This window comes from Dromiciops gliroides, chromosome 4 (genome assembly GCF_019393635.1).
Source record: "Dromiciops gliroides isolate mDroGli1 chromosome 4, mDroGli1.pri, whole genome shotgun sequence".
Taxonomy (NCBI): Eukaryota; Metazoa; Chordata; class Mammalia; order Microbiotheria; family Microbiotheriidae; genus Dromiciops; species Dromiciops gliroides.
In genome coordinates this window covers 437,368,156-437,499,321 of record NC_057864.1, presented here as the reverse complement: position 1 = coordinate 437,499,321, position 131,166 = coordinate 437,368,156, and the positions used below count along the sequence as shown (strand labels likewise).

Sequence of the window (131,166 nt, the reverse complement as noted above, 5' to 3'; positions counted from 1 at the left end):
TTTCCTACTTTATGCCATTGTCAAAGGTCACTTCACTCTCTGAGCCTCAGTTTCTTCATCTGTAAAATGAGGGGGTTGGGCTAGATGACTTCTAAGGCCCCTTCTAATTCCAAATCCCATGATATAATAATAATGATAATTATAATTATTATAATTATAATAATAATAATTATTATTATTATTTTGGTGAGGCAATCGGGGTTAAGCGACTTGCCCAGGGTCACACTCCCATGATATTGTTGTATGTATGTAAGATTGTACCTATTGTCCTGTCAAAGATGAGAGACAGGAAGCCAAAGCAGAGTAGACATCTGGATAGAGATAACAGTGGGTAAAGCCCACTGGGAAGGATGGGGAAATCAGGGAGACAACAATAGGATGTGAAAATTCATTTCAGTATTTAATAAGTGCCCGCTTTAGTGGGCATACACGCAAGGAACTGTGCTAGGTTATGTCAGAAAACAAAGCCAGAAATCACATAGGATTTCCTCTCTGATGGGTTTCGGAAAGTCATACTAACTTGCATTTATATAGTACTTTGAGGTCTGTGAAACACTTTACATGTCTTATCCCTTTGATTATCAAAGCAATCCTGGGAAGTGGGTGCTATTATCACCCCCATTCTACAGATGGGGAAATGGAAGCAGACGAGTTGAGTGACTTACCCAGGGTCACTCAGATAGTAGGAGTCCGAAGCTAGATTTGAACTCAGCAGCTATCTTATCCACTGTGCCACCTAGCTGCTGGGGGAAGAGGAGGATCTGTGGAGGTGCCACTACCAAAGTCTGTTCTTGAAAGAAGGGAGACACTTCAACATATAGAGATGGAGGAAATGGGCTCTCTATCCTAACATGCACATAGGGAATAAGACAGGAGAGGGCAGCATAAGAACAGAGGGTAGTGTCATTGCACTGGTGTGTAGAATGTGCAAAGAGGAGCCATGTGAAAGAAGGTTAGACACAGGGGTTGGAGCCAGATTAAGGAGGGCCTTGAATGCCAGAGAAAGGATTTACCCCTTTATATTCCCAGAGCAGCAATGCTACCCTTGCTGATGGGCTGCTGCCAAATGGCAATAGTCAGTCAACAAGCATTTATTAAGTGCCTACTGTATGTGCAACACTTTGCTAAGCACTGGGGGTACAAAAAAGCACAAAAACAAGTAATAACAAGTAAGAGTGGTAGAAGAGCAAGACGTGGATGGCCCCAGGCCTAGTGGCAACATTTATTGTTGATTTTGCAAGTGTTTATTATGAAGCTTCTATGTGGCAAGTCCTGTTCTAGGTGCTAGGTAATACGGAGATTAAAATGTAATAGGCCTTTCACTCAATGAGCTCATGTCCCACTGGGGAAATGATAGATAGACAGATAGATAGATAGATAGATAGATAGATAGATAGATAGATAGATAGATAGATAGATAGATAGATACATACATACATACATACATACATACATACATACATACATAGTAGATAGATAAGAGAGAGACAAGGGACAGAAAGAGAGAGGGAGGGGGAGACACACACACACACACATACACACACACACACACAGACCCCTGGGTAGCAGAGTGGCAGACCTTGAGTCAGGAAGACTCATTTCCTGAGTTTGAATCTGGCCTCGGACACTTACTAGCTGTGTGACCCTGGGAAGTCACTTGATCCTGTTTGTCTTGGTTCCTCATCTGTAAAATGAGTTGGAGCAGGCAATGGCAAAACCACTTCATTATCCTTGGAAAGAAACCCCCAAATGGGGTCATGAAGAGTCTGACACAACTAAAATGACTCAACAACAAATCACCCAGCACCTAGCACAGTTCTTGGTTAGTAGTAACTGATCAATAAATACTTATTAACTAAATAATACATTTGGTTGTTTGGTAAGGAAAAAAAATATTTTGGTTTTCACTATATCCAATTTGCTGATTAAAGGCAGCTATGTGGAATAGTAGAAAGAGTGCTGGACCTGTAGTCAGTAAAATCTGAGTTCAAATTTGACCTCAGACCCTTACTAGCTGTGGCACCCTAGGCAAGTCACTTGACTAATATTTGTCTCAGTTTCCTCATCTGTAAAATGGGGATAATAATGGCACCTACTTCCCAAAGTTGTTGTGAGGATCAAATGAGACAATATCTGGAAAGCACTTAACACAGTGCCTGATGCATAGTAGGTGCTTGTTCCCTTTCCCCTTCCTTCTGTCACCTCTTTCTTTATGTTTAGCTCAGAAGAATGTTAAAATTAGTTTCTCCTTCTCCCTCTGCTCTCTCCTGGCCTAGAGAGCTCTGTGTCTGGGTGTTTTTGTGCCTCATTCCAATTCAAGCTATTCTTTATCTTTATTTACTTCCATACCCTGCTGCATCCCTAGTCCCAATTTGCTTAGGCTAGAATGCCATGCTCTATAGGATTTAGGGCAGGAAAGTGTTTTGGAAATCATCTAGTCCCACCTCCTCCTTTTACAGATGAGGAAACTTCTTGGCAGCCAAGAAAGCTAATTTAATCTTAGGGTGCATTAAGAAAGGCATCACATCCTAGATTAGGGAGGTGATCATCTCAGTGTACTTTGCAGTGGTCAGCTCCCATGTCGGGCACTATGTTCAGTTCTGGGTATTTTAGGAAAGACATTGATAAGCCAAAGGGCAACCAGTGGGGGCTGAACTGGAAAGGGGAGGGCCCAGAGATCCTGCCGGGGTTACTTAGCCTGAAGGAAGGAAGACAGAAGGGGAAAAGGAGGATGCTTCTCCTCAAGTATCTGATGGACTGTCAGGTGGAAGAGGGGTCTGGTTTGGCAGAAGCAGGACAAGGAGCGATGGGTGGGTGGAAATTGTAGGCTTGAAATAAGGGGCAATTGTCAAACCATCATATCTATTAAAAAATAGAACAGTCTGTCTTGGAAGGGAGTGGGGTGCCTTCATCCTCACTCCAAGTCTTAGGGAAAAAGCTAGATGACCACTTGTTATGTATAATGTAGAGCAGAGGCATCACATTCAAATAGAAACTAAAGTTTTGTGTCTATATCTATCTGTCTGTCCATCAGTCTGTCCATGTATGTATGTATGTATGTATGTATGTATGCATCTGTCTATCTATTTATCATCTATCTATCATCTATCTATGTGTCTATGCAGATAAATATTTACACAGGAAACAACATACTAACATCTGGAATATATTGGGGACACATTGGGGAATTTGGGGATACATTTTAATCTGGTTTCAGTCTCACTCATGGGCCGAAAGCCATCAGATCACTATTGGACTCCTCTGGTGTAGAGGAAATTTCTGCTTGGGTCCAGTGTAAACTAAATGACCCCTGTGCATAGCACTTGAAGATGTATAAATATGCTATCATAATCTTCATTTTGGAGAGGACGGGGCAATGAGGGTTAAATGACTTGCCCAGGGTCACACAGCTAGTAAGTGTCAAGTGTCTGAGGTCAGATTTGAACTCAGGTCCTCCTGAATCCAGGGCCGGTGCTTTATCCACTGCGCCACCTAGCTGCCCCATAATTTTCATTTTAAAGATGAAGAAACTGAGATGGACAGTATTTAAGTGACTTGCCTAATGTCAGACATCTAGTTAGTTGGATTTGAACTCAACTCTTCCTGATTCCAGGTCTAACACAATTCACTGCACTACCCAGGTATCTCTGTGAAGCCCACAGAAGGAGACATGGTTTACTCAAGGTGCTATAGATAGGAAATAGCAGAGCTGGACTCTGGAAAACCAGGCTTAGGTAAAGCAAGTGCATCTAAAAAGGAATCCTTCCCTGCTTCCTTGTTTTATCTCTGACACTGAAATATCTGAAAGAAATGTCCATAATCAAGAACTAAGTCTTCAGGTAGTACAGGCAGTGTTCCGCTGCCTTAAAGACAACCTGTGCCATGAGCTCTGCCTGCTGTCCTATGGGATACAGTACCCCTTCAAGCTCTGTCTTCCTAATTAAGCTCTAGGTCCCTCCCCAACACAGACCTTAGAGACTGGAATATCTTTAGGATCAAGGGATCAATTAAAGGGTGACAATGTTCTGACAGCTTATAATATAACATGGAATAATTAATCAAATGATGGATTTGGAAGTCAGGAAGATATACCATCTCCTACATTTGTGAGCTCTATCATGGGATACTCTTTGAGCCTCAGTTTATCATCTGTAAAATGGAAACTCATGAAGTAATGGATAGAGAATTTGTCTCAGAGCCAGGAAAAGCTGGCTTCAAGTCTTAGCTCTGGCACTACTTGCTATGTGACCCTGGGCAAATCATTCTACTTCTCAGTATTTTAGACAACTCTCTTAAGTCTCCAGGTGGCAGAGAAGATATCTATCTGCATTGGGAGAGGGGTTTTTCCTCATCTTAGAGTCCCCAGTACAATGAAATCATCAATCCAGTCCCTTACCCCTCTCCCTAAAATGGGGAATAATAACCCCTAATAGCCCCTACACACAGGATCAAATGAGACATCATTTGTAATGTACTTTGCAAAGCCTCAAAGCTCTGTGTTATGTAATATAAAGGCACATAAGCCTGTAATTTGTGGGAGTCTGGGCTGTTCCCCTTGCATGTGGCTGGACCTGTATGGAGCGGTTGGGAGGGCAGAGCTCACCATAGGCAGCAGTTTCCCAGCAATAATATTCGACAGGCTTTGCTATCTCCACTATCTCCAGACTCTTCCTGTCCTGACTGCTACAAAACAACTGACAGAGTTACGGGACTCTACGCCCCATGAGTGTGGCTCGGACTTGCATGACAGACACTGAAGCCCATGAAATAGAAAGGGGAGGAAAGGATGAGGGTCCATTGCCATCCCCTCCTTCAGGAATAACAACTCAGAGCGCCCTTAACAGATGAGCTATTTTAGGGACCAGGAAAGCAACATAATAAGGAGAAACATGGTGGGTTATTTCACAAATGGTTTCTAATTTTCTTTTTTTCTTTCTTAAAAAGAACAGCCCACAGCTAATTTACTTGTACTCAGTTGCCCACGGCATAGGAAGGGGCACTGGGAGGGTGTAACATTACAGGTTCTATTATCTCCCTGATGCCAGGCAGAACCTGCCCTGGCCAAACTGCTTCACATTTCAAGCTAAAAGTCAGCAATTTCAAAGACATTCTACTGGCCCTTGGGAACATTTTTTAATGATGTGTGTTCTTTGTTGCCTTCACTTATAATATCACCCCTATCAAGTAAGCCTGAGTTGCTTTGAAATTTAGAACACAGGCAGAAAAAGGGCTAAATTTAGAATTGGGGGGGAAAGAAAGCCCCCAGTCAGAAGGGGAAGCAGAGATGATGTTGTATATTGTACAGGCCTTGGCAATTTAGAAAAACCTGGGGTTTCATCTCAAAGTTGTGCAATGTATATGTGTGTGTGTGTGTGTGTGTGTGTGTGTGTATTTATGTTGGTTGCTGTCCTTGGTGCTTAAAGAGGAACAAATGACATCACTATGTTGGAGTCAATATACAGTGTGTCCAGCTGTGGCTGATCAGACTAATATGAGCTTGGAAGGTTCTACCACAGGTTGGGCACAAATAGTCCATATGACCATTTAGGATGGTGGTGTCACAAATTTATTATGCATCTCATGTTTCTTTTGAGCCACTGCAATTCTGCTTTGCTCATAGAGCAATTCCATCATTCTTCTTGATCCCCCAAAAGCTCAAAATCCACTTTCCATTTTAAAAAATGAAATCCTAGAGTACTTTAAGGTTTACAAAATACTTGCCTCATAGCAGCTCTGTGAGATATACAATGCAAGCGTTATCATCATGATTTTATCATAGAGAACATAGGTGAGGAATGAAGTGGCCCACAGTCCCAATAGCTATCCTGGTAATGAAGGGACTCAGCCTCAGGACTTCTGAGTCCACAACTAACAGGCATTTCCCACTACAGTATCCTGCCAGGCAAGGACAGCTGTTGGGATGTCTGGATGTTTATCACATCCAGAACATTTTCTCCTCTTAACCTTACTAACCCATTGTCAGTATTTTTTAGAATTGGGGATAGATTTGTTGAAACAGAACCAAGCTGGGATCAAACCCATGGCTCTGGCCTGAAGAGCAAAGGGTTTTAACCAGCCAGCTGAGTTGACTAGCCTTTCATGCCCTGTGACCAAACAAAGCATACACTTCATGAAAATTGTTCAGGATAATGCAGTATCTTTGAAATGGTTACCTTTCTAAGGAACAGGCTGTGATGAAAAGACCCTTCTCTTCTTCTGGGTATCATAGAATCTAAGAGCCATAAGGTGTTTCATTGACCATCTGAGACAAACTGTGGATAGATATCCTATGTCCTCTCACTGGCTGTTTAAGTATTATGTATATGTAGGGTCTCTATCTGTGCAGATATAGTATAGATATAGAATAGAAGCTTCTTGAAGGTGGGGTTTGTTTTTTGTTTTGTCTTTTTATCTCCAACACCTAGCATAGTGCTATACTGTAGTGATGCTTAATAGATATCTTTTAGACTGGATTGGATTGGAGAAGAAATGGAGGGCAAGGGGCTTACTGAAGAGAGCAGGACACCTTTGGGTGGTTGTGTCTTCAGCTGCCAGTGTTGTTGCCTGCCTGTCTGGGGCTATTTTATTTTTAAACCAACCTGAACTGCAACTACAAAACTGAAAATTCCTGGCCCAAACTTCAATCTTAATGGACTCACTCTTTTCTCCCAAGAGGTTTCCCTGCATGGGTCAGGGGCAAATGATATCATTCATTCATTCATTCATGCATTCATTCATTAAGCCTTGATTACTCTGTGGGCTCAGATCACACAGGATGAGAATATGTGTGTGGGTTCCAATCAGCACTATTGAAAGGAGGAGGGGACGTGACTGGACTCAGAAGCACTGGTCACTGGCAATCCTTCCTTATTTCCTTCTCACATTTGAGGAAGTGCCTGGACTGGCCATTATGCTCCCTTCAAACCCAGATCAGCCCATGACTCACCAGACCACCTTGTTTTTGAGCTTCCCTATTATATGAGGTCTCTCCCACTGGCATGTAAGCTACTTGAGGCTAGGGATCACTTTCCTTTGCGCTTGTATTTATATTTTTAGAGCTTAGCATAGTACCTGGCCCATGCTTATTCATTTGTCCAGTCTCCCTCTGCCCTCAGTTTCTCTCACATTACATGTTTGCTGGATCTTCAGCTTTCTTTTTTTTTCTTTTACTGGCTTTCCTCTTCCCAACCCCTAAATGTTGTTGTCTCCCAAGAGTCTCTCCCTGTCCTTCTTCTTTCTCCCATGGCTTCAACTGTTTCCTTTATGCTTAGAACTCCCATATCTCCATCCCCAGCCCTGCCTTTCCTCACTCCCCCATGAGAGCATAGAATCTGGGGCTGGAACTTTAAAATCCAATTCTCTCACATATAATCTATGGCTAGTTTCAGGGTTGTTGTGAGAATTAAATTAGATCATAAAAGGCATCTTCAGGTAGTGGATAGGAGGTAGTCTAGGAGTCAGGAAGATCTGGGTTCATGAGAATCTCCCTACTGGCTGTGTGACATTGGATAAGTCATTTACCTTTTCAGTGCCCCTGACAATTCTGTACAGCTAGAAGTTGCAAGAGTTTCCAAACTGCACTTGTGTAGGGAGTTACCTCACTAGGAAGTCTCTGAACCAGTGAAATCACATTTCCGAAATAAGTGAAGTGTTTATAAAGGTATGCTATGTAATCTTTAAAGCTCTAAATAAATGTCCATTGGACAACAGGGTCGGGGAGTGGATAGAGAACCAACCTTGGAGTCAGTGAGACCTTAGTCCCAGGTCTGCCTCTGACACATACTAAGGAGGTAACCCTGAGTAAGTCATTTAATCTCTCACTGCTCTAGGTAGCTCTCTAAGAATATAAACTACAGGGGCAGCTAGGTAGCGCAGTGGATAGAGCACTGGCCCTGGATTCAGGAGGACCTGAGTTCAAATCCGGCCTCAGACACTTGACACTTACTAGCTGTGTGACCTTGGGCAAGTCATTTAACCCTCATCGCCCTGCAAAAAAACAAACAACAAAAGAAAAAAAGAATATAAGCTACAGAGAAAGTGAGGAGCTGTATCGGTAAGGGGAATTTCCTCATCCAGTAGTTCCCTATATCATTGCTATCACAGGTCCAGTACCCATCCTTAGATGTTAATCACCCCTAATAGTGACAAGGAGAGAATGTCCCCTTTTTTAAAAAGCACCATCTTGCAGAGGCAAAGGATCCAGTAATAGGGAGACTCCAGGAGCCTAGGGTAAGCCTAAATTTCTGCCTGCTGGCAGGTCTGTGCTTGAATTCTTCCAAAAAGAACACTCTTCAGGGAAAGTTTTAGAGTTACAGAGGCCACTTCTTCCTTCTATAATTCATTCTTGTGCCTAATTCCTGTAAGCAAAGGTTTACACAGCTCCAGATGTTTTGACATGATATAAACCCTCATCATCACCAACACCATCACCATCACCATCATCATCTCTGACATTTAGATGGACTCTTGGGTTTACAAAGAGCTTTACAAACATCTCATTTGGTCCTTGTTACAGCATTAACCCAGGCAGCGAGGCTGATACCAAACTCATTCCCTTTCTTCCCTCCCTCACCTTCTTCTCTTTTTTTTTGGGGGGGGGGTGTGAGGCAGTTGGGGTTAAGTGACTTGCCCAGGGTCACACAGCTAACAAGTGTCAAGTGTCTGGGGTCAAATTTGAACTCAGGTCCTCCTGAATCCAGGGCTGGTGCTCTATGCACTGTGCCACCTAGCTGCCCCCCTCACCTTCTTTCCACTCAGGATCAAAGTTTCAGAGCTGGAAAGGGCCTTAGAGATCATCTCATCCAACTCCCATTTTACAGATGAGAAAACAAGCCCAGAAAGGTTAAGTAACTTATTCAAGGTCACACAAGTGGTACCTTCAGAGAGCTGGGATTGGAACCCAGACTGCAAATCTACCAGCCTTCCTTCTTGCTTATTAAGCTACCAAACTGCCCAGCCTCTGGGAAGACCATGATTAAGCCATGTGTTTTTGTCCACCTTGTGCTCATATCAACCTCTAAGATTTATTACATGTACCTCTTTCAGTGGGAAAAAGTCCTTCCTGATTCCCAAATCTGCCAGTTTACTCTTCCTTCTCCAGTTTTCTTCTAATGAATTCTCTGTTTAGATGTCGTAACCAAGGAGCTGTTTTCCAGTATTTATTTTTCTTTGCATCCCTAGCAGGCTGTGATAAAAACTGGAATATTTGAGTTCAGATCATGCCTCTGACGAATGCTAAGACTGTAAGTTACAGAAGAATGGTAGTTCTATGTGGAAGGAGTTTCCAGACCCCCTCCCCTAGCTCCCAGTACTCTATACTGGGGAAATCACAGGACAAAAAAATCCCCAGTGCCAAGAACAGTATTCTGAATGTACTAGGTGTTATATAAATATGTATCCAATTGCTAGACTGTAAGCTTCATGAGGACCCTTATTTATCTTCTGCAGCCTTAGAACAGTGGTCTGCACAGGTAGTCGGTCAAAAAGCATTTATGAAGTGCTTAATAATCACTGGGGACATGAAATAAAGGCCTTGTTCCCTCCCCCCCAACCTAGTCCCTGCCCTCAAGAGGCATACATTCTTTCACTTCTTTTTCGGGGGCAATGAGGGTTAAGTGACTTGCCCAGGGTCACACAGCCAGTAAGTGTCAAGTGTCTGAATCCAGATTTGAACTCAGGTCCTCCTGAATCCAGGGCCAGTGCTCTATCCACTGCACCACCTAGCTGCCCCCAAGAGGCATGCATTCTAATGGAGAAGATAGTTAGGTGGCACAGTGGATACAGTGCACATCCAGGAGTCAGGAACACTTATCTTTATGAGTTCAATCAAATCTGGTCTCAGACCCTTATCTGCCCTGGGCAAGTCACTTCACCCTGTTTGCCTCGGTTTTCTCATCTGTAAAATGAGCTGGAGAAGGAGACAGCAAACCACTCTACTATCATTGCCAAGAAAACCCCAAATGGGGCTAAGATGAGTTGGACACAACTGAAACGATGGAACAACAACACCATGTGTAGGGTACATACAAAGTAGATGAAGGAAATCTGAAAGGGGCAGGCATCAGCAGCTAGAGGAAGGGAGCTTCTTGTAGAAGGTTGGGTTTGAGCTGAATCTTTTTTTTTTGGGGGGGGGCGATGGGGGTTAAGTGACTTGCCCAGGGTCACACAGCTAGTAAGTGTCAAGTGTCTGAGGCCAGATTTGAACTCAGGTCCTACTGAATCCAGGACCGGTGCTTTATCCACTGCACCACCTAGCCGCCCCCTTGAGCTGAATCTTAAAGGAAGCCTGGTAAACTGAAGCTAAGGAGTCAGAGCATCCCAAGCATGGCAGAGAGCTGATATAAAAACATGGGTTCAGAAAGATGGAGAAGAAGAATGGTATGACCTCATCCTAAAGAGCCTGGAAGGGAGCAAGGGACAAGAAACCTGGGGAGGTGGGGAGGGGCCAGGTTGGGAAGAGCTTTAAACACTAGACAGGGGGCTTTGTATTTGATGCCACCAGAGCTTATTGAGCAAGACAAAGATGAGTGGGGAGGAAGGGTAATATGGACAGAGCTACCTTTAAAAAATCATTTTGGGGGGCAGCTAGGTGGCATAGTGGATAAAGCGCCGGCCCTGGATTCAGGAGTACCTGAGTTCAAATCCGGCCTCAGAAACTTAACACTTACTAGCTGTGTGACCCTGGGCAAGTCGCTTAACCCCAATTGCCTCACTAAAAAAAAAAAATAAATAAATAAAAATTCATTTTGGGGGCAGCTAGGTGGCGCAGTGGATAAAGCTGTGGATTCAGGAGGACCTGAGTTCAAATCCGACCTCAGACACTTGACACTTACTAGCTGTGTGACCCTGGGCAAGTCACTTAACCCCAATTGTCTCACCAAAAAAAAGAAGAAGAAGAAAGAAAATCACTTTGGCAGTGAGTGAAGGATGGATTGGAACAGGGAGAGAATTGAGGTTGGGAGTCCCACCAGATGTCCATGGTAGTCATTCATTGGAGAGGTGATGAGGGCCTGAATGAGGGTTGAGGCTGGCTGAGTGGACAAGAGAGGGTGCAGAAGAGAGATGTGGCAAAGGCAGGGATGCTAAGTGTTTATTAAACGTTTGGTAAATTAGTTGTCATTGAACTTCCTCCAACCTTTGGAGGATTTCCACTTCTTCTGAATGATACCTAAGTCCCCCAGAGATTAGAAGATTGGTTAGGGCTGGGAATAATATCATGAACTGGACCCCAAAAGTTCTTACGTTTTTCTTTTAATCTCTAAGCAAAAGAGAAAAAATCCTCTCCCTTTATTCAGAACGTGTTGCAGGGAAGTCTCTGCTTCATATCATAGCTCAGGCCTTTGCCTTTGCACAAAGCTGAACTTATTGGCACTTTAATTCAACTGCCTTTTAAAAAACCTTCCCATCACAGCTTCAGCCCCCTAGGTTGCCTCTCAGTAAGACTGCTTCTGAATGGGCCTTTTACCCTGGCCTTCAAAGAACCTCTTACCCAGCTGCTCACCAGATCTGCTCAGCAGTGGGCCCTTCCCATCCATAGACACCTTCATTGTCCCCAGAATGCTCCAAATCAAAGGTTGGAAGACCTTTAGACCAGTCAAAGGCTGCAATGAAAAGCCCTTTTGTGATGAGCTTTCTAAGTCAGTGGTTCTCAAACATCTTTGTTTTGGAATCCCTTTATATTCTTAAAAATTATTAAGGACTCTTGTTAGAAAGATTTTGTTTATGTGGGATATATCTATTTATATATATGTTATTAGAAATTAAAGTGGACAGATTATTAAAATATTTATTAATTCATTTAAAGTAACAATAATAAACCCATTTCACATTAACATATTTTTTGAAAAATGACTATATTTTCCAAAACAAAAAGAAATTTAGGAGGAGTGGCATTTTTTTTACATATTTTTGCAAATCTCTTTAATGTCTAGCTTAACAGATGACAGCTGGATTCTCATATTTGCTTCGATTTTAATGTTTTGATTTGGTTGAAGTATTTGAGGAAGATCCAGCCTCACCCAGATATATATTTATATCTGTTTTAATAGGCAAGTAATGTCTTAGTATAATTATGAAAATAATTTTCACCCTTTGGACCCCTTATGAGGGTCTTAGATCCACAGACCACACTTTCAGAATAGCTGTTCATATTGTCCTGCCCTCCAGAGCACCTAGGCTTAGCAGCTCTGTCTCAAGGCTTCCTAACACTCAGTGGCTGAACTAAAGGCACTGTCAGTCCCTCACCTGACACACCCAAAGGCAGTAATGGGCCTCAGGAACTCCTGTTAGGGCTCAGTCTAGATCTCTGCCTGTCCCTCTTCTCTCCTTGGCTCTTGGCTCTTTTGTGTCAGGGTTTGCAAACCTTTGATTTTTCCCCTTCTTTCTGGCTTGCAATCCTTCCTACCTCTCCTAAGAAGTATGCCCATCACACTGCTGGCCTCTCAAGGGATTCCCACTGAATGGACTGAAACAAGATCACCAGCCTATTAGGCGGCCTAGAACCAGCCTCTGCAAGGTTATCTGGACCTTTTAATTCATCTCAGTGGTTTTGATTTGCAGCAGCTTTCCAGGCTGAGGAGCCTTTAATAGCCTGCCCCACCCCCTCTCTCTCCTTTGCTTTTCTGTGTCTCTATCTCTCTCTTTCTCTGTGTTTGTTTCTCTCCCTCTCCTCCCTCTCTTTCCTTTCTGTGTTTCTCTGTCTCTATGTGTTTCTGTCTCTCTCTTCCTATCCTCCCTCCCTTTCTCCCTCTTCCTCTCCCTCTTTCTGTGTCTGTTTCTGTGTTTCTCTGTGTGTGTGTGTCTCTGTGTTTCTCTCTGTCTCTGTCTCTCTCCACTGTCACTCCCTCTCTCCCTCTCCCTCTTTCTGTGTTTGTGTCTATGCCTCTCTTTGTCTCTCTCTGTGTCTCTGGCTCTCTCATTCTCTTCCCCTCTTCCCTCCCCCCAATTACTTTCAAATCTTTCTCACATTCCATAGATCCATTGTTGGGAAACAGGATAAATGAAGTCATCTGGTCACATTGTGCCACAAATTAGGAAATGGAAGCGACTTCAGGGTCCAGCTGCCTCATTTCAGATGAAGATACTGAGACCCTCGGGAAAGTTAGATACATTACCCAAAGTCACCCAGGCAGTAGTAGGCATAGGAGTAGAACCCAAGATCTAAGTCCAAATACTTTCTTTCCACTATGATGCGCCCAACAAGCAGACATCCAGCTTCCATTTAAGATTTCCAGTGGGGGCGGGGCAAGGAGGGGACCCATAACCTTCCAAGACAGCCAAGACATTGCTCTTGGGTCAGATCTAAGATGAAGAAAGTTTGTCCTGACATTGAACCTAAATTAACCTCTTTAACATTTGCATCTGGCTTTGCTCTCTGGTATCAGATGGAACAATGAGAATTCCACATGATAGTTCTTCAGATGCTTAGAAACGGCCATCACATCTCCCTTCCATCCAACATCCTTCATTCTTTCAGCCAGTCCTTATATGACATGAACTTCAAGCCTTTCTCTATCCTCATTTCCCTCTTCTGAATGCTCCCTACTTTATCCATGTCCTTTAAGGGCTGTGCCCAGAACTGAGCACAATCCATTAGATGGGTTCTCACCAGGCCAGAATAAAGAGGGACTCTCAGTTCCTCATTCCTGGAAGCCTAACCTCTCAAAGCAGCCGGTGAGGGTTTTTTCTTTTCTGTTTTGTTTTTTTTTTTAATCCTTTTTTGGCTGCCACACCACACAGGTGACTCATCTTGAAACTGTAGTCTACCAAAACCCCAGATCTTTTCCAGAAAAAATTGTTTTCTAACCATGTACCCCCTCATCTTGTAATTAAGAACCAAAATGTCAGCCTTTATACTCATCCCTGTTGAATTTCATCTTAGATTACAGGACAGTTGCCAGAGAGAGTTAGAAGCAGGGTTCCATTCAATTTAACAGATGAATATTAAGTACCCATTATGGTTAGGCACTCTGGATTGGAAAAAATAAATATGATGCAAACCCTACTCTCAAGAAGCTTATAATCTAATAGGGTGAGGGAAAGGACAGAAGAGAAGGAAGGGAAAGAGGCAGCATGGCAACTGCAGAGAGCCCTGATTTGGAGTGAGAGGACCTACGTGGTCTGAATTCAGATTCTGCTACTTACTCCACATGGGCCTGACCCAGAGCAAGTGATTCAAGCTCTCTGGGTCTCAGCTTGCTTATCAATAAAACAGAGGGGGTTGCATTAGATGGCCTCTGAGGTCCCTCCCGGCTCTAAATATCATGTGCCTGTGATTTAAAGGTACAGAAGAGAGTTGGCACTGTTTGAGTCCCCTCCCCTTATCGGTTGGCACAATGACTGGCACTCAGTAAGTACTTTATAAATGCTTATTGGTTAATTGGGGGCAGCTAGGCGGTGAAGTGGATAGAGTGCCCAGCCGAAAATCAGTTCCTGACTTCAAATCTTGCCAGGCATATATTAGCTATGTGACCCTGGGCACGTCACTTCACCCCGTTTGCCTCAGTTTCCTCATCTGTAAAATGAGCTGAAGAAGGAAATGGCAAATCACTTTAGTCTCCCTGGGGTGGAAGACTGGCCTGAAATGACTGAACAACAAACAATAACAAAATTGATTAATTAAAGTGAGAGTGTTGTCAAGGCCGAGTTGTATGAGGAACTGGAGGGGGAAGATATTTCCTTCTCATGGGAATGAGGGAGGGCTTCATGGAAGAAGTATCGTTTCAGGTGAGACTGGAAAGGAAGGACTCAGGAAAGGAGGTGAGGGGAGGAGAGGTGTCCATTACAAGATTGATGAAATGAAACAGGTATTATTATTCTCTCATTTTTATAGGTGGGGAGACTGAGGTTTATAGGATGACAGATCCAGAACTGGATAGGACCACTAAAGCTATCTAGCCCACCCATACCACCATTTAACAGATGAGAAAACTGAGGCCCACGGAAGACAAAGTGACATATGTGACCCAGGGACAAATATATAACTAGTAAGAGCTGGAGGATTTGAATACTGGTCTTCTGACTTTTAAGTTCAGCAAGCACTTCCTCCCCTTCCACATCCCGCCTCCCATCCTTGCTCGTTTGACACCCCCTCTGGTATACTATACTACCTTTTCTCCTCTCCCCTTTGCGGAGGGGGTGTAAGCCGCACCTCTGCAGCTGCCTACAGCAAAAACAAATTGTAGCCGCTGGCGGGCACGAGTATTTAGCAAATAGCGGGCTGGGAGGTCTCTAAGGGAAGTTCCCCTTGGGGAAAGAAAAGGCTGCTGTGTGTGTCTGCTGCTGATTGCTGCTGTGGAGGAGCGGGGAGGCTGTGACTGGGGTTGAAGGTAGGGCCCCCTCCCCTTTCCACCTCCCCCCTCCTCCCCCACCGCCCTGGGAGTGAGGTGGCTGTGTCTAAAGCCGAAGCTCGGACCCGGGGCTGGGGGTACTCTGAAGCCTGGGAGCCTTCCGAGAGAACGCGAGGCTCACTATGTCATTGCATTTGAGCTCTTTCCTCCCGGGCCTCGGTAGGATGCTGTTTGCTATTTATGCTCCAGTTGCTATCAAGAGGCTTTCTGAAGACTCTGCTGCCAGGTTTCTAAGTAAATTCTTGGCTCTGTTTCTCTCTCAGTTTCTCTCTCACATCAGCTGCTCACAGCCCAGCCTAGCCCGGCCGGGCCCGGCCCAACCCAGCCCGGCCCCTCCTGCTTTCGAATCTCAGACCTAGCTCCCCACTCCTTCCCTGGTTTTCCAGACTTCGGCAGAAAAAAACAAAAACAAAAACGAATCTTCCTTGCCTATTCCAACAAAAAGACTTCCTACCGGGCAGCATCTCTGTCCAGATGGGGCCGGTGGCCCCTACCATGGGCCACTGGGCTCTGAGGTGGGGGTTGGGGAGAGAGCCTCAGCTCCTCTTTCTTATTAGAGCTACTCACTTTCAGAACTCCTGTCGGATCAGCAGTCTCTTCTCTTGAAGCATAACTTAATTGCCACTTTCACTGATTCCTGGAGTCTCTTAGAATGACCCAAAAGTCATAGTTCAGGTTTTTTTTTTTTTTTTTTAGTGAGGCAATTGGGGTTAAGTGACTTGCCCAGGGTCACACAGCTAGTAAATGTCAAGTGTCCGAGGCCGGACTTGAACTCAGGTACTCCTGACTCCAGGGCCGGTGCTCTATCCACTGCGCCACCTAGCTGTCCCTCGTAGTTCAGTTTTAAGGTTGTTAGTTTTTATTAAGTTTCGAAAGGTACTGAGACTTTTTTAATTGTTTATTTATTTATTGTTTACTTACATTTTTCTTCAGCAGTTCTTGGCTGCAAGACTGATTTTTATGTTAATTTTAAACAATCTATTATACATACACTATTATACTATGTGTATACCATATTATATCATTTACAGGTATATGTTTTATATCTATATTGTACATGTATTTGTTGTCTCCCCCACTAGAATATAAGCCAACAAGAATTGTTTAATCCTTTGAATTTGTATCTGCAACGCCCAGCACAATGCCTGGCAGGAAGTGGAGACTTAATAAGAACTGGTTGATTGATTGATGTTAATTGTCAAAGTGAGAGTGTAGACTAGTGAGAAAGGCCCAAGTCCAGAAGCTGAAACACCCTGTTTAAGGTCTAAGGTTCAGCAAGAGTCGGCAGAAGAGAATAAGAAGGAACAATCAGAAAGGTTGGAGGAAAGAGACATTTAGGATTGTGGAGAAGAGGTGTGATGGGCACACCGGGGGTTATTTTCACAAGATTACACTTCTGTCTGTATTATGGATTGGAGATGGAAGAGAATGGAAGAAGGGGAATCAATTAGGAAGATATTATAATTGTCCAACAACAAGTGCTTCAAGGGTGAGGTCCCTGGAACAGGCTTTGAACTTTGTTACCTCTGTCCTTTTCCACAGGCTTTAGCCCCTCCCTGGAATGCCCTCCTTACCCCTTTTGACTTGTTTGAATTCTTCCTTCAAACCCCAGTTCAAATCAGCCTTCCTGGAAGAAGCCTTCCATGACCACCTCAATATAACATGATTTCTTCCTCTGAATTCTTGAAACTGGAGTGAAATATTCTATCCAAGTCTGTTTCCTGGGTTTACCTATATACCACTTGGCCCTTTCACCAAGCTAGAATTCTTAAAGAATACTCTTGTTCTCCCCACTGCTTTTCCTTTTCCCCCTTTTCCAGACTTAAAGTGTCTTCCTTTTTAGCCTCTGGAAATCTTCCTTCCCAATCCTCCTCTAATGTATGAATCTGCCACATCCTATCACAGAATCTGCTACATATCCGATTTCAGCAGGATATGGAATGATATCTGTGCATTTATAGATGTCTGTCTGTCTCCCTCTCTAGCCTTGACATGCTCATTCCCATCCTTCAGTAATCCTTTCTGGATGGAGTGTGCCAAGGTAAATGTCAGTCATTCCACCCAGTGCACCCAGCAACAGTCTCATACATCCCAAGGAAATGTCAACCCTAGGAAATAAACAGCCTTAATATTAACCCAGACATGTGGCTGTGTTCCCCCAGCAGGTGTGGAAGAAAACTTAAATTCTCATTTATTTTTAAAGCATGCCTCATGCCCCCAAAACCTCCCAGGATGTCACTAAATGTATCTTGGTCCAGGACTGCAGTTATTACTGTAACTCACACCCAGGGGATGAGATGGTGTCCAATGCTCAGGCTCCTGGTTGGCTGGGACCTCCCAGACAGTCCTTCCAAGCCTTCCCCAAGTCAGGGAAGGTAAAGCTCTAGACTTGGAAATAACCAGGCAGAATTTCCAAAGCCTAATGTCATAATACCATCCCCTAGCTCTTCTTCCTCTTCAACTTCTTGTCTTGCATCCATCCTTTTGTCCCCACTCAAAAGGCCACTGTCCAGTTCGGGAGTTTACTGCCACATGCCTGGACTATTGCAGTAGCCTGATAATTGGTCTCCCAGCTTCCAATTTCTCTTTTCTATAATGTACCCTAATTGGTCTCTCTGTCTCAAGCTGCTCCTCACATGAGCTCATTCTCTCCATGGCTGGCTGCCTACATGGTTTTCATAAATCATGGTTCTGACCATGGAGCCCCCTTACTCAGTAGACTCCAGTGACTTTCTATGTCCTCTGGGATCAAATATAAACTCCTTGATTTGGCATTGGAAGCTTATCACCATCTAGTCCCAACTTTCTTACTTCTCCAGCCTTATTCCTCCCCTCCATGCATTCTTTGGACCTGACATTTTGTCCTTCATACTGCTTCTCCCATTCCATGAAATTTTCTCCTTTCTCACCTCCATGTCTTGGAAACCCTGGTTTCCTTCAAGATTCTTCTCCAGTACAACCTTCTGTAAAGCCTTACCTGATCCTGTAAGGGGCAACTAGGTGGAGCAGTGGATAGAGCACTGACCCTGAAGTTGGGAGGACTTGAGTTCAAATCTCATCTTAGACACTTTACTAGCTGTGTGACCCCTTAAACATCCAGGGCCATCTCCAGTCGTCCTGATATATATCTTGTCACTGGACCCAGATGGCTCTGGAGAAGAGTAAGGTTGATGACCTTGCACAGCACTCCCTCACTTAAATCCAATTCAATCTGAATCATGACATCACCCTGATGTCATGGTGTTCTTCGAGAATGAAGGACAAGGGCAGCTAGGTGGCACAGTGGATAGAGCACTGGCCCTGGAGTCAGGAGTACCTGAGTTCAAATCCAGCCTCAGACACTTAACACTTACTAGCTGTATGACCCTGGGCAAGTCACTTAACCCCAATTGCCTCACAAAAAAAAAAAAAAAAAAGAATGAAGGACAAACAACAACCTCATCCTGTCAGCTGCTAGTGCCTATCCCTCCAAAATTACCTTGTATCTGTTTGGTATGTGTTTTGTAAATATGCATATATAATATATTCAATACATATACATACACATGTAGATATATATACATATACATATACACATATACATGTATATATATATATATACATACACAAACACATCTATCCCATTAAAATATAAGCTCCTTGAAGGCATAAAATATTTCCCTGGGGGGGTGTCTTTGTATCCCTGATGATTAGTAAAGTGCCTGGCACATAGAAGGCATTTAGTAACCACTCATTGATTGACTGACATCATTTTTACTCATCACCAAAGCAAAAGGAACAAAACTAAATAATTAAAACAATTGTCTCAGGGGCTGTGTACCTTTGTTCTTCATAAGCCAAGGCTGCTTTAAATCAGACCATAGCCAGGCCTCAGACTCAGGAATTCCAGGAATACAGTTCAGATTCTCAGACTCAGATGTCTCTCCAGGAGTTAGCAAGGGCCCTCTCCATTTGCTCTTCCACCCACAGCCTCCTGAAGGACCAATGTCTTCCTTACACTGATTCTTTTTTTTTTTTTTTTTGGACAGGGCAATGAGGGTGAAGTGACTTGCCCAGGGTCACACAGCTAGTAAGTGTCAAGTGTCTGAGGTAGGATTTGAATTCAGGTCCTCCTGACTCCAGGGCTGGTGCTTTATCCACTGTACCACCTAACTGCCCCCCTTATACTGATTCTTACTCCAGCCCCTTTTCATTTACCCTTTTTTTGGTTGGTTGGGACATCCTAGTCAGTCCTTCCCCTAAATCCTGGCATGATTATCTCAAAGTAGCCCTGTTGCTAATAGGCCTTTGCTGCTTGATCCTCATAAATGGAGATGGTGGAGTGGGGTCAAGGTCAGAACAGGCATGGAGCAATGGCCTCCATTCTTCTCTTTCATCCCTAAGCCAACACTTCTCTAAAGTTCTGGGTATTTTCCCAACCTGTTTATAACATTCACCCTCATGTTTCTCACCCAAGGGGCTAGCTCCCTGACAAGGAGGGGGAGGGCTCAATAGTGAGGGGTGTTATACCAACACAGGATTCTCCTCTGATGCTCTCTGCTCTACCTCCCATTTCCTTCTTTCCCGAGTCTTTTTCTTTTTTTAAATAGATTTTTGTTGGTATTTTTTGTTGTTGTTGTTGGGGTTTTTTGGTGAGGCAATTGGGGTTAAGTGACTTGCCCAGGGTCACACAGCTAGTAAGTTTTAAGTGTCCGAGGCGGATTTGAACTCAGGTCCTTCTGAATCCAGGATCGGTGCTCTATCCACTGTGCCATCTAGCTGCCTGGTATGTTTTTATATAACAATAAAAATGATAATTGATATAACACTTTAAGGTTTGTAAAGCACTATATATATAAAAACTCGCATGATCCTCACAAAAACCTTATGAGGTAGATGCTACTATTATTCCCATTTTCCAGGCAAGGAAGCCAAGTCACAGAGAATATATAGAATTACACAGCTATTAATATCTGAAGTAGGATTCCAATTCAGGTTTTCCTAACTGAATCTCATGTTTTATCTATTACACCATCAAATTGGCTGCCTAATAAATAATAATAGCTAGTATTTATATAGCCCAAGGTCACACAAGTACTAAGGGTCAGAAGTAAGATGTAAACACAGGTTTTCTGCCAGTTTTCTTTCCACTGTACCATCTGTCTAAGAAGCAGGATAGGACAAGCTCATAAATCTAAGGTTCAAGATAAAAGATGATAATAACCAAAGGAAAGTTCAAAGTGCTATGAAAATTTGAGGAGGGAGAGATCATTTTCAGAAAGATCAGAGGAAGCTCTCTGGAAGAGGGGGCTTTACTGAGCCTTGAAGAAATGAATTTCAATAGGCATAGATGCAAAGATAGTGGGGAATGGGGGAATTGCTTGCCAAGGGCAGAAAGATTAGGAAGAGAGTGGAGAATAGCTAATAGTACCAATTTGTCTGCAATATAGAATGCATAAAAGAGGGCAATGTGAAATAAGGATAGAAAGGCAGATTTGTGTGAATCCAGACGACCAGTGATGAATGCTTACCCACCTTTTGACAGAGAGATGTTGTACTCAGGATGCAGAATGAGATATATTTTTAGATAAAGACAATGTAGGAATTTGTTTTGCCTGACTATGCATATTTGTTATAAAGGTTTTGTTTTCTTCTTTTTCTTTAGTGGTATAAAAAGGAGAGGAAAAGAAATGGTTTATTAATTGAAAATAAAATAAAAGCTAAAAAAGAACTAAAAATGAAAGATAGATTGGAGCTACCATATAGAGCAGTCTTAAATAAAATGCTAAAGAATGTGTAGCCTCTGATAGAGAGCCACAGATGGTTTTAGAGCAAGGGACTGATGTGGTTGGACCAGTCCCACTGGAAGGTGATTCAGACAGAATGGTACAATGGAAAAAAGAATTGGCTTTGCCTCTGATCCTTCCTCCTCATCTGGGCCTTTTTAAATCTCTCTCTCCATTTGTAAAATAAGGGGATGGATCTCAACTGAGCTTCACAATACTACAAAGCAAGAACCATAGGTATTGTGAACCCCATTTTCCAAAGAAAGAAACTTGACATTCATGAAAGGGCTATAAAGGTAGTTAGGGGGCTAAGTTAGGGTGTTCCGGGCCTGAAATCAAGAAGACCTTAGTTAAAATTCAGCCTCAGATACTTATTAGCAGTGCTACCCCGGGAAAGTCACTTAACCTCTCTCTGCCTCAGTTTTTTTCAGCTGTGAAGAGGAGATAATGATTGCACTCCCTTCCAGGCTTGTGAAGATCAAATGAACTACTATTTGTAAAGTGCTTAGCATAGTGCCTGACATATAGTAGACAATAAACCCTCCCCTCCCCTCCCCTCCCCTCCCCTCCCCTCTGCTCCCTTCCCCCATCCCTCCTACAGAGATGCAAACAAGGGTAAGAGATCTTAGGGAAAAGCTTCAGCCTCTACTCTTCCTGATGCTTCCCTGGGGTTTGAGGTCCCAAATCCTCTGTGGGTGACCTCACAAGTGGTTGCTGTGGAGACCATGACGGCATTGAAGGCATTACTGAGATGAGAAAAGGAGCCAGGGCCAGGGCCAGGGAAGGAGGGGGGACAGAGCAGCAGGGATGTACCAGCCCAGGGAAATGAAGCTCCTGTTTTTGCGCATATGTGCCAAGGGAAAAAATGTGAGGAAATGGAAATCTCTTTGGGACACTTTAATAAACAAAATAATAGAATTTTAGAGCTTAGAAAGGAACTTTAAGGATCACTTAATCCAATTCCTTCCCTTTTTTTCCAGAGAAGGAAATGAAGTCCTGGAAAGGTTAAGCCAATTACTTCAGATCACACAGAAAGTTAGCGGCCACTGAATTCAGAGTCAATACTCATTATCATCATTCATCAGTAAGCATTGCCTGAGCCCCTACTGTGTGTAACAGTCTTGTGCCTAAACCCTAGGAATAGAAATACAAAAGGGAAGATCTCCAGGAGCCCTATTTTACTAGTAATAACAATAACTTTCACTTAGGTAGACTTTAAGAGTGTTCAAAGTGCTTTATGTCATTTGACCAGAGTTTAGATAATGTTTATGAATGAATGAATGAATGAATGAATGAATGAATGAATGAATGAATGAATGAATGAATGAATGAATGAAAAAAACATTAAGAAATTGTTATGGACTGAGCACTGTGCTAAGCACTGAATATGCTAATAGAAAAGCTTAACTAGTTCCTTCCCTCAAGAAGATTACATTCTTCTAGGGCGTCAACATGTCTGAAAGAGTAATGGCTAACGAAGAATATTTTGGTTTGGAAAGTGATAGAGATGGCAAATAGAGTCATAGGGGAATTGATTCATTGGTTCTTTCCAGGAGCAGTGATGGAGTTGATCTGATTATGATTCCAAAACCAGAAACCAGGACAAAAGAAAAGGAACCAGGATTCTGATCAAGAGAACCTTGTGGTTTGTGAGCACTCCCAGATCCCCAAGGCTGGAAGTCAGTAAGAAAGAGGGAGTGAGTGCTAATAAGGGTGGGAGAATCAGGAAATGCATTTAAGTTGTTCCTCCAATCCATCCATCTTTCCATGACACCTTGTCAGTAGGCCTACTTCCAGTTCTGTTCATTTGTAGCTTGAATGAATGCCTATAACTGAGTATGGGAGACTGTTGGTGATGACCAACCACAGACATTGCTCCACTGTCTGGCGTACTGGTTCCCTAGCCAACTCCCCTCATCTGACCTTGTACAAATTTCTCCCCACTCCTTCACCTGGAAAATTTGTAGCTGGCCTGAGGCCTCACATTTTTCCTATTACATCCACAAGGCAGTAGCTTATCTCTCATGGTGTAGGAGGGAGCCAATGCCTGCAAAATAGGCTTTGAAGTGTATACAAAGCTCTGGACCCAGAGTTAGGAGCCTTGGGTTCAAATCTTGGCTTTGGCATACAGCAGCTTTGTGACCCTGAGCAAGTCATTGTCCCTCTCAGCCTTAGTTTCCTCATCTATAAAATAAATATGTAATACTTGTACTACCTTCATCCTATAAATGTATTGCGAGGAAAGAATTTTGCAGACCTTAGAGAGGTATATAAATATGCTACATGCAGCAAACAGGAAAGACTTGTCATTTTCTTGGGTAAATCAAAGAACTTTCTCTTTGAGAAACTAAACCACAGGACAGACACACTTAAAGAGATAAGTGGCACCAGATCCTGACTGAGCTAGCTCCAGGACCACCACCCTTCATTCCAGTTTCCTCCACCCCTCTGGAAGATAAGCTTAGGTGTGGCTGCTGCCTTCGTGGCAAGAGGAGGACAGAGATGGCTTGAGAGATCTGGAGCTGCCCCTCACCCAACTTCTCCCAGCCTTTACTAGTGGGGGATGGTCCTCCCCCAATAAGGGAACTTTCCACAGTCAGATGATCACCCCCATCAGTCCTCTATAAAAGGATTTCCTTGTCTCCTGCTTGAGGAGAAATATATCTCAGAGAGCCATGCCTCTGTGCCATACCTTTTCCCCATGAGAAGTCCAAGGATTTCTCTCTTGGTTTCCTTTCCCTAGCACCTAAATAAACTATTATTTTACTCTAATTGGATTTGTGTGCAATAGGGTGTCATTCTTTAAAGAGGAATTCCCAAGGATCCCTACCCCAAGCCCCCATCTATTTCCCCCATAACAGTGAGGATCCCCCAAAGGTCAATGAAGAGGCATTTGACATCAAGAATAGGATTGAAACTCATCACAAACAGGGAATTATAAAGAAAGTCACCGAAGAAATGTATGATTCAAAAAAGGTGGGACATTCAACCCAGTGGGAGAGAGCAAGGGATAACAGATGAACAACCTTGGTGCTCTACTGGTGTCCCCAAGCTTTCCTTATGTCTGGAAGAGACCAGTTGGAGCCCCTGCTTCATGCTGCAAAGGGGGGTGTGGAAGAAAGCAGGATATGCAGGCACGGAAGGGTTTTATCTGCAATGTTAGCAGGAATACTCAAATCAGTGAGATCACAGATCCATACTGAAATATGCTACATAGATGTTTGTTATTATTATTATTGTTACTATTAGACCTCTCACGCACCATTCTGCTTCCCATCCCTGAATGCCATATCACACCACTGCCTTAGAAGGAAGGGGAGAAAGTGATGGTTTCTAAGATTGGGAGCATCAGTGCTGTTGGAATCTGGGTGTTCCCCAGCCAAGACACACATTGCTGCTTGTTACGTTCCCTGTGGGAAATAAGAACAGAATCAGGAGTAAAGCTTTGAATGACAGAATGGTAGAGTTGGAAGGTACCATAGTGATAGCCGATTCCAGTCCCCCCCCCCCCCCCCCCCCGTTTTATAGAGAATCATCTGAGGCTGTAGAATTGAGTCCCTTGTCTAAGGTCACACAGTGAGTAGCATAGGCAGGACTAGAACCCAGGGCTTTAGTTTCCATTTCAGGGATTTCCCCGTAACAACCTCCTTCCCCAATAGTCAATTTCTAACATCTCCCCAGGACAGCAAGGTATTTGCACAGGGGAATAATTGAGGGCTAGCTGGTTTATGAAATATATTCCTGATTTTGCTAGAAGGCTTGAGGTCTTAGTTTTAGTCATTTTAGTAAGTGTGGATGTGTGTCCCTGTTCTCCCAGGGCCAGATATCGTCCTGAGGAGGTCTTCAGAGTGTCTTTCTTCTCTGTCCTTGGTTCGAGCCCCCACTGGTTGTGTTCCTCCCATTGTTAGGACTAGTGACTAGGGCTCCATGTCACCAGTTCCCTTCAATCACTTAATATTGGATAGCTTTTGCAAAGGAATGTTTACTTCAGAGATACTGCCAAAACAAAATGCAAGCATTTCCCACAACACCTCGAGGGCATCATTCCCTTTATGCCCTCTCAGTCTCTGGGGGGATTAGGCTCAAAATTTAGCTCTATTCCTACTGAAGCTGCTGGCTTCTGCTAGGCTGGAGGTCTGGATTCCTGCTCCTCAGGGTAGAGATGCTGGGTTGGCTGCAACACCTGGCATGGATTCTTGAATTCCTAGATCCACATGGCTTGAGCTCTCAGCCTAGATTGGAGACTCCATATACCATATATCTATGACAGAAAACAAAGAATGAAAAAGCCAAGGACTCTTGGTTGTTATATGACATGAAGGGGTTAAGGCTCTGTGGGACTTCCCTTAAAGCTTGATTCTCTCTCACATAGGCCTTTAGTGATGGAGTCACAGAGCTTCCTTAATCACTAATGCAGCAAAAGCCATGGCCAATGCTGACTCAGGCCCTTTTCCAAGACTTCAACAGTTTGTATAGATAATAGCAAGAGATCTTCCCAATTACATAGTAGACAAGCCAAGACAAACAAGTTAAAGAATGTCCACAAATGCTCCAGTCCTCACAATTAATCCCCTGAAGCAGTTCCCTAGTGTCCTCCATGTGTTAAATGCCAACTTGGTACGGTATATGCCATGTGAAGAACCCTTAGCGGATAGGATCTGCATGTGGTCCAGGCTCTTATTAAAGAAACAAGAGTTCTAACTACTCAACATAGGAATGCAAAAAGAGAAGCAGCCCCTGTCTCAAGGAGCTTGTTGATCGATCTGCTTGAAGCCTTTTTCCACCCTCCCTCCCTTCCCATCTCTGGCTTCAGAGCCTCCCTTCTAAAAGAAGGCTGTGGAGGGAGTAGTGGTTACAGAAGGGTGAGTCACAGGGATGGTGAGTTGACCCACAGGAAAATCAATTTCCTGCCCTTTCTAGAAGCAATATGGACTATTGATTTGATTACTGTATCCAAAGCCAGAGATGAGAAGGGAGGGGCAGATCTATCAATCAGCAAGCATGAATCAAGAGTTTAGCCTATGGGGTGGCCTGCTGAATGAGAAATGAAGGTGAAGAACAGCCCCAGGGTTCAGGACCAGCAAGATTGAATGGATTACATGGGCTCAGGAAGCAAAATGAGTTGGCAGCTAGAAGAGTTAGGACCTCAGTCCCAGTACGCTAGTACTGGGCTACATGAATTTAAAAAAAAAAAAGACTTTTCTGGTACGAAGGTCCTATGAGCTCTATCTTTAACTTCCCATAGGTCTTCTCGGGACCACTGAAAAGTGTGTAGACTCCTTGCTGTCCTTGATTCACCAAACAAGGACACCAAGAAGAGTCTTCTGATTCATAACAGGAGCCGGCTGTGAATTACTTGGGGATTAGGGCCAAATGCTCAGACTCTTTCTTGGAGCCCTATCGTCCACCTCCTGTTATAACTAGCTGGGCTTCGAGTTATTTCAGGCCTGGGCCCAGCCAGTCCCAAAGGGGATCTTTCAGCAAATGAGCCGACTATGTGGGGGAGGTTATGTGACTCTGAGATGCTTTCAGACAGGAGGAGGTGGCTATATGTGTTTGTTGGCCAAGTTGGGGGCTTTGGGGGGAAAGAGGGCTTTATACAAATGAACACTTCTCAATGTTCTCGGAGTTCAGAACCCTACCCTTATTCAAATGCTCATACTAATGTCTGGTTACGTCAACAACCATTTGTTAAGTGCCTGCTACATGCCAGTCACTGTGCTAAGTGCTAGAGGTACAAAAAAACCAAAAAAGACAAAAAACAGTTCCTGTTTTTGAGGATGTCCTAGAATAATGGAGAAGAGAACATGTAAGCTATTATGTAGAAACAATATATGTGTATATACTTATACATATATATAGAAAATATATATGTATATGCATGTATAAATATGTGCATATATGAAGATATATTAAATATGCATGTAGGGGGAGTTAGGTGGCACAGTGGATAAAACACTGGCCCTAGATTCAGGAGGACCCAAGTTCAAATCCAGCCTCAGACATTTGACACTTACTAGCCCTGTGACCCTGGGCAAGTCACTTAACCCTCATTGCCCCCCCCAAATAAAAAATGTAAATTAAATAATTTTAGTTTAAGAATTTTTTGAGAACTCCATGCTACCCTGGAGAAGACTGATGACTTCCTAGGGATAGTCTTCCTTATTCTCAGCACAGTAGTTGGTGCCCTAGTTCAGCCATTTTTTTAGTTGTATCCAACTCTTCATGACACCATTTGGGGTTTTCTTTACTGGTGTAGTTTGCCATTTCCTTCTCCATCTCATTTTACAGATGAAGAAAATGAGGCAAACAGGGTGAAGTGACTTGCCCAGGATCACAGCTAGGAAATATCTGAACTCATATTTTCCTGATTCCAGGCTCGATCCATTATGGTGCCACCTACCTGCCCCCAGCCCTTTATTCCATGAGGGAATTTAAATTCCTTGAGGATAGGCCCCTCTACCGCCTAGCATACAGTGGACCTTTAATAAATATTTGAGGCGGCATTGTATTTAGAATCAGCTTGGTGAACTGGGGAAAGCACTGAACCATGAAGAATTGATTCTTAATCCCAGTTTCAACATTCAGTGCATCACCACTCAGTAATTTAAGAGCTCTGAGCCTCAGCTTCTTCATCCCCTAAAATGAAAATATTAGTGTCTTCCCTAGTGAGGACCAAATGAAATAATGTATGTGGGAGTGGCCCACTAATGTGAGATGGTATTTATTGAATGAAGGTCCTGGGGTGATGCACCCAGCTTCTGCCACAGCCATTAAAGGTAACTAGTCTCTAGTTGTTGAAATCTTTCTTCAAAGTACACTTGGGTAGCATTTCTTTTAGGAAGCCTTATTTCTCCCTCTGCAAAATGAGTTTACAAAGAGTGTCACCCATCTCCAGGGGTATGCTGGTAAATGTTTAACAGCTGGCTCTCCAAAGGGAAAAAAAAGCACCCAACACTTATTTAAGTTTCATCTGCACTATTAACATTTTCAAAATCATTTTCTTAAGTCTAAACCATCAACAAGAGCAATATATCAAACCCTGGTTTGTAGTGCTGATACCCAAAGTGTAAACGCTCCTGCTGTTGTTTGAAGCAATCAGCCCTCTGAAGTGTCCTCTCTCTACTGAATGGAGGAAGGGTATGCATTTTATTCTATCTTTAGAGCCTTTCCCCCCTTAACTTTTCCTTTGTATCAATTCCTCTTCCCAATTAAATTATAAATGCCTTAAGGACAGGCCTTCTATTTATTATTTTGCATCCTGTTATCACTAGCTGACATAATATTTTTAATAATTGTTTAATAAATAATAAATATTGTTTAATAAATCAATATTTGTTGAATTCTTTCCTTTGCATTAAAGCATTGGTTTTTTTCCCCGGGGGAGCCTCTTTAAGAAAGCAAATATCCCTCGGAAAGGTGTGTGTATGTGTGTGTATACATTAAGTTATTATTAACATCCAGATTCATTTTTTGGTTCACTTTTCTTTAAGAAGAGGTAGGGGGGCACAGCTAGGTGGCACAGTGGATAAAGCACTGGCTCTGAATTTAGGAGGACCTGAGTTCAAATCTGGCCTCAGACACTTGACACTACCTGTGTGACCCTGGGCAAGTCACTTAACCCTCATTGCCTTGCAAAAAGAAGAAGAAGAAGGAGGAGGAGGAGGAGGAGGAGGAGGAGGAGGAGGAGGCTGGGAGCAGCTAGGTGGTACGGTGGATAAAGGAGGACCTGAGTTCAAATCCAGACTCAGATACTTAACACTTACTAGCCGTGTGACCCTGGGCAAGTCACTTAATCCTAATTGCCCCAAAAACAAGAAGGAGGAGGAGGAGGAGGAAGAGGAGGAGTGAAGAGGATAGGAGAGGGGCATTAAGACCTCAGGTGGGAAATTATAAAGTAGAGATGAAAAAACAGGGAGATCTTTAAGACTTCCAGAAGCCCTTTCCTGTGAGTTTTCCTAGACCTCAAAAGAACAAGTCAAAAGATTCTCCAATTTGTACCACCCCCCCCCCCCCAACAAGCCCCTGTTGCTTGATGGTTCTGTCAACTGCCTCCTTCCAACCTGCTTTCTTGGCCAGGTGTGGGCCTCCATGGCAAGAAGACAGAAAAGGTTAATGGTCTTTGGGGGTGATGCAGCCCAAAGAAACTAGATTTGGAATAGAATAACCTGGTTTCAAATCACTGCTCTGCCTCAAGTATCTCCCTAATCCAAGCCTTGTTCCATTCTAAGGTCAAAATGATTTTCCTAAATCTGAGGTCTGGCTGTCTTTCCCCCTACCTAATAAATTCCTGCAGCTCCCTGGGAACTCCAGAATCAAATATGAAATCCTCTTGTTTCTCAAGCCTTTCACAACCTGGCCCCTTCTTCCTTTTCTAGTCCTCTGATCGTTTTTACTCTTTCTTTCCTCTCTTCTACGATCCACACACACTGGTCTATTTGCTATTCTTCACACATGGTACTTCTATCTCCTGATTCCTTGCCTCCTCTCCATTTCCTGACTTCGTTCAAAAACTCAGCTCAAGGGGGCAGCTAGGTGGCACAGTGGATAAAGCACTGGCCCTGGATTCAGGAGGACCTGAGTTCAAATCCTGCCTCAGATGCTTGACACTAGCTGTGTGACCCTGGGCAAGTCACTTACATTGCCCTGCTCCCCCCTCCCCCCAAAAGCTCAAATTCCACCTTCCTTCAGCAGGAGGCCTTTCCTGGTCTCCCCTGGCTGCTAATGCCTTTTCTCTTAAGATTACCCTCATCTATTCTGTCCATGGTTATTTACCCTCGGTTATTGTCTCCCCCATTCAAATGTGAACTCTTCAAGGGCAGGGATCCTATTTTATCTTTGTATCTTCAGTATTCAGCAAAGTAAGCAGTTAAGAAGAGCTTGTGGGGGGCAGCTAGGTGGAGCAGAGGATAAAGCACTGGCCTTGGATTCAGGAGGACCTGAGTTCAAATCCAGCCTCTGACACTTGACACTTACTAGATGTGTGACCCTGGGCAAGTCACTTAACCCTCACTGCCCTGAAAAATAAATAAATTTAAAAAAAATAAAAATAAGAAGGGCTTGTGGATTGATTGCTACTTACTACTTATGTGACCTTATACAAGTCATTTAACTTCTGTGGGCCTCAGTTTCCTCATCTGTAAAAAGAAAGGAGTAGGTCCCCTTAAGGCCCCTTCCAGATAAAAACCTATGATCCAATAAGTCTATAAAGGTCTCTTTCCAAGCTACTACTGCCCCTGCCATTGTGTAACCAACCCCCAAACAGTTGTGAGGCAACAAATGGCACTGGTTCCTTCTGGAACCAATAAATGAAAACCAAACGTCCCTGGTTCCCACCTCTACTTCCACCCCTTGGCCTGACTTGGGAATGAGGGCATTCCTTAGGTCCTTGTCCTAATTTTTGCCCTCCTTTCCCCCCACCCCCCAACCCATGCTGGGCATCCAGGGCTTTCAGATTGTCATTCGCCTTGTGAAGAGGAAGGCACCAACATCCCTGGGGCTCCTGGGCTTCCCATTGGCCCATCTCTCTACCTGTGCAGTTGCTTCCTGACAGGAAGTTCTGTTGCCCTGGTGCTGGGTCTCCATGGCAACTCTTGCTTTTGAGACACTGAATGGAAACTGCTGGCACGGGGAGGCCAGTAGCAGAATACTGATTTGCCCAAGTGTCTGTAACACTGGCTGCATCTTAATACCTTTTCGGATACCCAATGGGCTAAAAATATACCAGACTTGGACTCTGGCTGGAGACCCAGAGTAACACTGTGGCTGACTAGCCCCATGACAAGGAAGATGCAGCTAAAATTAGTCATCTGCCAAAACTTGGGTGGGTGTGGAAAATTCTAGGTACCTTCACAGGGGTTTCTGTTGGATTGGGGATAAGAGAGGTGAGGAGAGGAAAAGATTGGATGGATGGATGGATGGATGGTGATGATGATAGATGTTTATGGCACAAACCCTGTGAGGTGAGTAGTGAAGGCATATTTATTACCATTTTGAAATCACAGGATCATAGATATAAACTAAAGGAGACCCTAGAAGTCACTTGGTCCAATCCCCTCATTTTATAGATGAAGAAACTGAGTCCTATAGAGGTGGTAACTTACTCAAGGTCACACAAGTAGGTTAGGAAATTGAAGGTCAGAAAGATTAAACAGGTCATGCTGTAAATGCTATAAAAAGGATTAATAGGTATCAAGTGTTTTCTAAGTAACAGGAACTTGGGACACAAAGGCAAATGCAAGATGGTTTCTGCCCTCAAGGAGGTTCTGTTCCACTAGATTTAAACCCAAGTCTTCTGACTTAAGGTTGAGGGACTCAGGAATTTCAGCTCCAGGGTGGGTTTCCCTGGACCAAGAAAGATGAAAGGGAGGGAACAAGCATTAAGAGAGGAGGGCTAGAGGGGCAGCTAGATGGCGCAGTGGATAGAGCACTGGCCCTGGATTCAGGTGTACCTGAGTTCAAATCCAGCCTCAGACACTTAATACTTACTAGCTGTGTGACCCTGGGCAAGTCGCTTAACCCCAATTGCCTCACTAAAAAAAAAAAAGAGAGAGAGAGAGGAGGGCTAGGGGGCAGCTAGGTGGCGCAGTGGATAAAGCACCAGCCCTGGATTCAGGAGTACCTGAGTTCAAATCCAACCTCAGACATTTGACACTTACTAGCTGTGTGACCCTGGGCAAGTCACTTAACCCCCATTGCCCCTCGCAAAAAGAGAGAGAGAGAGAGAGAGAGAGAGAGAGAGAGAGAGAGAGAGAGAGAGAGAGAGAGAGAGAGAGAAAGGTTGGACTATTGGTGCTGGGGAATAAAGGGCAGGAATCCGGGCTAGCCACAATTTGTGATTCTCTTGGTTTTCCAAAGATGGCAGGCAGCCCTCTTCTCCTATAGCTCCCAAGAGCTCTGATTGGTGCTGAAAAATGCTCTCTGGAACTGAGAGGGATTCTATTAGGATGAGAGAAATGACAGCTCCACTCACATCTTCTAAGGGAACTTGGTATAAAGTGACAGGCTGAATGAATTCCTATTCTCCTTGGCAGGATCCACTGATTTTTTTCCCCTTCTCTTTCCCGTAATCGGGCCCATGTCATTCAATTAATTCTGCATTTCCCAGGGCAGGAAGTAATAGTGGGGCTCTGAGGCAATGCCAGGACTCCTGCCATATCTACAGCTCCTCACCTGTCTCCACCAGCTGCAGCCTCCTCGGCAGGATGGATAACCCACACAACAGATGAAGGGGAGTAGACGATGAATCTAAGGTCCTCCTCAGAGTACACACAGTGAGGTCTATGTGGGTTCATCTAAATTAATTCAGTTCTGGGCATTTTAAGATGAGTTGACAATGTAACCTAGCAAGGAGAGAAGCCAGTTCTCTCTCCCAGTCTGCTTCAATAGAGGCATGGGTCCAATTCTAAGGAGGTGATAATTCTACTTTACTCTGTTCTAGGCAAATGACATTTGTGATGCCCTGTTCAGTCCTGGACGCCATATTTTAGGAAGATCATTGGCCAACTGGAGTACACGTAGAGGACTACGGTGAGGAGGACAAGAAGACAAGAGGACGGGCCGTTCAACTCTCTAGGCCACCTTTTCCTTAATTACAAAGTAAGGGTGTTGGATCAATACCTCTTCCAGCTCTGAATCTATGACCCTAAGTTACAGAATGGTAGATTGAGCCTCCAAGTAAGGAGGAACTTGAACAATGAACACACAAGAGTGTAGTGGGATGCCTGGTGAGGTAAAGCTAAGGAAGGCTTCAAGCAGAGGTTGTTACATGAGTTTCCCCATAGAAGACAGACCAGAAGATAGACCTGACAACTTAAAGGGATTGGGAATGGTTAACCTGGAGAAGAGAAGACTTAGGGGAACAAATGATGACTGTCTTCAATCATCTTGTGTGGAAGTGGGGTTAGGCTTTTGTTGTTATTTTTCAGTCATTTTTCAACCTTGTCTGACCCATTTGGGGTTTTCTTGGTAAAGATACTGAATTGATGAATTGCTATTCCGTCTCCAGCTCATTTTACAGATGAGGAAACTGAGGCAAATAGAGGTTAAGTGACTTGCCCTGGGTCACACAGCTAGTAAGTGTCTGAGGTAGATTTGAACTCAGGAAGAAGAGTCTTCCTGATTCCAGGCCCAGTGCTCTATCCACTCTGGCACTGCCTACCTGCCCTGCTGGGGTTAGACTGAGGTAGGATAATATATCTGGAATCTGAAGGGACCTTAGACAACATCGGGTCCAACTGTTTCATTTTTCAGAACTTGTTCTGTTTCCTTTTTTTTTTTTTTGCGGGGCAATGGGGATTAAGTGACTTGCCCAGGGTCACACAGCTAGTAAGTGTCAAGTGTCTGAGGCCAGATTTGAACTCAGGTCCTCCTGAATCCAGGGCCTGTGCTCTATCCACTTCGCCACCTAGCTGCCCCCATTCTGTTTCCTTCTAGAAGCCAGAATTAAAAATAGTAATAGAAAGGACACTGGATTTGGAGTACAAGGACCTCAGTTTGAATTTGAATTCTGTTACCTACAACCTGTAATGAACATCCCTTTAGTTCTCGTTTTCCTTAACTATTATAAAATAAGATTAGATTAAGATCATCTTTAATGGGGGCAGCTAGGTGGTGCAGTGGATAGAGTACGGGCCCTGAATTCAGGAGGACCTGAGTTCAAATCCGACCTTAGATCCTGTGACCCTGGTCAAGTCACTTAACCCCAATTGCCTCACCAAAAAAAAAAAAAAAAGAAAGTATCATCTCTAGTGTCCTGAGAAATTCTAAATCTGTGACCCCAAGTTCCAGAAAAGTAGATTTCTCTTCTGAAGAAGGAGAAACTTGCTAATCAGGGACGTGCAAAAGTAGAAAGAGGTTGCCTCTAGAGTTAATGGTGATCTCACAGGGGAGTTTCCAGCAGAGGTTATACTATATATGACTTTACCACTCTAACCCTCCCCCCCCCCCCCTTATCCCTGGCAGCTGGAAAACAGATCAATACCCCCTGCTGTCACTTAGGGAAAGGAAAGGATCCTTTTCCTTCCCCAATCAACCCTTATTGCCTTATTGCCCAGTTTCCACCAGGTATAGGATGTCTGCTGTCACCGCCCCCCCTCACTTCCTTACCTCTGATGGGAGTATCCCAGAGCCACACTGGATAATGCTTGAACCCATAATCCTCGTGGGTACCACCTTCTGCCCGGCCATTATTCCCCAAGTTTCTTGATGACTTCCCATCTGTCTGCTGCTTTCTCTGCCCACTGCTTGGCCTTTCCATCTGCCATGAATTGAACATAAACACAAACCCTCCCCGATTAGAATGGGAACTCCTGGAGGGCAGAGATTGTCCTGATGTTCCATTTGCATGCCCAGTGCTTCGCACTGAGTGGAAGATTAATAAACGCTTCTCCATTTTGTGTTGTAGAGAGGTTTCCTGCCTAGGTACCCGTTGAACTAGATGGCCTCTGGGGTCTATTCCAACTCTGCCACGTGAATTCAATTCGACAAGATTAATTAAGTGCCAACTACGCCCACAGCATCATGGGAGATGTGCTGTGGGTACAAATGACAGAGACGATAGGACTTAAACTCTGTGCAAGCACATTTGTGGCCCATCCGAATGAGAACAGGACCCTGACTGAATAGCCTGATGGGGAATCTTAGGAGGAGGGAAGGAGGGAGGAGGCTTTGGGATCTTCCCGGGAGAATGCAGAGAAGGCAAACTGAGAAGATGGGAGGAGGGGTACAAAGACTGCAGGTTCAATCCCTGGATGAGCCTGGGGCTCTGAGTAAGAGAAAGCCTTATGCCAGAGGCAGACAGTCTGGCCTTGCAGTCACGGGGTGGGGGAGGGAAGGAGGAGACAAACTGCAACCTGACTCCCACTGCTGGCAAAGCAAGACAGCCTCTATTGGTGGTGGTGCTGGTGGTGGTGGTGGAAACGTGACAGCATAGTTGATGTATATAGGGATCCTGAAGGGAAGCCTGCGGTCACCTTCCAGGATCATTTGTTCCTTCTCCCTAGAAGTGGGGAGCCCGGCTGCCTGTTTTCGTTTATCTTTGTGCTCTGGGCAGTGATCGGCTGGCTGTCTACCTGGGAGATCCTGGCAATGGTCATCTGCTCCCCCTGCTGGCTGCTTCCTGCACGGTTGGCATGGAATGTGGAATCTCCTAGGGGAGAATGGCACAGGATCTGCACCCTCTCAAGGGCACTGGACCAGTTGCTTCCACCAGATTTAGAATTACTGAACTACCCGAGTGTTACTGATCCCATAGCAGGGTCGGCCCATGAGCCTCCTGGCAATGGGACCCATTGCTTACAGTGGTTAACAGCTGTCACCTTCAGGTCTAGGGGATACTGGAAAATGATGAAAAACTTGTCATGAAGCCCTGGGAGTTCTCACCTTTAGCAGGGTTAAAACTCACCTGGAGTCCTCACTAAATATGGCACCATCATGGTGAGCCCTGAGATAGAGCACAGTAACACAGGGCTGGCTCCCTAAGGAAAGGTAAACAGGTCCAGGTCAGATATGGAGAAGGCCAAAGCTTCCATGAATATGAGTATTGAGATCTGGCCCATGAGTGGGATATAAGAAGAATAAGTCTCCAAAAAAAAAAAAAGAAAAGAAAGAAAAGAAAAAATGAGAAGAGAAGGAGAGAAGAGGGGAAAGGAAGAGGGGAAATAGAGGAGAAGGGGAAAAGGAGAGGAGGAGGGTAGAAAGGGAAGGGAAAAGGGGTGGAGAAGATAAGGAGGAAGGGAAGAGGGGAGAAGAAGGATAGGGAGGAAGAGTGGAAGGGAGGAGGGGAAAGAGGAGAAGAAAGGGAGGGAAGGGAGAAGGGGAGGAGAGATAAATGTCCATTGCAAATAATTATAATTCAAATGCATGAATTTGCTGTACAAATACTCTGGATACTCAGAGTCAGAGGACTTGGGTTGTATGACCAAGCAAGTGATTTGCTAAGAGTGAGATAAAACCTGCATTTCTTATCATTAGTGATCTGGAGCAGTTTTTCATATGTTTACTAGTTTGTGATTCTTTTGTGAATTGTTTATTCCTATAATTTGATCATTTATCTTTTTAGGGAATAGCTCTTTGTGATATATAGGTGTTAACTCTCTACATTCCAGAGCTATAGACTACTTATCTCTTTCTTTCTTTCTTTCTCTTTCTTTTTCTTTTTTTTTTTTTTTGGTCAGGTCAATGAGGGTTAAGTGACTTGCCCAGGGTCACACAGCTAGTAAGTGTCAAGTGTCTGAGGCCAGATTTGAACTCAGGTCCTCCTGAATCCAGGGCCAGTGCTTTATCCACTGTGCCACTGTGATGTTTATAATCTAAATGTGTGGTTGCCTTAAATTAGAAGCTTTAGCACCAGTCTTTGGGCATTAAGCATTTATTAAAGCATAACAGATATTCACATGGGGTTCAGAAATTTAAGTAAAGGCCTATCTAGCCTAAAGTTCCAGCCTGGTCTGATTCTTTCTCAGGTTCTCCTCCACAAGCCTGCTTCAGCCACAAATTCCTCAGCAAACTGAATGTGGAAGCATTTTATAGGTCTGGAGCAGAGGCGGTCCTTGCACACTGCTTCAAGCTGATTGGTAGGCATCATCCAAATTCATTGGTTCACTGGACTTGAAGGTGGTCTCAAGTTGAGTTCAAAGTCCTTAGCTTCTGAGAACAATACCTTCTTTTTAAATTTTTTTTTTTTTTGCGGGGCAATGGGGGTTAAGTGACTTGCCCAGGGTCACACAGCTAGTAAGTGTCAAGTTTCTGAGGCCGCATTTGAACTCAGGTACTCCTGAATCCAGGGCCGGTGCTTTATCCACTATGACACCTAGCTGCCCCCACAATACCTTCTTAAGGGCTGCCAGGTGTGGTTACAATCTAATTAACTTGAAGTAGGCCATTCAGCAAAGTCAATCACTCTCACTTAATTCATCGAGTTTAGATTAATCTCCAGGTGAGCCTTTGAGTATCTGCCAAATCCCATTATTTTCTCACACCACTTAGCTGCCCCCCACTGCTTATCTCAATATCCATTCACTTGAGATTTTTACAGCTGGGACTTTAGAGAAGAGACTTTAGAAACTGTCTAGCTAGCTCATAAGATTATAGGATATAATAGAGCTAGAATATAGAATATATAGAGCCAGCACCAGAAGGAACCTTATAAGTAATCTAATCCTATCCCTTCATTTGTCTTCATTTGTTCATTCAACAGGCTTGTTGTGAAGAAAGTTGCATTACTCAATTGGTTCACAGTACATCTAGTAAATATTCATTGACTCCAGGGCAACTAGGTGGCGCAGTGGATAGAGCACTGGCCCTGGAGTCAGGAGGACCTGAGTTCAAATCCGGCCTCAGACACTTAACACTTACTAGCTGTGTGACCCTGGGCAAGTCACTTAACCCCAATTGCCTCACTAAAAAAAAAAAAATTCATTGACTCCTATTGCTCTGCATGGTGTAAGGCACCTTTGGGGGTGGAGGGTGGGGCCATATATATCAGAACTCTGAAATCGGACTGTGCAAGATCTTATTACATAGAAGTCCCCTATTCTCAAGGTGTTTATAAACTAGTCAGAAAAAAAAAATACATGCACAAGAACAATTAGAGGCTGATGGAAAACCAACTATATTAAGGTTTTTTCAGGTCACAGACTGTCTTTCTGCTTGTGTTTGTGTAAGCAGTGCTTAGCACACTGCCTGATATGTAGTAATCACTTCATAAATACTTGTTGCCTTATTGCCTAAGCGCTGTTGGAGAACAGGAAGGGGAGAAAGCTGTATGAGTCAGTTGTCTGTGTGTGTGTGTGTGTGTGTGTGTGTGTGTGTGTGTGTGAGAGGTGTGCTTATGAACTCTAATGTCCCATCCAGCTCTAAATTGCTCTGGCTTATAGAAGAAGGTCAGACTTGAACTGAGTCTTGAAAAATGAGTAGTAAAATAATAAAAAATATATATATATATTTTGAGTGCTTAAGGGTATACTAGTGTTTTATGTAAATTATCTCACTTGACCACATAACAACCCAGTGAGGCAGGTAGCACAGGTGTGATCATTTCCATTTTGCAGGTGAGGAAACTGGTCAAGGGATGTGGTTCACCTGGTAAGGACCTCTCTCTTGATTCTTAAGTCCAGTCCTTTCTACCTCGCCAAGTTGTTGCTCATGATATTAATCACACTCTCATATCCTCTTATTATGCTATTTAGATATGAATCACTTATCACAACAATTGGAGAAGAATTACAATTGAGGATGGCCCCAATGCTTAATGAAGAGACATCTGATGGATGCTTACAGGCTGTAGCATTTTTCCAGTGATGATTTGAAGAGAAAAAATAATTTGGGTACAGTTTAGGAAGGATATTGGTGGACTGGGTAGTGTCCAGAGGAGAGAAGTCAAGAGATCAGGCCATCTGAGGATCAGCTAAAGGAGTGGGAGATTTTTAGCCTGAAAAAAAGACTTGGGGGAAACTTGATCACTGTCTTCAGATATTTTAAGAGATGTCATGAGGAAGAGGGATTAAATTATTCTATATGAACCTAGGGATCAAAACTAGGAGCAATAAATAGATGATCTCCAAGGACCCTTGTAACTAAGAGTTTAAGAAATGTTATAATCCATCACTAGACGGTGTTTGGGCATCTCTCTTCAGAGAAGCTAACTTGGTTCAACACTGCCCTCAGTGAGTTTATAATTTACTTGATGGAAGCAGGGCTCAGCATACCACATAAACATATTCATATTCAAAGGACAGCTTACAAATCAAGTGGCAAAAAAAATCCTATTGCTAAAGCTGAAAAGGACTTCAGAGGACATTTAATACAATCTCTTAATTTACTGACAAGGTAATTGAGGCATAGGAAGATGAATATGTACATGCATGTGTGTGTGTGTGTGTGTGTGTGTATGGGTGGGAATTCATAGTTTTTCTTCTTACTGTTGCTTCATGTCCTTCTACCACTTAAAACATCTTCCAAATGTGCACAATTCTAGATCCTTAAATGCCCTAAGATTCTGTGTCCTAGAAAAAAGGATGAAAGGCAATCTAGTCCCTGTAATTCCTTCCATTCACAAGTCTAGGAGATCTGAGATCTCCAGGGATTCATCTCCTTCCCACCTATTTTTTTCATGAGGCTGAATATTGCTTCCTAAAGCACCACTCTCACTGGATCATCCTCTTGCTCAGTGATTTACCATAGTTCCCTATTACCCATCCCATCCACTTGCAATAAAGCTTCGTATTCAAGGCACTCAATACTTTGGCTCTACCCTTATTTCTAGCTTCTTGCCTATTTACCCTCCCTTTTAGTCAAAATGGTCTCTTCTCATTTACTGGACGTATCATGTTTATTTCTGCTTCTATGTGTCTCAAGCTGTTTCCTCAGCTTGGAATGCCATACTTCCCCCTCATCAATTCATAAAATTATCATGCTAGGCTTGGAGTTAGGAAGGCCTGGGTGTGTGACCATGGGTAAGTCACAGCATCTATTCTCATGGGTTAATTATACCTGTAGACTGTACCCCACAGGGCTATTGGAAAGCTCAATTGAGATCAAGGTCAAATTTGGAGCTGGAAGAGACCGTTAGAGGTCACCAAACACAGTCTTGTCATTTTATAGGTGAGGAAAACAGAGTCCTAGAGATATTAAGTGATTTTTCCAGGCTCACACAGTTAGTATCTGAAGTGAGGTCTGAATCCCACTCCAGCCTCAGTGTTTTATCTTTTACATCCACTGCTTCAATGACAATGTATTCAGACATCAAAGTGGCCCTGTGGCTAGCATCAGACTTGGACCTGAGTTTCAGATCCTGCCACAGACACCTCCTAGCTGTGTGACCTGGGGCAGGTCACTTGATCTTTCTCAGCCTCAGTTTCCTCATCTGTAAGATGGAACTAATTCTAGTGTCTACCTCCCAGGGTTGTTGTGAAGGGGAGATAAGATGATACATAAAGTGTTTTGCAAACCTTAGAGGTGCTACATAAATGTCAGCTATTAATAACGATACTAATATTTGAGTTGCTTTTCCATCAGCTGGGATGTACTAGGGATGATCTAGCCGATAGCATCCCTTTCTCCTACAGGTCAGCATGAATGGCTGAGGGCAGGGGTCTCCTCTGTGCCTCCAGCAGAGCAGAACAAAGTTAAATGGCTTTCTGTGGGAATGGTGTGGGGCCTCACTCTCATTAGCACTTTGCGCTAGCGAGCCAGGACCACAGAAATCCCAGGAGAGAGGAGCTGCCTGCAGACTCGACACCACCCCTCCCCCAAATTCGGCAGGCAGAGATTAAGGCTGCAAACGGCCAACTCCACGACTGCAGCCAAGACGGAAGGAAAACTGACAGGGCTCTCAGCAGCCAGAAACGGGTTCTGAATTTCATTTCTTTGCAGGAATTTAGGTTTGATTTATTTCTCTGTGTGTGTGTGTGTGTGTGTGTGTGTGTGTGTGACACTGAGTCACCAGTAACTAACTGGACCTCGCCCACCTGCTCTGTGTCTTCCTCTGGTCATTCAGCCCATGGCTACCCAATGCCTAGTAAGGTACAAGTCTCCACTGTTCAAAGCAAATAGACATTTCCCAAGAATGCCTGGCTCTGGAGAGTTCTGAGGGTTGTTGAATGTAACTCACTGACAGACTCAGCATCTCCAGGTTAACCACTTTGTCTTTCTTTCTTTTTTTATTGAGGCAGTTGGGGTTAAGTGACTTGCCCAGGGTCACACAGCTAGTAAGTGTTAAGTGTCTGAGGCCGGGTTTGAACTCAGGTACTCCTGACTCCAGGGCCGGTACTCTATCTACTGCACCACCTAGCTGCCCCCACTTTATCTTTCTAAAGGAGGGAAGGCCTGATTTCAACCCTGCTAGGTCTCTTTCCTTATAAGAAACATGACAACGGTACTCCCTTTCCTTCCCATTTCCACCCTCCTCTCCTTAGGGTCTGACACCTATTCACTATTCAGTGAATCCAACAGCCATGTCATAGGGCTGGTTCTACAAGTAGTCTTCCACTACAGTTCTGACCCTCTCTTGCTTATTTGGGTGGGGAGCTGGGGTGGAAATGTCAGTCAACAGGGATTTATTAAGTGCTCTGTGCCAGGCATCGTGCTAAGTGCTGGGGGTACAAAGAAGGGCAAAAAACAGTGGCTGCCCTCACATTCTAAAGTAGAAGACAATATTATAAATAGCAATGCGTACAATATGGATGCAGAGAAGGCAGGAGAGAATCTCAGAGAGAAGACTGGAAGTGGGGGACTGGTACTGACCTCCTGCAGAAGGTGGGGTTTGAGCTGAGTCTTGGAGAAAGCCAAGGAAATTAGGAGGTAGGGATGAGGAGAGAGAGCTTTCCAGGCATGGATGACAGACAGCCGTCGTAAATGGGATGGAGATGAGCAATAGAGTGTGGTTTGGGAGGAAAAGGAAGGAAGCCAGAAAGTTGGATCAGTGTGTGGAGGGGAAGTCAAGTATAAGATTGGATAGGTAGAAAGGGGCTAGGCTGTGAAGGGCTTTACATGACAGTTTAAATTTTTTTTAATTTTTAAATTTTAAATTTAAATTTTTTTTGCTGGGCAGTGAGGGTTAAGTGACTTGCCCAGAGTCACACAGCTAGTTAGTGTCAAGTGTCTGAGGCTGGATTTGAACTCAGGTCCTCCTGAATCCAGGGCTGGTGCTTATCCACTGCACCACCTAGCTGACCCCTACATGACAGTTTATATTTGATTCTGGTGGTTGTAGGGAATCATGGGTTAAATCAGATAGTGAGGTACACCTACATTACAAAAGGAAATGACTTTGGCAGGAGAGTGGTAGATGCTTTGGAGTGGGAAGAGATAAATTAGACTTTTACGGCAGTCTAGAATTGAAGTGATGAAGGCCTCAATAAGGTAGGTGGCTGTGTGAGGGATGAGAAGGTGACACATATGAGAGACATCATAAAGGTAGAAACAACAAAATTTGACAATGGATTGAATATGTGGGGTAAGTGAAAGTGAAAAATAAAGGATGATTCCTACCCAGGTTGTGAGCCTGGGTGACCAGGAGGATGCCTGTGCCCTTGACAGTAATAGAGAAGTTGGGAAGAAAAGAGGGTTGAAGGAGTTCTGTTTTAGACTTGTGGTTGCAAGGGTAGGAGTCATTATGACTGAGTTCATCCCCGCATAACAGGCCGAGGTCACATTGACCTCTGAACCCTTTAGGAATAATTAGGTCAGAATGACCCTCTGATTTATCCCTTCCCCCTCCTGACAATGTCAGAGTGAACTCCCAATTCCTCTGGACTGGGTTATTGTGACTTTCTGCTCTTGAGTGTTCCAACAGTGTCCAACTTTGGAGGATGCTGTTGAGGGGATCCCTATGCTGGTTGGGAGGTTAGCCTAGATATTCTTTAAAGCCCTTTCCAAGTCTAAGCATCTGTGATTTCAGGCTCAGGAGGGAGGTCCTTTCCCCAGTAAGGTTTTCCTCCTGAATTTCATACCTTTAGGGATAGAAAAGCATAGGACTTTGTCCTGGTTAAATTAAATCTCCTTGGGAAAGTGTCTAGGATCAACATCTACCAGGATTCCTGCCCCTGCCCGGAACCTGCTCTCCTCAGACACACATCTAACCCTGTAGGTTAGTCTGCTTCTTTCCTTAAAACCAGCTCCAAGACTTGATTGGCCCAGGGGGTTAAGACAAAAGCTAGACTCCCTTTCCTGATGGCCTCAGTACATGCATATGAACTTCTGATCACCTGAAGACTTAAAGAGGTCTGCCTATAGGGAGTGGAGTGGGGGGGGGGCCTTCAGACTCGGTGAATGCCACGAGACCATGGAAATCACCACATGTTCTCCTGCCAGCCTGGCCCATTTAAGGATGGTAGCCAGCAGGGACGTGGCTGGCTGAGTTAAATGCCATATCCTTGTTGACTCTCTTTTCTATGTTATGGATATGAATAACCTACAAGTATCTTATTTCATTCCAATATTGTACCTAAACTAGCAGAGAGGATCAGTCTGAGCCAGGCCTTTCCTACTGTACAATGGTTTATACTGTAAGTTGTGGGCTTTTTGCCTCAGTAGAAATGAGGGAAAACCTAAGGACAAGTTTTTATTTTGTGGGAGGGGGATGAAGAAGCAGAAAGGAGCCTGCACATGTCTCTGCATCTTAATTTTTTTTTTTAGTGAACAAAAGTCTGTTTTCTTTCCCACTTCCCACTCCTCCATTAGAAAAAGAAAAACAAAACCCTTATAACAAATAAGCATAGTTAAGCAAAACAAATTCTTGTGTTGGCCATGCCCCCCCAATATATGTCTCATTCTGTGCAGTGCATCCCCTTTCTGTCAGGAAGTAGGTAGCATGCTCCATGGGTCCTCTGGAAATATGTTTGGTCATTGTATTGATCAGAGGTCTCAAGACTTTGTTTGTCTTTAAACCTAGGTATGGTTTCAGAGAAACCTGGGAAGACTTGTATGAACTGATGCAGAATGAAGTGAGCAGAACCAGGAGAATAATTCATGTTACAACATCGTAAAGTCTTTGGGCTCTTGTGGATTAGGCTCCCAGAAGGAAAGGTTGGGGACAACAAAGGTAAATTTCTGCCCACTTTACAGCTTTGTACCCTCACTGGATGGATGGATGCCTATTTCTTTTGCTGTAATGTGAGACATGAAAAAGAACTTAGAGATTATTTGGCCTGGCCCTCTCATTTCATAAAAGAGGAGACCAAGAACTGGAGAAGGTGAGCTATATTGGGCCAAAGTTATCCAGACAATAAGTAACAGAGCTGGGATTTGAACACAGACCCTCTGGATCCCAATTTGGCACTCTTTCCACCCTACTGTGATCCCTTCTCAAGGAAAGCCACTGGGCCTGAAAGTTGTGACCAGACCTTAGTAATACATGAAGAAATTGATGCTCAGTGAGGTTTGCTCAGGGTCATACAGCTAGTAAGTGATAGAACCATAAAGTGAGCTCACATTTCTTGATTCCATCTCTTATACTCTTTCCATACTTCTCAGGCATAGAGTAAATGCACCATCCCACTATTTACCAGCCAACTCCAGTAGGAACAATCACAGAAACTCAGAGCTGGAAGTGTATTACCTAGTAGCAGCATCCCTCCCCTCAGATGTGATAAGTACCCCTTCCCCCACAAAAAGCCCTCATTTCTTTCTTTTTTTAACTAGTCAGAGGACACAGTTTGAAACAAAGGCATTTTAATGAAATAGCATAGAAATAAAATAGGACATTTCCCCCACAAACCTGAGATACATTCTTGGACAAATATACATGCCATCCATGGGAAGAGTAGACGCACCTAGGGCACACTCATGGATGGGCACACAGGGAAGAATCAGATGTGAACAGGGCATACATATGTGAAGGAGCATGCCTTTGATGATTCACAGCTACTAGTATCTTCTGGTGATGTCATCATGCTGCTCTCTGCTGGTGTCTCCAAGTGTATAGTCTCTGCCAAGCAGTGACCCGGTGGCTTTCTGATCACTGATAGGAATGACTCTGCTAGACACACGATTTTGGTGGAGTATCTCTCTACTTCCAGGTTCGACTGGAGTCCTCAACCGATTTGTTGTCTCTTCACCATAAGGGGAAGAATAGGCTTTCTCTTTTAACCTAGGGCCCAGAGGATTAAACTTTAGGACATTTTAAACCCTTCACATAACCAGTATCAGACCAGTGAAAAGTTCATGGCTGCTTTTCTTCCCATAAAGAAAGGGAGATCTATTGGTTCCCAGAGTCTTAGCTCAGGGTGACTATAATCTCTGGGAGGAGAGTTTTTACCTCCATTGTCTGAACATTGGGGAAACACAGAACAGCCAGCCAGTTAAAAGCTCACAACCATTTAATCTATCTTTGAACCTACTGGGGCTAAAGAGCAGAGCTTCATGCCAGACAACTATTTGACTTAGGGTTAGAAATGTCTTTTTGTATGTTCCAAGTGATGTGTGTGTGTGTATAAACATATAACATATATATAGTATATATAATCTCCTGCATTAGGATGTAAGAACGTTGATGTCAGAAATTATTTGTTTTTTCTTTTCTTTATAGTCCCAATGCTTAGTCCATAGTATTTTATACACACTTATTGATTGATTGTATCTCCTGCTGATTAATTGATTGTAGCTTCTAATTGCATTATGGGAATCATGTACCTCCAAACCCACTTCAAGGAGAACTCTATCAAAGTAATCTTACAATAATTATATGGGTTTGGTACGTTGGTTTTCCCCTCAGACCAAGACTTTTTATGTATCCCATAGAAATTAAAAGGAGGAGAGGCAGAGAACAAAGAAATCCAAATAGAACCAAGGTATAGCTTTGCTTTCCACCTTAATCCCCAATTCCTGTAGCTTTTATTGTATAGATTTACTCTCCCTTTCAACCACCTGTCAGAAGGGAAGGAAAGAAAAAGTTTATAAAGTGCTTACTATGTGCTGGGCACTATGCTAAGGGCTTTAAAAAAGAACTTATTTTCACAACAAATAACCATGTAAGGTAACCACTGTCTTCACTCCCATTTTATAGTTGAAGAAGGCAGTCATATGTTAAGGGACTTGACCAGGGTCACCCAGTAAGTTGTCCTAGAAGTAAGACTTAAAGCTGGGTCTTCTTGGCTGAGGCCAATTCTCTATTGCATGATAACCACTTATTTTACATATCAAAAACTGAGGCAGTGGTCTTCCCCAGGGACACATTTTATCCTCACAGTAACACTGGGAGGTAGCTGCTGTTATTACACCCATTTTACAAATGAGGAAATAAATGGTGGTAGACAGAGGTTAAATGACTTGCCTGGGATCACACAGCTGGTAAGTGTCTGAGGGTGGATTTGACTCCAGACCCAGAGTTCTGTGCACCATGGCGTCCCCTACCTATCCCGATGGGCTTCTCGGAAGAGACCTATCTAGAGATACAGTGCCAACAAATATCTCCAGTTCCTTCAGAAAATCCCCAGATGTCATGAGCTTCAGGACCTTCATCTCGTCCTCACTGAACTTTCTCTAGTTTATACAACTAATTTCTAAATGTGGTACTCAGAACTGAATAACATGCTCCAGCTAGGTGGCTCAGTAGAGGGAGTGCTGGGCCTGGAGTCAGGAAGACTCATCTTCCTGAGTTTAAATCTGGCCTCAGACATGAATTAGCTATGTGACCCTGGATTAGTCACTTAACCTCTATTTGCCTCAGTTTTCCCTTCTGCAAAATCCGGATAATAACAGGACCTACCTCTCAGGGTGATTGTTAGGATCAAATGAATGAGGTAAAACACAGCACAGTGTTTGGCACATAGTAGGTGCTTAATCTCTTACCCTTTCTCTTTTTTAAATAGGATCTGTCCTATTACAGCCCTAGTCTTGGACACTATTCCTCATATGGAATCCATCAAAATTTTTTTTTTCATATAAACTGCTATCTAATCATCCCTTCCCATATTGTATTTGTGAAGTTGATTTTTTTTAACCCTAGCATAAGAGTTTACATTTGTTCCTGATAGATCCTGTATCACTGAGTTTGGGCTACTGTTCTAGCCACTCATGGTCTTTTTGAATTCTGACTATATCAACTAGTATGTAAGTTTTCCCTTCCAGTTTTATGTCATCTGCCAATTGGACAAGTATATAATCTATATCTTTATCTAACTCATTGATAAAAGTATTAAATAGTCTCAAAAAATAAAAAATATAATACAACATAGATAATGTTAATATGTGGCTTTCTAAGTCAATATGCACCTGATGGGATCCTAATATGTAGTTTATTTGAGTTTGAATTTGACACTATAATGTACTGGATAGCTTGTTGGAAGACCCAAGTTCAAATTCTGGCTTTGATCCTTACTTGTTATACTTACTTTGATACTTACTATGTTTTGATAGGCAGAGAATTACCAACTTCCAGAGTTGGGAGGGACCTTGGTGGTGATCTAGTCCATCCTATCCTTAAAAAAAGAATTCCCACTACATCCAACCTAATAATATTTTTTCTTAAAGACCTCTGAACATTTCAACTCTCTGAGCAATAATTTCCTCATTTGTAAAATGGGGCTAATAATACCTTCACTTCCTATATCATACTTTTATTGTAAGGCTTAAATGAGATAATGTATGAAACACATTTGGCAAAGTGCTACATAAATCTAAGTTGCCATTATTGATCTTTTAGATTCAATTCAATTTCCACAAGAATTTAATAATTTGCCAGGCATTTATTATTTGAATGATCAAAATTGTGGAAGGAGGAACTGGGGTGGGGCTAGGAGAGGAAGAGAAGAAGAGAAGAGTTGTCACCAGTCCTAACTCAGCCCCAGCAATTTCCCTCCTATTAATTACAAATAAATTGACTAAGGTACAAACGTTTGCTGTTGTCAGGTTTACCAAGGCACAGAGGGATATTGGTTTGGCTCTACTGGATGCTATGTTCAGTCCAATTATCCTCTTTCTTTTCTCTCCCCTGTTTCTGGTTGTCCCAAATGGTTGCTACCTCTCCTTCCTTCCCTCTAGACAAATATGAATGGGAAGCCAGTGGATGGAGATTGTCATGTGGCATCTATGGAAATGATAAGCACTTCACAAAATCACCACATTCCAGTCCACTAAAACCTCCCACTCTCTTTCAGAATGAATTCTGTTAACCCATCTCTCTTCTGACACCTGATATTTGTGCAGTTGATTTCTTTTTTGAACTCAAATGCAAGACTTTACATTCATCCCTATTGAAGTTAACTTATTAGATTCAGTCTGGAGCTTGAATCTGTCAAACATTTTATAGATTGTGACTCTGAATTCACTCAAGTGATGTTTTTTGGAGTGAAAGGAAAGATAAATAGGAGAGAAAGAGGTGAAGAGGAGAGAGGAGGGGAGGGAAAAAAAGAAAAAGAGAGAGGAGAGGAAAGAAACAGAAGAGAGGAAAGGGGAGAAACCTTAGAAAAGCCATTTCTTTCCAAGATTTTCCTGAAGCTGAAAGACTTTTAAGCGGAATGCATGCTCTACTGAAAGTAAATGTTCCTTTGATGAGGATTTACCATGCAATTCAACTGCAAGGTATTTTATGTCCAAGTTGACTGATAAGGATTCCTGGCCTCTGGGTCTATGAAAGGCCCCTGTTTCTCAGATGCTTAGGAATATAGCTTATTCTAAATCTGCTTTTCTCATGAACTACAAGCCTTTTAATTCATGTATGCCATTCTATTGAACTGAATAGCCCCTAGTAGAGTGCTTTGCAAATAATGTGTTTAATATATGATTATTGAATGAGGCATAAATGAATAGCACTCCCTTCTTAGTCAAATCATTTCCACCTTGGGCTCTAGCCGTTGGATCTCTCTGGAATGCCCTTACTCCATCTGTACCTGTCAAAAGGCTAGCCATTCTGGTCCAGCTGGAATGCTGACTCGTCTATGCTACTTTACCCAATACAGGTAACCACGATAGGCTTTCCTCCTCTGAAACTCACCTTCAGTTGGAAGATACCTCTGAAGACATTTGTCATATTTTGATTTGTGCATAGTTATTTGTGCAAAACCAAATAGACCATCTTCCCCGCTATGAAATCTACCCCTTCCCCAAACTTCTTTATTTCTATTGGCAAAACCATCCTCCCACTCACACAAGTGTTCTACCTGGTGAATAATCCTTGACTCTTTTTTCTCCCTCACTTCCCCTAAACCAAATAGTTGCTGTGTCCTGTCTGTTCCACCTCATGAATCTTTCCCATTATTCACCTCACATCCTTAGCTGAAAATTACCTTTTCCTCCCAAAGTTTCTCCTAACATTTTTGAAAACTTCTACTTTGCATTGGGCACATTCTCAATCTTGTTTATAGATCATTCCCTTTTTTTATTTAGGCCAGCTTCTCAAGAGCAGGGATGGCATCAAATGTGTCTATATATTGTACAACTACTGTAGTTCTTTGAATGGAGTTGGAACTTGATAAATGTTTGTAGACCTGAATTATCTTATCTTCCTACTAAACTGTAATCTGCTTGAGGATAGAGACTTTTTGTTTATATCTGTATCCCCAAGTGCACCAAGCACAAGACCCACACTGTAGCAGACAGGCACACAATAAGCATTTGTTGTATTGAACTAAAAATAAGAATGTTAAGGATAATGTTGGGTAAGAAGGCTATGAATTCTTCAGGGTCTAAACAGGGATCAGGAGGTAAGTGGACCTGGGTGAGAGGGCAAGCATACTCTCAGCCCAAGAGAGCTTTTAGTGCTGAGAATTTCTCAAGGGGTAAAGAATGATCACCTCTTTAATATATGACTCAAGGGTCTTCTTACATAAAACATCTCTGCCCTTGGGGGCAGCTAGGTGGCGCAGTGGATAAAGCACTGGCCTTGGATTCAGGAGGACCTGAGTTCAAATCCGGCCTTAGACACTTGACACTTACTAGCTGTGTGACCCTGGGCAAATCACTTAACTCCCGTTGCCCTGCAAAAAAACCCAAAACAAAACCAAAAAAAATCCAAAAAAACCCATTTCTGCCCAAATTCCACCATTAGAGTTTCATTCTTTGAGGTTACTAAATTCTTCTTTTAAAATAATAAATATCCCTGAAGGGGAAGCTATATTAAACTGACTCTCAATGGGAATTTTGTAGAGTGTTGGGGGAAAAGCATTTTTGGTACATGGTATACTGTTCTGCAGAGTGAGCTTATGGGAAAAATTGGAGGATAGTGGGCTCTGGACAATCAAGGGGCTCTGGGTGCCTAGTACCTGGGAAGTTGAAGAGGGGCACAAAAAGGTATGGTCTATGCCTGTAATCCCCATGGAGCACTTGAACTAGGGAGTTCTGAGCTGAAGTAGGGCTAAAACCAATGGGAGGGTTCATCCACATTCAGTTTGGCCCAAATATAGTGAGTCCCTGAGAGGTGGGCAGTGTCACCATATTGCCTAAGGATGGGTGAATAGGTCCAGGTAGAAAAGAGAGCAGGTCAAAGCTTCCATGCAAATCAGTGGTAGAATAAGGCCGGCGAGTAGCTGTTGCATTTCCAACCTGAGTGAGATAGGGAGACCTAGTCTCAAAAAAGGGGAGGGGGAAATGGAAGGGAGCCAAAGCCAGACTTCTCCTACTTTACCATTCTTCAGAGAAAGCCTGTTGAGGCTAAGTGGTGTTCTCAGAGACTGAGGACACAGATATTTCTTAGCTTCGAGAAATACAAGCAGGAGTCACCATTGCTCACTGGGTGATCCAAACCTGTTAAGGGTCACCAAAGTCCCATTCTGGAAAAGGTCAGAATTTTTCTTTCTCTACCTTGGTTTTCAACAAGATAAAAGACTTCAGCAACATTTTAACTTCATTTTCTCTTCCTTAGGCCTTTCTCTCAGGGTAAGTCTCCTGAATCTTCCTTCTCTGGAGTTTTTTTAACCAAAAGCCAAAGTGGAACAGGAATCAAGACATTTTGGTATAGCAGAAACAGCACTCAACATGGAGATTCAAATCCTGACTCCAACACTCACCAGCTTGGCGACCTGGGGTGAGGCACATCACTTCTCCAGGAGTCTACTTCCTCATCTGTAATGGGAAGGGTTGGGATTAGAGGATACAAATATGTTTGCAGACATTAATGAAGTGACCACTGAGTGGAAAGCATGAAGAAAGATTCTAAAGTTAGGTAAGACTGGTCTCTGTTTTCAAGGAGCTTCTTGCTAAATATATAGTAATCACTAGACCAAAAAAAGCAACTCTCTGAGATGGTAAATTATAGATCTGCATTGAGAGAGGAGTTTCCTCACTAGGAATCCTGTATACCCATGAAATCACAGAACGAATTAGGAAAGGGAAGGGAAGAGAGAAGAGGGAGAGACAGAGACATACAGAGACAGAGAGAAGAGAGACAGAGACAGAGAGACAGAAAGGGACAGAGAGAAGGAGAGGGAAGGGAAAAGGGAAGGGAAGAGGGAATGAAGAGGGAAAGGGAAAGAAAGCTTAAGAGGAAGGAAAGGAAAGAGAAGGAATAAAAGAGGGGGAAGGAGGGGGCAGCTAGGTGGCGCAGTGGATAAAGCACCGGCCCTGGATTCAGGAGGACCTGAGTTCAAACCCAGCCTCAGACACTTGACACTTACTAGTTGTGTGACCCTGGGCAAGTCACTTAACCCCCATTGCCCCGCAAAAAAAAAAAAAGAGGGGGAAGGAAAAGGGAAAGGAAAAAAGAGGGGAGAGGAGAGAGGGGAAGGGAAAGGAAAGGAGGGAAGGGAGAAAATAAAATGATATGAAACAAAGTGTGGGGCAGTAAGGTGGCACAGTGGATAAAGCACTGGCCCTGGATTCAGAAGGACCTGAGTTCAAATCCAGTTTCAGACGCTTGACACTTACAAGCTGTGTGACCCTGGGCAAGTCACATTGCCCCACTCCCTCATTGCCCTGCTCCTCACCCCCAAAAAAGAAAAAACAAAGTGTTGCGTGGTGAAAGGGGGAGAAGGTTCTCTCCAAGAAGGTGAAAGGGAGAAGGCTTCCTAGAGAAGATGTCATTTGAGTGAGGTGTTAAAGAATAGGTAGGAACTGATGAGGTGAAGAGAAGGGAGGGGGTTATTCTAGGCATCTAGGCAATGATCTCTAAAGTCACTTCCAGGTCTAATATTCTGTGAAAGTTATGAAGTCACAAAAATAGAAATTTGTGGAGAGTTTTATCTATGCTTTTAAAAAAAGGCCTTCATGTGAAATAGTGGACAAAGAGTTGGCCTTGTGAGTCAGAAAGACCAGAGTCCAAATTCTTCCTCTGATACTGTCTGCATGACCCTAGTCAAGTCACTTAACTTTTCCCATCAGTAAAAGGGAGATAATAACAACACTAACCTCAGGAGTTGCTGGGAGGAAGAAGCATATATGAAATGCTTGGCAAACCATAAAGTGATACATAAATATTAGCTGTTATTATTTTTACAAGCATAAACAAAATAGTATATACAAAATACTGCCCCCTGACTTGTGAGTAGGAGGGACAAGAGTCACTGACAGCTGGGAGGGATCAAGAAAGGCCTTGTGTAAGTATGACCTGAGCTTTGAAGGCATCCAGAGATTCCAAGAGTCCAAGGTCGAGCAAGAGTGCATTAGTGCATTCCAGACATGGCAGTCAAATTGTTCAAAGGTGTGGAGAGAGGAGATGGAATGTTCTGTGACCTCACCTTAGCAGCCTAGATGCTCTCCAAGGTCCTGCCAGTCCTATCACATAGTCAATGACTCTAGTATTCTGTAGCAGCATCCTTCTCATTTCTTCTACATTTCCATTTTTTTCCCTCTTTGAAACACATTCCTGCTAAGGTGTTAACTGATAATTATAGAAGGTGTATTAGCTGTAAGTAGTTTGAATATTTGTATTTTAAAAGGTGACTCCAAGATATGTAAAAGCTTCCAGGAATCCTGGAGAATCCTGAGAATCCTAAGGCTGTCAGAGATTTAGTCTCTCATAAAACAGATAAGGAAACCAGGGCCCATAGACTTGCCCTAACTCGCAGGGCAGGTAAACTGAAGCCCTGGGATTTGAATTCAGATTTTTAAACTTCAAGTACAGGGCAAATTTTAGCAAATTGTATTCTATAGAATCATGAGCTTTGATCCCCCCAGGAGGACCTAATCCAACTATCTTCATTAATGTTTGCTTCTCACCCTCACCATGCTAACAACTACAGGTGCTAAGGTTGGAGATGTACTACAGAGGTGGATTCAAACTCTGAGACCACAGCTTCAAGCCACAGCATGAATCTCTTTTTTATCATCATTTGAAAAATCTTTAGTGATGGTGAACCCACTACCTCAAATATCTATTTTATTTTTGGATTGCTTTAATTGTTAAGAAGTCTTCCATAAAGACCTATATGAACTGATGCAAAAATTAAATGAGCAGAACCAGGAGAACATTGTACATAGTAACAGTAATATTGTAAGGATGATCAACTGTGAAAGATTTAGTTACTCTGATCAAAATAGACAATTCCAAAGGACCCATGATGAAAAATGCTATCTACCTCCAGAGAGAGACCTGATGAACTTTGAAATGCAGATTGAAGCATCCTTTTTTTTTTTTTTTTTTTTTTTTTTTTTTAGTGAGGCAATTGGGGTTAAGTGACTTGGCCAGGGTCACACAGCTAGTAAGTGTTAAGTGTCTGAGGCCAGATTTGAACTCAGGTACTCCTGATTCCAGGGCTGGTGCTCTATCCACTGCGCCATCTAGCTGCCCCTGAAGCATACCTTTTTTTACTTTCTCTATTTTTCTTTTTCTTTTTTGATCTGTTTTCTTCTGCAACATGGCTGTTAGCATATGAAACTATGTATTGAAAAAATATATGTACTGAATGAAGTCACATATCAAATTGCTCATCAGCTCAAGGAGGTGGGAGGGATGGGAAGAAGAAAATTTAGAATCTAAAATGTTAAAAAATGAATGTTAACATTTTACATGAAATTAGGAAATATTGAATGAAATAACAATATTTTTTTTAAGTTCTTCCATATGTTAGGACTTACATGAACTGATGCTGAGTGAGATGAACAGAACCAGGAGAACATTGTACACAGTATCAACAACATTATGTGTTGATCAACTGTGATAGACTTGATTCTTCTCAGCAATACAATGGTCCAAGATAGTTCCAAAGGACTCATGATGGAAAATGCTCTCCAAAACCAGAAAAAAAGAACTGTGGAATATAGATGCAGATTGAACCTTACTATTCTATTGTTTTTATTGTTGTTGTTTTTCTTTTTTGAGGTTTTTTCCTTTTTGCTCTGATTCTTCTTGCACAGCATGATTAATGCAGAAATATGTTTAATGTGATTGTACATATAAAACTTATATCAGATTACTTGCTGTCTTGGGGAGGGGAAGAGGGAGGGGAGGGAGGGAGAAAAATTTGAAACTAGAAATCTTATAAAAATAAATGTTGAAAACTATCTCTACATGTAACTGGAAAATGATAAAATACTTTTATGGGAAAAAAGTTCTTCCATATGTTGAGTAATAGGTCATGGAGTTAGAGTTGGACAAGACCTTAGAGGCAGCTAGATGGTGCAGTGAGTAGAGGGTTGGGCCTGGAGTCAAAGAAACCCGACTTAAAATCCAGCCTCAGGGGCAACTAGGTGGTATAGAGGATAAAGCACTGGCCTTGGATTCAGGAGGACCTGAGTTCAAATTTGGCCTCAGACACTTGACAATTACTAGCTGTGTGACCTTGGAAAGTCACTTAATTTCTGTCTGTCTCAGTTTTCTCATTTGTAAAGTGGAGATAACAATAACATCTACTTCTAAGTGTTTTTGTGAAGATAAAATGAGATAATACTTGTAAAGTGTTTCACAAACCTTAAAACACCACAGTTTCTCAGTTCTGTGGGTGAGTAAACTGAGGGCCAGGAAGATTCAGTCTCCCGCCTACATTACACAACTATTATTTGAGAATAAATTTGAAACCAAGTTTTCTGTCTCCAGATATGATGCTCTTTTATCATACTAGAAGCACCTCCTTATAGCACCTCTAAAAATAGAGCAAATAACTCTCAGACTGCAAACTCCATGAGGTCAGCAATCCTGTCTTATCTAAACTTTTCATGCCCCTTGGAACCATGCTCTGCATTTAGTAAATTCTTAATACGTGATTGTTTAATTGAAATCAACACAACGATTTTCTAAACCACTGCAATTTTATCTTGATCCCAGCTGGTTTGGGCTCATTGGTATTGCTTCTCTTAAGGTGTGATTTCCATCATAGAATCTTAGACTCGGAAGTATCTCAGATAGTATATACTCTTGCTTCTTGTAGGAAGCTCCTCTACACATCTTTGCAGCCTTGAGATGTGCCCCCAGAACCCCAACTTCTTATTTAATGCTTCTAGTGACCAGAAGTAGTCCCCTTAAAGTAGAAAGCCTGTTCTATTGTTGAAAAGCTCCAGGCGCTGTCAAATTCTTCATCACATTGAACTAAATAATCTAACACTTTGGAAGCCTAAATGGTTTCTTTTGTTGTTCTTTTGTTCTTTTCTTTTCTTTCCTTTCCTTTCCTTTCTTTTCTTTTCCATACTAGAAGTGGAATGTCTACACCATTCTACACCATTCAAATGTGTCTGCCAGGGGAACCTAGCTTTTCTCTAATCACAGCCAGAGAGTATAAACCCACTTCCCTGAGCCGAATGTTTTTATTTCTTTTGAACAATAAAACTTCGGGAGCAAAAGTGACATGTGTGTGCACATGCATGTGTGTATGTGTGCAAGTGTATGTGAGAGAGAAGAAGAAGAAGAAGAAGAAGAAGGAAGAAGAAGAAGGAAGAAGAAGAAGGAGAAGAGGAGGAGGAGGAAAGGCAGGAGAGGGGGAGAAAAGGGGTGAGAGGAAAAAGAGAGAGGAAAAGGGAGGGGTGGAGGGAGGAAAAGAGGGAAGGCTGATGTAGTTTTTTAGTTTTAGAAGAGCTGAATTTGCATGGCGCTAGGAGAAAGTTAAACACACTGAAGATACCCTCATTTCCTTATGACACCCAGTTAGATGGGTGTATATGGAAAGGAATCAGAAACCCTAGGCAGATTGCATCCTAGAGATTTTAGCACAGCCCCACCTCGGGTTTTCCCCATATCATGCCTCTTCCATCATCAGTGTGGTGATAGCCCAAGATGTCCTTGAAAATTCTTAGGTGCCTCCTTTCCTCCCCTTTTATTCTCCAGACATATGTCTCTGGGGTATTGGACTGGAGTGTGGGGTGTCCCTTTGCAAACTTTGTCTTGGAGGTCTAACTTAGGCTACTGACCACAGGAATTTGTTTATGAGAACTTCATGTCTTGGTTGTCCCAGTCCTCCCTTATCCTCCACTGGTTATCCTTAAATCACCCTTACTTGTGAATGGGGAGTGGTTGATACCTAAAAATATCTCTGTCCCATATCAAATTATACACCTAATACCCAAACCCACAGTGAGGCGACAAGGTAGCCTCTGGGGCCAGCAAGAAAGAAGTCCCACTTCAGTCACAGATCAGTGCTTTGGAACTGGCTCAGGCTGGGTGGGATGGAGTAAAGTTCTTCCTACCTATCTATCAATGATTCAGTGGCTTACACTCAGTTAGCCTTTGGGGTCAAGTGGAAAAAAGTGACAGCAAGGCTTCTGGCCCAGCCACTGACTAGATCAGGCAAGAAAGGACATACTGGCCTGTTTTCCCTTGTCAGGACTCATGATAACAACTCAGCTTTGATTTCTTTTGCCCTTTACATCCGAGAAGCTCTGAGCACTTTATAGACATTCCTCCAGGCATTACCTCCCTGACTCCCTGCAAAGGGATAAGCCACTTGGAGACAAGATCAGATATCTTAGTGGATATTCCATCTCCCTTAGCTCCCCCAAATCTTCATTGCTCCCAATTGTGGAGGAAAGGCAGGAAAAAAAACCCTTTTCTCCTTTTGTAAAATGAGGGAGTTGGGTGTGATGATCTCCAAGATCTGTTCTGGTTCTAAACCCTGTGACCTGGGGGCGGGGGAATTCACAGCCTCAAAGGAATGGAGTTTGATTTCCTTTTTTCATCCCACCAGGAAAAACGAAAGCAGAGAACAAGCCTGTTTGTGCTCATGGAGTAGAGCATTGTGCGGGGGTGGGGTATAAAAATAAGGGGAAGGGGATTGTTTGATAGTCTGCATTTTTCTCATTGACAAACTAGGAGGCCAGAGTGAAAGGTGTCCCAGGCTGAGCTTTCAATTGAATGACTGGATCCTAAGTGATCAATTTAGGAAAGCAGAGGACTCTGGGGTCCTAATTTCTACTTGGAGTTATATAATAACTAAACACATCATTAATCGTCCTAATCAGAAGAGGAGGACTTATCTAATCAACTTAAGGGACATGACTCCCCCTCAATTCAGATACTCTTTGGAACGAATTAATAATCAATTACAGCTCCATGGAGCTGTTGTGCCACTACTGGTGAGATAGGGAAAGTCCCCAGAGCAGCAGAGTGAACCACATCATGGTGCAAGGGGAAGACTGCTGGATGGAAAGGAGAGGGGTTTGGACCAGACACTCTCTATGGTCTCTTCCAAATCTAAATCTTTAATCTTCTGAGAATCCTGCCTCTAAAATTTACTAGCTATGTGATCCTGGGCAAGAAACTCAGGCTCCCTGAGTTTTCAGTTCCTCATCTATGAAACAGGGATTATAACAACGCACACCACCGGATTGTTGGGAGGACCAAATGAGATTATGTATATAAAGCACTTTGAAAAATTAAAGTGTTATATGAATGCAAAAGAATAACGATGACAATGATAATCCAGGACACTTGTCTTCCTTGGCCAGTTGGGAGAGAAAGTTCCCCAGATCACAGATGAAAGATCTGGATGAAAATGAAAATTCAGGCTATTCATCAGATGTCAAATTATCTGGATAGTAGACATTGACTACAATCGAGTTTTAGTTACCAGCACTCAATGTTCAGTAGTTTGATGGAAGAGAAAATAATTGAGCTAAAATTTAGGATATTGGGATATTTGTCCCAGCTCTGAGACCAACTCTTGGGGTGACTTTGAGCAAGTCATTTCTACTCTCTGAGACTTAATTTGTAAAATTAAGAAGTTGGACTAGATGATTGAACTGGGAAAGGAAATGGCAAACCACTCTTTGCCAGGAAAACCTCAAATGGGGTCACAACTGAAATGACTGAATAACAACTTCCAACTGAATTCATTATCCTTCCACCCAAATTCTTCCCTTTTACTAATTTCCCTATTACTGTTCAGGGTACCACCATTCTCCCAGTTACCTGTGCTTATAATCTGGGTGTCATCTTCGACTCTCAACTCTCTCTGGTGGCATAGTAGCCAGAGTGCTGAGTCTGAGGTCAAGAAGACCTGAGTTCAAATTCTGCCTAAGACACTTACTACCTGGGTGACCCTGAACTTAACCCTGTGCCTCAGTTTCCTCATTTATAAAATGAGCTGGAGAAGGAAATGACAAACTGCTCCAATAACTTTGCCAAGAAAACCCCAAATGGGGTCATGAAGACTGAAATGACTGAAACAACAATTTGGATGCAATCTACCTTTCCATACTTCTATGTTACTCCTCCTCACATACTCTCTGGTTCAGCCACACTGGTATTCTAGCTGTTGCCCCCATGATATTCCATCTCCCATTTGTATAATTTCTCACAGGCTGTTCCACATTCCTGGAATGCAACTCCTTCTGACATTTATCTCTTAGAATCTCTAGTCTCCTCTAAAGCTCAGCTCAAATTCCACTTTTACTGTACAGGAGGCTTTTCCTGATGCTCTCCCCCCAGATCCTAGTGCCCTCCTTGTCAAAATACCTCACAACTATTTTGTTTATTGTGTTTATATATATTTTTATTTATATTATATTATATATACAATATATTTATAATGTATGTTATATGTGTTATATCTAATGTATGTAGAATATATGTATATATGTGCATATATATGTGTGTGTATGCACATATATGTATATATGCATATACACATAGCTGTAGTCTCCCCCAATACAATGTAAGCTTCTTGAGGGCAGGGACCAGTTTATTTTTGTCTTTTGTAACCACAACACTCAGCACAATGCCTAGCATACAGTAGGTGCTTAATAAATGATTTATTGATTGCTTTCTATCAGAGGCAGTACAGTGTAGTGGGAAAAGCCAAAGTCCTGGCTCTGTGACCAGGAGAAAGTTCCTTGCCATCTATAAGCCTTGCTTTTCTCCTCTAAAAACTGGGCATAGTGAAATTTGTCTCAATGGTATATATTGAGGTATAACTAACATTGCAGGTTCATTAGAGGAAATAAAGTACTACGTGACTGTTAGCAATGAATTTCTCGCCTACTTCTCTACCTCTTCTACAACCCAATCAAACTCACCATCCTTCCTCTCCATTTCCTCTCACTTACTGTGGAAAGGACTTGGCTTTCTCCTCCCACCTAAGTCTTTTTTCCAGCCCCAGTAATCCTGGAGCGAAATCTGGCACCCGGACAGATATCCAAGCTGAAATCTAGCTTTTCTTATATAAAGGGGAAGAGCCTGATACTGAGGGTCCCACAGCTGTATTGAGAAAGTCATCCATGGCCAAATTACATCCTTGTTTGTCAAGCCCTGTCCTGATCCTAGACCCATAACTAATCATTTTTGTATGGAGGGGAAATACCATGAAATATGCCTTCAACTTATTTCAGCTTGGGTGGTGAGTGGTGGTGGTGGAAAACTTGGCACTCTATGAGGTTACTGTCATCTATGGGGGGAAGAAGTCAAGGGAAGGTCAGGCCAAAAAGGAGCTTATCTGGGGTATAAAATATTCTAGTAGTTTCCTGTTTTAACTAATTATTCTTGCTGAATAGGTTCTAGGTTTAGCCCTAGTTGCTGGAGTACTGCTAATACTCTGACAATTTTTGCATCTAGGGTAAAGCCTAGGTAACCTGGCCCAGTTAATGGTTCTACTTGGCTTTAGTTCTGACTTCCACAGCAAAGGTCAATAAACTGTTTAGTTTCAGAGGCATCAAGTGAGGCTAAAGAAGGTATGTGGACTGGCAGGAATGGGGAACAGATAGAGGAGAAGGGGGAAAGGAATAGAAGGATAGGGAGGAGGAGAAGAAGAGGAGAAAAAATTAAACGCTTCTGGTGGAAAATGAGAGAGATCCATCAGCAGTTGCCTCGGGTACCACTCGGTGGCACCCTCTGTTGCAAGCTGTAGACTATCCTTATGCATTTTTTGCTAAATCTACCAACATTTGGAAAGCTGCAATTAGATTCTCCACCTAAAATCAATAGCAATAAAGTTTAGAGGGAAAAAATCTAACCCTTTCATTTCTAATCTCACTCCTGTCAGTGTTAGAGAGTGGTACTAAGAAGTGGAGGTTCCCAGTAGGAGAAGGAATGGGTGTCTAGCTGTTAAGTCTTATAATGAAATACAATGGTTATAAGAAGAGAAAATATATAAGTATGGAGTGGTAAAAAGAGTACTGGATTTGGAGCAGTAAGACTTAGGTCCAGATATTAACACCTGTGTGGTACAGTATGGTGACCAGAAAGCTGAAGCTGGAGGCAAGAACCGAGGAAGAACTGAGTTCACAGTCTGCATGTGATACTCAATAGTTGTGTGACGGAAGGAACATCACTTAGCTTCTCTGAATGTTGGTTTGTTCCTCTGTAAAAACAGGGCAGAAATATTTGTAGTGGTGACATGATTAGTGTGAGCTGAGAAGGCTTTAATAGTTAGCATTGTTATCTTGTTCTTTCTCACAACAACCCGGGAGGTAGGTGCTATTATTATCCCCATTTTACAGATGGGGAAACTCAGTGACTGGAGGCAGATCTAAATGACTTGCCCAGGGTCACACAGCTAAAAAGTGTGTGAGGCTGGATTTGAAATCAGGTCTTCTTAACTCCAGCTTTAGCACTTTGTCCTCTGTGTCACCTAGTTGCCTCAAAACTTTATGAACTTAAAAGTGCTATTTAAACACTACTTATTATTGTTGTTTCGGTGGGAGGTCACATGGTGTAGTGCAATGGTATTAAACTCAAATAGAAATGGGTCTCTAGAAGCTTCGTATTAAGTTAGAAAACCACAAATTAACATTATCTATGTTGTATTGTAGTTTGAGTCAGCTAGGTGGCACCATAGTGCATAGAGTGCTGGCTCTGGAGTCAGGAAGATTCATTATCTTGAGTTCAAATCTGCCTCAGACACTTACTAGCTGTGTGAAGCCTGGGTAAGTCACTTAGCCCTGTTTGCCTCAGTTTTCTCATCTGTAAAATGAGCTGGAGAAGGAAATGGCAGATCACTCCAATATCTCTGCCAAGAAAACCACAAATGGGGTCACAAAGAGTTGGATATGGCTGAAAACAACCGAACAACAACAAAAAATGTATTTTTATTTATGTTGTTAAACATTTCCCAATGGCCTTTTAATCTGATTCAACGGGAGTTTTGTGAAAGTTTGACGTCTCTGGATGGAGAGAGAACTGGCCTCAGGGCTAGGAAGATCTGAGGGATTGAGTGTAGATGAGCAGACCTTGAAGTGAAGAAGGCAAGTTCCCCCTCTCCTCCCAACAACATACTCTGGCTCTGACCCTGTTCAAGTTACCTAACCTCTCAGTGCTCCCAGATAACTCTCTAAGACTCTTAGCTGATCTGCGCAGGTAGAAGAAGATTTCTTACCCCAAATCTCCCTTCGGCTCTAGGTATGATCTCTTTTGGACCTAGAATAAAACTCCTTCCTACCCAGCCTGACCTACCTATAAGGGAAAAGAACCGTGTTTTCCAACCTGTCCTATTCCCACCCGAGCTCAGCTTAGCAGACACCCAAACAGAGCCAGGATTTTGCCCAGCTGTTCTATTTTGGGCATGTGCAGTTAATTTTGAGGCTCTACTGCCTCTGCTCCAGTCCCACAGCCCCACTCCCTCTGCCTCCATCCTAGTTGCCTTAGCTGTTGCCTCTCCCTCCTCCTGTTCTGAGTTTCTTTGAAGTCGCACTGCCTGAGCCTCCTCTTGCTTCATTGTTCTCTCTTGCAGGTGCCAGGGCTTTTCTTGGCTCTTGAAATCATTTGCTCACAGGTGTGTTTGGAAATAATAGCAGAAGAAGATGTATTCCAAAACTATCATTTTCCTTTCTCCTCCTTTTTTCCTTCTTCCCCTCCCAAACTCATCAATCCCTATATTTTAAATATTGGTCTCCTTTTGGGGTTTCTGTTTCTTCCTCCTCCTAGCTCTAGGAAGCACTGGCCCCATTTCACAGATGGAAAAATGAAGGGGAGATAATATAATGGAGCCAGGGGATCTGGTTTTACATCTCAGCTCTGCTACTAGTTGTGTAGATGACCCACAGGTAGATGATTACCTTGTTCAAGTCTCAGTTTTCTCATCTATAAAATCATGGGTTTAGACTAGGAGATTTTTAAGGTCCCTTTCAGTGATCAATCCTATAATGACAACAGCTCATATTTTTATAACTCTTTAAGCATTCTCCTTACACCTGTGTGAGGTAGGAAGTAAAAACATTTTAAGTAAGAAAATTTAAGAAAGAACTTCATTTTAAAGATGAGAAAACTGAACCTCAGAAGGTAGAGTGACTTGACTAGGGTCATACTCTAAGGAAGTGGTAGGACCAGCATTGGAACCCAGGTCTTTACTAAGTTCAAGTACTTTCCACCAATACCTTAGTCTCTTTTTTTTGTCATATCACAAGCCACTGGCTGAGTTGGGATTAGGTTTTTATTTTGTTGTTTTGCCTAAGGGTTATGTTCTTAGTCAGTTCCATGTTCTGTTCCCCAAACCAGAGATAACTGAGATGGTTCCTGGCCATAGTGGAAGGAGTCCCAATCACTAAAGAGAGAAGCATCATGGTGGCCTGAAAAATGGAATGCTGGACTTGGAATCAGAAGCACCTGGGTTCAAATTCCTGTTTTGACACAAGCTGTATGATTATGGGGATCTGGGGATCAGTTGGGATCTGGTTCCTCAGTTGTAAGATCAGTCAATGAATTAGAGGCAATAGGCTAGGTGTTGGGGATACAAAGAATGGCAAAATATAGCCCCTGCTCTCAAGTAGCTCACAGTTAAATGGAAGAGATTATAAATAACTGTGCAAACAAGCTATATAAAGGATAAATCAGAAATAATCAACAAAGAAAAGAAACTAGAATCAATGGGGGTTAGGAAAGATTTCCTCTTATAGAAGATAGGATTTTAACTGAACTTGAAGGAAGCCAGAGAAGGCAGAAGGTAGAGTTGGGTAGGGAGAACATTTCACTGGGACAATGTCACTGTATTTCAAGGTACTCATGGGGAGGGGGTTAGGTGGTATTAGAACTCAGGTCTTCCCAATTACTATCGTGTTAATTTTATATACACTTAAGAAACAGGTTGCAATTAATAGAGATTCATCATTTCACACAGAATACTCTTATTATGTTCCTGTTTGTTGATATTGGTTAGGCTCATCAAAAATGAACATTTAAGAATTGAAAGAAAAACACTTGATTATGATATTTTTTGGGGGGGGCAGGACAACAGGGGGTTAAGTGACTTGCCCAGGGTCACACAGCTAGTAAGTGCTGATTATGATATTGAAAAGAAAACAGACCCAGAAATAATGGGAGACATATTTATAGTGATTTATAGCATACAAAATACTCTACATACATTATCTCATTTGAGTCTCGTGCCAACCCTATGTAGTAGGTAGTATTTTTAATCTCCATTTTACAGATTGAGAAAACAAAATGGGGAGGTGATTTGCCCAAGGGCACACCACTAGTAAGTGGACAGAGTAGAATTTCAACTCAATTCTTACAACACCAAATCCTGTGATTGCCCCCACACACACACATATAGACACATAGGATTTTCTTCATAACAACCCTATGAGGTAAGCAGAAAAGGTATTATTATTATTATTATTATTATTTCCATTTTTGCTGATGGGAAAACAAATATTCAAAGATGTTAAGTGATTTGCCCAAGGTCACACAACCAGTACAGTAAGTGCTGGAGGTGGAGTTCAAACAGAGGTCCGATGACTCCAAGTCTCATTCTGGCTCTGCTATGCCACAGTATTGTTCCATTCCTGCCACCGACCCCTAAGCACCTACTATGTGCCAGGTGCTGTTCTTTTAAATGATGGAGATACAAAGTAAATCAAAAGCAGTCCCTGCCCTCGGGGAACTTACATTATAATGGGAAGGCAATGTGCAAACAACTAGGTAATTACAAGAAATTTACAGGGTAAATGGGAGTAGGGAGGACCCAAAAGTCTTCTTAAGAGAAGGAGGGATTTGAATTGAGATTTGCAGGGAAGCCAGGGGGACAATATGAGAACCTAGAGAATTTCAGGCATAGGAAGACAGCTAATGAAAATGCCCAGAGTTGGAAGATTGAATGTTGCCTACAAAGAATAGTCTCAATGGATCAAGAAGCTCAATGACAGATGAGAGAAGGAAGGAGGAGGGGGAGAGACCCGAGGCAAGGAGACGAACCAGCAGCAATCCCAAGGGTCTTGGCTGTCCTAGAAATGGAAGTGACTTGCAACAGCTGACCACCTACATATACTAAGAGAAACACCTCCAGGGTAGATTTCAAGTAGGGAGTCTGGAAGCATGGACCCAGGGACCATTGCCAGTCCTTTGTGCTGGAGATGATCTACACACAGGCAGCAGGAGGGTGAGAACCAGTCCAGTTGAGGGGCTTGTTACGAAGACCCCTGCAACACTAGCTAGGAATCTACATTACCAAACACAGATGTCATCTATCTAAGGAGCCAACTCATTCCTCATTCTGTTCCTGGATGGACCTAAAGGCAGATGGTCTCAGTTTGCATCCCAGCTCTGCTACCTATGTGAAGATGATCAAATCATACCACCTCCCAGTGCCTCAGTTTCCTCATCTAGAAAATGAATGGGTTGGGCTAAATGATCTGCCTTGAAGCCTCCCCCCAACTCCCATTGGATTCCCCATTTGCAGTCTCCCTCCCATGACTTGTACATGTTGGCCAGGGGAGAAGATGAAGAGACTCCCCCAGAAGCAGGTACAGTACAGGGAAGGAACCTAATGATGGTGGTGCCCCATAGCTATCTCCATATATCCAGAGGGACCTTACAGATGATCTAGCTGAATGCCTTCCCTTTTACAAATGAGGGAGCTGAAGACCAGAGAGGACAGATGACTTTGATCATAGGTATGGAGCTGAGAGATACTTCAGAGGTCACCTAATCCAATCCCTTCACTTTATAGGTGAGGAAGTTAAGGCCTGGAACTTTAGGTGCCTTGCCCCACATCATACACAGAATAAGTGGCTAAGTTGGATTCGAATTCAGGTCCTTTGAGTTTAAATTCAGCTTACTTTCCCCAGCATTGTGCTGCCTGGCATTTACTAGAATCCTGGGCAAGGACCCAGAAACAGAGAGAAAATTCTGGCCCATTCCCACCCCCACCCCCGGCTGGGAGTTAGTTGCCACCTCTAGCTTGGGCCTAGAGGGACTATGCTGGTAATTGACTGGAACGTAAAAAACAGGGATTCCCATGAGTTGGTGAGTTTCTAGGGGCCAGAAGTCAGAGCGTGTTTGTGTGTGTGTGTGTGTGTGTGTGTGTGTGTGTGTGTGTGTGTGTGTGTGTGTGCGCGCGTGCGTGGGTGCACGCTCTAGTGAGCTCTAGCCTCAGGAACTAACTGCAGAATGGCTCCAAGAAGCCTTGGCATCCTGAGGTGCCCTCCCCAACCAGCTCAGAGAGGGTTAAAGATCCCCAGGGGAGCTATCTGGGGCTCCTCAACCGTGGTGGAGAGCTCTCCATAGCAACTCGGGTGCAGCCACGGCAGGGAGGGAAGGCCGTCATAGCAACGGCCTCGGACGGCTACTCTTCTTCCCAGGGCCTCTGGATGGATGGCACTAGACCAGAGCTTCCTCTGCTCACGGGTCGAAAGGACACAGAGAGAGAACAGCCCCCACCCTTCTCAACTTGAAGTTGGGCTAAGGGAATTGTTATCTTAGTGGTTAAAGCCCAGGGTCAAGCCTCGGGGTCTTGGGCAGAGCCCAGGAGAGAAATTATGATGGCCTCTGCTGCTGAAGGGTGGGAGTCAAGAGGGGGGCATATAAAGATGGATCCAGGGGAAAATGTTTTCAGAGCAAGGTGTGTGTGTGTGTGTGTGTGTGTGTGTGTGTGTGTGTGTGTGTGTGTGTGTGTGTGTGTGTGTGTGTGTCACAGAGAGAGAGAGAGAGAGAGAGAGAGAGAGAGAGAGAGAGAGAGAGAGAGAGAGGCACTTCTAAACACCAGGAAAGTGAGCTAAGTCCTAGGGGAAGGAGAAGCTGTAGAAGCATCTAGAATATCTTGACACTCAATGACTTAGGGAACGTACTGATATCCCAGGAATGACAAAGGATGTATGGGTGAATAGAGACCTTCTGATACTTTAGCCTCATTCTCTCATTCTCTCTTCTCTCTTTCTCTCTCTTTCTCTTCCTTCCTTCCTTCCTTCTCTCCCTCCCCATTTGTTTCTTTATTTCTTTTTTCCTTCTTTCTTTGTTTCCTTGTTTCTTCCTTTCTTCCTTCCTTCCTTTCTTCCTTCTCTCTCTCTCTCTCTCTCTCTCTCTCTCTCTCTCTCTCTCTCTCTCTCTCTCTCACTCACTCTCTCTCATTATCTCACCCAGGTTAAAAGTACAGGGCACAGTTCCACTCTTCTTAACATCTTGAGGAACCTGCCCCTCTTCTAATCTGAGCAGGCTCAACCCTCATTAAGTGACCTGGTGTCTCCTCAGCTCCCAGGGGGTCAACATGGCAATGCTGACCTTAGCACCAACACCTGATTGACTTAACCAGATTCATCTCAAGACTCCTAGATGGAAGGTATCCACTGGTATCAGCAGAGAGTGCCCATCACTATTTTTTTTTTGTTGAGGGTTAAGTGACTTGCCCAAGGTCACACAGCTAGTAAGTGTCAAGTGTCTGAAGCCAGATTTGAACTCAGGTCCTCCTGAATCCAGGGCTGGTGCTTTATCCACTATACCACATAGCTGCCCCCAGGTAGCATTTGACAGAATCAGGATTTGAACCCAAGCCCTCGGATTCCAAAACCATCTTCTTCCCCACTTTATCAGGTTGCATCTTTGGATATCAGGTTCAGAGGTCAGTATGAGCTCAGGAGAACCTCTAGCCATTGATTCCATTATTAGGCTCCCCAGACCAATGAGCGGGAGCTTACGAGATATAGAAATTTCAATTCAACAAATGTTAATTAAGAGCTTGTTGTGTGCAGGGCACTGTACTAGGCTTAGGGGAGATACAAAATTTAGATAAGGCATTGTGCATGTTCTCCTGGACCTCCTTGGATTCTAATTCTGGGCCTCAAGGAAAGGCCCTGATCCAGGCCAGAGATGATTACTGGGATCCATGGAATCCAGTTATTGGCTCAGTCTCCCTTACCTTCCAATGCTAACTAAGCTCTGAAGAGCAGGTGATAGAATGGATCCTGTATTAATATCCCCCCTCCCCCCCCAAAAATAGTCAATGACATATTCAACTACTCAGAGAGACCAATCAGAAGGCCCTCAGTGGTTTGGGGTAGGACATGCTTGGAGGGACCAAGGGACTAAATGTTGAAATTACAAAATGAATTTTTTTCTTTCACTTTTCCCAGTGCTCACCCTCCTACCCACTTATCCTCCTCATTGCTTGCTTCTTCTCTTTCTCTGCTTTTCCCTTATTATTCCCCCCTCATATAGACCTCCTTCTCTTCTCTCCTCCTTTTCTGGGCATCACAGATATAGGGGATCCAAGAGCCCATCTAATCCAACTGATATCAGCCCCCCTCCACATACCTAACAAGTGGTCACCCAGTCTCACCTTATAGACCTGCAGAGAAGGAAAACCTGCTCTTTCCTGAGGCAGCCCACTCCACTTTTGGATAGACTTTATTTTTAGGAAGTTTTTCCTTATACAGAACATAAATGTGCCTCTTTGCAGCTCCCACCCATTGCTTCTAGTCCTGCCTTCTGGGGCCAAGCAGTAAAAAATTAATTCTCTTTCCACTCAATATTCCTTCCAATATTTGAAGGCATCTTTCATGCCCCAGCCAACTATAAGTTTTCTCTTCTTTGGCTAAACGTGCTTAATTCCTTCAACTGATTCTCATATGACATGAGCTGAAGACCATTCTCCATCCTGATTGCCCTTTTCTGCTGTATTCTTCATCTTTCCTTTCCTCTCTCCCTCCCTTCCTCCTCCTCCTCCTCTGTCCTGGTCCTCTTTACTGCTTCCTTTTCTCCCTTTTTCTTTCCCCCTTTCTTTTTTCCTCACTCCTATCCAGTTTTCCCAACAAGAAATTAGAGAATTGAGACAAAAGGCATTTTTCTTCAGTGCCTGGGTACTTCTAGGAATGCCTTAATGGTGAACAGATTGAGAGACAGATCTTTCACTTTTATATAATGCTGTTAAGGTACAAAGTGATTTCCTAACAACAATTCTGAAGTATTATTATCTCCATTTCACAGAGGAAAAAACTGAGACTCTGCAAGAGGTTAAATGATTAGACTCAGAGCTGAAGAGAAGTAAAGGAGGATGTGGAGAGACGGAAACCATTGGCTCCTGGTTCATCTTCACCACCTACTGAGAGTCAGCATGGCTTCATCAAGTCTGGTCATGCCAGACTAACCTCATTTCCTTTTTTGACAGGATTACTAGACTGATATATCAGGGGAATAATGTAGATAAAGATTCCTAGATTTCAGCAGAGTCTTTGACAAATTCTCTCATCCTGTCTTTGTGAACAAGATGGAGAGATGCTAACTGGATGTTAGTACTGTTAGGGGGATTTTGAACTGACAGAATGGCTCCAAGCTAAAAAAAACAATCATCACTAAGGAGTTGCTATCAACTTGGAAGGAGGTCTCAAGCAGAGTGCTTCAGGGGATTGTGTATTTGGCCCTGTGCTATTTTGGATTTTTATCATGACTTGGATAAAGGCATGGGAGGCATGCTCGTTAAATTTTCCAGTGACACAAAATTAGGAGGGATAAGTTTATGCATTGAATGAAAGAATCAGCATAAAAAAACCCAAACAAACAAACCCAAAACTTGACAGATTACAACAATGGACCAAATCTAACACAATGCCATTTTATTTGTTTCGTTGTTTTTTTTTAGTGAGGCAATTGGGGTTAAGTGACTTGCCCAGGGTCACACAGCTAGTAAGTGTTAAGTGTCTGAGGTCGGATTTGAACTCAGGTACTCCTGACTCCAGGGCCGGTGCTCTATCCACTGCACCACCTAGCCGCCCCCACAATGCCATTTTCAAGGGATAAATGTAAATTCTAATATTTGGACTAAAAACCACCACTTTCACAAATATACAAAAATCAACTTTATCACATCCAGGGATTGGGATCAGATGACTTGTGTTCAAATCCCAGCTGTGCAATTTACCACCTGTGTAACATTGGACAAGTCATGTAAATTCTGGGAGCTTCAATTTCCTCATATGTAAAATAAAGGAAATGGATAAGACTGAAAGTTGGAATAAATTTCTGCTGTTCAAACTATTGGCAAAGCCCAGCCTCCTCAACCAAATTTGGTCTTGCCATTTACAAGGACACTACCAAGAAATTCCTGGGGAGTTTCCTCCAGAAATGACTTTGACTTGGAGGCAGCTAGGTGGCACAGTGGATACAGCACCAGCCCTGGATTCAGGAGGACCTGAGTTCAAATTCGGCCTCAGACACTTGACACTTACTATTGGTGTGACCTTGAGCAAGTCACTTAACCCTCATTGTCTCACCAAAACAAAACAAAAAAAGAAAGACAGAAATGACCTTGACTTACTGGGGTCCTGGTCAGGAAGGGGATCCCCCTAGAGTTCCACTAAACATTCTACACAGATGTTTCTGACCACTTTTGGCCTAAATTTCTAACTCTAAATCCATAATTCCTGTGATTTGAGGGGTATGTTGAACTTCAAGTTCAAAACGTGTCAAATAGTATGACTTGGCAGCCAAAAGAGTTAACAAAATCTGACATTAGGTGACACAGTGGACAAAGCTCTGGGCCTGATATAAGTTCAAAAGCAGCTTCAGATAGTTACTAGCTGTGTAACTCTGGGCAATGTAGGCTCTCTGCCTCAGTTTCCTTACCTGGAAAATAAAGATTGAGATTGAAAACCTCCCAGGGTTGTTGAGAGGATAAAACAAGATCCATTTGTAAAGTGCTTTGCAAATCTTAAAGAACTACATAAACGCTATTCCTTATTATTATACTGCTTTAAGAGAAAATGTGTGTCCTAAACAAGGGAGACAATCATCTTGTGTTCTACTCTGAAGCTAGCTTAGACCAGCTTTGGAGTGTGTGCTCAGTTCTGGGCATCTACAAATTTGAGGAAGGATATCTATAAACTAGTATATATTAAGAGGGCAGTGGATCAATATGACAAAAGGCCTGGAGATCGAAGAATATGCAAATGGACTTCAAGAACTGGGAATGTATAGTCTGGAAAAGATTTAGGGGTGACATGATAGATGTCTTTTTTTTTTTTAAATCAAGCAAAACGAATTTTGGCATTGGCCACGCTAAAAACAAATAAATAAATAAGTGTGTGTGTGTGTGTGTGTGTGTGTGTGTGTGTGTGTGTGTGTGCACTGCAATCAATTGGCACCCTGAGACACCCACCTCTGTCAGGAGAGAGGCTGTATGTTTCATCACACAGCCTCTCAAATCATGGTTGGTCATTGCTTGGATCAGAGTTCTTAAGGCTTTTGGAGATATCTTGTCTTTACTGTGTTGTTATTGTTGTTGTATGAATTATTCTTCTGGTTCGACTCACTTCTCTCTGCTTCAGTCCATACAAGTCTTCCCTCCCCATTTGAGTCTTTCCCTAAAACCAACCCCTTCCTAGTTTCTTACAGTATGATAATATTCCACCACACTTCTATCCCATCATGTGGTCAGCCATTTCTTAATTGATGGGCACTACCTTCATTTTCAGGTCTTTGCCACTATAGAAGATAAACCTCTTAAAATATTTTAAAGGAAGTGATATGGAAATAAATATTAGTCTTGTTGAGCAACACTGTGGTAAAGTGGATAGCATGTTCAGCCTGTAGTCAGGAAGACCTGGGTTCAAGACCTGAGTGTGACTCTTACTAGTTATGTGACTGTAAGTAGACTATGGAAATGCTCTGAACTTTGGTTTCTTTATCTAGAACAGGAATTGGCAAACTGTGGAAGGCCAAATCCAGCCCACCACTTGTTTATAGGCCTATGAGCTAAGAATGGGTTTTTAACATTTTTTAAATGAAACTTTATTTTAAAATGTAAAATCCATTCTTAGTTTGCAGCACAAAGACAGGTTCAGGCGGATTTAGCTCATGGGCCATAGTTTGCAGACACCTTAAACAGGCATAATAATACTACCAACACCTACCTCATAGGACTGTTGGACGCATGGGTGAGTTGCCTTGCCTTTCTGAGTCTCTGAGCTATAAAATGGGAATGATCATTCTCACAATACCCATGTTATGGGGTTGTTTTGAGGCTCAAATGAGATAATGAATGTGAAGCTCTTTACAAACTTTAAAGGACTATACAAATAGCAATTATGACTATTGTTGCATTTGGCCTCAGAAGGCAGAACATGGAACAAAGGCTGAAAGTGGCAGAGAGGTTGATTCAGTCTTTTATTTTTTATTTTATTTTATTTTTAGTGAGGCAATTGGGGTTAAGTGACTTGCCCAGGGTCACACAACTAGTAAGTGTTAAGTGTCTGAGGCCGGATTTGAACTCAGGTAGTCCTGAATCCAGGGCTGGTGCTCTATCCACTGCGCCACCCAGCTGCCCCTTGATTCAGTCTTAATGCATGGGAAAACCTCTAAGAGATCTGCCAGCGAGTGGAATGGGTAGTTCCTTAGGTGGGGAGGTCCCCCTTCCTGGAAGTTTCCAAGTGGAAGATACACAACTACTTGTTAGGATACTGTAGGAAGAATTGTTCAGATAATGGGTCCAATTCTGAGATTTTGTGTGACCTTGGTTGGGCAAGTCACTGAACCTCAGTCCTCAGTTTCCATATCTGTAAAAAGAGGGTGTTGGACTAGTTGACCTGTAAGGTCCCTTCCAACTCTAAATCTATCAGGAGTGATGCTGCTAATGATGATGATAGTGATAATAGTAATAAAAATAATAATTGGCATTTATACAACACCTACTATGTGCCAGGCACTGTGCTAAGTGCTTTACAAATATTGTCTCATTTGATCTTCACAACTCGGAGAGGCTAGGTGCCCTTATTATCCTCATTTTACAATTAAGGGAATGGAGGTAGACAGAGATTAAGTGACTTGCTAAAGGTCACAAACCGTAAGTATCTGAGGCTGGATTTGAACTGAGGTCTTCCCGATTCCAGGCTCAGTGCTCAGCCTCCTGGGTCACCTAGCCATAAAGGACTTCAGCCTCCTTTCTTTTGTTAAGTCTCAGCACCCCCTGAATCTAAGCTTCCTATGGCTCTCTGTGGAGAGCTTCTAACCATTCTCAGCACGGCTTCACTCTGCATCATCTGTCCTGGACAATCACCTCGAACCCAATAGAGGACCACGTCCTTGGACCGTTACCCTGAGCAGGGCCTGTTGCTAGAGGGGCCTTGGGCTCTGAGGTTCCAGATCCAGGTCTGTGTGTACCGAAGGTGGGTACTGCAGCTCTTGGGAGACAGGTGGTTAGCAGGTGTTCCCTGGCAGGATCGTCTCAGTTCAGCACCACCTGGGGCTCTGAAGTGGGTAGGCCAGAGCCATGGAAGTGGGGGGGAAGAGGAGAAGACCCTCAGAGTCCCATCTGGGTCCTTTGGCCATTCTATCCAATGAATATCAGATGAGGTTGACTGAGAGGATAGACATGTTCCCAGAGCATCCTTGTACTAGCGTATAGAGTGATGCTGCGTATTGCAGAGTCATCGGACCATAGATGCAGACTTGGAAGAGAACTCAGAAGCCATCTGGTCCAACCCCATTTTACAAACAGCAAAGCTGAAGCTCGGACAGGTGGTTTAATAATAACAGCTAGCACTCTCCAGGTTTGCAAAGTTTTGTACATGTTATTTCATTGGATTTGATCAAGGTCACGTAGATATCAAAGGGCAAGCCGGGGAAATAATGTGTTCGTGTATGCACCCGTGTGTGTGCATGAGCCCATGTGTGTGCATGCGTGCATGCACTCTTATCTTTTTGTGTCTGGAGCCCCTTGTATGGAACATATTAGACAAAGGCTTAGGGTGAAAGCATCTATATGCATGCATGTGTTTGACTGTACATATGTGTTTATCCTATATAGATGGGTAAGGGGTTCCTATGTCATCTTGGGAAAAGAAGAATGGTTTTTGCCATTCTTTACAGTGGGAAGAGGGTCTAACATAGATCACTACCCTTATTTTAGAGATGGACAAGTGCCCCATCCTCCCAAAGATATTCATTGGCCAACCAGAGACTAGATGTTATAAATGTCTCATCTGGTTTGGGGACTGGGGTGAAGTAGTGAGAAGGGGTAATTATAATGAATGTGTGCCCTCAGGTAGGACAGTTTGGGAGGAAATTCCACCCCAAAGACTTAGCATGTTAGAATCACTACCCCAAGCAAGGCAGTCTATCTCTAAAAAGGTACAATTAGAAACAACGCTAGACAAGGAGTCAGGAAAATTAGACTCTAGTCACATTTCCTTTACTAACTAGCTGTATGTCATATGTCCTCGGACACAATGAACATCAATTTCCTTGTATATAAATTGGGGGTTGTAATTCATGCCCTGCTAACCCAACAGGGCTGTGGTTGTGAGGTCCAAATAAGATGTCTGTTCTTAATGATGTAAAAATATAAAGAACTGAGCTTTCTTAATGTCATTTTCCCCCTCCATCCCCATCAGGGAATGGGGTCTTTCTGAAATCCCAGTACTGAGATAAAACAATCCCTAGGAAGAGGAGCTGGTTGGCCAAATCAAGCATGGCACCTGGGCCTTAAGTGAGTTGTTGCCATTCAAATCAGCCTCAGTATAGCCTGGCCTCCCCAACCAGATCTGGTCTCTCTCTGCAGAGACCTGGAAATGGGAGTTTCCTCCTTGGATAGACCAAGCTACCTGTGGCCCCAGTCAGAAAGAGGGTCCCCTGGATGTTCCCCTAAATATTCTGCTCCATTTTCCCCAGTCCCCAGAGGCTAGAAGCAGTCAGGGTTCTGTTGATGGGGTGTCTGCCCACAAAGCCCAAGGAGACCTCCTCCTGATCCCAGCAACAACTGCTGGATCTCACTCTAGCATCAGGTGCCCCCAAGCCTGCTGGGGCTAACAGCTCCAATGAGGAAATAGTTCTGCATTGATCAGCGAAAACCAGCAGCAATTTTGGATGTGGGCCCTGATGCTTAATATCATTAGGAAGCCAGCAATGCATCCAATCCCATTATCAATCCGGTTGTGCAGCGCCAAGCCAAACCCAGTTGCAAATGGCCTTCTCTTGTCTGAGAGGGCCAGAGTCTTCTGTGGCTGAGGGGAGAGATTTTATCTTTAATTGACAACTGGCTGTCTGCCATCTCCTAGAGGCTGGCCTGGGCTGCCAGCCTGGTTTTTCTCTTTCATTTCAGGAACAGGCCTTTCCCTAATCCTGTCCCTTCAGCTTCTCCCTGATATTGTCTCCTGACATTGTCCCCTCAGCCCCTCCCCTGCCACTATTCCCTGCCTACTCTCCTTTGACCCATGTTGACCAGCCCAGTCCCAATCAGCCATTTGTGTTACTCAGTCCTTTTCTTGTGTGATCCAGTCCAGAGAGACTTCAGGTCTGAGTGCCATAGCCTGGTACCCATAGCATTAGTGGGTAGGTAAAGCCAGAGAAGCAGGCAGCAGAGAAGGAGTGACGGACCCCATGCTGGGCCTGGAGTCAACAAGACGTCAGCTCCAATCCTTTGTCTAGTATGTGCTGGCTGGGTGTGTGTTGGACCTTGCCTGGAAACGTCCCTTCCCTTGGCTCAGCCTCAGTTTCCTCATCTGTAAACAATAAATGGGGACAAGAATAGCTCCTACTTCACAGGGCAGTTGTGAAGATCAAAGGAAATAATAAATATCATGTGTTTTTGAAAACCTTAAAGTGCTCTATAAATGTCAACGCTTATTATTAGCTGTTATGAATACTTTGTGTGTGTGTGTGTGTGTGCATGTGTGTATATTGGGGGGTGAGGTGCAAAGAATGCCAAGGCAAAGGGGAGGGAGGGAATCAAGAGTTGGGGGCGTCAAACAGAACCCAGCTCCGGGCTCTCTATGCTTCTATCCTTGCCATGCCTTGGGCAGGGGGCTCCCTTAGTTCTCCCCTTGCCCTTCATTCCCCAGCCAAGGGGATGGAAGGTTTTTCCTGGCTGTTTGCATTTCGGTTTGAGTAGTTACTCTGCCATCTGTGTGCTCTGTCCTCGTTGTCAGCCCTACCTACGTAGGCAGGGTGTGATTTCAGGGGGGCCAGGAAGGCCCCCTGCTCAAAATAGTGCCTCCCCCTCCTACTGCCTGATGCCTGTGTTTCTTTTAATAGAGGAGGGACAAAACCTTTGATTCCACAATTACAATCCGGTGTAGTGAGGGGGCTGTGAGGTTTCATGAAATAGATCTGGCCGTGCCATCCTGCATGGGAGCCGGGAGAGCTAGGCTGGAGTTCCAACCTGGCCACTGACTAGTTGAGTAACCATGGGCCACTCTTATCACTTACCTCATGAACCTCAGTTTCCTTGTTTGTAAAATGCTGGGATGGCACTGCTTCAGCTTTATTTCACTTCCAAACAAGTTGAGTTTTTTTTTAATTTCCTTGATACCACTCAGGCTTAGGATTCTTGGGGGAGGCTCACAATTATGAAAGGAAGGAAGGAGAGAAGAGAAAGGGAAAGGAAGGAAGGAGGATAAGAGGAAATGAAGGAAAAATGAAGGAAGGAATGAGAGGGAGGAAAGATAGAAGAAAGAGGGAAGGAAGGAAAGAGGGAGGAGAAAAAAGAAATAAGGAAAGAGGGAAGTGAGGAATGACAGAAAGAAGGAAAGAGAAAGAAGGAAGGAAGGAGTATAAGATGGAATGAAGGAAGGAAAGAAGAGAGGAAAAAGAGAAGGGAGGGAGGAGAGAAAGAGAAAAGGAAGGAAATAAGGAAGGAGTAGGGAAGGAAAGAGGGTAGAGAAGAATGATAGAAAGAGGGGAACAAGGAAGGAAGAAAAGAGGGAAAGAAGGAGGATAAGAAGACATAAAAGGAGGAAAGAAAAGGGAGGATGAAGAGAGACGGAGGAAAGAGAAAAGAAGGAAAGGAAGAAGGAGGGAATAGGGAAGGAAAGAGGCTAGAGAAGAATAACAGAAAGAAACAAGGGAGGAGGAAAAGAGGGAAAAAAGAAGGATAAGAAGAAATGAAAGGAAGAATGGATGAAAGAGAAAAGGGATGAAGAAGAGAAAGAGAAAGAAGGAAAGGAGGAAAAAGAGTAGGAAGGAAAGGAAGAAGGAAGGAAGAGGGAAGGAAATAATGACAGAGAGGGAAAGAAGGAAAGAGGACAAGGGGACAAAGGAAGGAAAAAGAGAAAGGAGTAAAAAAGAGAAGGAAGGAAGGAAGGAGGGAGAGTAAGAAGGAAGGAGGAGGGAAGGAAAGAGGGAAAGGAAGAGTGACAGAAAGAGGGAAGGGCGGAAGCACTTATTGAATGCCTACTATATACCAGGTACTGTATTAAGCGCTTTACAAATATATCATTTAACCTTCACAATAACCCTGGGAGGCAGCTGCTATTACGATCCCCATCATACAGTTGAATAAACTGAGATAGATAGAGATCAAGTGACTTGGCCAAGGTCACACAGCTAGGCCAAATTTGTCGAAGACCAAATTAGAACTGAAGTCTTCCTGACTCTTAAGTCCAGCATTCTCTCGATGGGGAGAAAGACAAATTTCACTGTCAGTCTAAGTCTTTTATCTGAACAATGGGGACAATCACTCACTTGCCTCACAGGATTACTGAGAGGAAAATGCTTTCCAAGTTTTGAAGCATTATATATGTGAATTTCCCCCCTCCCCCAAGATTATAGAGCAAGAGTTAAAGGTAGAGGAGGAAGAGATATTAGAGCCCATAGGCCGAAGACCAGAAGAGACCACAGGGGTCATTTTGTCTGGTCTACTCCTTTTATGGTTCAGGAGGCTCAGGGAGAAAGAGGCGAGATTTGAACCAAGATCCTGACTCCTGAGCCTGAGCTTTTTCTCCTGTCCCATAATGCCTCCCTTATATGATGCCACTGTATATCAACGTGTGAGGAAGAAGTTGACTTAATGGAGTTGTTTCTTCCAGTTTTAAAATTCAATTCAACCAATGCCCATTCTGTGCCCAGATGGACCTCTGATCTCATCTACTTGAGTGGTCCTTTTAACAGTGCAGATCACCACCCATTCGTGTCTGACTCTAAAAAGGTCCTATGACTGGCTTATGGCCTCATACAAGAGGGTGTATGAGAGAGATGCATTCTGGGGTGCAGTTCTGATCGAGAGAACATTTGGTTCATAAAAGGTGTGGGGAGGGAATAGGATGGGATAGAGAGGGGAGGTTGGGACCCCTTGGACAAACTTCATCATAGGCTTATCGACCTATAAAATGCCTCAGAGGGCATCTAATCCACCAATTTGATGGGCGAGGAAACTGAGTCTCAAGCAGCTTAGGCTGCCTATGGTCATGCAGTATCATACATAGGATTTGAACCCAGTCATTGGACTTGAGTCAGTGTCCCTTCCTCCTTCATGAGTGTCCAAGCCTGACCCTCCATGTGCATGTTGACCTTTAGACCATGAGCTCCCCAAGGGGAGGCCCTGGGTCCCAGCCCTGTTGTATGCGTGCCAAGTGTATGTATAAAGGCATTCCCCCCATACTGCAGAAAGCAAAGGGAGAAGCCCAGACAGCTCCACATCTCTTTATTGGGGCTTGACCACAGTATAACAGCCAGAGGCATGCGGGCAGGCCAGCAGCTCCTGGCCGGAGTATTGCCTTGGACACAGAGAGAGGTAACAGTTTTAGAAAAGTACTGACAGACACCAGGGAAGAGTGGGTAGGGGGAGAGGGAAGGGGTGCTAGGGTGAAGGGCAGAGGCCAAGGCAGAAGGGGCAGCCCTGACCCTGCTATTGCACGCGTGCCCTGGCCCAAGGTCAGGAAGGAGAGTATTGCGACTCATTTGATTTCATCCCGAGGCTTCCACAGGGTCCTCGGACCCCTGAGCCATTCAGACAGACAGACCCCTCCCTCCCCATGAGTCCGCCTGGAAGCATCTTTGAAAACAAACGGAGAGGGAGACAACACACAGAGATACGATAACAAATGACCCCTGTCTGTGGAGGAGATGGGTCAGGCGAGGGACATGGGCAGGGGATCCCTGCTCCCATTCTCCTGACCAGGACACCACAGACCACAGGCCAGAGGGGTAGGAGTAATGGGTCCTGTTTGAAGGGGATCCCTGGGGTGGGGAGGGGCTGGCAGTCTGAATCTGTCAGTTTCTGCCTACATGTAGATTGGGATGGGAGAACAGATGGACACAGTGATTGGCTGAACCCAAGTCAAGCCTCATGTGGAAACAGGAACCACACCAGCCAAACAGCCAGTTTATGGTTGGAATTCTACTGGTAGGTTCTGGATACTTCAGAAAAATGAATGTACAACTGGGAGCAAGAAAGGAGATGGGACCCTAGGACTTGGGGTTGGTGGGGGAGAGGAGGGGGTAGCAAAGGCTGACACAAAAGACAGACCACCAAGCAACACATGCACTACAAACAGGGGTACAGCATGTAAGAATATAGAATATATATGTATATATATGCATATAGATCTTTTAATATACAACAGAATAAACCATCAGACCCATCCTGGGCCATAGGATGTGTGTGTGCGTATTTTTTCCAACAGTCCTGCACAAACAAGGATTTCCAATTCTTTCCGAGTGAAAGATCCTTGCCTGGTTTCCAGGGTTTTCCCTAAGCCTCTTGCACTGTCTCTCTCCATGCTCCCGGCCTCCACGTGAGCCAAACTTTAAGAGAAGGTGAGGACCTCAGCCTGGGCATAATTGGACGAGAGGATGTCTTGGCAGGTCTCTGTGTTTAAAGAGCACAGGTGTGAGTCACCGGTACACACACTTTCCCATCAACATTGCCTTCTTTGGGGATAGGGGGAAGGGCAAGAACAAGTTAGAAGGGAGAAACCCACAACCCACAGGTGATGGGGCCAGTGGAGGGCATCTAGGATTCCAGTTGCAGATTATCTGGGCTGAAGGATTGGGAGGAGCTGATAGGAATTAACTAGTAAAAACACCATTCCCTTCTTCCTTTCTATAGCCCCTCTTCTTTTTTCACACCCACACATCTCCCATGCTGACCCTGCCCAGGGCCACTTGGCAGGGGTTGGACATATAGGGATGAAGTTCAACACATCTCTGCCCTCAAGTTGCTCAGTCTACCTCCTAAGGGAGAATCTGATGTCTGTGCAGATAAGTATAAGATACAGTAGAACATGTTAGAAAAGACAGACACAAAGTGCTCTTGGAAAGTGTGTGGAGGGAGAGCGCAGTTCCCTATCTCCAGATCTGTTCAGGTACTTGTATCCAGAAGGTCCCCTGCTCCCTCTAACCATGGATGGACAGCTCCTAAAGGAGATGAGGGCATAGCTTGGCAGACTTGATCATGGGAGTTATTGGGATGGGCTTTGAGCTCTCTCACAGGATTCCTAAAAACCTTATTGGAGACACCTTACAGTGTGTCCTGACCCCATACAGTCTGCTGTGTCCTACTAGCCTGATCTCCCACCCTAGCTGGTGCACAAAGGAAATACAGATGTATTTCCCACAAGAGATAGGGAACTTAAAAAAACCCCAAAACCTCATGCCCTGCCTACTTTCCCTGTCAATGCATGGGAGGCCCAAAGCCCATGGGGAGCTGGGCAGATATTCCTTAAGTTGGAGAAGTGACGAATTCAGGCCTTGAGTAGTCCTATCCACTACCTCCTTCCAGCTTTCAGGACACTTCCTGCAATTCTTCATCTCCTACTAATGTCCTAGGGATTTGGTATGAATCCAGAAGACCAAACATGGATCCAAGATGGCGTCTTGACAATCCCCTACCCTGCTGTCAGTCAACATTTCCTGAAGCCTGGTGGGTACGCCCTCACCTTTCCCAGTACCTATCTACAGAGGTCTTGCACAAAGTTGGATAGGAAGCCAAAGGTTTACAAAGTTCTTTCCTCACAACAGCCCTAGGAGGTAGGCAGTGTGGATATAATTTCCCCCTTTCACAGAGGAGGATACTGAGGCTAAGAGCTTTAGAGAGTTTCCCACAGTCATATAGCTATATCACACTAGAGATTTAAACCCACATCTCTCCTGACTCCAAGACCAATGCTCTTTCTACTCATCTAAAGACATGCCTCACCATACAGGACCCCATGCCCTATGCAAGCTTCCTTCAGGTCACTAGGCACCCGGGTTCTTTCTCCTTGTCCCAGGCATCTGGTAGACAATGTGCTCAGAGGAAAGAGCAAACAACTTGAAGCCATCCCAGACCTGTTATTTCCTGCCTGTGTAGGAGCTTAAGGAATCATCTCTCTGGGGGTTGGACTGGATGGTTTCTGAGGCTCCTCCCAGCTCCAAATTTACAATCTTCATGGGATCGTGGCTCTGAGGCCATCCCCCCTCATTTTATAGATGAGGCACAAGGCATTTACCTAAGTTATTTGCCCAAGGTCACACAGATAAAGGTCAGAAGTGGGCTTTGTCCCAGTGTTCTCTTACTGTACCATACTTTCACTGCACAGTGGATGGACAACAATCCCAGTTTAGCTAGTCTGGAGCAGGTTCCTCCTCCTGTCAGGCATAAAGGGGAGAGAGGAAGGCCTTCTTCCCTGCTCCCAACTCTGGCTCCAAAATCTGTTACATTATCTTGTTCCCTTCTTCCCTCTTCTACTGAAGCCCAAGGCCGTGGGGAAACCACCTGGGGCAGGTGTCAGATTCCAAGAGGGCATAAATGGAGAGACTCCCGTTCATCTGAAAGGCTATCCACATCCTCCCAATCTCAAACTCTCCCAAGACAGAGCTGTGTGAAAGGTCTTGTGAAGGATAAAAGGAAGCAAGAGGGAAGAGGAAGGGACCTGGGGAAAGAAGATAATAAGATCTGCAAGAAAGGATCCAGGCTGGAATCCTGGCTTTGTTACTAACCGTGTGACTTTCAACAAGGCATCCAACCTCTCTGAGCCCTGAGGGTCTTCTTTTGTAAAACGGGGGTGGGGTTGCACCAGATGGCATCAGGGTTCGCTCTGCATTTGTAATCTTATGTAACCCCTCTGGGCCTCATCTGTAAAATATGGGAGTTGGACTAGGGGTCTCTAAGGTTCCTTCCAGCTGTAAATCCTATGGTCTGGTGCCCCCAAGGGATCCCACTTTGGGGGAATGATTCCCTACCCCCATCCCCATGATCCCTCCCCTGGGCAATCTGACAGAGTAGATAGATACTTAGGAAGCCCCTTAAAACAGGGGATCCCATTCTGGGCTATGCCTGCCTCACCAACTTGCCAGAAATGAGAGATGAGCTAAGTGGAGAGAAGCATAGGGAGAGAACCGGACCCTACCCGGAAGCATTGCTCCTTGCCCTTCCTGGACACAATGAAAGTCAACAATACACTTCTGGTACACCAGCACTGCTCCTGGTGCCCTAATCAGTATTCTGGATCACTGGTCTATATGATGCCCCTGGAAAGAATTCCTGATGTAATGATTGGAATGACACCATCTGCCAGTAAGTCTCCAGCAGGTGGCGTCATTCCAATCATTACACTGACCAACCCCTGGTTCCATACCACTTTCCTCTATGGCTTCAGCAACACATCAGGGGGAAATAGCATTTAAAATTGTGGGGCTCTATCTGGCCCTATGGTTGCCTCTCTCCACAAGATAGAAGACCCCAAAAGGTCTCCTTCCCCACCCCATTCCCCCATGCTAACCCTAGTGCTTTGGTCCCAAGTGAAAAGCTCATCCTGAGACCCCCCACCCATCCTCTTGTCAGGACTGGAGAGCATCAAATGTGTCAAATCCTCAAATTGGAGGAAACAAGTCCTGTAGCCAAGAGAGACCAGAAGTCCTAATGGCCAGACCCAGATGGGGAGGCAGCTAGGTAAGGAACCAGGATAGACAGCATCCTATTGAATCCTCAAGGTGAAGAAACTGAGTCCTGAATCCAAGAAAGGCTAAAAGGTCAATGACCGACCCAGATGGGTGGGAAGGTGGGACCGAGCCCAACAACCTCTCCTCCTATCGTGAAGGGCCACATTCCAAAACCTAATGGTCTTTTTCCCCCCAGGGCAATGGGGATTAAATGACTTGCCCAGGGTCACACAGCTAGTAAGTGTCAAGTGTCTGAGGATGGATTTGAACTCAGGTCCTCCTGAATCCAGGGCCAGTGCTTTATCCACTGCACCAGCTAGCTGCCCCCACCTAATGGTCTTTTATACCCTAATGGATAGGAGGCAATTGTCCTTTTTAGGCTGATCTACACAGGGGATGAACCCTGCAGGCTCTGTATGCCATCAGCACTCGATAAAGTGATTGCAAGTTAATTCGGTCCCTTCCCCCACTGCCAATGCCCCAACAATGTTTCACTAAAGATAGATTTCACTTGAACAACCATTTATTAAGTGCCTGTTGTGACCAGGCCATTGTGCATTGGGGGAGGTACAAAGTTTCTGTAAGACAGTCCTTGCCCTCATGGAGTTTACTATCTAATAGAAGAGATTCAACACATTATTGTACCACATATAGGCAAATAAAGTGCCTCACACAGTCTGAAGAAGGAAAGCTTTTTTTTTTCTGATGAGGGGCTGCTCCATAGAGGTAGTATTATAGTAGGGCTTTAAGGGTAGTAAGAGGAGGCTGGCATTTCTGTAGAAGCAGAGACAGTGGACACAACCAGGCCTGTCTCTGTCCCCCCACCCCTGGCCAGAGCCCCTCCAGATCCTGGGGATGGGCAGGGGAGGAGGCACAGAGACCTCAAATTGCTACCAAGCTGTGAGTTCTGTGTCATTATCAAAGAGCCAGGAGGAAAAGTTCAAGAGCCAGCCTCAGCTCAGCACCAACCCCAATCAGGCTGCCCAGAGCCAGCTGGACCCAGGACAAGGGCAGCTTGCTTGAGGGGGGTGCCCCCACAGGGGCAGAGGGGTGGGGGAGGACTGTGGAAACTTGGGTTCCTGACAGCTCCTGAGGTCGCCACAGAAATAGCCAACTCAATTCTCTGAAACAGAGAGTCGGAGGAGAAAATAGCTATGCTTGGATGGGGGTTATATTGTGCTCTTAGCTCATGCTGTCCCTGGCCAGGGCCAAATTAGCCCCCTGGCGCCCTTGGCTTCCCCGCCCCCCCCCCTCCCAGGAGACTCTCTCCCAGCTCCAAGGCTGCTTGATTGGCCACTCTGGTACCTCATTGGTTCTTCCTACTCCTCAAGGCATTCTTTCCTGTCTCTGGAGGACTCATGGATGGGCACACTCTTAAGCACTTTGTACATCTTAAAGTGAGGTGTAAATGCTGGGAGATGTGCTCCTCATATGCCTCTCCTTTACCCCTAGAGGGAGCAGTATCTTACTCTGGGGGGTGGGGGTGGGGCTGGGGGTAAAGCAAGGCACAAGCATCCTAGTACCTGGAGAGCCTAGGACATCCCAGCAGCTGGAACAAGGCTTATCTCACCAAGAACCTTAAAGACTTAGGACGTATCTAAGGCAGGAAACCCTTGGACAGAGGCCTTGCTCTTCTCAAGAAAGCTACCCATGTTGACCCCCGATTCCTATCTTTCAAAGCTTCCCAATTGTCACTGGTGCTCCACTCCCAGAACCTGCTTTCTTGCTGTAACTTTGCCTCTGCCAGCTCGGGAAGGAGCAGAGTCGGACGGTTAGTCATTCCCACTAAGTTGCATAATGCCAATTCTAAAAATTGCCGAGCACATAGCTCCACTGTCAGCTCTAATCCCCGTCAGGTACTCATGAAGTGTCTCCAGTGAGAAGTTTCTCGGGCCTTTCAGAAGGCCCAGGCGTGAGACAGGCTCAGAAGGGTCAGGAGGACCCCACTGGGAAACCTGGCCCAGTTGTTAAGATTTACACGCCCCCTGTGCTAGGGGCCCAGGCCCAAAAGGCTAACTCAGTCCTCAGCTTAGTGGCAGGTAGGGCCCAGGTGGTAAATCAGTTCTCTCCTGTCTCCTTCAGCTGCGATGAAGGCACACGCATGCTTACTTAGTGACTCACAAACCTGTTGTGCTCCCCGGGATCGGGATCGTTAGGTAAATGAATACACTTAATTATAGAAATTAGATGAGTCTCTGCTTCTGGCAGAAATAGAGAGAGGAGAGGCTGGGTGGGAACAGTAGGTGACTCAGAGGCAGGCAGGGCGGGGAGTTTGGCAGGAGAGGAGGGATTTGGTGGGGGGTATTGGGAATGGGAAACACAGACCACAACATGGGAATCAGATGAAAACACAGGGGTGGCTGGAGTTCTGATTATTGCTATGTGGCCTGGCCTGTGAAACCAGCAAGGGGTGTGTGTGTGTTGGGGGCGGGGGGGGGGGAGGATTGCCTGGAACAGCCAGGGAGAAGGGGGGGGGATCATCAGAAAGCTGTGCTTTCTGTAGCAGCACAAAGTCGTTCTCCCCTGAGTCATCGGTCAGTAGAGTTCAGGGTGGAGAGCTCCGGAGGGAAGCCCGATCCTCCTCCATGACCACAGGGGATTGTTCCTGATCTAGTTCTCCAAGATGGAAAGCAACATGACTGAGGAATAAAATAAAGGCTCCTAAGCCTCCCCCCACCCCCATCCTATGAGAGAGAGAGGGAGAGGGAGAGGGAGAGGGAGAGGGAGAGGGAGAGGGAGAGGGAGAGGGAGAGGCAGAGGGAGAGGGAGAGGGAGAGGGAGAGGGAGAGGGAGAGGGAGAGGGAGAGGCAGAGGGAGAGGGAGAGGCAGAGGGAGAGGGAGAGGGAGAGGGAGAGGGAGAGGGAGAGGGAGAGGGAGAGGGAGAGGGAGAGGGAGAGGGAGAGGGAGAGGGAGAGGGAGAGGGAGAGGGAGAGGGAGAGGGAGAGGGAGAGAGAGAGGGAGAGGCAGAGGGAGAGGGAGAGGGAGAGGGAGAGGGAGAGGGAGAGGGAGAGGGAGAGAGAAAATGAGAATGATGGATTTGGGGAGAAGAGAGGTGAACGAAAGGTCATTTAGCCCATTTCTATGGCAAGACTATTGCTTTAAGCAGGCCCAAACTCTTGGGGGAAGATAGACAGACAGGCAGAGACATCCTTGCACAGACTGTTTCATAACTGGCTAAAGGCAACACGGAAATGGAATGTATTTGTTGCAATTAAAAAAATAAATGTCTAAGGTAAGAAAGGTGCTGAGGCCCCAGCGTAGTTCAGCTCTAGGATATGTGTGGGGGCGCCGCCTGCGCACACAGCCACATAGAACTGCCCAGAACGAAGACAGCGGGGAAGAACAGGGACAGAGGAGCCCTGATGAGGGCCAGGAGCTGGAGAAGTCTTATTATCTGTCCTCTCAGGATGATCCTAGAACAGCCGAGGGGGACAGCAGATTGGAGTTCTCTGCTTTTGGTCAATGACTCCAGAGCTGGGAGTTCTGAAGAATCAGATGCTGTTGGAGTAAGGAGCCCCAAGTGGGCCAAAGTCTGCCTGCTTTGATGCCTGAGCAGGGGAGGAGGGGTGGTGGGGGGGTGGTGGGGCTGGGAAGCATCTCTACGGGCAGCATGAGTCATGGCAAGGAGAGGGGGAGAGGCAGAGGGCGGGCAGGCGAGCGAGGAGGATGAGTGAGCTGGAGCAGCCTCGATGCACCGTGGCGCTGGAGACGGTTGGTTAAGGAGCAGCGTGTCCGTGTGTCGGGCCCGTTAGAGAATGGAAGGGGTGGGAGAGCAGGAGCTTTCTCGGAGGGTAGGGTGAACTGTAGTGCGATGTGAGTGGAGACAGCCCCAGACTGGTTCCTGCTGCTCCGGCTATGTTGTTTAGACTTCTGGACTTTTCACAGCCTTGGTGAAGAAAAGGCAGATGCATGATGAGAGAGAGGCTGCACTGCCCACTTAGGCTATGCAGTATTTTCACCAAGGGGCACCAAAAGGGACCCCCGGGGTCAATGGCCCCTGGCTTACCAGCTCTCATCTCCCCCCGGAGACAAAATCTTCCCCTCCTGGGGAAGATGCACGACATAAGTCTTTCTTTAATAGAGAACCCGGCCTGCCCTGTGCTCAGTAACCCTCTGGCTCGCCCCAGCTCACATCTGTCATATCTCCATTCCTAGACAGGCCTCCCCTGACTGGGGCATCCCTCCCTCAAATCATCTTCCTTCTTTCCTAATAGTGGGGGATGGAGGCAGCTGGCTAAGGAGCAGTGAGTGGCATCTCTGCTGAGGGCCTCTTGCGAAGTCAGCTTACTCAACCCTATGGGCCCAGCCCCACGGCTGCTCCCCACGATGCTGTTTCCAAACTGGGCTCGGGTACCAGGTTCAGGGAAAGTTGCCGAGCGTTGGGGGTTCGAGAATGCTAATTGCCACGCTTGCTTAGCGGGCCTGTTTCCCAGCAACCCACCTGTTCCCTCATGAAGGTCACTCTAATTGGCTAAGCAACGTATTTGTTACCAAGGAGCTGTGTAGAGGCATCTCACAAACACAGTGGCTGGGCCCAATGGGTACCCCAGGGGCTCTTCTCCCTGAGGCACAGGCTGTGTTGGCAGCAGGAGGCAGGTTTTCCCTTCTCCACAAACACATACACACGCAGAGCACTTGCTCTTACTACATACCAACATGTGGACGCCCCCAGAGACAGATGCCACTCCTCCTGCTTTTGTCCTCTCTGCCCCCATTCTTACCACCTCCCCATCTACTGATGCAACCTTGAAACACAGTCTCTCCGATACCCTTCCATGTATGCTACTGAGGCAGAAGCCCACAGAAGGCCTGTTTCTGCTGCTGATGTCACTCGCATAAATGGTGACTGCACATGCTACAGAGAGCACATGTCTGACAATGTCCATGCACACAGACCCTTATGCACTAAGGCACTCACTGGCTCCCATATTCCCTGGTGCTTGGGGCAGTGCTCTCTCCTTGTGGAAAGGTAAAAGATCATAGGATTGGAGATCTATGGCTGGAAGAAACTTTGGAGGCCACCTCCCTCATTTTACAGATCAGAAACTGTAAGGCCCATAGGAGTTAAATGACTTGCCCAAGGTCACACAGTTGTTATATGTACAGAGGTTCTCTGTACTGAAACCTAGACCCTCAACATTGGGACAAGGTGCCGCACTTGGGAAAGAAGAGTGGAGAACCTTACATAGGGGTGGGCTCATTTCACCCTTGAGTGGCTTTTTAAAGCCACTGAGGATGGGGGTAGAACGAAGGGCCAAAAAGGGTAGGGCTGGGGCAGCTGCCTCAGATGGGAAAAGGAAGGGACCATCTGCTCAAACAATAGTTAGCCATTGAATTGAATCTGGAGACACTTCCTTCACCTGGCCAGAACCTGCCAGGCCTCTTCCATCTGATTCCACCCCAGCACCTGACCTCCTCTTCATTCTCTGAACAGGCTGGGGACACCTGGGCCCTGGGAGCAAAGCAGGAGCTAAGAAACAATTTCCTTTGAGAGCCTATCTTCCACTACCAAGAACTCTGGGCTGAGGCCTAATGGGGATAACCCTAGAACTCCAGGACTAGGCTCCTTTTGGACTCAACACTCAGTACATTGCAGACCGCTGTTTCTGGTCCCTATTTCATAGAAACAGTCACCAAGGCAAAGAAATATCAAGTGATTCCCCTAGGGTAATATAGCAATTCATTCTGCATCTACTCTGGGTGCCAAGTGGTACCCCATCCTTACATGGGGACCTGGCTGTCCCTGGGAGCAGAGTATAGGAACCAAATAAGGCTAAAATACCACCCCCACTCCCAGGGTCTGATTATTATCAATTCAGCCTCAGGATTTCCTCTCAGAGTCGGCCTAAGGGTTTCAAACTGCAGGCATATATCACCCTGCCACTGTGCACTTGTTCCATGAAGAGATGCCTTTGGGAAAAACAATATTACTGGGGGGCAGTTAGCTTAATGCTAATAGAGACATTCTTATACATGGAAGATAAATTCCTAGAAGGCAGGGTGGAAAAAGGAGCTGTTAGGCACCTGGGCAGAGCCAGTGGTATGGCCCTGGGAGGGAAAGGGTGGAGACAGGTTAAGGAAAAGTGAATGACAAGACCTACACTGGGTACACTGGGCCCCCTGGCTGGAGAGGGAAGGAAGGGGATGGCTGAAATAAGTAGAGGGATTGGGGCAGTCCCACTCACTAGCAATTTCCCAGGGATAAAGGTTCAGGACTGAGCTTAAGTTGCTGTTTGTCCTTCATTCTTGAAGAGGACCATGACATTGAGGTGAAGTCATGATTTGCACTGAGTTGGATTTAATCTAGGGAGGGCTTTGTAAGGTCACCAATCTCAATCTCTCCTCCAGAGCCACCTGGGTCCAGTGGTGATATATATATATATATATATATATATATATGTATATGTATGTATATATATATATATATATATATATATCAGGATGACCAGAGATGGCCATGGATGTTTAAAGTAAATGGGGTTAAGTGACTTGCCCAGGGTCCCACAGCAAGTAAGTATCAGAAGAGAGATGTGAACTTAGGTCCTCCCAACTTCAGGGCCAGTGCTCTTTCCACTACACCACCTAGCTGCCCCTAATCAAACTAGGACAGGGGTGCCAGAGGTCAAAGGCATGGGGAACGTGGGGTGGAGAGTGGAGGAAGCAGCTAGATGGGTAAAAAGAAAGAGGAGGCGCTCACTGCTGGGGAGGCATGTAAGAGATGCTCCAGCTTAGAACACATAGCCCAGCCCAGCCAGGATCATTAGTCAGTCCCGGGTCTATAGGATACAAACATACAAATGTGTGGGGTGGGTGGGAAGTGAGTTGTTCCTAGGTCTAGGGTCAGAAATGGAGCCCTATCTTCAACATTAACGAAGGGGCTTAGAACACTACAAGTGGGGATTTGGTCATGATATGTGAGCAAATTTATTGTCGTTGACAGAGGCAGCTCTTAGATGGGTTACAACTATTGTTCCTTATACCCCTGACTTCAGCTATTTGAATCCCTAGAAGCCTAGAGCTGAGCTGCAGGGTGACCTAGAAAATCCCAGGGAGATGATGACAATGATAATGAAGAGATCTCAGCACCAAACTTTGCCCAAGGTTACAAGTGTCAAGAGGTGGAATTCAAACCCAGGTCCTCCCCAAAGTCAATGCTCTGTGCTGACAGGCATCATATAGGCTGGCCTGGCCTAGCCTTGGAGACAGAGCCAAGCAAGGCCTCCTCGATGACTACATTCCTCTCTGCTTGACTGCTCCAAACAATGGGGAACTTGATTTTCTGGGCTAGCCTGAGCCCAAGGTCTGACCCTTATCCAGAAATGAGTCCCGGGTTCTCGAATCCTGGTTTTAGAAGGCTACTTCTTTTCTTTATTCTTCCCTCATCTGGGAGTGATCAAACAGTCCTGCCTTTGGGACAGCCATGGATCGTACTTCTGGTGGGGGCTATCCAGGAGGAAATGGCCTGAAAAATTCAGGTGGCCTGGGAAGGTGCTTTGGGGTTCCCAGACCCAACCCAGCCCTGAGCACCAAACCCGAAGACCCCTAAGAAAGGAAAGGCCCAGAGCTCAGGAGCTGAGGAGAAGGTGCTGGGGCTGATGTCAGAGGGGGAAGGCACTGGAGAGAGAGATGAGTGAGGAATGCAGGCTTCTGCCTGTGGGGATGGAAATGGACTTAAGGGTCAAGCAGCCAGAGCCAAGGCACAGGAAAGCCAAGAAGTGGAAGATGGAGGAAGAGAGAAGGCAGGAAATGGGTTTATAGGAAGGAGATAAGTCCCTGGAAGAAGAAGCTTAGTGGAGAGCACACACGAGCTGGTGGTGGAGGAGAAGGGGGCAGGAACAGCACAAACAGAAGGGGTGGGGGCCGATGAGCCTGGCCCTGATCCAAAGATGTGGTTTGGCCTCGGAGATGGGGCTATCATATTGAGAAGATAGTGTGACCCCTCACCCCAGGCTCTGCCTCACCTGTCCCTAGATGCCCTCCTTCCCACCCAGTCGGACAGAAGGGCCTTCCTTACCTTTTCGGACACTACCATCGGCACAAGCATAGTCTCCAGCGCTGAGCAGAAAACAGGTGGCTGCTTTCTTGTTCTTGTCCCTGGTGCTGGAACGGCGCATGGCCCTTCGATCCTCCGGGGCTGAGGCCAGAGGCTGGGTAAGGCAGGCCCCCTCCTCATCTGACAGCACCACATTTGCATCTCCATTTTGCTTGGAATCTGAGAAGGGCAGGGAGGAGAGGGGAAATACAGTATGGATTGAAAGGCCTGCACCCATGGGGAAGGAAGAGACGATGCTCCTCTTGCTTGAGGTGGATTAGTTCTGGATTCAGCTGCTGATGAAGATCAAGGGGGGTGACCTGGAACTGGTGGGAGTCAGGAAGATATGGATTTGGATCCTGACTTACTAATTGTATGACTCTTGGCAACTCGCTTAAAATCTCTAGTTTTTTGTTTGCTTGTTTGCAAAATGAGAGTTGGACTTGATGACTTCTAGCTCCCCCAATATCTCTAAGTCTATGAGCCAATGCACATGAACACCTGTGACCTTCACCATACACCCGGGGATTGAGGGATCACCCTCTTTTCAGGCCCCTGAATCCAATGCTGGGGCTAGCTTTTTCACTTGGCTGGCGATTCCTTATCTTCTACCACTTTCCATGGCCCAGACGAACTAAAGAAGCAGATAAGCTCTTTGTGACTTGAGAACGTCGTGTGCAGTTTGGGGCACTTTTCCAAGAGCCATTTGCTTCCAGGTGGGCCCTTCTTTCCAATGATCTGTCCTTTTCCTTAGGCCTTAGCTCTGGCTTCTGCCTCCTTGACCTTCCAGTGAGGTCTAGCATATAGGCAGGGCCACCTAGATCCCAGACTGCTCACAAGGCTCAAATGGGACACTAGATAGAAAAGTCCTTTAGAAAGGTTAAACCTCTTTATCAATGTAGGGGATTATCAGCTTTATTATTCTTTTTGTGTGTGTGTGTGTGAGGCAATTGAGGTTAAGTGACTTGCCCAGGGTCACACAGCTAGTAAGTGTCAAGTGTCTGAGGCTGGATTTGAACTCAGGTTTTCCTGAATCCAGGGTTGGTGTTCTATCCACTGCACCACCCAGCTGCCCCTCAGCATTATTTATTATTCTTAAGAGCTTCTATTACCTCCCAGCCAAATTTACATTGTATTTATCTTGTATACATTTGAATATAATTAGATAAATGGTTAGAGAGATGGATCACTAAATAGATAGATGGATGGTTAGAGAGACAGCTGGATAGAGAGATAGGTGGATGGGTAAACAAATAGATGGCTAGATGGATAACTAGAGAGATAAATGGATGTATAGAGATGGGTGGATATATAGAGAGAGATGAATGGATAGATAAGCAGGTAGGTGGAAGGAAGAAAGAAAAAAGAAAGGAAGGAAGCAGGGAAAGGAGAGAGAAAAAGGAAGGAAGGAAGGAAGAAAAGAAAGGAAGAAAGAAAGAAAGAAAGAAAGAAAGAAAGAAAGAAAGAAAGAAAGAAAGAAAGAAAGAAAGAAAGAAGAAAGAAAGAAAAAAGAAAGAAAGAAAGAAAAAAGAAAGAAAGTTGAAGGCAGGGACTATTTCCTTATTTCCTTTTTGTCTTGGTATGCTTAATACCCAGCATAATGCCTTTCAATCAACCGACTCATCAATCAAATAAGCGTTTAATAATAATAATAGCTAATGTCAGCTAGACTTTATAGTACTTTATGGTTTGCGAAATATTTAAAATATGTTATCACATTTATGCTCACAACAAGCTTGTGAGGTAGTTGTTATTATATTCTCTGTTGTGCATTTATAAGGTGTCTATTGTGTGGCGGACCTGCATATATAATCCCTTAATGGATGCTTGTTGAATGGTTAGTTGATTAACAAGAGCGATTAGGGAAGCTTTTATTTTACAGTACTGTAAAAAAAAAAAAGAAATATTTCTTTCCAATTGTTATATAGGGTGGAGTTTCTTTTTTAGCTTTTTGAAAATTTAGGGTTTTTTTCAATTAACAGACATTTATTTTCTCTACCTCCCACTTCTGCCATATCCCAATTGCACACACACACACACACACACACACACAGAAAAGAAAAAGAAAACCTCTGTAACAAATATTCACAGTTAAGCAAAGCAAATTGCTTCAAGTGAGGAGCTCCTTAAGACCTAATCAATAAGGTCGCCTATAGGTAAATCAGGGTTAGCTTCCATCATGCTTGACCTGGATCGAGCCACCATGGGAGTCTTAAAGTTATTTTGTTTTCCTGAGCAAACACTTCGGATGGGTGGTAGAAGACCATAGTTAGGGACACTGAGAACATGGAGAACCAGCCTAGGGTTAAACATCTAGATCCCTTCTATGTCTCCAATTCTCTGATTAAATAATGGAGGGCTAGCTCTCTTCTGCATAAGAATCCAGACTGGATACCAGGGTCTGCCAAGGCAAAGGGCTCTTTACTATGGGGCTCCCCTCTTATAGCTGGAAGTCCATTAAAGACACCACCTGGAGACTCAGATTTCAGCCTTCCTATACCATGCCTTATTCTGGCTTCCTGGCTCCTTGCCAGCCACAAGCCATGGACCAGTCCTCCAAATAGCGGCTTTACTTTTGGAAATATGGAAGCCCAAATCCAGCCAGAACAAGAACTTCTCCAACTCTTTCAGGATAGCTCCAATCAGGACCTCCAGCTAGGTGGCCCAGTGAATAGAAGAGTCATAAAGACCCAAGTTCAAATTGTACCTCAGACATTAGCTGTGTGACCCTGGGCAAGTCAGTCAACCTCTGCCTCAATTTCCTCAACTGGAAAATGAGTATCATTACCATCATTGTCATTGTCATTGTCCCTACTTTTCAGGGTTGTTGAAATAATATTTGTGAAGTTGAAATGAAATAATAGATATAAAAGTGCTTTGTTATTATTATTCTTAAGGGCTGCTATTACCTCCCTGCTAAATTTATACGTATTCATCCTGCATGTGCTTTAAATATAATTAGATATATAGACTATGATCTTTTTGAGGGCAGCAATTTCATTTTTGTCTATATCCTTAGCATCCAGCATGATGTTTTAGACAGTGCCCAGTACATGATAAGTGGCTAAGAAACATTTGTTTCCCTTCTTCCAGTCTTTTGGACGCTGGGGCTATGATTCTCACCCTCTCTTGTCTGTTCACAAGCTCCATACAGTCTTAGGAGATGTCTAGCAGCATAACTAATGGAGTTTTAAACTAGGCAGGACCTTGGATAGCACCTGTAGTCTCTCCTCATTTTATAGACAAGGAAAGGACTCTAGAAATGTGTGATTTGCCCAAGGTCACAAGAAACCTGGATTGGGACCCAGGGTGACTTTCCACCATATTGTACTCCACTTAGACTGAATAAGATCAAAATAATGGTGATAAAATATCAGAGCTGGAAAACACCCTAGAGATCAGGGCTCTTCAGCATCGGGGAAGAGGACTTGATTATGGCAAGAAGACCAACTGTCATTTTATCACCTGTGTGACCTTGGACAAGTTACTCTACTTCAGTCTCCTTATCTTTCAATCCTAAGGCATAAAATTGGTGGCCCTCACCCAATGGCATAAACGTCCTTGGAAGCTGCTAGACTATGGAGTTCATGCCAAAGGTGTGGCTACAATGTCACACACAATAATGCGGGGCTAGCCTCAGGGACTTAAAAATTTTCTCTGAGCTCCTGACAGCCCTGAAAACAGCTAAAAGTTCTCTGACATCTTGGGGTATGGGACTAAGAACCAAGGATTGAGAATCAAGGAAGTGGGAGGGGTGAAAAACAGGGAAAGGAAGGCTTAGGAATGCTGCCCTGTGGGGGCAGCTAGGTGGCACAGTGGATAAAGCACCAGCCCTGGTTCAGGAGGAGATGAGTTCAAATCCGACCCCAGATACTTGACACTTACTATCTGTGTGACCTTGGGCAAGTCACTTAGCCCTCATTGCCCTGCCCCCCCCCCCAAAAAAAATGCTGTACTGCTTCCTGAGGGAAGAAAGAGCCAGCAGGGCCCACTTACAAACTCAAAAGTCCTTGTAAGTAGGCACTGTTTCATTCACCGTGTTTGTATAACCAGTTCCTAGTACAGTTCATGGTGCATAGTAGGTACTTAATTAATGCTTGCTGATTAAATTGCCTCAGGCAGCCTAGCTTCCAGGATGTAATGCAGGCTAAGACTCTCAGGCCACAGACTCAGTTCCCTGTCTTGGAGGACACTCCCTCCTAGGCCAGAACCACACCATTCGTTGCCCTAAAGAGCAAAGCCCTGGCCAATCCACTGGTCAGTCTCCCCTGCCCACGGTTAACTAGAGACATGAACTTCATAACATCTTTAGAAAGCTACTCTAATACTTAATGGAGGAGAATAATTCTTTGTAGCCAAATGGGAATCCACTGTGTGTTGAGTTTTCTCTTTCAGTTCTAAGCAGAGGCAAAAACCAACTTTTAAAGCATCCTTTCCTATCTTTGAAGACCTCCTAAGTCTACCCTCAGCCTTCTCTTCCCAGGGCATGTGATCCCAGTTCCTCCAACCTTCCTTCACCTTCTTCAGTATTTTCATAGGCTAACTATCTCATTTAACTCTCAGCTTGCCATTGCATGAACCGGATCTCTCTTCCATTTTCTCCATCTATTTCAAACCTAGGAGGACAAATATAGACTTAGGACCCCAGTGAAGGCTTGGTCCAGGTTAAGCATAATGGAAAACAGCCTTGACTTCCCCCTCAAGTGACATTATTAATTAGGTTTTGAGATGCTCCAGGTAATATTTTGGAGAAAGGGTCTCTCTTGCTGATATATCTTGTATAGTTAGTGGTCTCTCCTTAAGAGCTGATGTTTATGTAACACTGTGAGGTTTAGAAAGTATTTTACACATATCATCTCATTTGAACTTCATAAAAATTCTGTTATCCCCATTTTAGAGATGAATTGATTGATTTGTCCAGTTAGTGAGTGTCTGAGGGAAGATTCAAACCCAGATCATCCTGATGATAGATCTGGCAGTCTGTTCACTATATCACACTGCCTTTCTCAGACTAATCCTTTACTCTGTAAAGCGGTTTTAACTTTTCAAATCACCTTCGTTTCTATTATCTTATGGTACCTCACTGGGAAGTAGAGAACACAGACATTTTGCAGATGAGAAGAGTAAAGCCCCACAAACAATAAGTGACTCAGGAAAGACTCAAGTGCTGCCAGAGCCTAGGCTAGAGTGAATTAGTGGGGAAAGCACTGATTTAGGTGACCTGGGCTCAGTTTCCTTAGCTATAAAAATGAGAGGGCTGGAGGGGAAATAAAAAGTGCATAGCAGAGAACAAAAGAAAACTTAGAAGAAAGCACAGAAAAGCAGGGTAGCTTTGAAAACCATGGGTAGTATTTATTACATCGGTTTTCCAAAAAAGTAAACCGTTTGAAATGAAAATTTACTGTTTCATATTGAATCTTCTCTTTATGTTCTGCTGTTTACATGGGAATATTATTTTCTTTCCTTTCTCATTTTGTATTTAAGTTTAAAATGAATAAAAACACTTTTCAAAATGAGGGGGTTGGTCTAGATGGCTTCTGAGCTCTCTTCTGGATCTAAGATCCAGTGTCAGGCTATGCCCTTTCTATGAAACATCTTTGCTTCTCCTTATCTATATACTTATTATCTACCCTATTAGACTGTAAGCTCCTTGAAGGCAGGCACTGTTTTTCATTTGTGTCCTTACATCTCCAGTGTTTTGAATGGTGTGTTCTTTTAGAGAACCTTCATCTACTCTGTATTTATCTTATATATACCTATTTGTACATTTTATCCCTGATTAGAATGTGAGCTCTTTGAAGGAGGGAACTCCCCCCCCCCCAAATGAAAACCACCCTTTCTTTTTATCTCTAACACTTGCGTGCCTGGCATATACATTCTTGTTGACTGGCTGATGGTGGTGGACACTAAATAAAATGCTCCTAGGATTGAATTGTTTAGTGGAGGAGTGTCTGCAGGAAACCCCAGGGAACTCACTCCAAGTCCCCCAGAGTGGCACGTAGCCACATGATGCAGGGCAATCTGATTTCAATATTTTCCCTTCCAGAAAAGTGCATCCCCTAGTCTGGTAAAGGCAGCGTCAGGAACCAACAACCCTGGAAGGACCTGAGCCAGAGCCCCTCTCAGTGCCCTTAAAACCTGTGGCCCAGGTGCTAAAGCTGAAGACTCATCTGAAGGTTTTCACACACACACCCTCAGCATCCCCCACATAAGCCTCACCTGCCCGTTTCCTCTCCACCACTCCTTCTTCTCCCACTGGGGGGCTGGAGTCACTGAAGATGCTATCTCGGGGCGATGTCTCCTCTGACTTGCAATAGGCTGGCGACTCCAGTTGTGGGGGTCGGGGCACGTGTTTCTTCCTCTTTTTGGGCAGCTTCTGCTTGGCCATGGCGAGGGAGTAGTACATGCCAAAGTTGTTGACGATGACAGGGACGGGCATGGCGATGGTGAGCACCCCGGCCAGCGCACAGAGCGCCCCCACCAACATCCCCGACCACGTCCTGGGGTACATGTCTCCGTAGCCCAGTGTCGTCATGGTGACCACGGCCCACCAGAAGCCAATGGGGATGTTCTTGAAGTCAGTGTGATCATTGCCTCTCGGGTCAGACGGCTTGGCCCCGATCCGCTCGGCGTAGTAGATCATGGTGGCGAAGATGAGGACGCCCAAGGCCAGGAAGATGATCAGCAACAGGAACTCGTTGGTGCTGGCACGGAGAGTGTGGCCTAGGACTCGGAGGCCCACAAAGTGCCGTGTGAGCTTGAAGATGCGTAGGATTCGGACGAAGCGGACGACGCGCAAGAAGCCCAGCACGTCTCGGGCTGCCTTCGAGGAAAGCCCGCTCAGCCCCACCTCCAGGTAGAAGGGGAGGATGGCTACAAAGTCTATAATGTTCAGCAGATTCTTGACAAAGTCCAGCGTGTCTGGGCAGCAGATGATTCGCACCAAGAACTCTAGCGTGAACCAAAGGACGCAGACGCCCTCGATGTAGGTCAGGATGGGCTCTGTCTCCACCTCCCTCCGGAAGCGCACGCTGGTGATGTTCCCCACTCGGTGAATCTCCGTCACGTTGCGGTCAATGTTGAAGGCCTCGTGCGTCTCCAGGCAGAAAGTCGTGATGGAGACAAGGATAAAAAACAGAGAAGCAAAAGCCACAACCTGCAGGGCAGGGAAGGAGACAAAGGGAAGGGGGATGGAGGCACCTGGTTATATCACTTTGTCTGGTTCTGGTGGGGTGAGGGATAATGAGTGGAAGTTGCACTTCCCTGGGACTGGACAGGCATGGCGGAGGGGGCAATATATGTAGCCTGATGGGTGATGGAGTAGGGATGCAAAATGCTCATCACAGGAGATCTCTCTGGACATTAAAATCCAATCTGCGTGGGGCACTGGAGACACAAAGACAAATTATAAACAGACTCTGCCCTCAGGGAGTTTCTATTCAACCGACCTTCCACTCTTAATCTCACATTACCCTCTTGATGCTCCAGCCCGATTGGATTCTGCTGGGTGTTCCTTGATTTGGACATAACATTCGCTGATCAATCAATAAACATCTATTAACCTGGCATTATATTCCACACACTGGGCTAAGTGCTGTGGATACAAAGAAAAGGTGAAGGTGGTCCCTGCCCTCTGAGAGCTTACATTCTTACAGAAAATGATGAATAAATACAAGAAAAATGCCTTCTAAAAAAGAAAGGCATCCTCCCCCCCCCCCCCCCGTTTCTCTGCATTTGTACAAGCTGTACTTCATGCTTGGAATATACTCCTTCCTCATTTCTGCCTTTCACAAGCCTTTTCATTCTTATAGGTTCAGGTACCATTATCTCCAGGAAATCTTCCCTGATTCCCCCCTTGTCTTTCCCCCACCACACATTCTTAGTATTTTCTCCCTCCCGAATATTCCCAGGGCACTTTGTCCATGTGTCTCTTGCCCCACTCCACATGCTCACTAGTATTATATTATCTCTGTGTACATAACGTATTCCCATTATAATGTAAACTCTTGGGTCAGCTAGGTGGCTCAGTGCATAAAGCACCGGCCCTGGATTCAGGAGTTCCTGAGTTCATATCCGGACTCAGACACTTGACACTTACTAGCTGTGTGACCTTGGGCAAGTCACTTAACCCCCATTGCCCCACAAAAAAGAAAACACACACACACACACACACACACAGAATGTAAGCTCTTTGAAGGCAAGCAAGTCTTGATTTTTGTGGGTTTTTTGTACTCTTCATTACCTCACACAGTGCCTTATAGATATGCTTACTAACTACTTGTAGAACCAAGTTGAAACTACAATAAACATTAGACACTTGCTGTGTACAGTTCCACTGTCCTAGGTGCTGGAGGAAAGAAAATGTAATTAAGACAGGATCCCTATTCTCAAACAACTTACAATAATGTAAGGGGATAAGGTACCTATGATGCTTAAAATAGGTGCCCAGAATTGGGTGGATGGAGCAAATGACCTTTCTGTCTCTTCCTATCTAAAGAGTCTGTTTTCAGCACACAGACCCGCTGTCCTCAGCCCCTCTCACCCTGTCCTCTCGGGTGAGCAGGGAAGGGGAGAGAGGAGAGGAGACAGTGTGATTACTCTTGCTCCAAAGTTCCCCAGGAAGTTCAGTTCATGGAAGTGGGGTGAGGGAGAGAGGGGAATACCAAAGGCTTGGCCCAGTGACGGGGGCTGATCCATGCAACTACTGGAATGATGAGATCAGGGTTCTGCTCAGTAACTACTGGGTTTAAGTGTCCAATCATTATGAATGGAGATGAAATTCGTGTGTAATAACACCAATTATGAAACCTTTCTCTGTTATTCATGTGGCTGCCATCCACCACCCATCAGTATCCCGGCTGCTGGAAGCCATCCAGCTTCTTCACTTTCACATCCCTACCCCACTTCCCCCCGCAAACCTCCCAAACCTACCTGCCTGTGCCTAGACTTCCTCATCCAAGACTGGAGAGGGCTGAGGTAGGGAGGTGGGTGGATGGAGATAAGTCACCTTCATTCAGAGACTCCTCAATAATAGTAACAGCTGACTTTTATATAACATTCTATAGCTTACAAAGTGTTTTACATAAGTTGTCTCATTTGAGTCTAACTACATGTCCTGTGGGGCAGGCAGTGGAGTGGGGGGAATCTGAACCTGTGATTTCCTTGGTGTAGAGAACTCTTAGTGGGGAAATTTCCTCCACCAATCCTCATTAGAGCAATTGCTCTAAAACTCAGGGTTTAAAGAGTTCCTGGGGGAGGGGGTGGGACAGAGAGCTTAAGTGATTTGCCCAGGACCACTCATGCAACCAGTAGGTATTAGACACAGGACTTGAAGCCACATCTTCCTGATTCCAAGGTTATGACATCCTAGATTTCTATTCCCATTTTACAAATGAAGAAATGGAAGTTCAGTAAAGTTCAACTCAATTCAATTCAATAAACATTTAAGTGCCTAGGATGTGCCAAACACTGCTCTAAATTGAATGACTCAGGTCCCCTCCCCAATCACAAAGGTGATTTGAAGTGAGAGAACCAGGTCTGGGATGCAGATCACGTACCATTTTCAGTTGAGGGACCTTAAAGCTCACAAGACTGAGAGCTAAAAGGGACCTTTAGAGCTAGAACATCCAGTTTATAGACACTGGAGTCCAGCAAAGGGAATCGACTGGGCCAGGATCATACAGAATCATTCAAGCCCAGGTCTTTTGAATCCAAGTCATATATTCTTTCTATTGCCTCCCAGTTGAGCTATAGAGGAGTTCAGGGTTGGGGACACCTTTTGAGATGGGAGAAAGGGAGGTCTATGATTAGAGGGGAGAAGAATCCCAGACTGTTGAGACTGTGAGACATAAGATGTCTCAGACTCCAAGAAATCACACAAGGCCATTTGCTGCAGCTTCCTGCCCCTGGACTCCACCCCTGGGGACTCTTGACTTTCCCTTGAGCCAGAGTGAGAGGCAAGTGAGAAGCTTCAGGGATTCCAGTATCACAATCTACCCCGTCTGGCATAAGTTCTCACACTGGGCAATGCCTTCTCCCCCTGTCCTGTAGAGAAGCCAGACTGGCGCCTGTGGGACAAATATTTTTCTAAAACAGGACTGATTATCTTTATCCCCAAGCCCTCCCCTCTCTTGACCTTTCCTATTACTGTCAGGGGCTCCACCATTCTGCCAGCCACTCCGGTTCAAAGCCTTCGAGTCACCTTCCGCATCTCTGACTCAGCCCACATATCCAATCAATCATCAAATCTTATCATTTCTCTATGTCTTGTACACTCACCCCCTTCCCACTCCTCACAAAGTCATCATTACCTCTCTCCTAAACAAGTGTGCTAGCCTTCTCATTGGTCTTTCTATCTGTAGTCTTTCCCCACCCTAATCCATCATCTGCTCAGTCGCCAGTGATTTTCCCGAAGCACAGGGCTGACCACGTTACTGTCCTGCTCAATAAACTCTGTGGCCTCAGGATCAAATAGAAAGTCCTTTGTTTGCCATTTAAAACTCTTTACAACCTGACCCCTTCTTCCCCTTCCAATCTCCTTGCATTTGCCCTCTCTGTGCATGCTGTGATCAATCACTGGCCCAACAGCTGTTCTTCACACAGGATTTCTTGTCTCTCTGCTTTTGTGCTGGTCATCCTCCATGCCTGGAATGCTCTTCTTCCTAACCTTTTGCTCTTAGAACCTTTAGCATCCTTCCATTGTCAGCTTTTGAAGGCCACTTGTCCTCTAGGAGGTCATCCTTGGTCCTATCCCTGCCCCAGCTCCTGCTGTCATCCCTTCTAGGTTTCCTTCCATCTACTCTGTGGATGATTCATTTATGTTGCCTCCCACCCATCAAAATGTAAACTCCATGGAGGCAGGGGCTGTTCTTGCTTTTTCTCTGTATCTCCTGAGCTTAGCCTGGCCCAATCAATGCTTATTGGCTGATTCTAAAAACAGCTGGGGTGCAGGGGAGCAGTTTGATCATCAGGGAAAGAAACAGGGCACTGGGCTGGGTCCCCTGGGATGCCAAGGACACCTTGAGTTCATCATATGATGATGCTATCAGAAGAAAGGTAGAGAATGCAGATCATCTGTGCAGGGTACCTGCACCTCCAGGGAATGAGGCATTCACTCACCCCACCAGATGACAGGTGTAGGTGTCAGTCAAGATAAGGAAAGTTACTGTCTCTAAAGCCTTAGAAGTGAGCAGGATGGGCAGTCACCAAGTGGTACAATTTCAGGGGTGGGAGGGAGTCTTGCTATCAGAATACCTTTGCCGCCCTTCTCCCTGATAACTGAAATTTCATAATTAGAGTCACATTCTTGTCTTGAGACCAATTCCCTTGCTAAAAATGCAAACATTTACAGATTGTAAGCTCTTTGAGGTTAGGGACTGCCTGTTAGCTCTTTTTTGTATCCCTAGAAATTAGCACAGTGCCTGGCACATAGTAGGCACTAAACAAATGTTTACTGACTGATTGGGGATTGTATATTTAGAGCTGGAAGGGACTTCGGAGGTTAACTAATTTAACCCCCTCATTTGACAAATGAGGAAAAGTAAGGGCATAGAGGTTATGACCGGCCCTTTCAGTGGTAAGTAGTAGAGCTGGCATTTGGACTCTGGTCCTGTAGACTCTAAGACAAGCATTCTTTTAACTACCTCACCTTGTCCCTGGAAGGATAATTTTATGACTTTTCACTTATTTATAATGATCTACTGCTCCTTTCCTGAGAGCAGGTTTTGCTGCTGGGATGAAACAGAGAGAATACAAGAGCCCCCACCAGAGTAAGGGATGTGGATGTGGATGGGGAAGGGATTGCTACCAAGGAAAGAAAGGATCAGGAGAACCTGCTTCCAGTTTACCTAGAGTTGGTATTAGTTTCCTGGCTCTGCTCCACATGAAGCTCACGTTTCTTCCCTGGGCCTCGATTTGCTCACTGGGAAAATGGGTGCAAAACACTAAATCTGGACTCTTGGAGATGGCTGAGTAGAGGCTGAGCCTCTATCTGTGGGCACTGCATGGCTACAGAGACAATGGGTGATGGGGTGATGCTGCTCCCTGAGTGGGGAAGTTGGCCCATCTGGGAGCCAAAGTTTTAAGTTAATTAGTAATTTGGAAAAAAAAAACAAGTTCAGATAGAGGAGCCAAGAGGCTGAGTTCAGCATAAAGTAAGGGGGGGAGGAAGGGAAAGAAAGGGCTATCTTGTGTTTTCTCAGGCCTCAGTTTCCTTTTAGGGCAAAAGACAAATCCTCTGTTTCTGATCAGAGCTGGGTCCTTATCAAAAGGTACTTGCAAGACCAACGACACCAAGTTTACTGTGGCCATGGCTTGCCAGGGACCCTGAAAACTACTTTTTCTAATCTAATGAAATTTTGTTCAGTCATTTTCAGTCACGTCTGACCCTTTGTGATCCCATTTGGGGTGTGCTCAGCAAAGATACTGGAGTGCTTTGCCATTCATTTCCTTCTCTAGCTCATTTTAGAGATGAAGAAACGAAGGCAAACAGGGTTACATGACTTGCCCAGGATCACACAGCTAGGAAGTATCTGGAGTATTTGAACTCAGGTCTTCTGACACCAGGCCTGGCCCTCTATCCACTGACACCTAGCCACCCAGTTTGTATTAGCACTTCAAACCTTTTGCTTTTTTCCCCCTAAAGTGCTTTCTTATTTAATCATTTCTTCTAATTCTCACAACAACCCTGGTGAAGTAGACCAGACACCTTCCAGTATCCACTTTACAGCTGAAGTCACTGAGGCACCCAGAGATTAGGTGACTTGCCTAGGGTCATGCAGGTAGTTACAGTTTGGAAATCAAGTTCCTCATTCCAACCCATGGTTTGATTTTTCCTTTCTTCTGCTAAACCTTTCTTCTATCTTAGGGACCTCACTGGTTCAACCCAGGGAAGTCACTCCAACTTCTCTAATGCCAAGACAAAAGAATATACTCCACCCCCCGCAGCAGCTGGGGGAGTATTTTCCCCCCTCTCATCTTCCTCTCCCCCTAAGAACACAATTTCTTGTCCTCCTCAGCCTGAGCACCTTCAGCAGTTTCTAAGCAGGGATCATCTTCTGTCCGGTGGCCTGAGGGACCCAGAGTCAAGAAGCCCAGTTGGAGACCCCAGTTCTGCCAAGGGTTAGGGATGCAACCCTGGCAAAGACCCAGAGCTGCTCAGAGCTGATTTCTTCCTCTATCAAATGAGGCTTACAGAACTTGCCCTACCTTACAGCTTCCCTGTGAGAAAAAGCACCATGGAAATGCAACTTATTATTATACCATCACTGCACACAAAGCATTGTAGATTGTATAAGGTGAGTTTTCATTCTTTATCTTCTCTGATCCTTACCCAAGCACCACGAGAGCAGCAGATGTCATTCCTCCTCACTCCCTTTTACAAGATGACAAAACTCTCTCTGTTGAACATAGATTTCTTGAGGATGGGCATGGTTTCATTAATATCTTTGTGCCCCTAATCCTAACATTTTTGTGAGTGGGTAGTAGTTTGAACCTGGGATGTCATCATAGAATGGAAACCTCTTAATCTCAGGCAGCTAGGTGTCACTTCAGATAGGGTCCTGCAATTAGACTCTAAAAGACTGAGTCCTACCATAGCCTCTTACTTATTAGCTGGGCAAGGTACTGAACTCCTCTTGAGCCTCAGTTTCCTTATCTGTAAAATGGGGATAATGATAGCACTTAAGTTTGTTGTGAAGATCAAATGAGATAACATGTAGTGCTTTGTAAACCTTAAAGCACTATATAAATGTTAGCTAGTAGTAGTGGTGGTGGAGGTGGTAGTAGTAGTGCAGGAGTAGGAGTAGTAGTAGTAGTAGGAGTAGTAGGAGTAGTAGTAGTAGTAGTAGTAGTAGTAGTAGTAGTAGTATAGTAGAATTGTTTTCTTGATAGCCTATAGTCTTAGAGAGCTGAACTGGATGAATTGAAGGGTTAAGTGATTTTGTCCCCCAACCCCACCCCAGTATATACATCTGGCAACCATGAGAGGCAGTACTTAAACCCCAGGCTTCTTGCTTCCAAGTCTAGTTGGCCCTCCCATTGTAGGTATTTAATAAACATTTATTGAATTAAATCACAGAGAAGGAAATGGAAGCTCAAATACATGAAGTGCCTTGTCCAAGGGAACAAAGAGTAGATGGTGAAGCTAGGACTCAAATTCATGGGTTCTGATTACAAGACTGTTGTCCTCCCCAGTGTATATCACTGCCTCTACAGGAAGCTCTGGGAAAACAACCCACTGGGGCTGAGCAGTCTATAAATAAATCAATCCCAGGGGCTGGGGTTTCAGAAAGCCCTCGAATCATATCCACAGTCCAGTCTCCAGTGTGACTGTGAATTAACTATTTCTCATACAAGTCTGGCTGGGTACTTTTATATTTTTAAATGACTGAGTGATTTTGTACTTAGCTTCATATACAGTGGTGAAGATTACACTTACTTCACAGCCTAAGGGGTGTTTCTGGCTGCACTTCTACTCTTCTCCCAGAAGCAGTTCCCACACCCAGAGAAGCAGGACTTCTGAGGCTTCTGGGAAGAAGGGCTGGTTTCAAGATCAAAATCCTTTATCTCCATCTGGCCTTTGGTTAGGTAACAGCCCTGTGCTGCCCATGGCCACTGAGTGATGAGCTTCTTCTCCCCTCTTTCCTTTCTGCTCATAGGCCAAGGTGCTTGGACAAATGCTTCCAGGAACAAATAACTAGGTGTCTTTCAGCTCCCCTAGTTTGCCCTCAAAGGCATTGAAGAAAACTAAAAAAGTCAGACAGGAGGGGTGGTGGGAAACCTGAACTGACCTTTTCTGCTGTTGAAGTACTGTGATAGGGAAGGGTGAGGTGAAGACCCTTCTTCCATTCCCTGAAAGGCTTTGAAAAGTGAGCTGAGTTGGGGCTGGGGGCATGTGTGTGTGTGTGTGTGTGTGTGTGTGTGTGTGTGTGTGTGTGTGTGTGACAGAGACAGAGAGAGACAGAAAGACATCGAGACACAGAGAGAGGTTTCCACCAGAGTGTTCTGCCTAAATCTCTTAGGAAGTCATTAGGCACTTAAACTGTACTATGGTTATTATGCCCCTGTCTCATCTCCCACAAGGTGCTATTGTAAGCTCCCTGAGGGCAGGGACTGATTCCCATTTATCTTTACGGTCAGTTTCATGCCTTGCACATAGGAGATGTTTTTAATAGATAATTATCAGGCTGAACTGAAGACCAAAAAATACAAGAGTGAGAGAGGTGATTATCTCGAAGGATCCCTGGTAGATTCAGAGACTAGCTAGCCCAACCCTCTCGCTTTTTAAAAAGATAGATAGATAGATAGATAGATAGATAGATAGATAGATAGATAGATAGATAGATAGACAAATGGACATATACACACATGTACATATATGTGTGCATATACACATACACACATACACATATGCATCATATGAGTATACACACACAAACATGTGTGTATATGTATATGTGCATTGTATGTACATACAAACAAAAAATAAATAAAATTTTATATATGTGTTTGTTCATTCATTTAGTCAGTTATTTGTTTAGTTATTTGTCTATCTGTTTATTTGAGACTGGCTCTCTCTATTTTACCTATGCTGTGGAAATGCAGGGGCCACTCATGGCCCAACCCCACTTCTGATCAGCTTTGATCTGCTCCATTTCTGTCCTGGACTGGTTTGTCTCTCCTTAGGCAGCCCAGTGACCTCCTACTTCCTGATAGGAGATGGGATTAGGGAAGGGGTGTGGGGATTCAGATGGGGCTCACCAGATCCATACTAGAATTAGTATGCACACTCAATCAGCTTTAGCCCTTTATTGCATCTCAGAATTTCTAAACTTAATCCATCCACCAGCCTCAGCCTCCCTGGGGTAGCAGGAACAACAGGCATGAGCTACCACATCTCACCCAATCCCCTCATTTTACAGACAAGGAAGGGAATGATGCCCAGAGCCATAAGCTCACATAAGAATTAGTTACCCCCACACACAAAAAAAGGTTAGTGGCAAAGGCATTGACATCTGGCTCATTGTGCTTTTTATTATACCAGGTCACAGGTTGCTGTAAACTCAAACCAATTCAGAGACACCTACTGATGCTCCTTATATTGGCTCCCCTGTCAGACAGAGAAGACGAGAAATAGAACCTCATTTCCCAGGACTGCAGGGGATGGGGGTGGGGGGTAGGGCTGTTCAGTTTCAGAACGAGACAACGTTTGAACACTGTGCTTCTTTCCTGTCTGCAGATCCTGCAGAAACATAGCAATTAGCAACATTTAGATGGGTGCTGATGGATTTGGGATAGATCACCCTAAATTTCTGCCAGAAACCCCTAATGACAGACGTTTCAGCAGGTCAACTGGCATACACCAGGTCTGGATTTCTTGGTTTCCCCTCCTGGTCCACAGCAGCTGACAGAGACCTTTCATGCTACCCTATTTCCACTAACCTTATGTGTCCCAGGGCATCCTGAATATGCCCAGGTACCCAGTATGAGGACAGAGCTAGGCAGAGAGGGAGGAAAAAGAAAGAGAATTATGGGATTATGACATTTTGGAGTTAGAAGGGACCTTAGAAATCATTAGTCCAACCAAATTATTTTGCAAATGAGGAAACTGAGGTCCCAGGGATTGGCCTAAGTCTCCTACCAGTTTGGAAGCCTTGATCTTTAGACTGACTCTGACACACTTGTTCCTACTGATGGTCAATTGCCCATGCCATGGCAAAGAGAAACTAATGTTGAGTGTCAAAGCTACCCTTTTGGTCCAAGGAGGGAGTCAGTCGGTCAAGGCCTTTCTTTCTGAGACACTGGTAGACTGACCTTCCCCTCCAGTAACTAATGGCGACTTCCTAGCAGAAAATGGTTCCTGGGAAAATTGGGCCCAGGGGCTAATAGGCTTAGAATGGAGACTGTTCTCAGATACCACGGCTCCATTGGCAGCTGTGCTCCAGGGTGATCTTCGGTATGAAATTCCAGCTCTCTGTCATCATGCCTAGTTAGCCCAGAGAAGGGGCTACATCTGTCCGTGCTTAGTCTACTGCCTGGCATCTTGTCCAAGATTGGCATTAGGGACCTTTAAGGACAGTCCATGCTGGGCTGGACAGTGAACAGATTCAATGAAAAGTGTCAACTCTCCAAAAGACCCAAGTCAAATCAGGTCATGGTCTCCTCCACTTACCCCTGAAAAATCCCAGAGGCCGAGCCTCCCTGGGGTGAGCCAATGCTTTGATCATCCTAAGCATGACCACCTGTGCAGGGTTAGACTAGCTGGACAAGACAACCAAGAGGCTGGATGCCAACTGGCTTGTTTTGTATTCTGAAGCCAAAAATGGTCCACCAGGACTTGGGCCCCAGTCATCCTACCCCTCTTCCCTCTTCCTACCCCAGGAAGGGAAGGGGAGGGGACAGTGGGGCCCACAAAGACCCAGATTTCTAGCTCCCTCTCTTCTGCACTTCTCTCTACTTTCCAAAACAGTCCAAGGTTATTTTCTCTACCCTACTCCCACCCCCACCCCCACCAGAAAACCCTCAAAAACCCCAAAAAACAACACAGACACCTCATCGTCCCAGAAACAAGATGTTCAAAAGCAAATGTTAGTCTGTTTGGAGAGAGGAGACAAAAACAAAAACAGAAGACTTGGCCAGGAAATTGCTTCAGGGCAGGGAGGCTTCTTCCCTTGTCTTAAGGATCCCAGGAGGAGGACCTGGGAGATCTGGGAACCATCTCCCTCCCCTCTTGAGGGTGAATGGTTCAAAGCAGAAGTCTCTTGGGGTTTGGGGATTTGGGCAGAGACTGGACACCTACCAAAAGCTCAGAAGGGCCAAGGATCAGGCCTGGATCTGTCATGTCTGTGTCATTTAGCAGATCCCTGAATCTTTCTGAGTCCCAGGCAACCCTTTAAGAAAGGTAGGTCTTCTTGGGGCAAGGTCAAGGGCCTCAAGGTGGGCAGGCAAATGACATGCCAATTACTTCTTAGAATGATTTTATTTTATTCCACTTGTTTAGAGGGTAAAACCCACCCCTTTTCATTCTTCACAGCTCTTTCTCTTACCTTCCTCCATCATTCCCATCTCTAGCCCTCTTCCTGTCTCTGTTCTGAGCTCAGGCTGTGCCTTGGCCTTGTAGGAGGTAACTTTGGGAATGAAGTTGGCAGAGAGAGAGGGGCATAGGGAACTGAATAACAATGAGCTTGGGAAGGGATTGGAGAAGAGATGAGGATGAAGAGAACCACTCCCCTGACTCTTTCTGAGGGAACACATGAGTGGGGGAAAGCAAAGCATTAAATTACAGCCCCAAGGTATAGAACGACCCCATCTCTGCCTGGGCAAATGTCAGTACCTTCAAAGTGGCATCTTGGATCAGACCCTATCAGCCTTCCTCACACTGGAAGCTCTGGTGCGAAAGGACCCAACCACAGCCCTGCCAGGGATACCCAATCTGGCCCTGCCACTGTCCTTCTCCTTTCTTCTCACTGGGAGACCTAGCCAGCCCTTCCAATACCACCTGGGTGAAGCCACTACCCACCCCAGGGCTGTGAAAGCCACTGGAAAGACAAGAGAGAGGGATCCCATTAACAATTTTCACAGGCCAGAAATAGCTAGGAAGAAGCTCATATTCCTTCCTTCTTCCATTCCCCCAGAAAGAGGCTCTTTCTACCTATCCAGAGGGGCTTATTTAGAAATCATTATAGGGTTTTGTTTTTTTTTTAAAAAGGAGCAAGGTGGGATGGTGGGAAGTCACCAGAACTAGGATATAAACCTTGCTGTGCTACTAATTGGCTAGTGACCTTGGGAAAGTCATTTGACCTCTGCATTTCAGACTGGACTGGATAACCTCTAGATTTCTTTCTAGCTGATTTTCACTATAGAATCTAGTCCTTGCCCTAGGGCACCACCAAACACCTTGGATGATCCTTCAGGTCCCCTGAGGCTCTGACATTCTATTCTTCTGTGACTTTATAAGGCCCCACAGAAAATTGGATGCAGTTATTTTTGGCTCTGGGAGGGGGTTCTGATTACTTGATTTGGGCAGCTCAATCAAAATCGCCACTAATCCAGTTCTGGTCCTGAAGCCACACCAGGAAATACTCCTAACTGCCCTTGGGCAACAGGCAGGGATGTGGTAGTCTTGCCAAGGGCCAGACCCACCAACGGTACTGGAGGATTTTGCTGCCTTTGTTCCAAAGAGCAGGCAGGAGCTGAGACAATTCCTGTGTTCTCGAGCTGGACTTCAGAAGCACCTAGAAGGCAAAAGATCTCCAAGAACCAGGCCCCTACCTCCATTTGAACTTATATGGGGCCCTTGCCAGGCCTGTAGCTAAGCAACAGGCTTCCATCACCAGCTCTGTTCGATTTTAATTTATTTCTCTTTTGCTGCTGTTATAATTCACTTCTCAAATGACCAGGTTGCACACTGCTTTCTGGGGAGAGATGCCTTGGGGTCTGAGCGGCCCTTCTGCTCTCCTAGTTAGTCTTGGACTCTTGACTTCTAGCCCATAAGTCCCCACATCAGGCCTGATTTCTTCCCAAGGTTTCCTAACTCAAGGTCAGGGCCTAACTACTGATGTTAAGAAATTAATCCAGCAGCCTCAAACACTTGACACTTACTAGCTGTGTGACCCTGGGCAAGTCACTTAACCCTCATTGCCCCACCAAAAAGAAAGAAAGAAAGAAGGAAAGAAAGAAAGAAAGAAAGAAAGAAAGAAAGAAAGAAAGAAAGAAAGAAAGAAAGAAAGAAAGAAAGAAAGAAAGAAAGAAAGAAAGAAAGAAAGAAAGAAAGAAAAAGAAATCAATTCAGGAAGGGGATGTTTGCATTTCCCTCCCTTGGCAGCTAGGTGGCCCAGTGGATAAAACACTGCACCCTGAGTAGGGTAAGTCCTGAGTTCAAATCCTACCTCTTTGATACTATCTCTGTGGCCCTGAGCAAGTCATTTTACCTCTGCCTGCCTCAGTTTCTCAACTATAAAATGGAGATGATAATAGCACTTGCCTTCCAGGATTGTTTGTGAGGATCAAATGAGATCATATTAGGGGCAGCTAGGTGGTGCAATGGATAGAGCACTGACCCTGGAGTCAGCAGCACCTGAGTTCAACTCCAGTCTCAGACACTTACTAGCCTTGTGACTTAACCCTGATTGCCTCCCCCCCCAAAATGAGAAAATATTTCTAAAGTGCTTAGCACAATGCCTGGCACATAGTAGGCATTTAACAAATGTTTGTTCTTTCCCCCCTGTCTCCCAGCATACCCTCAAGTAGTTTGAACTCTTAAGAGGAGGACATTGATAGAATCCTTCCAAGCATGAAATGGTGAAGGGAGCATTCGATTTGGAGACCATGGGTCAGCCATGGGTTTGAATTCTGGACTTGCTACCTAACTTGTGTGACCTTGAGGAAGTCACTTTAAATTTCTGGGACTCATTTATCACATCTGTAAAATGGGCAGTCGGAGTGGATGACTTCTGGGTCCCTTCCAGATCTAACACTGATTTCTCGAACAGCTGTATAGAAGTGGTGTCAGCATTACCTCCACTTAAGGCTCAGAGAGATCAAGAGACTTGCCCAAGGTCACACAGGTAGGCAGAAGCAGGTCTTCTGAGTCCCAAGCCCAGTTCTGAGCTCCCTTCTGGTTCTGATTGCTATAAGAGCAGACTTTTCCCACTACAACAATGAGGATATGAGAATCAGAGGCCCATCGCTGCTGAAGCTGTGATCTTGGAGGGGGAGGGGTTCCACATCCCTGCTTCTCTCAGGACAGCCCCATTTCAGTGACTTAATACACAGAAAGTGCTTTGCAAGCTTTAAAGCACTATCAGTGATTATGAAAGGGGTCACCACCTATAAGTTAGGTTCCCCAGGGGTAGCCTCACCCCAGTTGGGATACTTAAGCCCTGGACATATTCAAGTTCTGGATCAATATTAACGGGCCCCACATTGTGCCACTGCAGCCAGTGCCCAGGACCATCCATAGCATTGAATGTCAGAGAAACTTAGTTCTGCCTTGGGATCCTTAAGAAATTCAGAAGTATCTCAAGCTCAGCTCTCGTACAGGAAATAGGCCCAGGCTGGAGGCAATACTCTGCTCAAACAAGAGGTCTGGTCCAAGAACCTGGGAGGCAGACGCTGTCACAGGGAAAGGGGCAATCCTGGAGGGAAGAACCTCAGAGGGCTAAGGAACCCCCAAAGGCCTCAGCTTGCTGGTAAATAGGGCTTCTTGGTCATTAGCTTACAGATGGGCTGAAGCTAGAACCTTTGTTCAGATCACGGGCTCCCTGCTTCCTAGGCTGCCTCCCCACCACGTCAGTCAGAGCCTACCTCCCGTCACTTATAATCCTTTTCCCCCTTCATCTCCACCTCTGGACCCTGAACCAAATGGAGGTCATCTAGAGGATTAGCTTACTTTGTGGGGTTATTGTTGCCCCTGCCTGTCATCATTAGCACAGGTGACTGAACTAACTGTAGTCTTATTCAAGGAACTTGTGTAACGAGCTGTGAGGAAGGATTCCAGAGGTCAGGCTGGGGGGCCAGGCAGTCCCAAAGACCCCAGGATGCCCAAATACCCTCAATAGGAGCTCTTTTCCCCTTAATCCTGGGTTCCAGGATGCTCAAGGAAAAAACCAACACACATAACACTGGTTTTCTCTTAGTTCTTAGCATAGGCCAGGAGTCCCCAGTGCCCAGGCTGGTGTACACTAATGGGAAGGATTCTCTCACAGGATGGGGGACTGTCCTTTGGCTCTAGTTCTCCCTCTCTTCTGAGTAAGGATACTTCATTCTGCTTAGGATGCCAACTCAACCTCACCCACTCATTATCTTCAGTCCAGTCTCCTTCCTTGCTCATTTCTGCTCTGCTCTCTTCTCCCCAGAGTGAGGAAATGGAACTTTTCAGGGATTGGGTTGAGGTTTAGGATGGGAGGTACTGGGCATGGGGTGCGGTGGGGGAGGGTGGCTGCCTTACAAGACTCATCAATAAGGTAACTTGGGATGTCTAAGCTGACCCACCACTCCCAGGGAAGCATTTTACTTTTCCCCAATTCCATTCATCAAGTAGTTAAAAGTCTACTCACAGGGCAGCTAGGTGGCACAGTGGATAAAGCACCGGCCCTGGAGTCAGGAGGACCTGAGTTCAAATCCGGCCTCAGACACTTAACACTTACTAGCTGTGTGACCCTGGGCAAGTCACTTAACCCCAACTGCCTCACACAAAAAAAAGTCTACTCACTATGTATAAGGCATCATGCTCCATGCTGGAGTAAGGGGTCAGGGTGGGAAGAAACCCACAAGTTCTTTATATAGAACCACAACTAGGGAGACCCTGGGCCAAGGTTATAACTGGTTGGGTAAGAGTCCCTGCCCCATGCCTGACTCCAGTTATTTTAAGGGTTGAACTCCATCCCACCACGATTTTAAAGTTTTTAGCCATATAAGTATAATGGTGTGGGTAGGAGTCTTCCCCTCTTTCTTTCCTCTAGGTTGAGTGTGTGAGTGTGTGTGTGTGTGTGTGTGTGTGTGTATGTGTGTGTGTGTGCGCGTGCGCGCGCGCGATCTGGAGTTTAGAGACTGGAATAATTTACCTTCCCCCTATCCTTGCCCCCAGCCATGATAGGAGAGCAGTAGTCTTTCAAACTATCCTGGTTGCTCTCCCCACCCCAAAACACACACACACACACACACACACACACACACACACACACACACACACACACACCACAGACCCAGGACCATGAACAGGAATGGAGAGGCACAAGCACAAGAATCACAACCTAATCTGTTGCCCAATTTCTGCCCAAGTCATCTGGGGCCAGGGAGAGTGGGCAATCTCCCTGTCTATCCCCCAAGGGAGGCCAACCCATGAAGTTGGAGGTCAATGAGGCTTCAGATTAAGCACAGACTTGATTTGGAGCTCCAGGCTTATCTGTGGTGTTTCCTTAAGGGTCAGAAAAACATGTAAAACCAACCCTAGCCCACCTCCCTCTCTACCCTACCTTCAACCCTGCCTTGCCCTTCCTGGCCTATGAAAAAAGAAGTCATCATATAGCTGCTCAGCAGCATCAGTTGACTCCTATGCATATGGAATTGTAAAGAGAGTACGTGTGTCTATCAGGTGGAGGAATTTTGTACTAAAGGAATCCCAGAAACAGTCATAGGGCACACTAGAAGGCTCCGATTTGGGGACAGGCCTAGATAACACCCTGGAGTGGCCCCAGAATGGGGAGCAGGCCAGGACAAGCAGCTAGGATGGGGACACTTACTTTTAGGGGTTAGGTGAGACTGGGGAGGTGAGTAAATAATGTCCAGGGTCTAAAATGGGAAAGAAAACGTACAGGTGCAAATCTTCTGGGCAAGTCAGTATGTAGATGAATGAGCTGCTCAGAAAATGAGGACCCAGGTGAAGAGAGAAGTAAAAAGACACAGGGTCACTCAGTGGGGAGAAGATTCAGGCCTTAGTCCCAAATCCAACTTCTCTTACATCAAACTCAAAGCTGGGCTAAGCCGTGACCTCCCCCTAATACCTCTGGTTTGGGGAATCCACCTGATGAGAAGGAGGGAGGTGTCTACTCACCCTGGCAGCCCGGGACGAATAGGGATCTTCAAAGAGCGCCCACATCCGCGGCTGCCATCCTTTGCACGAGCCTGCCCCGGAAGCGGCTCCACCACCACCCTCGTGAGGGCCCAGCCTCTGCAGGGCCAGCTCCCGCTCGTCGTCCCCGGCCTCGTCCCCGGCTGCAGGGCCGCCGTCGGGGCTCTCGAAGATGTCCAGCGCCTCCTCAGCATCTCGGTGCTGGCGGTAGGTCATCCAGCAGCAGGGCTCCACGTCGGTCTCATCGATGCCCCAGAAGGTGAGCTCCTCCTCGAACAGCGGGCCGCACACGTCGGCGGGGCAGTGCAATTTGCCGGTGCGGTAGTAGTTGAGGACATAAGCGAAGACGCCCGGGTGCCGGTCAAAGAAAAACTCGCTGCTGCCGCCGCCGCCGCCGCCGCCACCACAACTACTGCTGCTTCCCGCACGGCCGCCGCCCCCATCCTGCTCCTGCCGGCCCCCTCCGTCGGGGTCCGCCAGCCAGGCGAGGCGAGTTCCAGGCAGGGTCCGCAGGGTGCTGCGGTAGGTCTCATGTCGCGTGCCGCCCACGTTGATAATGATCTTCTCCGACGCCTCGCCCTTGGCCATCTCTTCCTTCAGACATGTTTTGGACGGAGGCTTGTTCCCCGACTTACGCCCGCGGTAGGAGGACACACACACCGAGCTGATCATAAGAAGCGCTGCGGGGCTCCGGCTTGGGGCGGCCGCTGCCCTCTAAACACCCTTCCCGAGAAGGCAGCGTCAGACTGAGGGGGGTGCGGAGGAGAGGAGGGGGGACGGGGGTGCAGGGAAGGGAGGAGGAGGAGGAGGAGAGAGAGGCAGGCAGCCCCCTCCAGGCAGTGTGCCTCGGCCCCTGCCTCCCCCCCCAGGGCACAACTCCCCGAGGCTCCAAGGGAAGGAGTTGGGTTTCTCAGATGCACAGGTGGTTGGGGCTTTGGGGAGGCACAGCAGCCAGGGAGACAGAAAGAGAGAAGGAAAGAGGGAGGGAGGGAGAGAGAGGAGAGAAGGGAGGGGGAGCCAGGCAGCAGGAGGGGGAAGCGGGAAGAGGAACACTGAGGGCCAGAATAAGGGACACAGAGAGACAGGGGCACGCGCGCGCACGTACACACACACACACACACACACACACACACACACACACACACTCCTTCCCCCACCCTACAGGGGAACACACACACGCACACACACCCTCCTTCCCTCACCCCGCAGGGACACACTCAAACACACACACACACACACACACACACACACACACGCACGCACACACACAGAGGAACGCTTGGGCAGACTCACAGGGACCCGCGACACACCCCCACCCCCACCACCCCGCAAAGGACGGAGAAGCGTCCAAAGCCGCACCAGCTAGGGCCGGGGACGCGCGCACACACAGCCCCGCGAAACCTCACTCCACTAGCCTGACCCTCACGCCCGCAGCTCCGAGGAGCCGGAGCCGCACTCTCGCAGCCAGACCCGCACCCAGCCCAGGGAGCGCCTCCTTCCAAGCGAGGAGCCCCAACGCCGGCGGCCGCGGTGGCGACAGGGGCAGCAGGGGCAGCGGTAGCGCAGCAGCAACAAGTCCTCGCAGCAGAGGCTGCCGGGGCCGGGTCGATGCTCTCACGGCAGCGACTCCGCCTGCCCAAGCTGCTCTTGGTCAACACGAGGCGGCAGCGGCAGCAGCAGCAGCGGCCCCGGCGGTGGCGGCATGTGGCCTCTTCCCCCCATTCATAAATCCAGCGCAGAGAGGGGGGAGGGGCGGGGGGAGGGGCTGCGCTGGGCGAGGCGGAGGCGCCTGCAGAAGGAAAACAAGCCGGTGCGGGTAGGACCAGGGGTGGCTCGGGTCTCGGGGTCCCTGGCGCGAACTGCGAGCGGGATTCCGGGAGGTGGCGTCTGGGTGCAGCGTTGCGGGGGCCGGACCCGGACGGGCGGGGAAATCCGACGGGGCGTCCTGCGCTGTGCTGAGCTAAGGGGCGGGGCAGTACTGGTGACCCGAGCTTTCAGCGCCCTTAGCGGATTATCCGGGGCGATCAGTGGGAGACCCGAAAGCTGGCACCTGAGCGTTTCTAGTACTGCAGGGCTTCGCCCGGGTGGGTGGCCTCAGCGAAGCGCCCCGGCTCCGGGGCCCTGGGATCCAGCCGCAATGGGGGCCTCGCCATCAAAGCTTCTGCCCATGTCGGGGTGGAGTGGGGGGGAAGCAACGTTTGGCTCGGAGAGAAAGTGGGGGGGGGCGAGATTGGCCGAGCCGGAGGGTGAGACCGAAGTGGAGGTGGTCCGAGGAAGTCGCCCCTCTAGGAGGAGACTCTGCGAGGGCTTGGGCTGAGGACCCAGGCGTCCGAGAATCTTCTTGCCTTTCGCCAGGGATCTAGCTGCGGACTCCCAGCTCCGGAGGCTTTTCCTGACGGCTCCGCCTTGCCCAGGCGCGCCCTTAGTGGGGTGGGGTGGGCGGGGCGCGGGGCGCTGCGCCTGGACCAGGAGGGGAAGATGAGGTGCCGAGGCGCGGTAGCTCGGGGTTTGAGGGCTGGCTCTCTCTCGGGGCCCAGGCTGAGCCCGCAGCTGCGCCGGGCCGAGTAACCCCGTCGCTGCCGGCGCTCAGCCCAGCGTACCGCCTCTGCTCGCCTCCCTCCCCCTCGCCACCCTCTCGGGAGCTGGCTCTCCAGTCAGCAGCTCCGCCCATTGCGGCCCCGGGGATCGAAAAAAGGGAACTCATGACCCCTGAACTATCCCCCCTTCCCCCAGTCTCCGGCATCTCCCTAGGAAGTGCCCTCTAAATTACCCCCTCCGCCCCACCCATTATCTGCACTGTTGGTGTTTCGTGGTTACTGAAGGTATTCCCCAAAGGTTGGTACTGGAAAGAGAGGCTGTCTACCCATCCATAAAACTACAGAAAAAGAGACCTTTTGAACTATAACCTTCGCTGGCTACTCACAGCCCAACCCGGGAATCTGAGTTCAGGAAAGGAACGTCTCTGAGGCATTTGTATGTTTTGTTGAGGGCCTGATGCAACAGTCACCAGCAGTCATCGCTGGGACTGAATGTGAGGACATTGAGGAGGAGTCTCCTGGGCTTCTTGGAGTTTACGACTGGGAGCAGGGTCCCCTGGGTACCTTTGGCCTGGGGTAAATGGGCTCCGGGCTGGTGGAACAAAGCGAGAGTCCTGGAGCTGTCCAGGGTAGTCGAGCAGTCTGGGAGACCTTAAGAGAACACAGCGTGTGGAGAAGGAAAGAAGAGGCTCGTCTTTTGGGGGGACAAGAACTCGGGTTCTATTCACTGTGAATTGATAAAAGACCGGAGCCAGGCCCATGCTTGTGTCCTTTATTCCTCTTTCCTTCTTCCTTGCCTGAGGTCTGTAATAAAAGGAGTTTATGAAGCCAGAATGTGAATCCAGTTGTAGGCCCATTCCATAACTAAACTCTGCAGTGTGCCCCACCAAAAAGTGGTCATGCACTGACTGGTGGCAGCTCTTAACACTGTCCCCCTTGTTACTTATCTCTTATATTGTCATTTAATTTTTCATGCATTTATGTCTTTTCCACCCAAGCTAGACAGTAAACTCCTTCAATGCAGGAAGAGCAACACATTCTTTTCGTTTTATTTCCCTTACAGCACCTGGCCCAGTTCTGGGCACAAGGCAAGCTCAATAAATATTTATTGAACATTGAAAATATGTGAGCCTCCCCAAAAGGATCAGTCACTTTCCTCTCCTATAATCTCCCTATCTGGAATTTGTAAAGTAGACTTTGAAGAACTTACTTTACATTAAGAAGCAGTGTGACCTAGCTGTGATTGAATTTGAAGCAATATTTCAAAAGACCTGTGATCTCATCCATGAAGGTAACTCTTCCATTGGTGCAGACCACTACCTATTCACAACTTCTCATTCTGTGTGATTATTTTCCATATCCTTCCATAAATCTTCCATAGAGAATCAACCCAACCCAACTGACCTTCCTCTAGGTCTTTACACATTTTCCAGCTCCAAGTACTGTACCCAGAACTCTAGTGGAAGCCTAATTAACATTCATTGCTGGAGTTGTCCAGTTCTAATCCTTGGCCCTTCTTACCCCCACCCCCACCCCCAATCATACCTGCCCTGGATTTTGTCTTTTAAACCACTTCTTGAACACAAAAACTCATCAATAATATGAGACAACCTACTTATGTCTACTTTGCCTCTTTCTATTGTCCTTTGATTACTTACACTTCTGATTCTTTGGAAATTGTTTTTCCATGGTTGGAAGCCATGATATAGAAAATGGGGTAGGGGAATATCAAGGTTGGGATAGTGCAGAACACTGCATAGTTTCCTAAATACTATCCAGGCCCCCTTTTCCCTTCTATTCAATTATGAGTGTAGCTTACTATCCACCTACTGTTCCTGTCCTAGGTATAGGCACATATGTAGGCCCTGCATTTACAATATCACTGATAAAGTGGAGGGGGGATGCAAAATGTGAGTTTTTGGAGAGAAGTTTAAATATAATATAATGGAAGATGTTAATACTTGGAATTTTTAGCATCTATGATTGCCTTGGTGTGGTTTCTTTAACTAACACAAAGCCCAACCCTTTTGCAATTTAAGAGATGATCTTGGAGACTTGTCTGGCTAAAAAATGTTATCACCTTCTGGCCAGCCTGGAGATGAGCTTCTTTGCCTCATATAGGGTCTTGTCTCAAATCCTTTCCAACATGGTAGGAGTAGCCTAAGCTTGTGTTTCCCTGGCATATCCTTCTAGAAACCAGAGTCATAGTTTCATGACTGTACCATAAAGAAGAGGCATTGGAATAGGACTTTTCTGTGAAACTGCATATCATTGTCATTAGCAAGAAAAGATTGATAGCAACATGGGCAGAAAACTAAACCTTTTTAAACTATCATTTCTCATAGAGGTAGATGCATAGATAAATCTCTAATGTCTGGTGTGGCTTTGGACCTTAGGTAAGCCACTTTATACCTGTTAGATGTTACTATACTTAGAGATGTTACTCTAAAGTCCCTTCAAATGTTAACATTGTAGGAGTCTATAGGATGCAGGCTGATACATGGTCACAGGGACCTTACTGCTCCTAGCTCAATCTGACAAAGCATTCAAAATTTCATACTCTAGAGGTGAATGAGATCTCAGAGGCCATCCAGTCCAGCCCCTTCTTTTACAGATAAGAAAACTAAGGGCCTAAGGAAGTTAGGTTATTCATCCCCAGCCCCACTGGTAATAATTATTAAAGGGGGAGTGTTAAACTGGGTCTTCACATTCCAAAATTAGTGCTGTCTCCACTGTACCATACTTCTTCACTAATCTTTAACTGGTTTAGAGTAAAAATACTTCTCAACTTATTTTTTTATCTGAAAACAGCACAGAAATGTCACAGGACAGGAATGGACCAAAAGCAATGAGAAGCTAGAATGGGCACTGGAAAGAGGGGGATTTGATAGAGCGGGGCAAAAAGGTATGCCAGCTCAGATAATCCACAAATTTGCTAACTAAAAATTTATTTAAATTAATAAATAAAAGTCTAGTAATAGGACAGGTTGTATTAGAGTTAGATGTCTAATACTTAGAACTTTAGGGAAAATCCAATGGGACTCCCTCATCCCTTAGGAGTCAGAGTTATACTTCCTAATACTCCAGAACCCAGTAAATGTTTGTTTGATTATTGATGATAATGATGATGGTGGTATTGGTGATAATAACAATGATGACCAGGGAAGTCATGGCCAGAAGTAAGGGAAGAAGTATGCAAATAGAAAACTCCAGAGGCACCAAAGAAGAGATGTAAGTATAGAGGGAAAGGGGGCTAGGTAGCTAAGAAAGGATAGAGAAAACAGGAATAGCAGAGAAAACAAAAGGGAAAGTCTCTTAAAGAGAGATGAAGCAGTCATAAAAATGGTAAAGAGAAGAAAAACATTGAAGACCATTTTAGAGGTCAGTCTGTTTATTTTGCCCCCCCCCCCCCCGCAACTGCTTAGATCTGCTCTCAGACAGATGGAAATTCATTTCAGTCAAAAACCTCCCAGAAGAAAAGACTAAAACCCTCATACATTATTTTTCCTATCTATTTCTTAACCATCCTTAATTCTAGAACCATTTTTATCACACACACACACACACACACACACACACACACACACACACACACACACACACACACACACACCAGTCCAATCAAAACCTTGCTGTGGGTCTAGCTCATTTCCTCTGGACAGATCCTCAGATGAGAGGTATGGGTAGCATGAACTGTGCAAGGAAATGTGTGGAGATGAGGAGAAGGCAAAGGGGGGCCAATAAGAGGGGTGATGGAGAATGAAAGGAAGGTGGGAAGAAGGATATGCCAAGAGCGACCTCTGGTGAGTAATATTAGTATAGCGCGCCATTACAAAGTTGGCTTCAGAAGCAGAATTTTAGTACCGAAAGAAATCTTAGGTGGTATAGCCCAAACCTTACATTTTACATACAAAAAGGCTGAGTCCTACAGAACCAAAGTGAGTTGTCAGAAGATATAAATGGACTAATGTGCAGCAGGTAAATAAAAGGTAGGAAGCATAAACCTCATTACTCTAATACCTTTCTCCAAGATCAAATTAAGTACCTCCTTAGTGATAGCACAATAGCTAGCATTTATATCCCTTTAAGGTTTGCAAAGTGCTTTACAAATATAATCTCATTCTTTCCTTGCAATAACCTTGGGAGGCAAGTGCTATTATTATCCTCATTTTGCCTATGAGGAAACTGAGGCAGAGAGAAGTTAAGTGACTTGCATAGGTCCTCATAACTAGTAACTGTCTAAGGTGGATTTGAACTCAGATTTTCTTAATTCTAGGTCTGATTCTCTATTTGCTATTGATCCTGTTCTCTTACCACTCTGTATTCTTTACCTTGGTGTGAGCTTATCTATTCAGTTAGTTTCGGTTATTACTTCTATGCAGATCATTTCTATTTTTATATCTCTACCCTCAACCCCTACCCAGAGCTTAGGTTCTGATTTTTTTTTGGAGGGGGGTGAGGCAATTAGGGTTAAGTGACTTGCCCAGGGTCACACAGCTAGTAAGTGTCAAGTGTCTGGGCCTGGATTTGAACTCAGGTTCTTCTGAATCCAGAACCAGTTCTCTATCTACTGAGCGACCCAGATGTCCCAGTTCTGATTTTTTTTAATGTATTTTTTATATCTCCACCTAGATGAGGAAAAAAGAAAGTATTTGTTAAGAGGGAGGGCTAGGTGCCATGGTACAAATGAAGAAGGTTAGGAAAGGGTTAAGAAAGGAAAGAAGTGGATAAACTAGTTTGTGCTAGAAGGAAGGAGATGTGAAGGAACAGAAGGGAAGTCAGAGGATATTTCAGTATAGTTAGAGGAGACTGGGACAGGGAGATAGAATTTGATCCAGTGTCCCTTGGATTTGATAGAATAAATAAATGGGAGGAGGGCATGAGGGTACCCCTAAGTAGAGAAAGCGAGGATAGGGAAGGAGTCTAAGGAAGAAAGTCCAGGCCATTGGGTGCACCAGTTAGGAAAACCTCCTACTATACCTTGCATGGGGTGTTATGGAGATGTACTTTAAAAAGTGCTTTGGGATCTTTGGAAGAAAACACACTAAGATAATCTGGAGAGGGCACGTGGGTTTGAAGAACTGAGAAAAGTGAGGTTGAGGTAGGACAAGAAGAAACTACCGTAAAAAAGAGAAGGATATTCCCTTTCCTACCACTGAGTCAGAGGCTGAATAAGCTGGAGCCAGGCTGATGTCAGATGATGAGGGATATCCAGTTCTGACTCTGTCATTGAGTTGTATGTTATTGTTTAGTCATGTCCAACTCTTCATGACCCCATTTGGGCTTTTCTTGGCAAAGATACTGGGTTGGTTTGCCATTTCCTTCTCCTGCTCATTTTACAGATGAGGAAATGGAAGCAAAAGGGCTAAGTGACTTGGCCAAGACAACACAACTAGTGTTTGAGGTTGGATTTGAACTTGGGTCTTCCCGATTTTAATTATATGACCTTGGGTAAATCAATTAGTCATTCTGGGACTTAGTGTCCTTATCTGTAAAATAGGAACAGTAATATTTAGTTGTGGTTGTTTTTTGTTATTGTTGGTCTCCCTGCCTCAAGTGTCTCCCCATTTCAATCCACCCTCCACTCAGTTGTCAAAATGATCTTTCTAAAGGGCATTTCTGACCACGTTACTAGCCTCTTCCCCATTCATTAAGCTCTAGTATTTCCTTATTAGTTCAAGATAAAATATAAAATTCTGTTTGACTTTCAACGCCCTGCCCCCTGCCACCTTTCCATTCCTCTTATACTTTACTCCCCTTCACATACTCTACCTGATTAAAAGACATTGGCCTCTTTCCTGTGCCTTGAACAAGACATCACATTTCCCAGCTTGGTGCTTTTGCACTGGCTGTCTCTCATGCCTGGAATTCTCTCCTTCTTCATCTTTCTTTCCTCGTTTCGCTGGATTTCTTCAAATCCCAGCTACTATCCAATCTTCTACAAGAAACCTTTCCCAATTCCCATTAATGCTATTGCCTTCCCTCTGAGATTATGTCTAATTATCCTGCACGTATCTTGTTTATACATAATTGTTTGTATATTTGCTTCTTCATTAGATTATAAGCTCCTTGAGAGCAGGCATTATATTTGCCTTTCTTTGTATCCCCAGCCTTAGCACAGTGCCCGACACATTGTAGGTACTTAATAGAGAAGCAAAACAAAACCTTCCATTACCTTGTTTGGGAAGTTCAACCCCAAATCCTTCCTTATAGATAATGGGGGTCATGAACAAAAGGAGAATAATAATAGGATGATAGATTTAGAACTGGAAGAGATGTTAGAGACCAGTCAGTCCAACTCCCTCATTTTAGAGAAGTGAAATGGGAAGCCTAGAAAAGTTAAGTGATTTACCCAAAGTCACACACATACAGTAGTGACTAGTGGAATCCGAGGACTCCAAAGCAAATATTCTTTTATACCCCTCTCAAGCTGCCTCCCAATAATAACCATTGTTTGTATATTAGTAGTGCTTTTTGTATTTAAGAGGAGGTATAGCCGAGTGGATAGAATGCTCACCTTGCAGTAAAAAAGATGGGTTTCCAGTTCCCACTTCTTATTATCTATTATCTTTCTAAAGGACAGTTCTGACTATGTTACTACCCTCTTCCCCAATCAGTAAGCTCTGGTATTTCCTTATTAGTTCATGATAAAGTATAAAATTCTCTGTTTGGCTTTCAGAGCCCCTAATAAACTTATTATCTGTTCAACCCTGGACAAATTGTCAGCCTCTCTGTGATACAAGCAACTCCCTAGGACTCATCTATGAAGTATAGATGGGTTGTGTTCTGTTTTGATAAAGGGAGTTTCTGCATTGGAAATTCACACTGGAAAAAATCACAGGCCCTTCATGAATCCTCATGCTTAGTTGAGCCAGTCCTTCATGGACTGATGAACAGTCTATTTCTGGACTATCATTAAGGACTTTCCAGCTTGTTCAGGCTTGTACTCTGCTGGAGAGATGACCACCATAAGGTCTTTGAAACCCTATGCTCAAGGGCAGCTAGGTGGTGCAGTGGATAAAGCACTGGCTCTGGATTCAGGAGGACCTGAGTTCAAATCCGACCTCAGACACTTGACACTTACTAGCTGTGTGACCCTGGGCAAGTCACTTAACCCTCATTGCCCTGCAAAAAAAAAGAAAAGAAAAGAAAAGAAAAAAGAAACCCTATGCTCAGAAGGGTTCTTTCCCCAATGGGGAGTCTGGAGGTGATAAAGTTTTCAACTGGATCTGTTGATGGAATCAGGAGGAGTAGAGGTCTAGGGTTGGTGAAGGGGGTTCCCTCACTGAGGGAATTGCAGATCTTTAAAAATATCAAAGCAGGGGCAGCTAGATGGCGCAGTGGTTAAAGCACCGGCCCTGGATTCAGGAGTACCTGAGTTCAAATCCGGCCTCAGACACTTGACACTAGCTGTGTGACCCTGGGCAAGTCACTTAACCCCCATTGCCCTGCAAAAAAAAAAAAATCAAAGCAAAAAGTGCTTTAAGATTTACCAAATGGTTTACCAAATAAGTTTACCTCACAAAAATACAGGGAGTGGGTAGTCTTGTCATCCCCTATTCTATAGAAAAGGAAACTAAAGCTCAGAGACATTCAATGATTTACCTGGGTCACCTGGCTGGTAAGTATGGGATCTGAAAGTTAAATCCAAAAGGATCCATCAATCTAATCCATGTTTGATTTCTCCTCCAGCACTTGGGACAATGATGGCTATGATTCTAATAGTTGATGCCTTTAATTAAAAAATAGCTGAGGATCATGCTTTAAAGTTTCTATAGCACTTTCCATATGTTTTCTATATGAGTTTGGTGAAAAGTTCATAAGGTAAATACTATTTATTATTCCACTTTACAGTTGGAAAAACTGGGGCTCAAAGCAATTAAAATTTATTTCCCAGGATTGTGCAGCAAGTAAGTTTAAAAGGCAAAATTTAAATCTAACTCTTCCCCAATCCAAAAGGAATACTGTCCTCTCAAGAAAAATATACTGTCTCTCAAGAAAGATAGCTTCACTTCTCTCTAGACGTGCATTAATATATCATCTAAGATTGCAGAAAGAAAGCTCACAGGGCTTTGGGAAGCTCTCCAAGGCCAAATTCTGAAGACACAATAATAAACCATTTCAGTGGAGAAGAAAAAAAGAGAGTTGTCTAAAGGGACCAATATAGATGACTCTTAAAGACATGGACAGAAGATGGAAGTAAGGGTTGGTAATGGAGAATAAATGCAAAAACTTGGCATAGTCCTATAAGAAAACTGTCAGGAAGGCAGGAATCTAGATGGAGCTGAGACTGATAATGAGTTCTAAAGACAACAACAAAAAGGGATATTTAAGATCTATTTGGGGAAAAGAGAAGGATCAAGGAAGATTTAAGATGAGTGCTTAGACTGGATGATAATGAATGACAAAAAGAAGGCAGAATTGCTCAATTTTTACTTTACTCATCTTTTTTTCTGCTTAAGAGAACTTTTTTTTTTTTTTTACTGGAAAGGACAGAACAAAAATGGCTAACATGGGGTTGAAACCAAAGAGAAGGAGAGAGATAACGAAGGTACCAAGCTGCCTTCAGATTCAAATGAATTTCATTCTCCTAAGTTAAAAGGACTGGGAGACGTTAATGCAAAAAGCACTATCAGTGAGGCAGGATTCAAACTCCTATCTTCCTGACTTCATCCAACTTGCTATGTACTCCATGGACTATGTATGTATTAAAAGATTATTGAGATCAAACAACCAAAAATTATTTTATAGAGGTAGAAAAATTCATCTGAAAGAATAAAATGTCAAGAATATCAAGGAAATCAATGAAAAAAATGCAAAGGAAGGTGGTCTGTTGGTACAAGATCTCAAATTGGATTACGAAGTGGTAATCAAAACAATTTGGTAATGGCTAAGGAAGAGTGGTAGATTAGTGAAATAGAATAGGTACACAATACAGAGTAGTAAATGGCCATAGTTATTTGATAAACCCAAATACTCAAGATTTTGGAACAAGAACTCACTATTTAACAAAAATTGTGGGAAAACTAGAAAAAAGTTTGCAGAAACTAGGTAGAGAACAACATCTCACATTCTATGCCAAGATAAGGTCAAAATGAGCACATGATTTAGAAATAAAAGGTGATGTCATAAGCAAATTAGGGGAGCATGGAAAATTTTACCTGTCAAATATATGAATAAGGCAAGAATTTATGACCAAACAAGAGATAGAGAAGATCATGGGATGTAAATTGGATATTATTTATTACATTAAATTAAAAATGGTCTTGCACAAACAAAATTAATGCAGCCAACATTTAGAAGGAAAATAGGAAACTAGGGAAACATTTTTATAGCACATTTCTCTGATAAAAGCCTCACTTTTCAAATATGTAGAGAACTGAGTCAAATTTATAAAAATAAAAGTCATTCCTCAGTTGATAAATGGTCAAAGAATATGAACAGGCAGCTTTTAGAAGAAGGAATCAAAGTTATCTATAGTCAAAAGACAAATTGCTCTAAATCACCGATTAGAGAAATGCAAAATTTAAAAACTCAGAAGTACCACCTCACACCTATCGTATTGGCTAATATGACAGATAAGGAAAATGACAAATGTTGGAGGGAATGTGGAAAAATTGGGACACTAATACACTGTTGGTGGAATTGTGAAATTATTCAACCATTTGGGAGAACAATTTGGAACTATTCCCAAATGGCTATAAAACTGTGCATACCCTTTAATCCAGAAATGCCTCTACTAGGTCTGTATCTCAAAGAAATCCAAGAAAAAGGAAAAGGACTTATATTTACAAAAATATTTATACCAGCTCTTTTTTTGTGGTGGCAAAGAACTAGAAATTGAGGGAATGCCCATCAGTTTGGGAATGGCTGAACAAGTTGTGTTATATGAATATAATAGAATACTATTGTGCTATAAGAAATGAGGAGTAGGATGGTTTCAGAAAAACCTAGGAAGACTTATATGAACTGATGCAAAGTGAAATGAGTAGAACCAAGAGAATATTGTACATAGTAATGACAATATTGCATAATAATCAACTGTGAATGACAGCTATTATGATAAATAATACAATGATGGAAGACAATTCTGACGTTCTTATGATGAAAAATGCTATCCACTTCTAGGGAAAGAACTGGTGTCATCTAAATGAAGACTGAAGCAATTTTTTTTCACTTGCTTTATTTTTCTTGGTTTTTGTTTTTATTTTTTGCAACATGACTAACATGGAAATAGGTTTTGCATGATTTCACATGTATAATTGATATCACATTTCTTGCCTTCACAATGGGTGGAGGGAGGGGTGGAAAAAAGTGGAAAAATTCAGAACTCAGAAAATTTTAAATGGATGTTAGAAATCAATTTTAAAATGGAAGTGGGGAAAAAAAGATCATTGAGGAGAATGACTAGAAAATCCCCTATGACATATTAATATAATGGGATATTTTTGCACAGTAAGAATGAATGAATAAGAGGAATTCAGAGAAACATTGGGAAAACTGTATAAACTGATCTAGGCTGAAATAAAGCAAAACCAAGAAAACAATATGCCAAATGACTACAATAATGTAAATTAAGAGATCACTGAAAGGAAGATGAACTCTAGGTAATAGAAAAAAAACAGTTAAGGTCTTAGAGAAGAAATAATGAAATATATACCTCTTCCCTTTTAGCAGAACAATGGGAGACTCCTAGGATAGAATACCATCTATACATATATAGATAGACATAGACATAGACACATATATAGAGACATAGACACACACACACACATCATCAGGTATGATCTCTGTATAGGATGTTTTTTACTTAGCTTTTATTCTTTTTCTCAATGGTTGTCCAACTCCCCCACCCCCCAAATTTGGGTTGGCCAATTAGGAAGAAATTCAGTTGCCTTCCCTTTACTCATCCTTGAAAGACCCCCCAGGCCATCCAGACCCTATCTGGTACAGCTAGGTGGGAAAACCCTGTGGTTCTTCATAGTCTTAGGATGAGCTGGTAGTCATTGTTTACAAATATTGCCCTGAGATGGACAACCACCATCTATCCTGCTGCAATTTTTGAACACTATCATCTTTGTTTGTTTGTTTGGTTTTTTGCAGGGCAATGAGGGTTAAGTGACTTGCCCAGGGTCACATAGCTAGTAAGTGTCAAGTGTCTGGGCCTGGATTTGAACTCAGGTTCTTCTGAATCCAGGGCCGGTGCTCTATCCACTGTGCCACCTAGCTGCCCCCACACTGTCATCTTAATAAATGATATGCCTCTGACCTTTAATATCTCCTCTCCAGTTGCAACCTTAAGACTTCTAGTGCAAAAAGCAACTTGGTATTTGAATATATGGTTGTTATCCCTCATGCTCAAAGAGGACCAAAATGACATCACTATGTCAGAGTTAAGGTACAGTATGTCTAACTGTGACTGATGAGACAAATATGAGCTTGGGCACAGGTGAGGCACAAATAGTCCATATGAACATTTGGAGTTGAGATGTCTCTAAATTTGTGCTTCTCAAAGCAAGTAGAATATACAGAAAGTTGGACATAGGAAGATATGAAGTTCTTATGAAGAAGAAAAAGAATTGTAGGCTAGATGCTAATACAATGAGATGGATTGTATTATTCATCTGGTTGAATGGCTGGCTGCCTAGATTATATTATTGATAGCTTGTATTATTCATTAGGTTGAATGACTGGACTAATAAAGGAGTCAAGGTTTGATGTTGACATGAGGTCTCCAGTGAGGTACCTGAGGGATCTGTCATTAACTCTGTGATATTTAACGTTTTTATCAAATACTTGCATCAGATTATAAATAGCATGCTAATCAAATTTTCAAGTGGACAGTGATAAGAGGGACAGATATCATATTGGGTGACAGAATTAGAATTAAAGAAGATAACAGATTAAAGTGTAGAATATAAGATATTTTGGTATAGCAATGTTTATCATTGTCTTTGTTTCCTAAGATAGAGAAGACAGACAAGAGTTGTACAGAATGAGAGGGAATGGGTGGTAGCAAAATGCACGTGCTCACCCTTGTGAGATCACAAATCCATCAAAATGGTGGTGTATTTGATATAATTCTACATAGAGTACCCACTCTTTAAGACTACCACCACCCCTCAGCACAGGACACAGTGTCTGACACTCACTAGTACTTACTGTATATTTGTTGTTAAATTTCTTGAACACTGGCCTAAATCTAATAAGGGGAAATCTAATAAGGTTTTTTGGTTTGGTTTGGTTTGGTTTGTTTGGTTTGGGGCAGAACAATGAGGGTTAAGTGACTTGCCCAGGGTCACACAGCTAGTATGTGTCAAGTGTTTGAGGCTGGATTTGAACTCAGGTCCTCCTGAATCCAGGGCCAGTGCTTTATCCACTGCACCACCTAGCTGCCCCAGGGGAAATATAATAAGAACATTTGTGTAGGGACTTAAACTTTTGTTTGGAAATTTGATTTCCTAAATGGAAAATGGGTTGGTGTGGCCAGAGAACAATCTTCTCTAAAAGAGCTGGGAGTAGGTCCCTTGCTCTCTTTGTGCCAATATGGCAGCCAAAAAGCTAATGAAATTTCAGGCTGTCTTAAGAGGTGCAGGTCCAGAAATTGCAGGAAACACCCTCTCCAACCCCCAACCCCTGTCACACTACATTTGGAGTAATGAGCTCACTTCTAAGTGGCATATTTTCAAAAGAAGGTTTAGGGGCGGCTAGGTGGTGCAGTGGATAAAGCACCGGCCCTGGATTCAGGAGTTCCTGAGTTCAAATCCGGCCTTAGACACTTACTGGCTGTGTGACTCTGGGCAAGTCACTTAACCCCCATTGCCCCGCCAAAAAAAAAAAAAGTTTATAAGTTGGAGAGCAAAGAGGATAATTAAGGGCTCTTGTAATCATGCTATATAAGGATCTGTTATGGGTGTTGGGGATATTTGGCATGAAAAAAGAAAGACATGGAGGCTATGTTCAAGTATTTGAAGGTCTGTTATATGAAATAGGAATCATGACCTGTTTTGCTTGGCCCCCAGATGACAGAATTAAGACCGATCAATGAAAGTTGAAGAAAGGTAGATTTAAGATTGGCAAAAGGAAAATTTTCTTAGCAAGTTACACTACTGAAAAGTAGAATGAGATGCCTCTGGGACAGGTGGATTCTACCTCTGTGGAGGTCTCAAAGTAAAAGCTGGATGGGGAGGGAGGATGTTGGAGTGGGGATTCTTTGAGGAACATGGGGTGGACTATACCTCTGAGGTATCTTCCAACTCTTAAATTCGGTGATTCTATTTCTTTGAATCACATAGAGGCCCAGCTCTAAACAACAACCTACTGACTGTGTGAGCATCCACATGGTTCTCAAGTCATGGCCTTGAAGTCAGAAAGACTTGAGTTCAACTCTCACCTATGATGTTTATTAGCTGCGTGACTATGTTACTTTCTTAGGTTTCCATTTCCTGATATGCAAAATGAGAATAAGCAAATTTGTCCATGCCTCGCTGGGCTGTTCTGATAATATATGTTAAAGTCTGTTGCCAACTTTAAAGCCTATATAGATGTGAGGTATCATTATTTTGAACAAATTATTCATTGTCTCTGACCTTCACTTGCCTTATCTGTAACATGAGAATAGTTAATAATTCTTGTACTAACTACCACAACAAGTTGTGGAGAAAGGGTTTTGTGAATTTAAAAGTATAATATAAATGTGAGTTAATCAGACATAGAGGGGACATGCAGACACATGAGGGACAGACAGGCATGGAAAACCATAGACAGACACAAGGGCAATAGGCAAGACAGTGATGAGGGGACTAATGGGGAAGAGACTGAGTGTCCACTATGTGCCAGGCACTATGCTAAGCCCTTTTCAAAAATTATCTCATTTGACTCTCACAACAACCCTGATAGGTACTATTATTATTTCCACTTTACAATTATTGACATAGTTACTGAGCTGCCCTATGGGAAGGACATAGAAGGGATAGACATATGTGGGTACAGTCAGACATGTAAGGAATAGAAAGATATATGGAAGAGGCAGGCAGACAGAGAGGTAACTGAGTGGCTCAGTAGATAGAGCACTGGACCTGGAGTCAAGAAGACCTGAGTTTAAGTCCTAGCTGTGTGACTCATGTCTGCTTAACCTCTGTTTGCCTCAGTTTCCTCATATGCAAAAAATAAGTATTTATTAGGTACCTATTATGTGGGAGGGATGGTGCTAAGCATTTCACAAATATCTCATTTAATGAGATAAAAATGAAGCTAATAATAACTCCAATCTCCCAGGATTGTTATGAGAATCAAATTAGTTAATATTTATAAAGTACTTTTCAAACCTTAAAGTTATATGTAAATGCTAGCTATTACTTTTACATAAAATACATCACGCATTACCTTTACATCAGGTATTACCTTTGTATCATGAATGCTTTCTGCAAGAAAAGATTCACAAGTCAATTAATGTATCAAGCACTTGAATAGCATCACCAAAAGTGAAATTAATTAGGTTTTAACAAGACAGGAAATGATTCTTACTAATGTGGGTGTCATCGCTGAATCAGCTGTCAGAGTACAGTCAGACCACTGACTTCTTAGAGCAAAGATCAGAATTAATAAAAAGCTAAAAGAAAGAATAATGAGGAAAAAAAGGCACGACATGCAATTGAAACAATTCAATCCTGAGCTATTTGAACAAGTGATTGCTCATGAAAAATGGGTAATTGACAGCATAAATGACATCAACACTGATTATAATAACTTCATGCAGAAGTTTAACCAATATGAATCAATCTGCCATAAAAAAGGAGATCAAAGTGCCTAAAAAATGCCTTCATCAGCAAACACTTGACTCACTTGCTGAGCAGGGAGAAATGAAGGCCAAAGGCAACACTGGTTTAGAATATAAATGAATGTAAACTTGTTTGTAAAGTCTTATGGAGAAGGATGATGGATAGTTATAAGAAGCATGGCCTCATAAATCAGAGAGAAGCAGTAGAAGAAAAAACTAGTTTAAAGAAAGCTTGGCAAGAGGCTCAAATAGGCAGAGTCATCTTTGATGGAATTGAAGCATGAAAATGGAAGGGAGACAACAAACAGCAGAAAACTGGGAAAAGATCTACAAAGATTTTTTAAAAGAACAAATTATTCTTACCATCAAGGATAATTAAAGCATAATACTTTCATTCCTCTTTCCATGAATATTAATATAGTCAAAAGGCTCACAGGCATGAATAACAGGAATGGATGGTGGGTAGCAACAAACATCACTGGAGGGAATGTCAAAATTAATGAGATCACAGATGGACTCAAAGATTTGGGGGCTGCCTTTCTACCACATTGGGGGAGGGAAGAAGCATG

At 44.5% G+C, this 131,166-nt stretch overlaps 1 protein-coding gene across 3 annotated transcripts; it reads right to left on the bottom strand.

Annotated features, from left to right (window-relative positions):
* Window positions 1-44,285: 44,285 nt before the first annotated feature.
* KCNC4 (potassium voltage-gated channel subfamily C member 4) lies at window positions 44,286-114,420 on the bottom strand. 3 transcript variants are annotated; one of them, XM_044004703.1, is made up of 5 exons: window positions 113,264-114,420; window positions 95,932-96,868; window positions 89,695-89,892; window positions 50,557-50,611; window positions 44,286-44,702 (listed from the first exon to the last, which is right to left on the bottom strand). In XM_044004703.1, exons 1-5 carry the CDS (start codon window positions 113,951-113,953, stop codon window positions 44,480-44,482), a joined length of 2,103 nt encoding a protein of 700 aa, XP_043860638.1. In that variant the 5' UTR covers window positions 113,954-114,420; the 3' UTR covers window positions 44,286-44,479. The 3 variants fall into 3 exon arrangements, with proteins under 3 accessions (XP_043860638.1, XP_043860640.1, XP_043860639.1); XM_044004705.1 differs by lacking the exons at window positions 44,286-44,702; window positions 50,557-50,611 and adding an exon at window positions 77,445-78,627 and having other exon boundaries at window positions 113,264-114,367; XM_044004704.1 differs by lacking the exons at window positions 44,286-44,702; window positions 50,557-50,611 and adding an exon at window positions 85,311-85,566 and having other exon boundaries at window positions 113,264-114,419.
* Window positions 114,421-131,166: the final 16,746 nt, after the last annotated feature.

Excerpts from the sequence above, each read along its gene's own strand:
- KCNC4 (XM_044004703.1), bottom strand. The coding sequence starts at position 113,953 with ATGATCAGCTCGGTGTGTGTGTCCTCCTACCGCGGGCGTAAGTCGGGG. Across the intron at positions 96,869-113,263 it reads ATTCGTCCCGGGCTGCCAGG|GTTGTGGCTTTTGCTTCTCT; the intron begins GTGAGTAGACAC and ends CCTGCCCTGCAG. Across the intron at positions 44,703-50,556 it reads CACCCCAGGTCGCCAAGCTG|GTTAAAAGAGAAAGCCTATT; the intron begins GTGAGTGTTGGA and ends TCTGGGCCCTAG.